The following is a 140,293-nucleotide window of genomic DNA, read 5'->3' as shown; positions in this document are numbered from 1 at the left end:
TATATATATAGTTCTATCTTGTTTTCAATACAAGGAGAGAAAATTCCGTTTAAATTACCATACTAGTATGCTAATGACATATCTGGCAACAACAAAAAACAATAATTCTTGTTAATAAAATTAAAATCTATGGTATTTAAACCATTCATTTTGGTAGTTTTTCTGTTCATTATGCTAGCGGTTTAGTGGAAATTCTGGTTTCCAAAATTATAGCTTTTATTTCCACACATTTAGGTAAGAATACAAAACTAAAAAGTAAATTTAAACAAATAAATGGGCCATGCTTCAATAAAGAAATCAAGATAAATTACCAAATTTTACCTCATTCACGAATTTTGTCAAATATTATAAAACCACATTTTATTATTAATTTTACCAAAATCATCACCAAAGCGCTTCCGTAATAAAATTACCGAGCCTTTTAATGCTCCCATAGAATCAGAAACACAGTGTTATAATATTCTAGTAGTTTTGACCATTTTTTTTATCGCAATGTATTTTTAAAATATATACTAATTTTATAAAACATTTCTAAAATATTGGAAAATTTTCATAACTAAATTATTTTAAATTAAACGCTTTTCATTTTTAAAAATGTAATTTTCAACATAATAGCACTAAAATGAGCTTCATTGTTTTTGAACAAGCGTTATGCCTGCTATTGTCCTATAAACTTAATTTTCTAATAGCATAAATACACGAAAAATTTAAGGATTTAACTAAACAAAAAGGAGACATGGTCTGCAAATAAAGGAAAGTTTGACCCTCTCAGAAGTTTCTTTTGTTCCATGAACCATATACTCTGTAGTAATGTTCCTTTTTGGGTATCTGAATAGCAATGAATGGTCAAAAAAACTTCCTTTTAATCCACCATTGTGAACAGATTAATAAGTGTTGCATTTAGCCTTTTTTGTTTTCGAACTATTTATAATTTAAAGTTCATTGTTAAGTCATTATTACATTCTAAAACGTGAGCTAAATAGGTCCATCGGCGCAATTATGAAATTTGAAAGTCATTTGTGGAAATGTAAATATTACAACAGAGTTCATTCATAGAAATATTTGTTTTATTAATTTTTGAAATTATGTGCTCTCATTTATGTTTATTTAGTTCCGAGATTAAATTCGAATTTATAAAAACACTTTATTTCTAGTATTTTTCGTCATTTCACAAATAAAAATTTATTTATTTTATCTGTCTGCATGCAATAAAACTTTTTCGGCTAAAATATATAATCAATGGGCGATTTCTTGATGTAATAATATGCAACGAAAATCTCGTATTTTTTTTTTTTTTTTTTGCATCAAGAAATCTACGAAAATCTCGTAACTTTTTTGAAAAATTTTCACGAATATTCTTTTAAATATGCATTTAAAGAAGCAGGGTGTACTATATTAGTTTAGTGAATTACCTACCACTGATAAAATTATTGAGTGATATAGGATATTAGCGACTGAATGAGAAAGACAATTTAAACTTCGTTTTTTTTTAATTTCTATATTTATACTTTTGTTCATAAACTTTTTTATCTTTAAATTGAGATTGAGTGTTATGATTGCTATTTAGCTTATTCATATTAAACAAATTGCTTCAATTTTTTTTAACAATTACATACTTATGCAATTTCGAAAAAAAGCTGATTTTGAGAAAATTTCTTAATGCTAACACACATTACAAAAGAAGTTTCTTATAGAATTATTTAAAACTTCGTATGCAGATTTTGTATAACGCTAGCAATGTTTTAAACTAAAAGCCAAGATCTAAGTGCGAGTGGGCCACTTTTTTTTCTTGCTTTACGTAAAAATGTTTAGATCTATAAAATAAAATTTAAAAAAAAAAAATTAAAAAAAAAACAATATTGAACAGTTTATTTAATTATACTATGAAAATTTTAAATATTTTTTTGTTCAAAGTAAAGGTTATATTATTGATTGAAAAAAAATATTTTGCGACATTTGTGCACACTAATTTGTTATAAAGTTTTTGGTTTCATATTAAAAATTGTAGTTTTTATGCTCCAATTTGCCCTTACTTTGAAAAAGTACTTCAAAAAATTTTAAGTTTACTTTATATTCATAATTTTAGTGCCCCTGCTTACCAAAAATAAAATAGAAGTTTTAATTAAAGGGTCTTTAATTAAAGTTGCTTTCAAAAAAACATCTTGTCGAACCCAATCGGATTCCTTTAAGAAAACTTTCATGTGACGGGAACTAATATTTTCTTCTAGAATTACTGGTTTTAACTTAAAAGTTTACAATTAGATGGCGCAGAAATTTCCTTTTACCGTTTCTTCCATTACATTTTACTATATAAAAGATTCGTTTTCCGATTATTGCGTATGATTGTAGCTGATGGTGAACATTTCAAATATATCGTGATGTGATATCCTTCATTTAAGGATTCCGAAAAATTTTGAGGTGATTTTTAGTTACCTTTCTTTGTTTTACTGGTTTACTACTTGCTGCGTCATCAGTCGAAATTTTTTTTTTTTTTTTTAAGCTTAAACATGATGTTAAGGGGGAAAAGTTAATTGCTTGTCACACGAATTTGCTGTGCGAGTTACTTTTTTGACCTTAACCGTTTTTCTGTAATAAATTTTTAAAAATCATCATTCTAATTCAAAAATAAAAAATTGCTTTTAATTAAATTATTGTTTTAAATAATTTAAACAAATCCTTATTTTTAATTAATTTAATTAAATTATTATTTGAAATAATTTAATGAAACTAATTTAAGAAATATCAATAATTTATTTTTTAACTCTTCGTAGAACATAAAAAAAATTAAATTTACTTTAATGAAAACCTTAAATGAAAATCTTTATTTAATGAACTGCATTGTTTTCATAACAAGCTAATAATCTTTTATTCCGTTTTTAGATCCGTAAATTTGAAAAACCGGACTAACAAGGAAAATGACGTTAATTATTAAAAAACAGTTTTCTATTGCATTTTTTTTTCATTTTATTTCATAATACCTTAACCATTCAATGAAACCCTTTTAAACTAATTCGTTTTTTAATAACCACTTAGTGTTTTCTATCATTATTACTGTTTTTATTATTATATTTTTTATCGCAGGAATAAACAGAACCCTTTGAAAAATAAGTCTGATAATTTTACTACAAAAAGTATCATTATTTTAAAGATAAATAAGTTGCATGACATTAAGTAATTGGCAAACATACTTATTTTTAAAATAGCATTTTGAGTTTAAAAATAAAAGTAACCTCAATTTTCTAAATTTATATGTAAATAAAACAAATCAACACAAAAAATAGCGCATGATTAACAAAAGAAAGGCTTCATTAAAATTAAAACTTGTTCGTGCCTCTTATCAGCATATCCCATGCAATCACTTACAAGATACGGCTTGCAATGCATAAATTCTTAGCCATTATCAAATAAAAAATAATTGTCGCGTGAAAGGGCAGCTCTTTTGCATAGAACTCTATAACTAAGTAAACTAATTGTAAATAACTGAAAAATCTCACGATCTTATCCTTTAGGTCATAGTTTTAATCGAATGTATATTGCACTGGTGTTTAAAACAAAAACAAAACAAAAAAATCATATTTCGTTGAGAACTCCAAAACTAGAGGACCAATTTGAATGAAATTTGATTTAAAGATAGGTTAATAGAATAAAAAACAAAATGATCATTCAACTGCTATGATGCATATGCGCATGCTCCGTGCGTAACAACCATTGGATTTGAAGGTATGAAACGGCAGTTACAGAATCAAACGATTAGATAGGTTGAAATGAAACTTGGTTCCATTTCAGTTAATTTTAAGAGGCATACAAACCTCATGATGTACTGTTTTGCAAGAATTAAGTCAGTTTAATTATTTTAATGACAATCGATCCACTCGTTCAGCAGTGCAATTTGTAGGACTTGGATTCGTGCCAAAATGATGCTAAATGCTGAGATAGCCCTTCTTAAAGAACCCCAGACATATTTGAATGGACTTGAGGTCCATTTCATGAGACGAATATTTTCCACTTCCAGAATATGGCCGACTGAATGAGAACCATGTGGCATGCGTTGTCCTCCATTAAAATGAAATCAGGACTATCTTCACTCCGGAAAAGGCGAACACGGGATTCCAAGACAACATTCCTATACCTTACATCAATCACAGTTCCTCTTTCACAGTAACGGAAGTGTGTAAAGACACTCAATATAATACTTTTCCCAGCCATTAAAACATCGCTGCTGTAAGGGTCAATCTTTCGGACATTAAAGATTTCTGGCCCTGTGCATATAAAAATATGAATTAAGTACACCCTCCAATTCCCGAGAATTCGACTATTCTGTCAGTGTTGTTTTGATGGTACGAAGAAGCTTTCTGTTGAGTATCCGCATACCCCTCCTTGTCCTTAAATAACCGATGTTGATTGTTGTGAACATAGAGATGAGGTCTTGGAGCTTATATCGCAGTTGGTGCTAATTTTATTTTAACGAACAACGCATGACATTTTCTTAGGGCTTATTCTGGCTTTCATTCCCTGGAATGCCAAGATTTTTGTCTTATAGTTTTAGCTAATCAAGATCCCTTGGATGCAATTTCAGAGAATGTGAATGGTAAAGTCTGGAGAGGAAAAATGCAACGCACAACACCCCTTTGTCTACCATCCAAAGCCCGGAAACCGAGTTGCGAGAAAAAGTGACCCAAAAAAATACAAAAACTGTCTTATTTTCTCCACAAAATCACTGGGGTAATTTTGTGTAGCATTTAAAATTAATTTATAGAGCAACAAACTCCTTGTTTAACTATTTTTATGTTCAATTCTGCAATCTTTTGCTTCAAAATACTTTTCGACTCTGGAGAGTGTTACACAGGAGCAAGCGCGTGCATTATAATTGTTAAATAATTATTTTGATTGTATTATTGATTGGTTTGGACTTCATACCGAATTTCATTTGAATCGGTACATTAATTCTAGACTTACAAACTAAATATGAAATTTCTCATAAAACTGAGATCCTGTATGTGCGTGTATTTATTGCTTTATTTGCATTATACTGAATTTCTGAATATGTTTTTCAAATAATTGTTTACAAGAAAAAACGAAAAAAAAATTGTTATTAGTGAATTAAATTTAAATTTTCCCTTTTTAAATACTGAAATATCTTAGGAAAATAAAGAAGAAACCAAACAAGAAGAAATCGATATCTAAATCTTTTTGGACAATAAAATAGGATTTATGTTTCATTGTAATCTTTATTTCGAACTCTCAGTAAACTTTCGATTTAAACTCCAATGAAACTGTAAAAATTGTGAGACTTCAAATCTTATTTATAAAATGGAATTGCTCAAAAGTTTTTAAGAAAACTATTTCATAAATAGTATTAATAATAAAAATTATAATTATGTGAATATTATATGTATATGTTACCGTTAAAGTATATAATGCAGTTATTTCATAGAATACCTAGTTATTCCATGAAATTACTGATTGTGTCCGTTAAAGTGTGTAATATGTTATTAATTTGACACTTTAACTAGTTATTCTATGAAATAACTAGGTATTCTATAAATTAACTAATGAGAGACAGTTAAAGTGTAAAATAAACAATTTATCTAAAATGAAATAACTAGGTATTCTATAAATAAACAAGTGATAGACAATTAAAATGAAAAAGAAGCAATTTATCTAATTTACGCAGCGTATAAATGGTATTTATGGAAACGTACCATAAAATCATTTGTTATAACAAGGATTACTAAAAAGACGCTTGGAATTACAAAGAAAAACAAGAACACTAAAACAAATCTAACTAAAACATTTCTAAAACAAAAAAAAAATTTTGTTGACACACTGGGTTTTACACGAACATTTTTTAAATCCCTGACCAGTACCTAAACTTTGAGCTGTAGCATATAGATTATTTTACACTTTAACGGGCTGCAGATCGTTATTCTATGAAATAACTAGTTAAANCGAGAATTCGACTATTCTGTCAGTGTTGTTTTGATTGTACGAAGAAGCTTTCTGTTGAGTATCCACATACCCCTCCTTGTCCTTAAATAACCGATGTTGATTGTTGTGAACATAGAGATGAGATCTTGGAGCTTATATTGCAATTGGTACTAATTTTATTTTAACGAACAACGCATGACATTTTCTTAGACACTATCCTAGCGTTCATTTCCTGGAATGCCAAGATTTTTGTCTTATAGTTTTAGCTAATCAAGATCCCTTGGATGCAATATCAGAGAATGTGAATTGTAAAGTCTGGAGAAGAAAATGCAACTCACAGCGCCCCTTCGTCAACCATCCAAAGCCTGGAAACTGAGTTGCGAGAAAAGTGACCCAAAAAATACCAAAACTGCCTTATTTTCTCCACAAAATCACTGTGGTAATTTTGTATAACATTTAAAATTAATTTAGAGGGCAACAAACTCCTTGTTTAACTATTTTTATGTTCGATTCCGCAATCTTTGGTTTCAAAATACCTTCCGACTCCGGACAGTGTTACACAGGAGTATGCACGTGCATTATAATTGTTGAATAATTATTTTGATTGCATTATTGATTGGTTTGGGCTTCATACCAAATTTCTTTTGAATCGGTACATTAATTCTAGACTTATAAACTAAATATGAAAATTCTCATAAAACTGAGATCCTGTATGAGCGTGTATTTATTGTTTTATTTGCATTTCTGAGAAATAATTTCTTAATATGTTCTTCAAATAATTGTTTACAAGAAAAAACGAAAAAAAATTGCTATTAGTAAATTAAATTTGAATTTTCCCTTTTTAAATACTTAAATATCTTAGAAAATAAAGAAGAAACCAAATGAGAAGAAATCGATATCTAAATCTTTTTGGACAATAAAATAGGATTTAAGTTTCACATTGTAATTTTTACTTCGAACTCTCAGTAAACTTTGAATTTACACTCCAATGAAATTGTAAAAATTGTGAAACTTCAAACCTTATTTATAAAAAGGAATTGCTCGACAGTTTCGAAGAAAACTATTTCATAAATATTATTAATAATAAAAATTATTTTTATATGAATATGATATGTATCTATATGTACAATAGGTATATATATTCTTTTTACTCCACTTGGTAACTTTCGTTCTAAAATCATCTTAAAAACAGCAACATAAATATTGACCTGGACTTATTTTCGTTCTGACACAATGTATTTAAATTTGACTTTATTTCGTGAGCAAAGAACAATGGGAAAAGATTCTAATTCAGTTTATAAACAAAACAACAAAATGGAGAATATGACACGTGATTCAACTTTCGTCAAATATGTGGTACATAGCGTGTACTTTGTGATTACAGACATTACCGTCTCAAAATAAAACATGCAAAACGCAGACACATAAAAAACTTGTTAGGCACGCTTCGCGATATATTTTTATATGCTAAACAGCGATAAAAATCTTTTAATTTATTTGCGCTTACCTATAATCTTCTTGTGTACCATTATCTCAACCGAAACTCTAACCATTATACTCAATGATGTCGCTTTAACTATAAAAACGTGCACGAAATCTGATTATTCGATTCTCTATTCTGTTAATCTACATTGTGGCGTGCGTTGGCAGCTTCTATTCAAGATTTTCGCTCAAGATGTTTGTAATTGTTGCTAAGATATCAGACAGATCATTGTCGAATATTCTCATGAATGAGTGCACTCATCGTTGGCCGTTGAAACGTTATTATGAACGCCATTTTTTGTTTAATACAGTATCGTCTGCTCGAGTGTTGTTAATCTATTTTTGGGACAGACAGTTATTGTTTCGAGAATTACTCTGTGCAATGGCTTCTTACTAAAGCACAAAATATGCAAAATCATTCAATGGGTTTCAAAGACTAGATACAATGTTAAAAATACAATCGAATAATGAACTTCCAATAATGAAGAACAAATAAAAGCCAATTAGTTGGCATTGAATTATGCTTAAGAGTAATAATATTGTTTAAAATGCTTTCTAATAAATCATATATCTTATGTATTGCAAAACTTAACGTGCCTGCTTGTGTGAAGTCTAGGCTCCCTCAGAAGCATTTTTCTTAATGCTACACATTCGTATCACGGATTTTACGTATGAGCTTTGCCTATACGGGTAAGAATCCTGCTTTGGTCAGCAGCATAATAGCTCAATGACTTGTACGATAAATATTGACTTTTAAAGGTGATAATGTCTCATCTGCTTTCAGCGTTTTTCTTTTCTTTCTTGAGTGCTACATACTTACCTTAAATCACCTTTCATGCGTCTAAGAGTCTTTTCAATCATGCACAAATATTTTCCTTTCAAAAGCACGTACTGTTGAGACACTTATATTGTTCGTAATCATATACTGAAATGTTAATTTCAAATGTGAGTACTGTTGGAAGTTTTCGTTATCCTGTACCAAAAATGTTTCTCTCAATGTATCTACTGTTGAGAATCTTATTGCCTTCTCAGTCATGTAGTACCTTTTTAATTGTACCTACTGGGGAGGAGAGAGTAGTGATGAATATTTTTAGATCGTCTTGATCAAATCCCGTGATTTAAAATTTTACTGTTCAGAAATTTGTGAAGCATAATGAAGAACGGGCAAAAATATTCTGTTGCGACGTTGGCGAAGACTTTTCGATGACAACGTGGCCCCAAATTTCTGAAGATAACTAAATCATTTTTTAGAAAAGAGTTTATTCGAATTAGAAAATTTACCATCTTCCTACTTAGTAAATATTCCGAATGAATTTAGAGTAAAAAACACCGGCACTTTGGCTGCGTCATCTGCAAAATTCTTTTTACTGTGAAATTTCATACCGAAATTTTTAAAGCAGTATATATTGCATTACAGTAATTCTGGGATTTTACAGTAAATACTACTGTATAAAAATTACGGTATATCAAATTCTCTGTACCGTAAAATTTTACAGTAAAAAGGGATTTTACGGTAAAAAGTGCAAAATTTTAAACAATTGATTACTACTAGCTGATAATTTCATCTGCGTTTAATAAACTTTCCCATCAACACCTATAAACTCAATTTGAACTTTAAAAAAGGTCGCACAGTGCTTTATATATTAAATTCTGTTAGATCTGAACTGGATTGTGAACTAAAAAAGTGAAGAAAAAAACTCTTTTCTTACATAACTATACTGTAAAACATTTCGAATCAAATTAAGATAAAAAGTACCGGCACTCAGGACGTCTGTATTTTTACCTGAACAAATAATCTAATATGCCGTAATTTTTACAGTAACAATTATCGTAAAATCCCTCAATGCTCTAATTAACTAAATATTTCTGCATGGTATAATATTTCACAGTGAAAATAGATTTTACGGTAAAATTTATTTACGGATAATGCACCCAAAGAGCCGGTATTTTATACCGAAGTTTGATTCGAAATCTATTTCTGTGTATAACGCGAAAAAAATTTAATTGGCTGAAGAAAAAAACAATTAGGAATAAAAATTAATTATTCCTTATCCCCAAAAAACTATATTTTCTTATCATTTACATTATCCCCTTAAGTTTGAAGCTTAGTTACAAAAATAACTCCCTTGACTTGTAAGCGTAATTATTTACTCAAAGCCTCGTTACGAATTAAAATACGTTTATTTAAATGCATTTTAACACATTTCAATGAACTACCATCACAGTTACTAAACGAGCTCATGATTACGTAAACAAAAATTTAAAAATATGCGTTACGGAAAGTGTTTACTATCGGTAGATTTCAATCTATTACAAACATTATTCGGTTATTTGATGGCAATTATTGATATGATTTAGTTTAATATTTTACGCACGCGACTTTTCACCCTTAAGCTTTTTCTCATCGAAATTGCTTAAAATACACGATTACTGAGAGTTTGATCTAGGTTAACGAACTCGTTGAATACATCGTTACGAAAAAAAGAGAGGAAAGGATTCAATTCAATAAAACAGTTCTTTGATAAAATCGTCTTATCAGTGATTCTGAGTAATAGTTTAGTAGTTTGATTTGAATGCATCGTTACAGAAGAGAGGAAATAATTCGATTCAATAAAATAGTTTCTTGAACAAAATCATTTTACTGATTTTCTAAGTAATAAAATTATTATTCTGATGAGAAAGATCATTCATACAAATATTTTTTTTCTTTAAATTATCGAGTTTCTACTTGCAAATTGAGCCCCGATGTGTCATTTAAGGCCCAGATTTTTCAGTATGAAGGACTACGGTCCTAACCCTGGGGGCGGCTTGAAGCCCTCTCGCCTTCAGATCAATAGGAACCAGCAAGCTTTTGTGCAGCAATTTGATTTGAATGCATTGTTACTGAAAAGAGGGAATAATTCAATTCAATAAAAAAGGTTTTTTTTTTTCTAAAAAAAATCATTTTATCTATTTTCTAATAATTCTGAGCATTTATACAAATTGCTTTTTTTAATGAATTATTGAAATATTTGAAATGGCTGAAAGGTTAAGGCACAAACCTATCAGAGTGGAGGACTGGGGTCGGGGTGTTATCCTTGATGGTGGCTTGAAGTCCTCCCAGATTGAGATTGGCTTGTCGGAAAAAATAAAGGTAGTCCTTGTTCAATGCTAACTGCCACCCCCATGCTGTTGCTCACAAAATTGTGGAATCTTAATCTCCATGACCCCGCTGACCCACAAGAGGTCGTTGTGGAAGTTCTTTATTTTATTGACTTGTATAACAGAGTAATAATTTGTTATTCGAAAGTTAAAATGTATTAATGCTATGCAAAATAGTACGGTTTGGAACCTCAATTTTTTGAAAGTTTGAAAAAATTTCACTCAGTGACAAATGAAACGTTTTAAACAATGTACTTAACACCGGAAAGATTCTTGAATCTTGGGTTTATTTTCCTGCAGTAAAGCCTATTTTCGAAAAATGAAAAACTTTAAATCCCTCTCATTCAAAACCAATCTCTTTAACTCATAAAACTTTTCACATCCATTTTAAACAAGTGATAACATAGATCGTTTAATGTATATGATATACTTAAAGAAGGAACCAACGGGATTTAGCTTCATTCACTAAATCTTGGCTTAAACTGATTAATTCAACCTAAACTAAAGAAAAATGTATGAGGGTTTTTTTATTTTATTTTCATAATGCTTTAGATAGTTTTGATCATGAAGTCTTGGGGATGGTCTGCGTTGACTTTGCTTTGGTTTAGAATTCATTAAATATTAAGAGATACCTAAACTGTTAAAAATTTCTCAGTAAAAATGGTTAAATACCAATTTATTTAATTGTTATTTTACCATACTCAACCAAAACAGTCAAACAGTCATTCAAACTGTTAAGAGTGAGAAAAAAACGTTTATTTATTGTTTTTCTTAACATGGTTAAATACCCAGAGTTAAATCCGGCCTACCTTATAAATCGTTCCGTTTTATTCCGTGCAGCCAGACACAAACTGTAGCTGAGAGGGCATATAGGTCTATTTCAAGACCGGTTGAACAAGGTGTTCGATTCCCAGTGTTAATAACACAATATTTCTTCCATTAATTTCCTTGTAGAGTTTCCAGTGTCCTGCATTCTCCAATCAGTGACCCTGGACTATTAAGTATACAAAACTATCATTCATTCATAAATGGCGCAGCACCCACAAAGCTCCAATGTCGGTTTAAATTTCATTTTCATGGTTTAGAAACTATGCTAGTTATAAATGGTTACAAAAAAGTATAGTTTTGTATTCATGGTTTTTTACCCATGCCAGTTGTAAACAATTCAAAACCATAAAGGTAAAAAAATGTTCCTGAGCATAAAGTTCATGGTTAATCGGATGAACAGACCGCTGCCGGTTATTTTACCGTATTTTTAGAATGAAAATTCCAACATTATAAAGCAAAGCCAAGGTTCGCTCTTTTTTAAATATTGAAACTAGTGCATTGCAAGATGCTTTAAGTCTTTTCCTTTTTGCGCTTTATTTAAATGTACTTATTTACCGATTAAATGATTTTGGCATTTCCAATTTGAGCATTTATATTGAATTTCTAATAAATATCTTGCTTTCACGCTGACAATGCCGTTATTTCAATTGATTCATCTATTAATTTTTAAAAAAAAGATTCGTGGATTGGAAAAGTTCTTTTTAGATTTAAATATCACTGCAAGTTTTAAAAAACGATAGTTATAATATTTAATTAGGGAGAAAACGTATCTAAGCACCATAGATTTTACTATCAAAATTGTAATTTTCGAGTATCATTTATCATATTCGGTAACAAATTTAGAAAATAAATATCATTTTAGTAGAAAATCGATAACAACCATGCATGTTTAAACCCATAAAATAATAAGTCATTTAAGGGAATGTGAAAGTTGTTACTCCACTTCTGAGAGAGGATTATTTCTTAGAAACATTGTCAAACACTGCCTTTTCCGCTCATGAAATTTTCGATAAGCATTGATTGAGAGGTGGTGGCTCAGGAGATAGAGCATTTGGCTTTGCCTTCGAATGAGGTGATCCAGGTATGAATCCCAGCTGTGGCTTTGCAATATGAATTCTGCACCCGGCTCACACCGACCACAGTGATGAAGTAAAATAATCCCAGTTGTCGATAGATCATAGGTTAGAATCCTCTGGCCGTCAGACTAACCGTGGAAGATTTTTGAGGTTTTCTTCTCCATGTAAAGCAAATGCGGGTTAGTTCCATCAAAAATTCCTCCAAGATCGCTAGTTTGTCCAAATGCTTGATCCAGGAATCCCCTAGTCTTCTGGGTTGGGATCAAATTTACAAGGCTACCGAGTTCATTAACTCAGAATTAAGTCAATTGTTCAATGCAAGTTATAAATTAAAATAAGCAGTGATTATGCAAAATGTGTCCACTAACCAATGATAATACAAAATGGCGAGCACTGTTTTATGAAAGATTTGTTGCTCAATTTTTCTTAGAATTTTAACATCGTTCTTAAATGAGTGTAAGAAAATCATAAACTCTTATGCGCAAAAAATATGTAAATAATTCATACAGATTGAACTTGTAAAAATAATATAATTTTTTTTCAAATACTTCTTTTATAAAGTAAAATAAAAATCTTTATAGCATTTGCAATATGTTTTTTACGTTTTTTTTAATATCTTTTTATTGGCTGAAATCTAAACTATATGCTTTGATAACAAATCCGAAAGAATAATTTGCAAAACATAAATACTGCTATGATTTTTAAATTGAGAGGTAAGAAATTTATTACCGTAAAGAAAAATCAAAAATCCAAGAAATCAAAGAGAAATCAAAGAATCGTATTTTAAATTTTTTATAAAAATTTAAGCTCGTAAAGACGAATTTATGAAAAAAATCCTAAAGTTCAAAATATGCTTTGAAACAAAGTTCAAAATATGCTTTGAAACAAAGTTCAAAATATGCTTTGATAATAAGTCCGAAAGAATAATTTGCAAAACATAAAATACTGCTATGATTTTTAAATTGAGAGGTAGGAAATTTATTACCGTAAAGAAAAATCAAAAATCCAAGAAATCCAAGAGAAATCAAAGAATCGTATTTTAAATTTTTTATAAAAATTTAAGCTCGTAAAGATGAATTAATAAAAAAAAATCATAAAGTTCAAAATATTTTTCCTAAATAAATTTATAATAACTAAAAAATTCAAAACATGAAGTTCAAATTAAATTCTTAATTAGTAATTTTAAAAAGAATTTAAATATTTCACTGGCATTAAATATTACAACTTATAAGTTATAAATTATAAATGCATTTTTTTACAAAGAAAAAGATATTTAAGGAAACCTGAAAATCTGAAGAAAAGGTACGACATAAAAATAATCAAACATTTTTCGTTTTTTTTAATATAAATTGTTTTTACATCCTTTATTATGATTTATAGAATACTTATTATTCCAAGTAACGTAATTAAGACATAAAAAGAGAAAAGGAAATGTTCTAACCTATGCATGCTCCAATTTCATTCACAACACAAAAAATTATAATTATATTTACTGCTTTAGGTATTTTAAAGTTAGTCTTTTTAAAATTTGTCTTTAATGTACTATACTCAATTATTTCTCTTTTTTAATTCCCTTAATGGCAAATGCAAATCATTCTAATAAATAGTTAATGAGAGCAGAAATATATTTTTGAAAATATATCGCAATCAGCGTAATTTAAGATAAAAAATAATTTTTACTGACTTTTAATTCATTAAAATTATCTTAAATAGTAACATTACCTTGAAATTGTTTAATTGAATTGTAACTAAGCTCCAAGAATGAAATTATAAGTAATTTATCTAATTTTATGTTCTTATATTGCAAAAATAATTGTTTATAATCACAAAATTAATAAATTTTCTAATAACAAGAAAAATAATTTCCTATATGTTTATTTTTATTGTAAACTGACTTTGATCAGAGCTATTTTCTATAGTAAACTGATTCTAACTGATATGATTTATTTTCAATTCCTTTGCATTTATTGCATGTTTGACTCTAAAAATAAATTTATTATACTATTTAAATTTCCCAGCATAAAAAGCATAATTTAAAAGAATAATAAACAATTGAAAGATATTTAAACGAACTGAAAATAAATTAACTTAAGAGAGAAAATGTTATGAGAAAAATTGGAGAAGAAATATATTTGTAAAAATAAATAAATAAAAAAACATTTTTATTTAAACATTTTAAGTACCTAGTAAAATTTTTATTTTATAATAACTTTTTAACAAACTTAATATAAATTAACATTTCTAATTTTCATTTTAACTTTATGACATTTTCGCTGTTAATTTTAAACTACGGCTATGCATAGTAAGCGATTTCTTCCAATCAACGGCTCAATAATGTTACTTGTTTTATTTTAATGTTAAAAAAAGTTACTGAAAAGAAAGAAACATTTGTTCTATATTTTCTTGCTGCTAGAAAGAGTTAAAATTGTATCGATTTTTAATAACTACTGTTTAAAGAACTTTCTTTTAGAGTTGTGAAATCTTTTCCTACACGCTTGAAACTATAAAACCAGATGAAACCTTGACTTTTAAAGAAAATTTTGTTTTAGATATTTTAAATTTTTAAACAATTTTTAAACATTTAAATTTTTTGGAACTTTAAAACAAAATTGTCTTTGATATTTCTTTTAGCAGTAATTCAGAAAAAAATACGTCACTAAACTATAGATTAAAAAGTTATTTCGTGAACTACGTAAAAAAAAGAGGTGAAAAAGCAATGTAGATTGACCTCCACTTAGTTTTTTTGTGATTAACTAAAATTGGTGATAAACGTATAGAGGGAGATGGATGGGTTTTTTTTATTACATTTCTCTTATGTACTACATCGTGTTGTTTATATAGTTTTTATACATTAACAATCAGTGAGGGGTGCCAGTTCTTAACTATAAATAATTTCTTAAAATATCAAGATACAAGAACATATATGCAATTAAAAAACTTAGCAATATATTAACTTCAACCTTAAAATTTATTTTGTAATACTTGCAAATCATTGTAACAAAATCCATTATCACTTTTGCTAAGTAGTCAACTTGACAGGTTTCACTGTATATACATATAGTAAAACTATAGAAATCTTACTATTATAAATATATTACTATCATTTTACTCGTTAACGCATAATTCTATAAAAAAAAATGTATAAAGGCATATAAATACACAGTAATTGTATTTGTGTACATACATCGTGTAAAATATAATATACGTGATATTATCACAAACCTTTAAAACCATTATTTTTTTAATTACAGAACATCCGACCATTAAAAACAAAGTGTAGACTTTGTGATTGATCATAAAATAGTTCACAGTTGTTGTCAATGGAGACTTATAAATACAGTACGATTTTAACGGTATAAAATATATACGTATATATATTCAGTCGAACTTGCTTATAACAAGCCCTGATTTAACAAAAACTCGTATTAAATTAAGGGATCTGAAATAATTGATTGGTACAATGTTAATTTAAGTAGATACAGCTCACATTTAACGTGTGAACCCCTGTCTTAATGAACAATAATTTTGTGTTTCATAAAATTCATATTAAATTCATATTAAATGAAGGAATCTGAAATAATTGATTGGTACAATGTTAATTCAATGAGATACAGCTCGCATTTAACTAGTGAGCCCCTGTTTTAATGAACAATAATTTTGTGTTTCATGAAATTTCGACTTAATTCGACCTCAGCTTAATACCATCAGGGAAAAATTCTTTATTTGATGTTTTTCGTGTCGACAAATCCCTTTTAGCCGTCACCGATGTTCTTCAGGGCTTGAGTCTCATCCGAAGAATAACACAGCAATGAGACAGTTCAAGACAAATTAACTAACTTCTTTTGTACTGTATAAAAATAAAAATAAAATAAACTAAGTACTATATTTATAATTTAGTAGATATGTATGAACTTATATGAGTTTTTCACGAGCCCTTTTTTTACGAGATCTTGGTTGCAATAATCAAATATTACGATCTAAACGTATTCTTTGTAAGCGAGTTTATCCACATTATTTATTTTATTTTTGTTAACAGTAAACTACTACTACTTTGATGAAGTTTGAGTTATTGCGGATTGACACAACTTGGCTGAAAACGTTCAGCTAAAAAAAATTTTTAGTAACTTTTAATAAATGTATTTGATTGTTCATTAAAAAAACTAAATAAATTTGCTCAATACATTACCGTTAATGGGCAAGCAACAGCTGTTGTATTGTTTACAAGCTTCTAAAATTTTTTTAGTCTAACATATCTGACTAATAAGCTGATCTGCTGTATTATAATGAATTGATTTGTTTAAAAAAAATTTAGCGAATCCCATTCTACAAAAATCTAAATTAAGATATTAAATTAAATGTAAATCTATAAAAATCTAAATGCAGATATTAAATAAAATGTAAATCTACAAAATTCTAAAAGCAGATATTTAGAAAATCTAAATCCAAATATTTAGATCTTTTATAATTTTATTATTCACAACTTTAATATAATTAAAATAGAGTAAAAAATAGAAAATACCATATCTTAGTATATTTATAACAAAGATTTAAAAAAATGCAATTTTCTCTAAGAGAATTGGAGTTGCCATTTGCAAGTTGGAGTTGTATATTACTAGAAGAAGCTGGTACTTAAATCATATTACATATATTTGACAAAATAAGTTCCAATTTTTATTCCTAGTACTGTAATATATTAGGTACTAATATATTATGTACAGTGTGTCAAAAAAAACGGACCACCCTGAATAACTTTTGATCTAATGATCAAATCTTTACTTTCTAAAACTCAATCTTAATAGTGGGAGGGAGTAACCCTAAATATGCTAATTAATTAGAGCAGACGATATTTTAAGTTACGGAATCAGACACAAAAACCTACTTTCTCTGAGCAAACATACATTTTTTCAACTGATTCGAATTTCTGACTGGAATCTGGGAAATATGGTCCCCATAGTTTGATCAGGAAATCAATTCAAAGTTTATACGTCTTATTGTTAATTTTACTTTTTGCGTAATTCGTCATATCTCGAGAACTTTTTAAGCGAAGTCGAAATAAATTTGAATTATAAGGTATAAAATTTTTTTAAATTATTTTAAAGTATGTAACTTTACATGGAAAAATGCAAAATCTGAGCGAGATCTGCGAAATTGATCATTGATAAGTTTTTAAGAGGCAGGTAAGTGAAGCGATAATCGCTTAGCTATCTCAATATTCTTTTGATTAATATACGCTGCGTAAATAATAGAACTCAGATGTTAGATCGAAAAATGTTATATATGTCTTCAAACATAAATTTCGTTTTGTAATTATACAAAAGTTATTAATTATTCACTCATTTAAATAGTTCACATTTCTCTTGTCAACAACAAATATTGCTTCTAAATCCAGAAAAATAAAGATTATGCGTAAAAAAGACCATTAGTTTTAACAACTATAAGTCCTTTATCGACACCCAAAGTGATGCCCATGGCAAATAAATTACGGACTAAAAATACAATATCCTACTTAATCAGGTTTTTTTCATTAACAACCGAATTTAATGAGAACGAAGTAGATATTGCTCTAGTTTTTCATGACCACGTTCGTAAATAGTCAATTTATGAACGATTAGAGGCATTTTTTATCCCATTTTACTTACTAATCCCAACTTATTCATTCAGGAAGTTTCTCGCCAATACTTGACCAATTAAAGTTAACATATGGTTGATACGCAAATTAAGAAACATATGGAAGTTTTTCCTCTATTTCTATTCACTTCTTCTTTTTTTATATCTTTAGTTTTCTCTCCTATTAAGTTTGCGTTACACGTATTTCTCTTTTAAATCATTCGATAAAATCGAAAGTTAATGAAGAGCGTTGCGTATTTTCATATGCTGCTCCCTTTTTTCAAGAAACGATAACAATTTATTTAATTTAACCATGTCATTTCTTAAACATGCGAGAGTATAAGTATTAGAAATAGAGCTTTTATGATATTAATTTTCTTGTCTCTATGAATAAATAACTAAAAATAGCTGGATTTTATTAATCTAAATCATTTTTATTTTCTAATTCCCATTCTGATTTTGTAGCTTTGCTTTAAATTATATTCAGTTTCATTTAAATAATCTTTCTCTAAAATATAAGGGCTGGTAACATAACATTCATAATAAAACTGGCAAATGCATAATAATAAACCCTAAATTGGGTAACTTAAAATGCTTTTAAGACTTGTATAAGAAAATTTATAAAGCAGCTTACAATTTTACTTTAACTTGTACTTCAGTTTCAAATCATAATTCTAGAATTTTTTACCATCTAGATATGCAACTACATGCTAGATTTACAACTAGATGTAGTTGACGTGCTTGAGGCAATATAATACTATCCCACACTTTTTAAATGTGACACTTTTGTATCACATTATTCCTTAATACTGTTTCTAAGTAGTTATTTTATATGTGTTCTGAATACAGCTAGATATCAGTACAATACACAAAAATATCTATAGCTTACATGGAAATTGAGGTGCTTTACACCAGAAACGCTATCATGAATAATTTAACGAATGTAATTTATCATTTTAGTGCCCCAAGCATTTAGAATATTAAATTAATTTTAAATAGTACGTTTATTTTCCGAATTTAAAACTATCATTCTTATGAGACACGAATTAATTTCTTTAAAGGATTTACTTTCATCTTTCAGCAGGAAAGGAATAGTAAGAAATCATTTTTCATATTTCAATTGTAAAAATAACTTCGTAATAGCTATTTTCTTTAGAGTTATTAATTAAAATAAAATGAAATTCTATCCCAAATGCAAATCTTTCAATTCTTAAAATCTATTGTTCAAAAACTCGCTCTTTTATTCATAGAAGCTGGTATGTTATAAACACAAGAAAAAAACAGAAGCATCAGGACAAAAAGCTAAATATCAGGACAAATAAAAGCAAAATATTTTGTTTAAGAAAAATCAGGAACATCAAATTTATTACGAAACCTTTTAATATTAATTTGTGTTCATACCAAACTTCTATTTAATCTTCCCACTAGTTCTAAAAACAATCGAGCATATCAGGAAATTATCTTAATTTTCAACGTGTATATAATTAAACGCAATATATAAGATATGCTTAAGAAATAATATTTAAGGTAATTGTCAGCAGATAACGTAACTTAAACAACATAAGTCTAGTTAAATTACTTGATTGCAAATGAACTTTAATTGCTAAATTGCTAATGAACTTTAAAATATATTCTAAACGTTTATTGATTATTTGACTATATTACTCTGAGACGTAGTGCCTTTTCCACGCTTTATCTCAATCTCTGTTCTTCAACATGAGCACAACAGTGCACGCATGTCTATAATTAATAAGCATTCATCTAAAGATATTTATGCTTAACAGTAGACAATTGATCATTTTTTTCTTATACTGCATCTTCTGTCATGCTTCATTACAGGAGAAAGTATTCTTCAGTCATCACTCATCCATAACGACGATTAGATCAGCTCAAACGAATCAAGTTTTCAATTGAATCTGTCATCTGTCAAATGATTTAGATGTTCAAAGCTGATTTGATCGTCACTAATTACCTCATTGAACTGTTTGCTGGTACATCTTTCTAGAATTCTTTTTCATTGGTCATTGGTTCAAAGTTGTAAGATGTTAAAATAATTAAGAAATTGTGCCCCCCTCCCCCAAAAAAAAAGGAAACATTTTTTTAAAAAACTAAATAATGTACAACTCATATAAACCGTTCAAGAACACAGAGGGAAACAATACTCTGCTTTTTTTTTCATTTATTTACTTATTTTAGTGAACCTAGCGAGAAAAAAAACATACAACACCTCTAGTAGTTAAAAAAACATAAGCATATTTTCAGATTAAGCATTAAGACACAGGATTAAATCAAAATTATGAAAAAATTGTTTTGCTTTTTTTACAACTAATGAGCTGTAAAAAATAATATTTTTTTCAAAGCGGTGCAGAACGAAATGAATGCTTACAGTAAGATTGATTTGTCAGCTAGAATAGCGCGTTTTTAAAAGAAAAATTTAAAAAATTTATTAAATTAGAAAAAAACTAATTTACGTGTTTCTATAAAATGTAAATATTTTTTTTTTAAATTTGTACTCGATCGATAAATACTTTTTTCGAACTATTAAGTGAACCAGTATGTAAAATTAAAATATTAAATAACGTTTGTGAGGTATTCTAGAGCTCATGAAGTAGACTATAAGGAGCTATATAAAAATTTAAAATTCGAGAACTTAAAATTTTATTTTTGCTCTTAAGCTGATACACAATTTTAAGGCATTAAAGCTTTAAGCAAATACTAATAAAGATAAAATGAATACTCTCTCTCTGTTCGAAAACCTTTAGGTAGTACATTATTTGAAGGTATTATTCCCTTTTAAGCAAAAAAAGAAGAAAAAATTAATGTTCTTGCTGACGTAATTTCAAATCCAAAAACTTTATACTCGTTTTTTTTTCCTCTTAACTGTACATCTTTAACTGTAGAACATGAAAATGATGACATAGTCATGATTCCCATAATCAGATATTAAGACCACAATAAATGAGTGATGACTGTTAGTACCATTGCAATAATAAATCATAGCAAAGTAGACTATGGAAATTTGTGTTTTGCACAAGGGAGGGAATGAGACATGGTCTTACTGGGCTACAATCCAGGCCAGTCAAGCTAGTAAAACAAGCCCCTCAATAGCTAATTTTTTAGGAAAATAAAATTTCATTTAAAAAACAAAAAAAACTTTAATTGCATATTAAAAAATAATTACACAGAATATTCTGTCAATATCTTTTTATCTTGCTAACAAATATGCAAAAATCAGAAGAAGAAAAATATCTGAAACTGCAACACATTATCCTGCTGTTTCAAAGAAGGGTAGAAAAGCAAGAGAATGGACTGAAGGTGGGTACAATCCTCACTCTAAATAAAAATAAAATAATCCATTTTTTAGACTGATTTTAACCTGATCTCTGCAACAGCTGGCATAAACTGCGATGTTAATTGTAATTCAATTCTTAGACTAAGTCTTAGAAAGTTTTATTACGAAACTTTTCTTTTTTTCACTTTTAATTTTGTTATGCATTATAAGTTGGTGAGTTTATTTTTGAGATATGGGACCAGAGAGATCCAATAAATACTTCTTGAGTTGTGAATAAAAGAGAATTTCCTCATTCGAACGATATTTTTGTTTTTATTGTTTTAATTAAGAATCAGAAATTCTAACCTACAGTTCAAACTGGATCGTTTTCAATACTAATTCAGGTGAATATCACAAATAAAGAGGGTCCAAACTGATTGACTAAATCCCAAAAGTTAGAGTTGAAGCAGGAAAAAAACGATGATAAGGCCTAAACTTACCGAGGACACAAACGGAAAAACGAACGGACTCCGTTCGCAAACGCAAGCATGAAGCTCGTCCCTCACAAAAGTACGAAAGTGGTTGAGAATTGAACCCTACCGAAAAGTGAATGGTGACTCTTCGAACTTCTTTCATGCAAATAATTTTTTCCCTAACTGGGTGTTGATCATCAGTTAGGAATAAAAGATCCATTGTCAACGTACCCAATAACTTGCACAAGACCGTAGACTGTCTTCCACGTAATATAAATGATTAATTCACTATTCATGTAAAATTGAAAAAAAAAGCCCAGCTTTCAAATTATATTTCAAATATGAACTTGTGAATCCGAAACGGGTGTATGATGCAGCTTACAATCTCCATCAAACACCATTGTACAGCTCCGAAAATGTTAATATTGATCTCGATTGGCTGTTCAATGTCTATTCAGTCATCAAAGGAATTTATTTCTTTTTTTTCTTCTTTTTTTTCGAAATAACTATCGTTCTATTGGTATTGCTGTTCTTACTAAAAAAAAAAAAAGTCTGGATAAATAACACTGAACTGAATATACACTACATTTTTGCTGGATTATATTTCTGTATTAAGAGTTTAATTTATGACTTAATCCTAGTATGCGTTTCACGGTGGATTTGGTGACTTTTGGTGTTCGGGATGGCAATAATATATGCAATCTGTAATTGGAGATTCAGCTAGACATATAGTTTTTAATTGTGTTACGGCAAAGTTGTAAAGGAATTATGGAAGAATCGAACGCATTATTATTTTTTTTAGTTTTGGACTCATCATTACTTGGATCACTTTTAATTATATTAAGCAGTAACAAAAATTATCAATATTTAAATTTGAGTGAGATAATAACATATGATAAAATTTTCCGCACATACATAAATGGGTCGTTTTCAAAACAGCAGGAATTTTATTGCTGAATTTAAAAACAAAAAATTCCTGGAACAAATTTATACTTAGTGTGAGTTAAATCAACGTATTGACTCCCCTTACAGTTCGTAGTTTAGATTATATACGGAAATCCAATTAGTGAAGTTATTAAAACTAAAAATAAATAGTGTCTACATCTGAGACCACCATTTCTGGAGACATGAAGCATGGGGAATTACAGTTGTGTCATAGAGAGAAATAACAACTGTCATATGACCATTTTTCAATTTAGAAAATACAAATAAAGACCAAGTGGAAAGAATGGTTTGTGTCTATTTTTGAAAAAAATGATGATTAGATCGCCATCCGTTTCATTTTGAGGACTACTGAGTTTTTACAAATCAATAGCATGGAAAATTGGTTCTCCCTGAGAGCTATTAGAATTTGAAGATGGGTCATTTGGGGGAAAAATTGTTCCTGCACACGCGTTGACAAAGTGAACAACAAAGAAAAGCATAGTGAAGAAGATGATCGGAGTTCTATAGAGGAAGTATTGATTCGAAAAGTGTTTAAAGAAAAACAGATTTTATTAAACCTGATTTACAAATTTTTATTTTTTCTCAACATCAAAAATCGAAAATTTTGTTTTGAAATGTTCCGGGTATCTATTTAAATGCTTATGATGCTCATGTGTGTATAAAAGTTCAAAATGAAGAATAAAACAAAGAAAAATTAAAGACATATGAAAAAAGGGGGAAATAATAAGTAAAAAAATAACAAACAACAGTTTAAAAAAAAAGAAAAAAGGATGAAATTTTATTTAAAAAACCGGAAGAAAAAGGGAAAAAAAAAGAAAGATATAATCCCTTCATCAGCCCACACGATTATATCCGTAAAACAGAGTGCTTTCTGATATTGTATCAATAATATCAGATGTATATATATATATATATAATTTCAATTGTATATTCTGTCTTCTGAATAATCGTTTTTACAATCGTTTTTTCACAGAATCAGCTTTCATGGGATATAAACCATTTTTCCCCCTTGGTCTTCCAATTTAGAGATGTATTTCCATGATTATACCCTGTTTTTGAAATTAGCACAGAAAAATGTAGTTAAAATTTTAAAAGAGTCAACAGAAGGAAATACTTTTTTTATAAAATTAAATAATAATTTTGATAACTGCGTTTCTCAAGAGCAGAAAATCATTAATGTTCAACACGTAAAACAAAAAGCACAGAAATCTCTTTCGAAAGACATATGGGGGTGTTAGGTGTTGATAGAAGAATTTAACAAAAGTGATATACCTTTCATATTCTGTTTTATGTGGAATAAAAATACAATTATTTTCTCTTTAGTCTATTTGAAAAACATTTTTTTAAAACTTTATTTCATCTTTTTTAATTTTTATTTTGTGTGTATTACTTTGTTTGCATTGGAAAGTGATCCGAATTTAATTAGCGAAAAAAATCGGACAGAATTTTGCTTGATCCATTTAGGAAAAAATGTGTAACTTGTAGTGTTATCATCAAGCGCTGAACTCTAGTTGAAATTTGTGAACTCTAGCTAGTTGGAAATTGGTGGTCAAAATTTTGATCAGATATAATTCTGCTTATTCTGTTGAGGAACTATCAAAACTTGTACTGAAACCAGAAACAGGATTCAATTGAAATATAATCACTCTATTGCTAATTGGAAAATAGTTTAAGCTCCGATTAACAATATACTCTAACTAGCAATATAATAATGGTACAATTTGCTGGCAGCAGTCAGGAAACGGTTCAAACTTATATCATTCACCACAGAGCTTCAGTGAAAATTTGAATTTTCAAGCTAGTCACAAAAGGAAGTGTCACTTGTGAGAATTGTGCCCACAGCCAGAGATATGATCAGTACATAAAATTTTATTCTTGAGACACTTATTCATGTTAAGTATGAATTTGGAAAATTTTAAGCAAATCCTGAACATTTTAAACCATAGATGCATTAATTTAATAACATGAATTAGATAATGTCCTCAGACCTTACATCTTGATGTATATGCACAACAAAAAATTGTGATCTCAACACTGAAATATGTCATATGGGTAGAAGACCGGTTGGATCCATGTCTAGCTGCATTGGAATGACTTCAACAGTAAGATTATGTTGATCCAGTTCAATTGTTACGTTTAAAAGATTAAGGTTTAAGTTATGAATAAAGGATGTCCTCCGTAAAAAAGAAGACAGTTAAAAAAAGTTATTCGTTGTAATGAATTTTTTTATTTAATTATAAACTGTACAGTACATAACAGAGCACAAAATTGACAAGCGTCACCTCCAGCTCAATATTTAGGACGGGCGAGTAAGTTTCGTGCCATAAAATGGAATGTTATTTTAAATCAACTAACCAAATTTTTTGAAGCAATAGTTCAGACTTCAAGAGCAAAGATGTGCACCACAGAAGGACTTCAATCTATGTTAACATCTCTGTATGTTATTTGACGTCTTTTGGCTTTCCATAGAAAAAAATTCTTGGATTAGAATAGAGGAGATAGAGAAACTCTCCATATAGTAAAACCCAAATCTCTTCAATAAACAAGAGGATGTTGCACTGGAGCAACAAATGAGCGAAATTCGCGTTTATGTTCTCTAACGTTTACCCAGATGATGGAGAAGCTTAACAATGAAGAATGTTCAGTGAGATGCCTAATTATTCTCCAAATTATGACAGTTTTGGGCTATCATACCAGTGAACGTTGCATCTTCCTGTGCGAGAAGCTCCAGCTGTCACAATACATTGAAGACAATTTACAAAAACTCTTTGAAGACTCAGAAATTTGATAATTTGCTAACAATTTCTGCATTTTGCCTTTCCCTCCCAAAAAAACAGAGTTTGATGCTAGGCCTAAAAGAGACAAATCGTACTTTAATGTTAAAAGGTAACAGACGCAAATGTGAAGTATTAAAAGTATGAAAACTTTTCTAATGTCATAATTTTCTGATATATTTTGTATTTTAATGAAGTAGGGATAACATTGGAAAAATTGAAACTTTTTTTAAACTAATATCGGTTTTCAGTTTTTCATTTACTACATTTTTCTATGGTTATGGTCACCCTAAAGCAGGGGTCGGCAACCTGTTTGTCCTTAAGGGCGCAATACTAAATTTGAAAATCACCGAGGGCGCATATTTTACAGATAATCAACAGGTATAAACAGACATTAAAAATAAAAAAATAAAAACAGATTTTTTATAACTTTATTTTGTTGGTGTCATACATAATGATACATATAATTCAGTGTGAAACTTTGGTGTCCATATTTTCGGCTAATTTCTTATAATTGGGGATATATTTAGAGTTCCCGGTCCTTAAACAATTATCTAAATGTCAGTCATTAAGCTTTGTTCGGTATTTTGATTTCAAATATTTCATATTTGAGAATAAAGACTCGCAATTGTGTGTTGTTGCACAATATGAAAAAAATTTTAGCGCACATTTCCTTAAAATAGGATGCTTATTTTCATCGACTAAGTTCCAAAACATTTTATCATTACTATGCACTTTTAAAATAATATCACTTTGCAAGTTTTTTATTTCTAATTCTATGTCTTCGATATTATGAAGCTCGAAATACACTGAAACTATTTCAAGGACATCATGTTCAGTAACATTGAATGGATTAATGAAAAATCTTAGAACGGGTTCTAATGCTGCAAAATCTGCAAATCTAGAAGAAAACTCTTCTATTAGCTTATCTATAATTTCTAAATACGATGTAGCAGTAAAATTTTCATTATTCAAATTTAAACTCTCAACAATATATTTTATATTTGGGAAATGTGATAATGACTTTTTCAATAGATGGGATTTCAACAACACTAACTTGCATTTGAATGCATTTACTGCACTAATCATGTCAGTGATTTTTCCTTTGTATTTTTAAATTTAATTTATTCAATTTTGCCGTTATATCTGTCAGAAATCCGAGGTCGATCAGCCAATCCTTATTTTCTAATTGCTCGTAAAATTCGCCTCTTGATGCAATAAATTCCTTTATTTGTGGCAAAAGCATGATAAACCGCTCAAGTATTTTACCTCTGCTCAGCCACCTCACTTCAGTTTGTAAAAGAAGATCTGTGAACTGAACGTCCTCATCTTCTAAAAGTAATTTAAAACAATCTGTGTTGCATAGCTCCCGATCTTATGGAATTAATAATTTTTGTTACTATCGTAAATACGTGTTGAAAACCGATTGTTTTCGCGCATAACATTTCCTGGTGTATGAGGCAATGATAAGAAATAAATTTCGGGAATAAGGAATCCTGTCTACATAAGGCAATAAATCCTTTTTTCTTACCGGTCATCGCTGGTGCCCCGTCTGTTGTAATTGACGATAACTTTTGTACAGGTAATTTTACATCTGTTATATACTTTTTAAAAGTAGGAAAGATATCTTCTCCTCTGGTGCTTCCCTTTAATGGCAGAACTTTAAGGAATTCTTCTTTTGTTGTAAAATCAGAAAATACCATCTTCACGCAAATTGCTAATTTTTATATATTTGTCACGTCTGTCGATTCATCCATCTGTAGCGAAAAGAAAATCCAATTTTCCATATCATTTGCTAATTCTGCCTCCAAATTCTCCGCAATTACTTCAATTCTTCTAGTAACAGTTCGTGCTGATAATTGCAACGTGTTTATAGCTGAAACTATTTCCTTTTTATTTTTAAATTCTTCAAAAAGTGAATCAGCAGCTTCTAACATGGCTTCTTTCACTAATTCTCCATCTGTAATCGGTTTTTTATTCTCAGCTAGCAAATGCGATATTTCATATGACGCGATCGTTACTGCTTTATGTTGTTGCAGTGGTTTAGTAAAAAAACTTTGCTGGTTAGATATTGAAGATTTTAAAGAAATTAATTTTTTTTCTTCTAATTTCAGAGTTCATTGGATAGTCACTATCAAAATTGGTATGAACGGTCTTAAAATGTCGTTCAATATTACTTTTCTTGGGAATCGCAACACTATTATTACACAACAAATACACTTCCCTTTATAATCAACGAAACAGTATAGATGTTCCCATTCATCTTTAAAATAATATGTTCTTTTTCTTTTACATTTATCCATGAAGGGTGTTAAAACACAAAAAATTGAACTATAACAACTCTATCTTAAAGAGAAACACAACGTTATTAAACTTAACAACGTTTATTATTTAAAACATAACGAAAGCATAGCAAAGAAGCATTGATAAACAAACAAAAGCTCAAACATAAAAGCAAACTGAAACTAAAACGACAAGTTACAATACAGTCACAGTTAAACTTAGCTGATGCGTCAGAAACTACATCAGTGGTGAAACTAGATCACCCATCCAAACTAGATCACTGTTTAATTTAGGATCCAGTTCATCGCTTTCAATAAAGGGTTTTGAAAGAAAAGAATTATTTCGGATTACTTGGTAGTTTTAAATGCACGGTCATCGCGTGGTCTATTCGAAATACGATCACACGCTAACAAAAAATACGTGCGTGTTATTAGATACGCTCAAGGTTAGCAAACTGCTAATCTATGCACAATCCTAAACTCAACTGACTACTTGCTGTATATCGCCGTTTGACAAGAATAAGTAAATCGCTCTGGCTATCATACATTTACATTAGACCAGCGAGGGCGCATTAAAAATCGATCGGGGGCGACATGGCGCCCGCGGGTGCAGCGTTGCCTACCCCTGCCCTAAAGTTTTTTATACTGCAGCTGTTTTTCGTTAAAATAGTGACAAGCGAAAATTTTTTGAAACACAGATCACGTTGTTGCTGTTGACGTATGCCTGTTTAGGCAGAGGGGGTGCGATTGTTCTTGTTTTCCAGTGGCGCCATCTATGGCCAAGAATTCGAGTTCTGCTACATCATACGTCACACCAGTTCATAGGGCGGACCCATTCATGCATCCATTCATTCATCCACAGATCGTAATTTTGACCTGAAACAGATAACGATCGATCTCCAATCCAGTACCGCCAGATAGGGATTGATTTGTTATGGGAACGTGTAGAACTTTTGCGACTCGACAGATCAAGCGGGCATCAGTCACTTTACTACACCACTTCAGCCGGCCGGGTTCGAACCCACGAACTCTCGGACGTGGCCCAGCACCCTACCGACCAGGCTATCCCAGCCTCACAGATCACGTGCGTATGGCTTTTCAGTAGTGTGAACAATTTTTTTTGTTTATTTAGATCATCACTAGCCGTAAAAAATATTTTACTACAGATATCACAGGAGTAAGGTTTTTTACTCAAATGTCGAAGGGAATGCTTTTTAATGTTAGGACTTAAACCAAATGCTTTACAACAAATTTCACATGAAAACTGTAATGTTTGAAGTATGAACAAGGATTTTAGCATGAACAAATAGTGACGTTTAAGATAGGATTTTTTTTAATAGCTTTTATCACATTCAGTACAAAAATACTGTTTTTGACTTGTTGGGATATGACTTTGTTTCTAAATTTTTGATACTGGTTTGTCAAGTGATGAGAGCAATGAATGATTCTGCACATGCCATTTAAAACAGATTTGGTGAGGGTATTTCTTATTGCCTATTCCGCAGGAATAAGGACTTTCTTCGTTATGACCGAGGATGTGCCTTTCCAAATTTCCATTTTGGTAGAACTTTTGATTGCAAATATCACACGCAAAAAGATCGTTCATTAGTATGAGTTCGATAATGCGCTTTGAGTCTGAAACGATCATAAAATTTACAATCACAAATGTCGCAGGAAAATTGCTTATCATCGAGATGCAACTTTAAACCTTCTTTTCATTAAAATCTTTATTTGCAAACATTTCACGGGTAATTTATCAGATTAATGCATAAGTTGAACGATGTTGGAACATGAATGATTTTTTTAAAACTTTTTTACGACATATATAACATTCAAAATTTTCAATTTCCATGGATACATCAAAAACAAATGATTCTACCATTTTTCAAGTTTCCAGCAGCACAATGTATTTTTATTGTTAATTAAAAAAAAGTTTTCGAGTTTTTATTGCTAAACAAATCGGCGATCTAAATGGGCTTAGGTGGCGCAGAGCAAAACTCTCTACCTATTGCAACACTTCTCATGCTTTCACCACAGCGTGTGGGGATTCATAGGAGAAGGAAGTACGTTAGTTTCCGTCTTGATTTTCAAATAGATTAAAAACTTTAAAGTTAAGAAACTATATGGTAATGAAAACTATATTGAACATAATTCTAAAAGAAAGCATCGTGGGAATTTTAAAAAATGTTTTTGACAATTAAACTCAAAAAGATTAAGAGAGAAGAAAGGAAGAATATCTTAATACATTCCTATGCAACTGAGAAGAGGGAAGGGGGTCAAGATATGGAACCGGTCTTCTACCTAGATGGCGTATATTCGAGCGTTGCGATCGCGAATGCTTTAAACCTAGACTTTTCATTGTTTTCAGTCCTGCTGTGGACTGATCGTAAGGATGCGATTCCCAGCAGAAGAACATCGAAGTAAAGCATCACTGTAGTAGCGTTCAGTAAGCCTCGGTGCCTACGCCGGCTGATCAAATTGGTCACCCACCCACTTACAGTAGGTGGGTGGATGATCAATTTGATCAGCCGACGTAGGCACCGAGGATGCGTGGTATCGGTCCTTGTTAAGCCGTTCTACTGTAAAGAACTCGACTTCACGAGCAGGTTGTCCGGATACCAAAGCAGGGGAGCTATACCCTCTGTAAAGGATCCAAATTGCGATGGCAAGTCTTCGGATCATCCTCAAGGATGTTTTCCAGACAGTCGCCAATGGCTCATTGTGCAGCTCTAGTTCTAAGCAAAAAAGCATCTATACCTCTCAATGTTTTTAAGTCGTTATTTGCCTATTTTTGTAAAACTCAATAACTGTGTAAATGTTATAATCCTTCATAGATGAGATAAGATGTGATTACAGCAATCCAAATTCTCGATATTCTCCTATTCTTCCAAAATTTTGAGTGCAGTAAGAATGAACCATTTAGGAAAAGTTCGTGCCGAAAATGTTAGAAATGAAGTGAAATCAATAATACCATTTGTATTTGTAAACATTGAGTTAGTGTTTATTACGCACGTTTCTCAATATATCGTATCAAAATGGGCTCTGAAACCCAAAATAAATTTAGAAAGAAAAAAATTGATAAACGATTTTTGAGTAAGAATAAAACTATCAAACTATATAAAGAACGTCAAAGCAAAATTGACCTATTCAAGAAAGAAGTAGATGAGTTAAAGCAAAAATATGAGAAGGTGCTTCAGCAGTAACTATTTTCATATCCATTTCACTATAATAGTTTATTGCACCATATCTAATTGGATTTAAAATGCCCCATACATAATTTCTTTAATAGCTGTGTGCTTGATAAAATTTCTGATTCCCAAACCATCTGATACTTGGCTGCGAATATAGTAATTCCACTAGACAGTTAGAACTGCAAGTCTTTAAAAATAAAAACTTCTAAATTTTTGGATCCCAAATTTAATTTGAATTCTCTACCTGTTTATCCCTCCATTATTTTACACATTCTTAATTATTCTATATATTGTTGACTAAGCCACGAATTTTAAAACAACAAATGAATTTCATCTAATAAAGCCATTTATTAAAAGGGCGACCTGCCCTTTGATGTGCCTTTATTGTAAAAAATAAACCGCCATCCTTTGAAAACATGCCTTCTTATTCATATTCCATTTTAAAAAATTAACTGTTTAAATAATATTTACACAGTGGTAAATTTATTTGTGTTTATAGGCTTAGTTCTGATTACCTTAAATTTAAGGTTTATTTCTAATTATAGATATTTACTTTTTTAAGATTATTCTAAATTGGTTAAATTTGTATAAGTTTCTCTTTTTTAAGGTATATTAATGAATTTTTAAAGTTATTTTGTAAATAAATACCTTTTTAAAAAAAAAAATGCTCCTTTTAATTTTATTGTCTCATAATTTACAGTTTAAAATATAGACGAAAACTTTGAAGTTTATCAATAATTTTTTTATACTTTTTTTGAAAAAATATGCGTATAGTGAATTGTTTTTTAGCATGTCTTAAATTACTTTTTGAAATGCACACATAAAATAGGAAAAGAAGGTAATTTAAAAATCGTTGAGGTTCATGTTCAGTTATTACATAATATTAAACATATTGTTAAATTTTTACTGTGTTAAGTGAGCACCTTGTCCTTTTTTATTCATAGGGATAACTCACTATTCGTTACATCTCTATTGAAAATGAATAGTTTTTATTAAGCTATGTTCTTCAGTAATTGAGATTGAAATTCTTGATTGAGATTTCATTTATAGATTTTTTTTAGCCAATTCATGAAGAAATTTCATTTTTTATTATGTTTTCTATTTTAATAGTGGCATTATATAAATCATTATTAGAAAAAGGGAGAAACCACAAGACTGCCCTCATAATTAAAGATTTAACTTAAACAAAACCACTCTAATGTGTAAGAACTATGCAATTATTTTCTCAATTATTAGTTCTTTTTATATGTATAATTTTCTATGCTATATAAATTTAGATAATTCATAATGATTTCTGAAGTTATGTTTTTTTTCTTCATAGATAACTACATCTGAAAATATAGAAACATTTGATGATATTCCATTGTCAATAAGAACAAGAAAAGGTATTTAAACAATTATTTATTTTTCAATTATAAAAGTTTTTGTTATAGGTTATAAAGCTATTCTATTGTATATAAAATATGTATATAGAATATTAGATATATATAAAATATTTCAAAATGAAATGTATTCTATATCTATTATATTTCAAAATATTTTTTACAAATATTTTCGGCATTCCAACTTTGTTATTATCAGTAACGAAAAAAGGTTTTTTTAATAAGTTTATCTAATATTATTCATATACATTGTCACAGACCTTGATAGTGGTTATATTTGTGAAACATAATTGAGTTTTAGAAACATAGAGCTTTTATACTTATCCTTGTGAGCCATTTATATATTACTTAAAATCGTTTTGGGAAATTCTAGACCCTCTCCCAAACTAACATAAGAAGATTGAAGCTTCTTCCGCTTATATTTTGCTATAACTTTACTTTTACTGTATTAATCTAATTTTAAAAACTTATAAGTATTTATTTAGATCAGAGTTGCAGTTTTGACATCAAAAAACTGTCATAAACTGTTAAAATTTGACAAAAAACAAGCAAAAACCTTTCTGCCATTGAGGACATTTTATTAGAAGTTGAACTCGCTGTGGCAAAATCGTGATGACACCACAGCATTGTCGCGGAACGTTACCAAGTTCTTGCAGAAAGATTTTTCCTTTGGGAAGTGAGAAATTTAGTTTCTCTTTTCTGCGGAAATTTTCGAAAGATTTAATCTTTTCTTCAAAATTATAATCAAAAGAAGCCTTACTCGTGCATCAGTATAGGAAAAAATGCTTATGATTTTTATATTCCCATTGGAGAATAATGAAGTAAAAAATTTGGTTTTTCTTTTCAGTAGAAATTTTCATTCTATTTTTTCATGCAGTTATTACTACTGATTTACACATTGCTTTTAAAATCTGATATTTTTAATGCAGTATTATTCATTACAATAACTGAATCTCGGAATGAAAACATGCATTTTGTAACCCCTTTTAAAGAGTCCAATTGCATGATTTTCCCGTCAATCACTTTTTTCGGTAGTTACAGCAACAGATTTCACGATTTTTTAAAAAAATTTTTAAAGTGATGATGAATTACAAAATGCAAAAACGGAAATAATTAGTGTGTTATCTTCCTACAAAAAGTGAGAATATTGTTCATAATATTAGAATAAAATAATATTCAATTAAAAAAATTATTTTATTTGTTCCAATTTTTTTATTTATTTATTTTTTGAACTTAATGCTTCTGACACTTTAAATTCGTAACATGTAAATTCGTTATTAGATATTTTTCAGCAAGCTATTAGTATTAGAGAGGTATGATGCAGAAAAACTGAAAAAATTCTGCCACAGAGTCAAACTACAAAGCTGTTAAATTTTACACAATACTTGCATTATAATTACTACTATAATCAGGGTTAGGTTTTTGACATCAAGAGCTGGTTTTTGTCATGACATGTCAAAAGGAGTTAAAATGGCAATAAATAAAAATTGATTTTAATATAATGAATTAGGGGATTGTCGAGTGTTTTTTTTTTTAAATTTTTTTTTAAAGTTTATTGTTTTATTTTCAATAATTTAACAAATTAACAGAAAATTAAATTTCAATCTTACTCTTTTTATAAATAATTATTTAATATTTTCTAACCCAAAATTTGAGTTTTCAACAGTATTACTCAAAACAAAAAGAGTTTAATATCAAAATAATTCAAGAATATAATTAATTAATCACTTATAATTTTATATGTATCCTCTAACAATAACAAATGTTTAAAATGAAATAAAGCTGTTTTTCGTTACATTGCAATTTCAACCTTAGTTATGTCTGTGATAGTAACATAGTGTGAAAAAAAAAATCAATTTATGTGATTTTATTACAAGTTTTCTGTTTCTAGGTTTGAAGGAGTGTGGTTATTTCACTCCAACTGAAATTCAGAAGGAAACTATTCTCTTAGGACTAAAAGAACGAGATATATTAGGAGCTGCAAAAACAGGGTCTGGCAAAACTCTAGCTTTTGTTATACCTGTAAGTGACTTGCATATTTAAAAAATATAAAAATTAAACAAAACTGTATGTAAATATTTCAAATTATGTAATTTATTTATTTATTTTTGTCATGCTTTAAAATTGTCCCTGAAAACATACTATTTTCTAAAGTATAATTTGTAGATTTATTACTTTCACGCTCACACTTTTATAAAATTGCTTTCGTAATATTTAATTGTAATATCTACACTGAAAGTCAATCTATTGGAATGTATTTGGCATTCATTTTCAAATATTATCTTTCTGTAAAACTGGTGAGGATAATCTATTAAAAAAAAAATTATTTTACTATTTTTTTTACTGTCTCTCTTTTTAAAAAAAATCTTCGGTTCTCAAAAAGATAGAACAATTTTTTATTTCTTAACACAAAATGTTTGTTTTGATAACTATTTTTAATCAATTTTCGCTAACTGGTACTAACAACGGTTCAGACATGAGGCTTTACCGAGTTTTTAACCAGAGAAGAATTCTTAATATTAGTACATTATTTTGTTGTTTTACTTTATTATTATTTAATTATCTAAAACTCTAGAACAACGGATGGGGCCAGTTTGACCACTCTTGTTTTTTGTTGCACTATAATTCAAAAAAATAACTTATGGAAAGTGTTGAGTATTTCTGACTTGCCATAATTTGATCCAATTTAAGTGCTTATTTAATAATTCAAACTGTTCACCTTATAGAAACATATATCCTTGTAGAACCTTATAACAAGAATGATGGAAAGAGCCAGAGTGACCCCATTGGTAGGTATCCCATAACCCTACATAGATTTGAGTATAAGTACTCTTTGGTAAGTATAAGATTCCCTAGTTTCATGTAGAAAAAAAATAAAGAAAGAAGTCTTTCAAAATATTTGTTATTATTTAAAGAGAAAAGGAAACTCAATTGTCGAAGAGACTAATGTATAATAAGTATTTTTTCAAGGTCAGTATTCTTTTTGAATTAATTTCGTTAACCGAATTAATAAAATACCACAGAATTTCGATGATCAAGTCTATAATAGGTTTTATTAAATTTATTGTGATTATATTTTAAGATTTTGTATGTCTAATTGATCTACACAAAAACAATCGAGGAAGAACTACACTGGCCCCTTTAGTCTTTCTAGGTATACAGCAATGTTCATTCTTTCTAGTGTTGATAATGATTTATGCATTAAGTTTGGACTGTCAATGTACACATGTTGTTGGGAAAAAAACTTTAAATAAGTATATATATAATTAGAGGATTTCTTTTTGTTCTAAAAATTTTCATGTGCTCAATTTGTTTCATGGTTTGAGTTCATTGGTAATTTCAGACTTTTTGTTCTTTTATCCACTGTCATGCCTGATACTTGCAATTTTATTCACTTTGAAATTAACAGTTTTTACATATTTAAAATTTTCCAGTTTTTTTTATTTTTTATTTGAATCAATTTTGTAATAACATTTTTGGGGGTTTCGTTTTTAGTTACTAGAACAGCTTTTTGTTTCTGGCTGGACCATACTTGATGGTCTAGGTGCACTTATCATCACTCCAACGAGAGAGCTAGCTTATCAGATTTATGAAGTTATCAACAAAGTTGGAGCCAATCATACATTTTCTGTTGGCTTAATTATTGGTGGAAAAGTAAGTCACCTTTCATTAACAGTTTTAGTCATTTATGGACTACATAATGTAAGATGTAATATTTATGTTTCTTTATAGGATTTAGCTAAAGAAAGAAAACTGCTTGATAAGTGTAACATAATGATTTGTACTCCTGGTCGCCTTTTACAGCACATGGACGAAAATCCTCTGTTTGACTCAATGAATTTAAAGATTTTGAGTGAGTTAATTTTAGTGCTTGTGTTAAGTAGGGATGCAACTGATAGTTAGTGGTTTGGCTGAATAATCGAATATCCAATATTTCACTCAGCAATAGCTGAATATCCTGCTGTCAAATAGTGAATCATTAATTTTGATTTCAACCAAAATACTGAATATTGCTCTTTTCAGATAGTTCTTACTGAAGCTTAGAATTAAATTACCAAGCATTGAGCCCTCTAAAAAACACTGAGCAGAAAAAAATATCTGTTACGCACTTCCACTGAATAACATTCTGAGAAAGCTTCCAACTGGAAAGTTCAGAAAAATCCGGAGCTAGTGCTCAGAGTTTAGGATATAGTTCGAACAAATTTTAACAAAAATGTAAACATTTTAATAAAACTAAACAAAAATATAATATTAAAATTTTGTATCAATAAAGGTTTTGAATAATCTATTTTAATGTAATCTTAGAAACTTATAGCTTTTATTTGGTAAACTGTTATCTAAGTTATAATAACGTACCTCAGTTTTATAGACATTCTTAAAGATTATTGCTTAATCAAGTTTATTATTTGATTTTTATGTTTAAACCTTTCTTTTATTATAATGTATATGAAATATTGTTTTTTTTTTTATATAATATTTAAAGCAAGTACAATTAAGGATTACTAATATTGCATTACTCTCTTTGACCAATTATGTAATGCTTTCTTCATTCCCCTATTTTAAACTTGTTTCTTTTTAATTTGCATTCTTTTTTATTTCTAATTTTAGGTCTCAAATGCATACAAAATTTTGCACTTAGAAGCAACCTCATCAAATTTTAACTAGAACAATTATTTATTTGGCATTATTTTTCATTATTAAATTATTGGAATTTTTATTAAATTAATGACGTAATTTAATTGAAATAAAGTTTTACAGTAGATCTTTATAAAGCAAATCTTGAAACATAAGGATTTGCATTATTTAGAATTTTGTGTTATCTATATTATTTTACTTATCATTAAACTAAAATAATTTTTAAATACAAATAGTTTAAAACACAATATGCAATTATGTATTTTTTGCTGAAAAAAAGTTAAAGTTATCAATAGCATTAGAACTAAAACCAACAAATTTATCAAGTTTGGTTTGCTAAAGAAATATGAAAGTTAAAGAAATAGAATGTTTCTAATCGGGAATTGAGGTTTATAGAATTGCATTATATAGATCTTTTATAGTATAAAGTTTGAAAACATTTAAATTTTCTTAATGTGTTATTTATCCTATAGAGGATTAAAACACTCATTACCAAACTGTTAAAACCAAAAGAAAAATGCAATGACTAAATTATCTCATTTTTCTCTCTTGTTTGTAAATTGTATTTGAAATTTTTACTATCATAAAAATGTATTAATACTTTCTGAATTTTATTAATGTTTCACTTTCTAAGCTTATTGCCTATTCTATAATTATTTTTAGTACTAGATGAAGCTGATAGAATTTTGGATTTAGGATTTGCCAAAACCTTGGATGCTATTATAGAAAATCTTCCTCAAGAGAGACAAACGCTTTTATTTTCTGCAACACAAACAAAGTAAGCTCAAGTTGAAGCATTTTTCAACTCTATACATTTTATTCCTCAAATACAGGCTGTTAAAATCTTTGTCAAAAGTGAAACTAATAAAGTACAGTACAACACCGAAATACACATGCAAATTAATATTCAAGTCAAAAAAGAAAGAAACGAAAAATAAACAAAAATAATGCTTTCAAAATCTTGCGAATAATTAGGCAGGCTAGGGAAATGAAAACTAGTTAGATTCTGTAATGTTGTTTCGAACTTCCTCTTTTTTCTTCTTTTTTTTTTCATTTAAAGTGTTTAGTTCTGCCTTTAACAGCAGGGATTTGCCAGATTTTTATAGTTGACACTNTAGAACTAAAACCAACAAATTTATCAAGTTTGGTTTGCTAAAGAAATATGAAAGTTTCTGTGTTTAATGAGGAATTGAGATTTATAGAATTACATTATATAGATCTTTTATAGTACTATAAACTTTAAAAACATTTAAAGTTTCTTTATCTTAATGTGTTATTTATCCTATAGAGGGTTAAAAAACTCATTACCAAACTGTTAAAACCAAAAGAAAAATGCAATAACTAAATTATCTCATTTTTCTCTCTTGTTTGTAAATTTTATTTGAAATTTTTACTATCATAAAAATGTATTCATACTTTCTGAATATTATTAATGTTTCACTTTCTAAACTTATTGCAAATTTTATAATTATTTTTAGTACTAGATGAAGCTGATAGAATTTTGGATTTAGGATTTGCCAAAACCTTGGATGCTATTATAGAAAATCTTCCTCAAGAGAGACAAACGCTTTTATTTTCTGCAACACAAACAAAGTAAGTTCAAGTTGAAGCATTTTTCAAGTCTATACGTTTTATTCCTCGAATGCAGACTGTTAAAATCTTTGTCACAAGTAAAACTAATAAAGTACAGTACAACACCGAAATGCACATACAAATTAATATTTAAGTCAAGAAAGGAAGAAAGAAAAGAAGAAAAAAAAAGAATGCTTTCAAAATCTTTCGAATAATTAGGCAGGCTAGGGAAATGAAAACTAGTTAGATTCCGTAATGTTGTTTCTAACTTCTTCTTTTTTTTTTTTTTCATTTAAAGTGTTTAGTTCTGCCTTGAACAGCAGGGATTTGCCAGATTTTGATAGTTGACACTGTGGAACATTTATTTATGACTTCTAATGTGTAAATAAATAGTATAAAAATAAGATACTTTTTTTTAGTTCATTTTTTATTGTGATTTTTAAATATTATTATTTTAATTTTGTATTAACGGTGGGCATTATGAAACTCATTGTATATATGCATTAAATCCATCAAAGTATATTTATTGCAATCATTGTGTAAATATTTACTATTAAATATTTACTTATTCCTTACCCTATTAATATACTGGTTTTGACTACTATAAACTTTTTTTTTCTTCTTTTTTAATGTGTCAACTATTCAATAATCAAAACATAACATATCAAAACATCATAAAGTAGCATAGCAATATATAATTTAGGAAAGGAATGAATAGATAATTTTCAGTTGATATTGTATAGTTAATTTTATGTTTTTGACAGTAAAAGATGTCTAGTTTTTTTTTATTTATTTATAAATATTAGCAACGATACATCAAAATTTAAAATCAAAATATTTCTGTATAAGTTAACTCAATCTTTATATATTGAAACTAGTACATATCTTGTGATTTTATTATCCAATTGGAATGTTCTGGCAACAATCAAAAAGTTGAAGACATTGATTTTATTGTTATTCTAGTTGAATACATGCCCATTCTTCATACCTGTTAAGAGAAAAAAATGAAAGTAGTCAATAAATCTGATTTAATTAACACTACAAATTCATACGTAAAACTCAAAGGCATATGCCATTACAATTAATAAAGCTCAAATAATTAAAATTTTATAATTTGTTGACATTCCTTATGGCTTTGTTATTAATTTAATCGAAACAGGTTTTTGTATGCTCAAAATTTACTGCAGTCAAGTAATTTTAAAGGGCTCAAAAAAATTTTTTACCAAAAATTGAAGTATATCACATAGAAACTTGGTTGTTCAAAAAGTCAGATTCATTCAACCGAACTCTTAATAATTAACCTAGAATTAATTTTATTTGTATTAAGTTTAATTTATTATTACATGTGTCCAGGTTTTATATTAATAGTTTGTTATGCCTTCTAAAAATATTATTTATTATAGGTCTGTAAAGGATTTGGCTAGATTAAGTTTAAAAAATCCTGTATATGTTTCTGTTGATGAACATGCAAAGTACACTACTCCAGAGGCTTTGCAACAAGTAATTAATTTTAATTATATTTTTGTAAAAACATTTTATAACAGGTTTATTATAAGAGTTATATTGATAAATATAGCTTAAATATTTAATTGCTTGATTATTTTTTATTATTCTTTAATTGGTTGATTATTTTTTATGTGTTTAAAATACGTTCTGCGAACTTTTGGGATAAACTGTTAATATTGATGAAGTATGCTAAAATTTGCTGTTTATTCAGTGGTCGGAATTAATGTTCTACAAAAAATAAAATATTGTAGTCTTTACTTTTTTTGTAGTTGGTAGTGTAATGTGCTGTTTTTTGAAGAAAAAAAGTTGTGTAGTAGTGCAATACCAAAAAAGATGCACACACTAGAGAGATTCTTTGCAACTTGTTGTGTTAGTTTAAAAAGGAAAAAAAAAGTTTAAATGCAACAAATTTTTGGAATTTTATTTGTGCAATTTATACATGTGTTCATCAGTGAATGCTACAAGAATGTCCTTGGTATATTTTACTTAGTTTCTTTTATTTTTAATTTAGTTAACTGAGGCTCTAAAGATGTAACAAAATCACAAATATTTGAACATTATAACAAAAGAACAGTAAATCTTGAAATAAATACTGTGATAAAAGGTATAAAATGGTCAAGATTCAAAAAAAAAAGTCTAATAATTAAGTTGACTTATTTATTATTCTAAAAAAAATTTTTTTTTTTTTTTAATTTTCTTTCGATGTTTTTTTTTTNATTTAAGATGTTTTTTTTTTTTTTTTTTTTAAATTTTGATCCATATAAGTTGAATCCTGTAGCAAAATTTGTCTCCTAAATGTAATAAAGTGAAAACTGCATTTCAAAAGTAGTTTCAATCACTGCATTTTTAAATAAATGCTTGTAGTTAGCTACATTTGTAATAAAATAATTGTAGTTAATTACGAAAAAAATGTAGTTTTTCAGACCACAGTATTTTTACTATTTGTGCCTATTTATTCCTTACAGTTTGTTTTTTAAAAAAAAAACTTTTTTTGCTTGTCTGTAATAGAGAATTACATCATACTCTTAGCTCAGTGTTTTAAAAATTGTGATTTTTTTAAAACGTATATAATATTTTAAATTATATAATATTGTAAATTTTTTCTAGTCCTTAAAATTTTTAATCCTGGTGTACTTTTTTGCTTTTTAAATATCTAAATTGTAATATAACATAACATAGTTATGTAATACATAAAATGCTGTTAGCATTATTCATATGTAATATAAATTACTTTTATAATAATTATTTTTTTAGTGTTTTGCAGTCTTTCTTCTAATATATATTTAACTTAAAACTGTAGAGTTTAATAGCTAAAGTAATTTCTTTGTTTATTCCTGGATTTTTAACTTTCAAATGCAAGAAATGTAGTGTGTAACAGGGAAAATTCAGCACTATTTTACCAGGGAGCTCTTGGTGGTTTAATGTATTGGTCTTTTTATACTAGTAATATTGTTTATATTATTTGTAAGCTTGTTTTGCTGTGTTATTTAAAAACAAAATATTTATTTTACAGAGTTTTATTGTTTGTGATGCTCATGACAAAATGAATTTAATTTGGTCTTTTATTAAAAGTCATAAAAAACAGAAGATTTTGGTATTTATGGCAAGTTGCAAGCAGGTAAGATAAAAAAAAATTTAACAGTTTGTTTTGCTTTCATTTTAAATATAAAGCACTACAAAATATATGAAATAATGTCTAATATGTTGTGAAGTGCCTCTCTTTAATTTAATTAGTTTTTCTAAATTCTAACTTCAAAATAAAAGAATAACCTTTTGATTATTGATACTATTATAATTATTCTAAAGCATATAATTATCTATGTATAGTGAAAGAAAGACTCTTTTTAAATCTAAAATCCCCAAAAAACTTTTCACATATTTTAGCTGTTTTAATCTGAGTATGATATTGTATGGGTAAAGAAAAATAAAAGATTATATGTATTCCTCATAAACTTAAACAGGGAAGGAAAAAAAAAATTTAAACTTTTAAAGCAAACTAAGGTTTTTTTTTTTCTCTTTATCAAATCAAATCTTTTGTATTCAAAAATATGCATTCAAACAAATTTTATTATCACAGTTTCAACTCCTCGAACTTGACATAAATTAGCACCCATTGTATCAATTGGTTGAGCTTAAGATGTTATAATTTATTTTTAAGTTTTGATTCTTTTATTTGTCCTCTTGCGCTCCTTGATGAAGTGATGTTTTTGCTAACATACATATTTTTAAACATTCTTCTTTTTTTTCTTCTTTGATTTGTTTTTCTAACTTTCTAAATTGTTTTCGAGTCAGCTAGTTCGCTTGTACAGGAAACATGCCTGTGTTACGTAAGAATGCTCCGTGCCAGAATTAATGAGGTGAATCTTCAGAACTATATTCATAAATCCAAATTTGCTTGCAACCTCAATGCAGTCAGAGGGAGTTTAAATCATCATAATCTAACTTACATAACTAAATTTGCAAATATAAGGTCTTTAAAAAGATAATAACTATAAGCCCATAGATAATTATTAGGTTAGTTACAAGAGTATCTGCTTTAGGCATGTATTTAAATTAACCAATTAACATGAATCATTTCTGTCTGTAGTTCCAAATTGATGAAAAGATTGTATTTATATGCAGTGGATTGATGTATAATACATGCAACTAGAATTTATTTAACCGTTCAACTAGAACCCTCTGAATGAATGAAAGTTTCAGATAAGATTAATTTGTACTAATGTCTATTCAAATTAAAAAAACAAGACCTCATCATAGTGTTGGATATTGAGTAATAAGCTATTTTAAAAAATCTGAAAATGATTTAGCATAAAAATATGCCCTTGTTTAAAACAGATTGATAAAAAAATGTACAGTTGTCACAGCAACAAAAATATTTTACGCCACATATTGTTAAGTTGTCAACTTCCCTCTCTATTTCTAGATCATAAGTTGGGGCTATTGTTCACCAGTGCACATGATCTTTTAAGAGGTGTTAGGATTTTCTAGCAAGTTGTTAACAAACTATAGTTAAAATGAGTGTTGAGCATTCATTAATGTTCATAAAATATTTGGTTTTGGTATCAAAGAATTCAGTGTTCTCAATGCCTTCTGAAAAACCTTAGCAATTCAGCTAGTTTGTCCAATAAAACAATAGTTAAATGAAAGAAATGTTAGCAGAATGAAACCACTCATCCCCTTCCTTCCAGTTCTGAATCCCATTATCCATTATGGAAACTACTAATACTTTAAAAAAATTTTTATTGTTTTGAAAGAAAGAAATATTTAAACTGTTATGGAATGCAAATATTTGACTGGAGTTAGTTCTGTTATATAGTACATTAGTAGTGAGTACAATAAATTAAAAATATATATATTTCTGAAAATAATCAGATTACAAATAATAATTAACATTAAAAAATAATTTTTTTAGTATTTGTCTGTTTTTCTTAGACACCCACACGTCAAATATCTTATTAAGTTGTACAATGCCCTATTCAGCCCATTCAGACAAACAAGTATATTTACATTTTTTGCATCAATTTGATATCAAAGTTTTGTTTTGGTGGAGTTCATAACACTGAACTTCCTCCAGCTGTCTACATAATGTAGTGGCATTACTGAAGCAATGTGAACGATGTTGTATACTGTTGAATACGAATGGTATAAATCAGTTTTCTTAAAAAAATCACTTCTTTAAAAAAAAAAAAAAACATCTTTCTCAGGTCTCACAATGTAGCAAATATTGTCATTCGTTACGTTGCCAAATGAGACATTTTGGTACTGTGGTGAGCAGCACTTAGAACCCTGAAAAAATTGGATAGTTGGCATTTTAAAAAATTGATTTTTAACTATTACAAAATACTGTAATGAACGCTTTTCAATTTTAAGTTGAAGGGTGCCATGGTCTTGAACTTTGGTGCCCCTGCAGTTTCCCTAAAGTTTTTCCACAAAGCTGATATATTCTTTGATTTAATTAAATATGCATTTATTTCAAGGACTTACTCGGAAACTCCATCTACTCTCGTTTGCCAACCTCTGAGGTATCCTAATGATCATCTTGCCCCCCTTAAAATATAATACTTTTTTTTATTAAAAAAAAGAAAGATAATTTTTGCTTATAAACTATATAATAATTCTGATTTTATGTAAGGCCATTTTGGTAATATGTTCGTCGTTGCAAATTGAACGATCCTTTGAATTTCTACATACTTTTGTATTTTTTTTTACAACTATGAATTTTGTACAGCAAAGCAAAATGTGACCTAAAGCAAAAAATTTGGAAAAACAATCGCAAAAAAAGCTCTTAAAATTGCATTAACTTGCGTTGAAGTTGGAATTTCAAAAAAAAAAAATTTGATGTGTTCATAAACAAATATGGTCCATTCAGCTTGTTAAATCTCAATGGGCAATGATTCAGTAAAATTAGGTAACCTATGCACTAGACGTAGATTTAAAGAAACTTTTATAAATAGCTTTTAATTTCAAGATTATATTAACTTTAATGTTTTTTTCTAAATTGAATAATTTGTTTTTCACATAGTACTTAATGTAAAAGGATTTTATAAAAAAAAAACTCTATTTCACTCTATAGGTGAAGTTCACTTATGAAAGTATCTGTCGTCTGAGACCAGGAGTTAGTATAATGGCATTATATGGCAGTTTGCATCAACTAAGAAGGATGCAGATTTATGATGAATTCTGCAAAAAGAATCATGTTGTTATGTTTGCAACAGATGTCGCATCTAGAGGATTAGGTATGGCATTTTTATTTTACAAAAATTAACTAATTTTGATATAGATTTTAGTTTATAAATGAATTTGCATGTTTTAGTTAAAAAATATTTACAGTAGGGAACCGATTATCCGGAACGATCGGGACCATCGCTATTCCGGATAACTGATTTTTCCGGTTTTCTGAATCGCTACAAAAAGCAGCTTTCTTTTATTGTTAAACCCAACTAAAAAAAAATTTTTGGAAATAATCTTGAAAAAACGAAGTAATACACTAATGATTATTTCCAAAATGATGGTAAGGTAAACATCTTTCAAAAAAGAAAGGAAAATCCAAAAATCTTACGAGGAAAAAAAAATTTTTTTTTAAAAAATGGCGGAAAAATTTATCGAATTTCGTTCCGGTTTTTTGGTTTTCCGGTTTACTGATTTCCGGATAACGGGTTCTGTACTGTATTTACTTATTTATTTTTGTGAATGCTCTTGCTGTTATCTTATGTGTGTTTTAATTGAATTACCTATCTATAATTTCTTAATAGAATCACAGAAGATCTGTATTTAAAGCTATGTTATATTATGATGAACTTCAATATTTTAAAGCTTTATTAAATACATATCCATCAGAGAAAATAGTCACTGTTGAAACTCTGTAATTCATGTGTCTCATTTAGCTAAAAAAAAAAATTAATATTTTGTCAATACATAGCTGTTTTAATGGGGGGGGGGGAAATTTTAAGCCTATATACATTATTTTTATTGTTATTTTAATATTTCTAGTAATGCTTCTTATTACAACATTTTTTAAATTTTCGTTTCGTTACCTTTTATTTTCCTCAAAGAATATTTATATAAATTTAATGTACAAACTAAAAATTTCATTAAAGAAGTTGCTAACTAGAATAGATTAAAAATAGCATATCTTTAATCGATCCCTACTTGTTTTTCCCTGGTTATAAATCAGCAACCAAAATTATCTGTAATTGTCTTGTTCAAAGAATAAAAATGTGATCTTATTTCTATCTGTATATGTTGCCCTAAAACTGGAAAGCTGTTAATGTAAACAGTACCTAGCTAATCTTCAGCTTAACTGGGAGGATTTATTAAAGTGTAGAATCATAAAAAAATTTTAGTTAGATGTGTACATTAATGGCTTCCACCTTGTTAAAGTTCAAAATGTTTGTTTATTTTATTTACTTTCCCTGCTTCTATCCCCTCTGCTTTTTATTTGTTGTCAATGGTTGTTTTTTTCTTCTTATAATCATTGAATCTAATATGTGAATAACATTATTAATTTCCTAAATTTTAATAATATTTTGAATCATAAGATTCTTGGTGTTTGGTTTGAGATTTTTAATTGGCTGTTCTACTAATTTGCCATTGTTTTTTTGTAGCAACTTAATTCTTCAGCTATCTAAAAATGAATAACATTGTAAATTTTAGATTACAAAAACATTGCTGATGTTCCAGAAAAGATCTGATTTTACTTAGTAGTTCATTTGGGGATTATCTAGGTAGTTTGTCCAACTGTTTAGATAATCCATAGAATAACTGATTTCTGCGTTTGAGCTATAACACTGAAATTGTTTTTTAGAAAAAATGTTTTAAAAAAAATTTCTCCTTTACTTGAGTAATGGAAACATTGTTCTTTTAAAAAAATAACGTAATAACATGTAATAAAAAAAATATGAAATATATTTTCTCAGGATATACCATAATAAAAATTCTAATATTGCCCAGCACTAGTCTTAATTGTCTGAAAGTATTTTAAGCTTGTCCTTTACTTAAAATTTCAAAAATAGTTAAAACACTTAAAATTTTAAATACAATGACTATGCACTTATTCATATCAAAAAATAGATATCGAATTGCTGAAAAAAATTAGTGCTGAGTAAAAAATACAATACCAGCTGAAAGCATACAATTCAATTTTTCTTTCAATAAATTTTAGTAAATTATGAAATATATAATTATACTTAATTCAAAAGGTTGCATAATTTTATGTAATATCTATAAAAGTTAGAGTTTTTTTAAAAATAAAACCAACCATTTTAAGAAAGATGGGATTCCTATTCAATAATAACAGTTTATGAAGTTTCAGATTGGCTTATTGATTAAATTCTAAATTTTATAGCTTTGTTCACATAAATCTACAAGTTTAGGGAAGTTCAAGAAAAAAAGGTATAACATACTAATTTGAATTCACTTGCTTTTTATTTATTTACTTTTAAATATATTATTCACATTTAATAATAGTTTAACCAATAAGATATTAATTTTGTATTTTTTGATTTCTTGCACTTTTTTCATTGCCTAAACTACATAAAATTATTTATGGACAGTTTGAGGGGAGGACCACAAAAAAAATTTTTTTTCACAGTGAATTTATTCATAGTATACAAAATCCTGCTAACTCTGGCTTAAATTAATATATTCTTCATAACAAGTAAACATTGATATGCTTTCCTAAAGAATCATATTAATAAAAGGTTAATAGTGTACACTAAATACCAGTTTCCTTGTTTATATATAAAAAGAAAAACTTTGCTTTCTGTGCTAAAGAATAATGGACCGATAAAAAAATTTCTTTTCCTAATTTATTTATTTATTTTTTTGCAGATTTTCCTAATGTTAATTGGGTTGTTCAATTAGATTGTCCTGAAGATGTTAACACTTATATACATCGTGCTGGGCGAACTGCTAGGTAAATTCATTGTTTTATTATTTGTTTCCTCTTTCCATTTAATTTTATTGCATTATAAATTGTTAACAAATTGGAAATAAAATTTATCCTTTTTAGAAAGAAAATGACAAAACATCTTGAATATTTTTATACTAACTTTCAAAACTGCATTTAAATCTTTCAATATTTTTGTTTTAATGAAATTTGCATGAGCTCAAAATTCAGTTTGTAAAAAGAAAAAGAAAATTCTTTCTTTTTACTTTTTTATTGACTTTAAATTTGTAATTATTTTAAATTTACCTTATATTTAAATTTATCAGCTCATATAAATTGTAAGGAGCTTGTTTCTGAAATATCTTTTACATACCAATGACTATAATTTTTGGAGATAGTTATGATGCAGAAATAGAAAGCAGCTCATTGATAATTAGATTTAAGATCATTCAGTTCCCACAGCATTTTAGAGTGTCTATGTAATCTGTTTTTCGATACCTAGACTCATGAAAATGCAAGAATAATGATGAAATAAAATTGTCAAGATACTTATATCTTTTCATGTGAATTTTATCTACATTTCATTTGTTCACATCACTTTCAGACTGATGAATACTATTTTTGGGGATTGTTATGATGCAGAAATAGAAAACAACTCATTGATAATTGGATTTAAGATCATTAAGTTCTCACAGCATTTTAGAGTGTCCATGTAATCTGTTTTTTGATACCTAGACTCATAAAAATGCAGGAACAATGATAAAATAAAATTGTTAAGATACTTTTATCTTTTCATATGAATTTTATCTACATTTCATTTGTTTACATCACTTTCAGACTGATGAATGCTATTTTTGGAGACTGTTATGATGCAGAAATAGAAAACAACTAATTAATAATTGGATTTAAGATCATTAAGTTCTCACAGCATTTTAGAGTGGCTATGTAATCGGTTTTTCGATACCTAGACTCATGAAAATGCAAGAATAATGATGAGTCAAGATACTTATATCTTTTCATGTGAATTTTATCTACATTTCATTTGTTCACATCACTCTCAGACTGATCAATACTATTTTTGGAGATTGTTATGATGCAGAAATAAAAAACAACTCATTGATAATTGGATTTTAGATCATTAAGTTCTCACAGCATTTTAGAGTGTCTATGTAATCTGTTTTTTGATACCTAGACTCATAAAAATGCAAGAATAATGATAAAATAAAATTGTTAAGATACTTTTATCTTTTCATATGAATTTTATCTACATTTCATTTGTTTACATCACTTTCAGACTGATGAATGCTATTTTTGGAGACTGTTATGATGCAGAAATAGAAAACAACTAATTGATAATTGGATTTAAGATCATTAAGTTCTCACAGCATTTTAGAGTGTCTATGTAATCTGTTTTTCGATACCTAGACTCATGAAAATGCAAGAATAATGATGAAATAAAATTGTCAAGATACTTATATCTTTTCATGTGAATTTTATCTACATTTCATTTGTTTACATCACTTTCAGACTGATGAATACTATTTTTGGAGATTGTTATGATGCAGAAATAGAAAACAACTCATTAATAATTTGATTTAAGATCATTAAGTTCTCACAGCATTTTAGAGTGTCTATGTAATCTGTTTTTCGATACCTAGACTCATGAAAATGCAAGAATAATGATAAAATAAAATTGCTAAGATACTTATATCTTTTCATGTGAATTTTATCTACATTTCATTTGTTAGCATCACTTTCAGACTGATTAATACTATTTTTGGAGATTGTTATAATGCATGCAATTTTTAACTGTTAGATGTGTTATCAATTTGTTGATTTTTAATACTTATCAGTTAAATATTTGTTAAATATAAATGAATTTGTTTTTGTTATAGGTATGAAAAAGGTGGTGAATCTCTTTTAGTGTTATTACCATCTGAGAAGGATTCCATGATTAAACAACTTGCAGATCGTAAAATACCTATTGAAGAAATAAAGTAAATATTTTTTTAAAATTTATTAGTTTTTTTCCTTTTAAAGAAAGTCTCTATAATATTATCTGTGTCGAATCAGCTCCTAAACTATCTGATGATAACTTTCTGTTTTCTTCCTCTGAAAAAAAGAACTTTTTCTAACCTTTGCAACTTTCTTGCAGTGAAAACTTCTTAGTTAAGTTTTGTACACTGATAACTAATAAAAAATATTTATGCAGGTTATACCAATGGAACTCATGTTTATTCTAAGAAATCCAAACTGCTAATTATTGCTTACCTACCTGTAAAAAAATCTTACTACTGTGTACAAAGATAACTATTTTTACGTCTGATTTACCTGAAAAAATATACTTGTTTATAATAAAGATGCACTGAATATTTAGATATTTTTCAGTTATTTTTGCCAAATATTTATAAGGAATCGAAAAGGTAAAGAAAATTATTTAAATCAACAATTATAAGTTTTTATTTTGCTTTAATCCTCAAAACTCTGAGCTCTTAGCCACGTTTGTACATCGATAATTTTCTGCTTATAAATTACATTTAAAATGAATGAATAGGGAGGAATTATTTGTTATACAGTCATTTGGGTCAAAGAAAAAAAATTCCCTGTAAAAACATTAAAGTAACACTATATTTATTTCATCGCATTAATTTTTTTCTATAAATAAATTGATTTCTTTTTATCTTGTGACTTTGTAAGAAAATAAATACTGCTTTTCTATATAAAAAGTAAGTTTTATATTGTTTGTTAATTTTTAGTTTGATACAAAATACTGTTTCAAGAAATATATTAATTTTATTCCCACTTTCTCTAATTATATATTCTTCCTCTTTAATAAATTACTTTTACTGTTTCCAAGCTTTTTATAATTATTATCCACTTTTTATTTATAATTTTAATTTTTCAAATATTATTATTTATTTTCCTTATTTACTGCCATTTTTCTATTATAAATACTTTTGTTTTCTTTTTAAACCAGGGCTAATCCAAATAAACTTCAAGATGTAAGAAGAAAGCTCGATGCTATTCTATCAAGGGATAAAAATTTTAAAGAATCTGCATCTAGGGTATGTGTTTTTTTTTCTTTGTTTTTTTCCATGTTTGGATTGGAAACTTGGTTTTATTTAAAGAGTGGCCATCCTGATTCTGTTCTTTAAATTAACTAAGACTTTTTTAAATTTTCAAAAACCTACAGATTTTTCTCATTTTATTTTGATTGTAATTAAAATATTCTATTAAGAATACTAATTGTAGATGCAAGCAATATTTCTTGAATTTACTCTTGTTTTATAATCATCATTTAGAATTACTAATAAAATGTACCTGTTTTATAAAAGTTAACCAAATAAATTATTGTCCCTCTTAATTTATTACAAAAAGGCAGCTATTTTATTGCTATAGTTTCAAGTAGCTTAATTATTTTTTTATTTCCTATTTTAGTTTTTAAGAATTAGTAATTTTAGGGGGGGGGGAATTTATGATATACGGATTACTCAGTGTTTTCATCATAGAAAAAAAATGGGTGCGAATTTCTCACCCTTTCTCAAACACAGGGTGAGATTTCTAAAAGTTAAGTGAGATTTCTAAAAAAACACAAAATCTCTTGAAAAAAATAATAATTTCTTTAATTATAATACATTTTTAACGTCTTCTACTTTTTAAAGCATTGAATATTTTTGATGCATCATCATAGAAGATTTTGCCTTTACAAGGTATTTGTCCATCTTGCATAAGTGCATAAAACATTTGAACGTCTTACATGAAGAAACCTTACCTATGGTAAACGCGTGGTTGCAGACAAATGTGTTCTGAAAGGGGTTCCGTGGTTGTGTTCTGTTGTTCGAAAAGGTTCTGAACAATACTGGTAAATAGGGAAGCTAGATAATGGGGCAGATGTTGAAAATGATGAAAAATCCAGTAAGAAAAGTGAAACGGATTTTATTCTAAATGGCGTAATTCGAAGCTTTTTCCAAAATGCGAGAAATTCGCGAATTTTGAAATAGATTTATAGAATGCGCGAATTTCTCGCGGTAATCATTTTTTAATGCGAGAAAAGAAAAAAATATGCGATATTCTCGCGCTGTTGTGAAAACGCTGGATTACTCCATATTCATAATCAAAATTAAATATTTCAAGGTCAAGTAGAAATTGATATTAAGAGTGCCATAGACATTTGTTTGGTAAAAAAAGATGCATTTACAATATTTGTGATTTTCGTTTTAAAGTTTGCGAAAAGTTAATCAATAATACTTTTATTGCTTGATGATTTTATTCACCCTTTTTGTAAAATAAGAGTGAAATAATTTTGTTTTCAATTTTTAGTTAATTTTCAAAATTCTTAGTTAATTTTTAAGTTAAAACATGTGTTATTCATAACTCATTTGCTGTACTTTAATTTTGATAAAAATTTGCAGTTATCTGGATGTATGTTTTTTTTAAAGTAGTTTCTTAGAACCTGCATTTTTTTTAAAGCATGTTGCACCTATAATGTATTCTTTTTAATCATCACTTTATTATTTTTAATTCATTTTTTTAATTCATCTTATTATTTAATTCATACTTTTATATTTATATCAATATAAAAATGAAACATGTTGTGTTATTACCAGTTATTCTGTTATTATTCTACTCTCAAACTTGTAACATATGTTGTAGAGCAATTTAAAATTGTGTTTAATTCTTTACAAAATATTTTATACGCAAGTTGTAATAATATTTTTATGTGTAGTTAATAATTTTGTTAAATAAGTAATTAGTGAAGAATAAATGTTCCTTGTATTTTTTTGCACATTCACAATACAACAACCTCACATTTTAAGACCCCTTTTTTTTTAAAACTAAATGCCTCGTTATATTGAAAGTTGACTATACAAACAGGGCGTAAGAAAAGTTTGGTAATAATCAAATATCTTGAAAAATATTTATTGGATCGAAAAAGTGGGATAAGCAAATTTAATATTATTTGAAAAGTTATCTAATGTTGCCAAATTGGATTTTCCACCCTCACCTATGAGGGCAAAGTGGGGGCAACTTTGATATCTTAAATATGAACCCCCTTTTTTTTATTGCAGTTTTGGATTCTACAAAAATAAAGTAACCCTATTTGACCAATAGGATTCTGCATTTTGCACTCAGAACCTGCTGTAGACAACAGCAAAAATTAAAATATGATGCAGACAGTTTAAAATGATGATTTCTCAACACTCATCAGATTGAAAAAAAATAAATTTAAAAAAAAAATTTTATCGAAAGAAAAATGGGCATTTTAAAAAATTTGAAACGTGTCTATTTTTATGAATAGCTTTTGGTTAGTCTTTGTAGTCTGAACCTGAATCCTTTATTGTGTAAAAAATCACAGAAACATGTAGAAAAAGTGAAATAAAAAGCATGGTAACAAATCAGGTAAAAATTTTCGTCGAATTTGAACAAAAAATTTGTTATAGGTATGAAGTGTACCTTAATACAAGTATGAAAAAAAAATTAGCTATTCCAAGTATTTGTATAATTTTCCTACGTACACAATTATAAATTTCAGGGTTTGGAATCATAATAGTGACAAAATTAAACAACAGACTTATCCTAGAAAGACTTATTTATAATTGACCTTCTTTTAGTAGTATTTCTGGCTGATCTCTGATGATTCTACCCTTCTGCAATTTTATTTACAAAATGGAGGAGGAACTTTCACATAAATTATTACGTAACTTTCACAAATAATTAAAAAGTAAAATTAAAGCCAAAAATATAGGAAAGATAGATAGATTTATTATATACATACATAAAGGATACAAAAATTTGTGATGCAAAATTAAAGTAAGCCTAATGGTAAAATTAATTTTAATTGCTGAAAATAAAAATTTGATTTGTATTGTTCTTTAAATGAATAATATATGTTTAATTGGAAACTATATTTTTTCTGATATTAAGATTCTGATTAGATGTGCTCCTTTCTTTAAAAATTTTTAAACAACTAAAACAGCAGTTTTAGTATTATGAAAGAGCTGTACTATAAGATAGTTTGTTCTTCTTCTTAAAATAATACTCTCTTTGTTTTTTGCTATCCATTATATACAATTTATATTATTATTTTTTTTAAAAAAAGCATTTTTTTTTAACTGAGAGCAATTTTTTTAATGTCAAAGTGTTATAAACTGTTTACACTTCTATTTTAAAATATACAGCTTTTTTTATCATACTCTTCACTAATTTCAAACAAAGGTGTTATTATTTTTTTTTTTATGAAGCAGGCTATTTTAATAGTTAATTAAGTTTAAAATAAAATTTAAATTGCAGAGTATGCGTTGCTGACTAGTGTTATTTCTAAGTTTTATTATGTTCAGTATCACTGAAAATTAATTAAAGATTGTATTATAAAAATGAAATTTGAATTGCAGAGTATGCGTTACTGACTAGTGTTGTTTCCTAGTTTTATTGCGTTCAGTATCACTGAAAATTAATTAAAGATTGTATTATAAAAATGAAATTTGAATTGCAGAGCATGTGTTGCTGAATATGCAAAGCTAAGTAGTGTTGTTTCAAAGTTTTTATTACATTCAGTATCACTAAGACCAGTAGTATAAATTACTATTTTGAATCTTTTGATAAAGATTTGAAAACAAAATATTTTATGTTTATGATTCTCAAACATTTATTTATTTAATTTTTTTGAAGAAATAGTTATGCTTCTCACATGCTCTTAATTTCATTTTGATGTTTACTCTCTTTGTTTTTAGGCTTTTAAGTCTTATCTGAAAAATATATATTTAATGAAGGACAAGTCTGTTTTTGATGTCATGAAAATTGATGTGGACCAGTATGCCACGTAAGAATTTTATGTAATTATGTAATGCAAAACAGTTATTTAATCTTGTATTATGTTCCACTCAAAAATTTATATTATAAATAATGTAATATCTGTTTGGTTTTCATTCTAAAAATTAAATTTATTTCAGCTTTTGAAATGTATCAAAATTTGTTCCAGAGAAACTGAAGAATTTTTTAATTTTTGAAAATCTTGAAACTATTAAAATACACAAAAATTAAGAAAATTGACTTAATTTAGGTTTCAGACATATTTTAAACAAACAAATTGATTTCTTCTCTATTAAATGTTGTCTACTCTGAAGTTTTATACATTATATAAAATTACATTAATTTTTAAAAATAATTTTTTACAGTAAGTTGATTTAACATTTATCAGAAACTCTTACACAATCAAAAATCTAGTTTAGGCATTTATACTAACTGAAAACAATATTTCCTTCAGTGTGCTAACAGTTGCTCTTAAAAATAGTGTTAATATACATTAAATAACATCAGAAATATAATAATAATTAATATAAAAAGAAATGTGTGACCATTATATGTGTCTAAATTATCATGTCTACCTAAATATTTTCATTTAATATTCTCACTTTATACTTCCAATTTTTTTTTCAAACTTTGTAAACTTATAAAAGTGTTTTGTAATATATTTTATGTATGTGAATAATACAAAAATGAAAAATAAAAGGCAAATTTTTTGAACAAAAATTAAAAGGAAATTTGGAAAAAAGTTAACGAAAATTTTTTTCTAAGTGTTTGTGACCACCTGAATTTACAATGTAAAAGAAAACACTTCTGAAAATATTAAATACCCTGTGGTTGAGTTTTTTCTAAAAGAACTAGAATTTAGAATACCCTTCATAATCATATTGATTTAAACCTAACATCAATAAACTTTATCTTACCAACTTAATCTGTTTCTTTTTTTTTTCCAGGTCACTTGGGCTCAATTTTGTACCAAGAATTCGATTCTTGGAAAAGCATGTAAAAGGTTATAAAAATGCCTCTGTTAAAGATTCAAACACTGAAATAAAGCAAAAAAATGAAGATTCGTCTGAAGACGAGTCATTAGATATTGACTCTTCAATTATAAATGAAGAAAATGCCCAGAAACATCTTAAAGCTCATAAAATGCCCATAAGAATTATAAATTGTGATGATGAGGATTCACCAGATCAAGATGACTATGAATATTTAATACCCATGAAACAGCTTGAAATTTTATCTGATGTGGAAGAGGTATGTTTGCTTTCTATTTAAACACAAGTTGTAACCACTATCACAAGTCAAAATATCACGAAAAATAGTTTACAGGACAGTTCTTCAGAGTACTCTTAAAAATATGCCTCAATAAAAAAAAATGTAAATTTGTATTATGTTAGTGTTTTTATTAGTTATTGTTAGTCAATAGTAAATTTATGAGATATCCAGTCATTTTTGATTTCTAGATATTTCTTTGTCATTTAATAATTTTTTGCAATTTCAGGGGTCTGTCTGGGTTTTTCTGACAGGTACCTATTTTGTGAAAATTTAGACATAATTTGTGAAAATTAAAAATTATATTAAAACTTCAACACAAAAATATAGATTTATCATTTCTTAAGGGATACAAAAATAAAATTTTAAGAAAAATAGTTTGTGAAACTACCATTTTTACTAAAGTTGAATTTGTGAAGGTACCAATAAACGGTAGTAAATTTGGCCTGGACAGACCCCTGCATTTTAAATGTTATTTTATTTGAACCAGTATTAAAGACTGCTTAGTTTTAGGTTTTAGTTTAAGCCTTAAGTAATCTCATCCCAAACTCCCTGTGTGATTTTAAATCTTACTTGATTAGTCATTTACTCCTCTTTCCCTCAAAAATCAAAGCCAATCTGAACCACTTACAAGGAACTTATGCTGATTTTCGTACTACTAAAAAAATACATTTAGACAAATGCAATTTCTCTTTCTTACATCCATTAAGACTTAACGTTAATTTTTGACTTTGTTACATTCATTAAATTTTTTGTGATCTAAACAGAAGATATGGTTTTCGCATGCTCGTCCCTCGCCAAAGCAAATACAGAGCAAAAATAAAGCTTTTAAATATTCGGTTTGTCAATACTACTTTTCCCGGCTGATTCATGTGAATTCGTTAATAACTGCTATCCTAAATAGTTGCTTTCAATTTTGCTACTCCTTTACGTCTTTAAGTTAAGGCTGGTTTCTTTAAAAATAAAAAAAAATTTTACAGGTACGCCCAAAAATAGAGAAATAGACATATGTTTGCTTAAGAAAAAATTACAAAAATATTATAATTTTTGTTCTTTCTTTTAGGATTGGGAAGAAAAAAGTAAAACTCATAAGGTTCTTTCCAAAGCTGCTTTGGTCAAGAAAGCTTTAAAAAAGAAGACAAAACTTAATACTGTTCTAAAGTATGATGAAGAAGGAAATGTAAGTTTATTTTCCTTCAATATGACTTAATAAACTAATGCACTGAAATGACTAATGTAAAATATTTTTTATTTTTAAAATATTATTTTCTGATTCTACATTTTGAGCTATTAATGATTCACTCATATTTAATTATCTTCCAATTTAAACAGATTGATAAAAAGAAAATTAAGAGAAAATAACTTCTAACTGAAAACAAAAATCTTTTGATAATGATGACTGTTTTGTGCATTGTTATTGGTCTAAAAAGAAAAAAAAATATGATTTTTTTTTTATAAAAAAGATCTAGATATTTTTATCTGTCATCAGCATAAAATTTATGATTTATACCTATAAATTATTTACCCATTTCTCATTTAAAGCTGTCTACCACTTACCAGTAATATCAGTTCTTAATATTATTGTCTGTTATTTTTACATTTTTGATTTTAATGTAGAGGTTTAAAATTAAAAATGTCATTCCTTTATAGTGCAAGATTTAATGTCAGTGTTAAGTTTCATTTATTTTTCAATATGTTATATTTACTAAAATGTTATATTATGTACTTAAATGTTATATTACTTTGATAAGTTTTATTATAAAAAATTTTTTAGTTCTGCAAATGAAATTAATGAATACAAAATAACTAGTTTTAAGAATCAACTTTTTCCACTATTGCTCTTTTTTTATCTTTATTTATTTATTTATTTTTTTGCAAAAATATATTTCAAATTACTTATATCCTACATTAGGTTTACTTATATCCCATTAAGATCGCAAATTTAACCTTTACAACCAATTTTATATTACTGCAATAAAAAATTTTGTTATCTTTTAACTGAATAGTTTTTAATTTCGATGTAACAGTGTGTTAAAAGAAACAAATATGAATGTGAAACAATCAAGTGAGCTGATGAACAATACTAGCTGAGGGCATTACCTCTATTATAATTACTTCTGAATATTGTAATTAGTAATTAAGTACCATGAAACTTAACCTCTAGTTACTACTAAAATAATTAACCCAAGTTAAAAACTGGAGATAACTTAGACTTATTTGATCTTTTACAAAATAATTGTTTGAAATGTGATGTGCACTCTGTGAGCTTTAACATTCATACAGGTCTTGGCAATAACAAATTTCAAATGTTTTGTAAATTTTAAAATAAAATAACTAAATTCTATATGGCTTCCATCTCTTATTTTTTTAATCTTTCTGATTATAATTAATTATTTGTTTTGAGATTGTGAAATAGAAAAATGTCACTTTTTTCTTTCATATGATTAATGCACGTTTCTTTGAAATTTGAATAATAAAGTAATAAATAAATTTATTTTTCAAATCATCTTATCATGTAACTTACTTTTTTTTTAATTAAACATTAAAACTGAATATTTTTTTAATTACCTATGCAGGAACAACTTTTAATTTTAAAATAGAATTTGCTTCTTTTTTTTTAACACCGAGTGTTACTTGTTATCATATAAATCTTAACACTTCTTAATTTAAAAAAAAATATTCTTAATTAAATTTTTTAATAACAGTGAATCATTTATTTTTGCATATAAATCTTCTTTGTTTTTTATTTAGCCTCTTCGGGAAGTTGGTGGACAGTTGATACCAGATTTAGCTGCTGATCCAAAACTAGGATTATTAGAGGAAGATTATAGCTTAGATAAAGTGAAACCTATACTTGATAAAGAAAATGAAATAGATAGACGAATTTACAAGGAAAAGATAAAAGCTAGACATAGAGTAAGAAATAATTTAAAGGGCTTTTTTTTTTTGGAAGAAATTTGCAAATTTTATGACAATTATTAATTAATTACTTTTTTCCATTTTAGGCTGAAAGACTGAAAAAGAAAGAGAATAGATGGCTAAAAAACCCAGCTGGGGCTCCTCCAACTTTAAAAGATTCTGAAGTAAGCTTGTTTAAAAGTGTCTATTTAGGATCAGATGTGACAAAACACTTCTGGGAAATTAACGCATGTTTATTATTAATTTTAATAAAAAATTTTATTTTGGAATTTGGTTTGCATATTATTTATTATTTTGCAAATTATTTTTTCAAATCATTAAAATTAAGATTATATGCTTGACTAAGAAACTAAATACTATCTGAACTAGCTGAAGTACTCATCTGTAATAAGGTTATTCTTTGTTAGTTATTTAATCTATGAAATCTCTACTTAGGATCATGTGTAATAAAACACTTCTTAGACATTAATATGTTCTTATTATTATTAATTTAAAATAAAAGATTCTATTTTAGAATTTGTATTTATTGTATTGGTATGCATATTTTTCCAAATTATGAAAATCAAACATTTTGGCTTGACTAAGAAACTTAGGACTCAGAACTTACTGAGGTACTCGTCTGTAATAAGGTTATTCTTTGTTAGTTATTTAAAATTGTCTCAACTCCTCTCTCTACATCAATTGCCATTCAATTGCTTTTTAAATGTTACATTTTAGCTATAGTGGCTGAGCGGTAGCGCTTTGCGCTGTCGTGCCGCAGGTCCCTGGTTCAATCCTCGGGCCGGGCAAGGTTGACTCATCTTTTCATCCCTTCAGTGGGTCGATTAAATGAGAACCAAGCATGCTTGCTAACTAAAAACTGGGGGTTCTGCGTTCAACTGACCGGAACATCTGCCCCTACCCCTGCCCCCCAGAGCCCAAGGTCAAGAAAACTGAGATGGGCACAGTAGGCCTTGGCCCTTTATGAGCTGTGCCGCCACTGAGTTAAATTTAGTTGAGTATATCTAGAAGCAATAAAAAAAATAATAACTTAGTCTTTGGAATCTGTTTGATTTTCTTGTAGTATTTAAATTTAATAAGTATTAATGCTACTAAATTTAATAATCATTTGTTTGATTCACTTTGTATTAATAGGATGATTCTGACAAGGATAATGAAGATTCTATGATTGATCCAAATAACATGTACTCGTCTGAGAGTGAAGAAGAGAGTTCCGTTAATAATGAACGATTAAAAAATCATATAAGTTCTAATGATTCTAGTGGAGACAATACTGAGGAATCTGACAGATTTGCTGGTTCTGGAGCTGAAATGAACATAAACAGTGAAGCTGAAAGCTCTGAGGAGGAATTAGTAGACAAAATTGAAACTTTCAGGTAGGGTGTGCTTTCTTTTTATCTATTAGCTTTTTTTAAAGTTCAGTTTTAGTCTGGTATACTAGAAAAGTTACATACATCAGCAGCCAATTATCAGTAAATGAGATAATTAAGATTAAAGTTTCTGTTTATTTATAAATTGATATTTAATTATAAATAATATAATCAGGGTGACCAATGGAAACGGGGGAAACCTGGAATTCTCAGAAAAAGTCATAATTAACTCTGGAAATTCTCAAAGTATTATCAATTAATAAAATAATTACTCACAATTTTAACTCTAGTATGTTTATGTTCATTATCAGGCATTAAAACTGCTTTAGATAACCAATCATATCTTAATGACTGGTTACTATTATCATTTATTTTTCTTGATATCAATGATATTTTAATAAATAGTTTTGTTATTTCCAATTCCTATTAATTAAGCATATTTTTTTATAAATTTTTAAAACAGTAAGATAATTGTTAACATTTTTTAAATCATCTTAAACCTGCAATAATGAATATATCAGCATTATAGTTTTAATATAATTTAATATACACATAAAAATTTTTAGCACAAAAAAAGATAATAAATTGAGATTAAAATATTTCTAAAATAGTTTTTGGCTTCTATCATTAAGTCATATTAATATATATGTGAATAAAATTTTAAAATTAGAAATTCGCTAATATGAATCATTAAAAACTAAAATTCTTTAAATTTGACTCTGGAAAGCTCCGAGAAATTGGTTTTGTTTTAGGAGAGGCAACCCTGTTATATGAAAAATATAATTTAAATCCTCATACAAAATTGTTTTACTAGTTGAGAATTCCCTTTTGTACTTAATATTAAGAATACACATATATAAAGCAGTTTAACTTTCAGTGTATATAAAGTAGTGGTACTGAATGTACAATTATTTTACAAATAATTAGATTTTAAATATGTGTTGTGTATTTCCTTTCAAATATATAGGTATAATTTTTGGTAGTTTTGAAAATTTAGATACTTCATATTTGTTATCAGCATAACCGAGCAATAAGTTTTAATTTAAAGAAAAAATACATGTGTGCAATAATTACACAGAAAAAAAATCTTTTTCCTTACTCTACTGTTATTCTTATGTATATGTTACACATACAATCTTTTTCATAATGATTTCAGTTATAAAACTAGGTTTTAAAAAATTTCAACTTAATAATTCAGTTACAAAAATTTTACCCTAGCAAATTTATCTAAATTGTGTTTGACTGAAATAGTTTATGCCAGTGGTGTTTTACTTTTGATCACAAGTGTACAGTTAAAGTGTTGGTTCAGTTATCATGTAGTTAACAGGTTTTAACTAAATTTATAATTTGAAGTAATATTTAATATTTCCCTTCTAAAGAAGTTAAGTAGTTTATGATGTGAGCAAAATATAATGGTATGGTATTTTGGGCATTGTAGGATATCATGGGGCAAAATTTTATGAAGACAAGATCTTCAATGAGCAAAATACTAAGAATACAGTAAGACCTCGATTATCCGAGCTAATTGGGACCGCTAGTACCTCGGATATAGGAAATCTCGGTTAATAGAAACCATGTGTAAAAACCTTCCGTGCTTGCGAATTTAACTACTTTTAAAGTAAAAAACAGTAGAACGTTTTTTAAATGATAAAAATAAACATGTATAACTTATGTTTCACAGCTGAAAAGATTTAAAAAGGAAATCAACTCTAGTAGTAAATTTTAAAAAGTGAAATGGAATTTTAGTTAAATATCAATGGAATTTTAGTTAAATATCAAAAGACGCATTTTCAAAAATAACACAAATCTGAAGAAAATATTGTTTTTATTAAAATTTAATCTACATTAATTTGTTAAATTTACATTCTTTTAAAAAAGTTTGTTACCTTTCGTTGCAAAAGTCCAGAATTTCTATCATGGCTACCCTATCACGCCAATTTTTGAGCAACAGGACATCCATTGATGTAGCATCGTTTCAGAACAATCGTTATTGAACTTCGTTATTGCCTTGGTTAACAGAAACCTCGGTTAATCGAGGTTCTACTGTATTTAAAATTTGCATTTACTAGAACAATTCTTTCATACAATATTGTTCTGTCTGAAGAATGGAGATAACCTGTCTACAGATAGTCAGGAGTTTAATGTAGAATTCATTCATTATTTTGATATTGTTTGAAGGCGTATAGAAATTAACATTTTGTTTTCATTGCAATTGAACATAACATTCTTAAACTATATAACGACATTCACTTATCTCATCTTAAGCATTTATTTTTATTGTTAATCTTCTGGTGCTGTTAATTAATCATCCTTAATTTCTCTTTTAGCGGCAAAAGAAAAAAATTAATTTCCCAAGCTAAAAGCAAGAAGCAAAAGTTGAACAGCAGTGTAGCCAAAGTGAAAAGAGAAAAGCAGAATCGCACTCTGGAGGATGATGAACAATTAGCACTTCATTTCCTTAATAGCTAATTAGTCCTACTTAATGTATAGGTTTTGTAAATATAAAATTATATTTGTATTAAATAATTTATTTGTTTTACAAAATTTGCTTCCTTTTTCTTTGCATTTTAGTTTGACCAAATTATTCGTTAATCTTCATTATTCATTAATCTATAATTAACCTAAAACACAAGCAAATAAACACTTATTAATATGTCAGATTGTACTTTTTTTAAGATTTTATTCTTGGAATATAGAATTATAAACTGAAAAGAAAGTTCAAAGTATAATTTATGGAGAGAAAAAAAGTATACAAATATTAACAGTATACAAAGCAACATCATATAAATTAATATAAAAAGCAATCACTTTTGGGGGGGGATTATTCAGTAGAGACATTAATTTCAATTAATAAGTATTTTTAGTTATTTTTTAACATAACTAGGTACTATAGTTCTATTATGATTTCTATACATGATGGGATTTCTTTTAATGTTGCATAATAAAGTCATACTCTATCTTCATAAATAGTTATATTCTAATGTAGGTGCTACATGATTCTAATAAGTTAATTATATAAAAAATTTTATTAATCATATTTTTTTTAGTCTGTGCCACCGTTATTAATTCCAGTTTAAGTTTTATACATTATTTAACACATAATTTATTGTATTACAAATTCAAACAAAGCAAAATTCTAAAAATGATGAGAAACAGTGAAACAAGTATAATATCTCTTGAATCTTAATAGTTAAAATGAAAAAAAATATTTTTTTAGAAATGGTAATGAAAATTCCTGAATAGTTTGAAAAGCTTAGAACAACAGGAAGTGTGTGTTATTATACTAATAAAATAATAATTGCAAATCTGTTTTCTATAATAGCAAAACATTTTTATTAATTGAAATTCCTGTAGTAGTGCTTTCTTACAGTAAAAGTCTTAATTTTCAAAAATATGTACTAAATGATTCCTTTATGTAGTTAAAATTATAATTCTAAAATAATAAATTTCCCCCACCCATATGAAATAAAGTTATAAGTAATCCATCAAAACAAATAAATTATGTAGAATTAAAAATGTAGTTTCCATCTTCAGTTTGCTCATAGAATATCAATCTTAAGTTAAAATTATTATTAAATAAGGAATTAAAACATAAAGATTTATACCTTTTTATGTCAACTGTATACAGAAAAATACATTTATAGATTATAAACACATATTTTACTCATCGATACATTTCCAATTCTAATATAATTAGCAATTCTACATTATAAAGACATATTGTTATTATAATTGATTATAATTTGAGATTGAAATCAGAAACATTTAAAGTAATATTTTATTTATTTTTTTATATTTATCTGAGTAATAAGATATAATATTTGAATCATATTCATAGAATTCTTTAAAATTTTACCTTATGTATTATTTTGCTCTAATTGAATTCAGCAGTTATAAATATTTTAACTACATATATTTTTTTTTTGTATTACATAAACAACAGCTCACTTTTACATTTTTTATCACAACCTAATTGTAATCTTACTAAGTAATTGAATACTATAACTATAAAAATCTTTAATTATTATGTTGCCCTCTCAAAAAGCTGAATGAATAAAATTTTTCAAAAAAAGAAAAATATCTCTACACCTAGGTTGGAAGTTCAATTTAACAAAGTTTCCATTATATGACAATACACATAAATTAAAATAACTAAACCAACACTAGTTCATATCATTTAGAGCTTTAGAAAAAAATTTAATTTTTACATTGAAGAGAAGTTTCAACTTTAAGTTCTGTATGTTGAATTTTGAGCAAATATGGTTAAATTAGTTATCTAATTTTGATAAGAAGTATTTATAAACAAAAACCTACAAACTAAAAAGTTGTGTGGAATATCATTTTCTTATTCAGAAACGAAATAGAAAGAGTTTAAAAAATTAATCCAAATTTTTCATTTTTAACTCTTTGTGGTCGTATTAAGTTCATGCTGGTTGGAATTAATTTACTTAAACACAATTTATAAAATATTATTTAAAATTCTACATATCTCTGAAGCTTGCCGACTTAGTAAAAGATCAGTATGGTTTTTTGCTGTGGTGACTGAAAGCAGACATACGACTGGAACAGAAAAAAGGCGGTGGCTGAGAGCAGATATATGATTGGAACAGTAAAAAAGCGTTGGTGGCTGAGAGTAGACATACGACCGCAAAGGATTAAAAGGGCGCTACAAATATAGCCACCTTTATAGAATCATTTCTTGAAGATGAAAATTTAACCTTCTGACTATGGCTCTTTTTAAGAAGCTGTCTTGAAATAAGAATTATTTCTTATTTAGAAGCAGAAGGTTGATAGTATTTTCTATTATGATTAATAGAAAGAATAGGAAGCTTAATACATTCAAACCCCGCTATAGTTAACACGGTTTATAGTGAACTCCCGGATATAGTGAACGAAATGTTCGGTCCCGTGCCTTGCTATACATGGATAATGTTATTTTTTGTGAATATAGTGAACCACAAAAGTGAGGAAGTTGGATGTAATGAGCTTTTTTCTGTCTTCGACTGATTTTTAAAAAAAAAAATTTTTTAATAATTTTGAAATTTCTACTTCAAAATAAATACATATACCGATTTTCAAAACCATCTATAGAGGGGAATGTAGTGATAAGCATTTTTTCTTGTTTGCTTCTTTTATCTCACTTTCCCACCCCTAAACAAACCAAGCAGATGTTTCCAACCCAGGCAGACGATGCATCTGTAAGGTGTCAGTGGGATCAATATGCATTTTCTGTCAGAGGGAATGAGTAAATTATTCATTATTGGTCAAAGGATTAGACACTAATATGTGTTGATAAGGCCCTCATTTCAACTCCTTTTTGCTCTAAGTTCAGTTAAAAAAATCCTGCAAACAAGTGTCTCAAATTTAAATATGGCGAGCAGTAAACGTAAAACGTTCTCCATTGATGCAGGGATGAGATTTTTTCACTTTTATCTCTTGAATTTCAGCTTTTTTGTTATCAAAAATTCAGATTTTCTAAAAATTTCACTTTTTTTTATAGATATTCCGTTTTTTCAGAAAATTCAAACTACATAGCTACCAATCCTTTCTCATTTTTACTTATTTTTGCTATTTTCTCCCCTTTTACACGCAGNGAGAACAATTACCTCCTTATGATTGATTTAAATTTGTTTCAAGTATTTTGTAATAATATTTAATCAGCAATTTAGATAATTTGGTTTTTGCCGGTTTTTACCAGTTTTTGCCGGTTTTTACCAGGTTTTTGCCACTGTCCTGGCAAAAACCCCTTTTTGCCGGCAAAAACTCCAACCCTGGAATGTAGTGATAAGCATTTTTTCTTTTTGCTTCTTTTATCTCACTTTCCCATCCCTAAACAAACCAAGCAGATGTTTCAAACCCAGGCAGATTATGCACCTGTAAGGTGTCAGTGGGATCAATATGCATTTTCTGTCAGAGGGAATGAGTAAATTATTCATTATTGGTCAAAGGGTTAGACACTAATATGTGTTGATAAGCCCCTCATTTCAACTCCTTTTTGCTCTAAGTTCAGTTAAAAAAATCCTGCAAACAAGTGTCTCAAATTTAAATATGGCGAGCAGTAAACGTAAAACGTTCTCCATTGATGATAAAATGGGCATAATCAGAAAAATTGAAAATGGATTCAATCAAACTGATATTTGCAGGGAGTATAAACTATCCAAATCTGCAATTTGTAACATATGGAAAAACAGACAATTAATAATTTCTGCTCATGAAAAAAATTCAGTTGGCAGAAAAAAGCTGATCACAAGGATGTTGAAGAACATTACCTACTGAAGTGATTCACCAATCAAAGAAGTATCTGGACAAATGTCGAAAAATTTGCTAAGCGATTTTAAGAGACTACTTTCATGTGCTCGAATGGCAGTTTAGACAGGTTTAAAAGGCGGAATAACAGAAATTCAAGAAAAATTATCTGATAGTCGGGAAGTGTTTCTATATCTGATGTTGAGGATTGCTCATCAGCTAAAGATTACTAATTTATTATTTATTTTTTTTATTGTACGCAAGACGAAGAGTAATGAAAAATAATGAATTTTTTGCTACTGCATAATATTTTTCAGTCATTTATTTGAATAACGTGTAATAAAAGGGAGGAGTTTGGGAACTATTAGTTAAATTGCTTGTGTAACGGATATAGTGAACTCCTGGTTATAGTGAACCGAAATTGTGGTCCCTTGAAGGTTCACTATAGCGGGGTTTGACTGTATAATGTTTTCTTATATTTGGGTAAGAAAATATTCTTCATACAAAAATATTATCTAATAATATATAACGAAAAAAATGCAAGATGAACAATAAATTTCAACATATATTTTTAATACAAATTTGGGGAACTGATGGAGCATCATCATTGGACATGTAACTGATACTGCTCAATTCTACATTTTTCAAGCTTTTTAAAACACTCCACTAATGGATCAAGAAGTTCTCGCAGTTTTGTTTCAGGTAGAACAGCACTATTACTCACTAGGAACTCGTTAACATTTTTAATCGGAAAGTTGTCGGATTTAAAACCTTTATCTCGACAAGACTGCAAAAGAGCCAATATCAAAGCTTCGCTCTGAAGTACACGTGGTACATTCTTCAATGGTGGAATATCACTACTTTCAAAACTATGGTACACTATATCTCGTATTATAGAAAATACATGAAAATGTTCATTTTTTAATAAATTTAATATATGCCACAAGCATGGCACATCTGAAATTAAAAGGGAGTTAAGTGACTTGTAGTTAAGTTTATAAATTGTACTGTCACAGTAGAATCCTAAACTTGGTATACTAGATGAATGATACCAAATACCAGTAACAGGAGAAAACTCATTTAATTCAAAGTCTTGTAAAAATTCACCTTTAGTGCAGTTATAAATTTTTAATTGCTTGCATTCTTCAGTAAATATGCAAAGAGCATTTTGCATAATAAATGCTTTTTCAATATTATTCGGTGATATATTCAAAGAAACATTATGGCGTATCTCACCATTCGGTGCAATAGAAATTAAAGACTCATTATGTAGCATATATGCAAAATTCTTGACTGGATCTAGAAGTTTACAAACTTTAACTACTCCAGTAGGCTTCCATAAACCAACAGCTTTAGTGCATAAAGAAATAAAATCCATAGGGCTGTCAGTTATGATACCTCGCCACAATAGTTTTCCATCCATGTGAAAAAGCCAAACATGAGAACGAGCTGAGATGATAATATAGATATTGATAGAATTTGGCAGACGTGGCACAAGACACAGATTATCTCTAATTTCTACTACGTCAAACTCTGGACAGTTTTTGAATAATTTTTGAGGAACACCAATAGCACTTTGAGTAATCTCTCGCACCCCATTCAGAGGTATCTCCCTTTTATGAAAGCTAAAACATGTATCAGATGGACCTGTTTTCTCAGTCCAATATATAAAGTTCTGATTGTAAGATATCAAGACATGAGTAACAAGATTATGGTGATTGTTATTACTGTTAGGGGATGTTATATTTACATTAAAATAACCAATTCTGGCCCATTCGAACAGTAAAATTCTGTATTCAAAAATTTGCACATCACCATTTTGTAGAATTAAAAACATACGAGTGGACTTGCCTTCAGTATCGAAAAATAAATCCAACACTGGAGATGTTGTGACAAGAAGTTCATCAGTTTCTGCTTCACTAGGTGAAGTACTAAAATCATATGGTCTAGCATCACACGTGTGAACTTTAGTATCTTCTGTGGTAAATACTATATGACCTGGGGTGATCCAAAGGCGAGAATTGTTTTTTGGATTAAAGTTTTCTTCAAAGCGCTTTACTAGAATTTCATTAAATATACCACAAGATTTGAAGCAATCGTCAACCTTAAACATTTTTAATAAGTAGTTGTTGGTAATATCAACAGGATTTTCTCTTAATGTCTTAATCACTGTAAGATGGTGAAGAATCGTAGAACTTCATGCAATAAGATTACACGTTATTTGAATTTATTGTAAATTACTTGAGAACAATCACAAGACATACCGAAACCAAACTGTAGCAGTAAATATTTATTGAAGATGCCATCTTAAAAAAATTGAAATAATTAAACATGATCAAAAATTAAAATGAGGCACGAATCGATAATATTTAATGAAATTTATTTTTTACATGATCCTATTTATTATGTACTTTTAAAAAAAGAGTTACGAATTTCAAACAAAATTTTATTTTTCAAAAACTCAATCTTAACTGTTAAGTAAACTAAGTTTCAGCCAAAACAACTCAACCCTTTTAAAGTTTTGTTTTGTTGATGTCTCAGTGGCGGTCAAGCGATTTTCTTACTACAGTTCTAGATTCCAAACTTTAATATTTTAAAATTTGAATAATTTTTTTAATGTTAATTGTTTGTAGTAATTATTAATATTTGTAGTTTTGCAATAATTTTTGGTATGGAATCTGTTGTTGAAGAAAAACCTGAACTATCAGTTGATCGAGAAAAAGTAATACTTTTATATTAAAAGCTAATTGTTTTTTATTAGATAGTAATTCTTTTACTACAGAAACTGTAGTCGTTGTAAACATTTGAATTTTGTTTAATAATTTTTTATGTTAGCAATTAAGTGCTCTTAGAACTGATTCGAATCATTATTCGATGTCCTTGCGTAGTTAGCTATTGCATAGATCTAAACCATGCAATTTTATATTAATTTATTATAGTTCTAATTTAAAATATGTCATCAATTTTCTTTTAATGGTAATAAAATTGGTTCCTTCCTAAATTTCTCTAATATCCTGCAAAATTAAGTAAGTTTTAAAGTAAAAAAAATTTTTCAAGTGCCATTCTCAACCCAGAAGTAATTTTTGTTCTGTTCAGAATAAGAAAATAAAATTTATATAATATTTATTTATTATTTTATTTGTATTCAGTAAATAAATAAGACAATGTATTGATTTTTCCACTTTTTAAGTAAACAGCTCTTAAACATGTTTATAATTTTACTGTTAATGTCACATTTTTAATATTAATTTTAAAAAATGGTATTGAATAATCGCAATTTGTGCATCCTGAAATTTTGAATTTGACTAATTTTATTTGTTGTTGATTTTGATGTGTATAATATAATAATCTCATGATAAAACGAATTTCGAATTTTAGTTATCACTTTTTGACATGCCAGATCCGCGACAATTCCATCTTAAATCCATGTCATTTTCTGATCTTTTTTTAGCCTTTTAGTTATAATTTATTAAATTTCAATATTTTTACTAATAAGAAGTTATTATGACGACTTGCATATGATCAGAGTTAAGTAACAACTATTTGTTAACAGTTTATTAAAAAAAATCACTTAGTTGTATTTCATTCCTCCACTGTGATTCCACATGTTTTTCCTGAGCTGTTTTCAAATAATATTTCTATTTTTGTTATTTTTAATATAATGTTATCTAAATTGTTTTTAGACAATTAAGTTGATTTCAATTGTTAGTTTAGTTAAGGTAGGTATGCACTGTTAATTGGTTTTATTAATCTTAAATATTTGTTGAATATTATTTAAATATTAAAATTTAATTAATTATTTAAATATTAAAATTTAATTAATTATTTAAATATTTTTAAATCTTAATTAAATTTTTTTTTTTTTTTTACATTTTATTTTTATTAATCATTTCATTTTTATGTAAATAAATGAAATTTTGAGAATACTTTTTTAACTTATTTTTTATATTTTAGACTTGCCCTTTATTGCTGAGAGTTTTTTTAAGCAAAGGAAGACATCACTCTCTAAGTGATTTTCAAAGAGGAAATGTACCACCTAATGAGCTTCAAATTTATACATGGTAATCTTTTTTATTCTTTTTAAGGATTCAAAGTCTTGAAACATTTCTTATTGCTTCATCTTTTTCAAATCATGTATTGTATTCTATCATGATCATCTCTTAATATTTAAATAAATCTATATCTATCAGAGTGCGTAGAGTTTTTTAAAAGTGCATATTTTTCTATCTTTTAAAAAGAGATTTTTTCTTCATTGTACTGATTGTCGTTCTAAATTACAAAAAATGCATTATTTTCACAATTTTCTTTGAAATATCTATCAGAAACTAGTTATTTTATCATGATTATGTGAAGTTTTTGAAAATGTTTTTGAATTTCTCTAATTTTATGTTTATAAATTAAGAACTTTAAACAATAAAAAAAGTAATTTTTATTGCTGCACAGATCCTAATAATGATTTTTTTTTTAAGTGATTAAAAATATTTTTTGAGTGTTTAATAAATACTTAAAAGGTGCTTATTTTTTGTTGAAAAATCCGACTATGTACCCTGTCTATATTTGATTGGGCTTTGCTCACATATATTGTTTGATTTTAATATGCCCATTATTTACAATGTTTTATTCATGTGCAATGCAATTAATAAAAAAAGGGCAAATTGAAATGGTTGAATAAATTTTGACCTTCTGATCGAATTGTTGGCGAGTTTTTGTCAGTTGATGGTTTTATCCAGTTTAAACCATGGTCATGGCAAAAACCCTTTTTGATATAGTTTTTGACCAGTGTTAAAAACCCAAAATTTTTGTGTAAGGAAAATTATTAGCTATTATAAATAAGTATTTCTAAATACACTAAAACATACATATAAGATTACAAGTGATTAATCAATTTCATTCTTGAATTATTTTGATACTAAACTCTATTTTTGACAATTACTGTCAAAAACCTAAATGTTTGTGTAGAAAATATTAAATAATAAATAGAAATGTGTAAATTTGAAACGTATCCACTCTGAACAGTGTTAAAGCCCTCTGTACTCTTTTAAGTTTATTTTTCAGTTTTCAATGAATAAGACCGGAATTTAAAACTATTCTTTTGATTGATGCTAAGCTGTATAGTCTAGAAAGTAGACATACTAAAGTTATGAGGGTCTAAGCCCGATATAGTGAAGTCCCGTGCCTTGCTATATATATAATGTTATTTTTTGTGGATATAGTGAACCAAAAAAATGAGGAAGTTGCATATTGTGAACTCAGTGGTCTGTCTAGGTTTTTCTAAGAGTACCTATTTTGTGAAAATTTAGACATAATTTGTGAAAAATTAAAAATTATATTTAAAAATCCAACACAAAAATATGGCAAGAATATGGATTTATCATTTCTTAAGGAATACAAAAATAAAATTTTAAGAGAAAGTATTTTGTGAAACTACCGTTTTTCCTAAAATTAAATTTGTGAAACTACTGTTTTTCCTAAAGTTGAATTTGTAAAGGTACCGCTAAACGGTAGTAAATTCGGTCTGGACAGACCCCTCAACTTTTTTCTGTTTTCGACTGATTTTTTAAAAATAATTTTGAAATTTCTACTTCAAAATAAATACATATACCGATTTTTAAAACCATCTATAGAGGGGAATGTAGGTATAAGCATTTTTTCTTGTTTGCTTCTTTTATCTCACTTTCCCATCCCTAAACAAACCAAGCAGATGTTTCCAACCCAGGCAAATTATGCATCTGTAAGGTGTCAGTGGGATCAATATGCATTTTCTGTCAGAGGGAATGAGTAATTATTATTGGTCAAAGGGTTGGACACTAATATGTTGGTAAAGCCCTCATTTCTACTACTTTTTGCTCTTAGTTCAGTTAAAAAAATCCTGCAAACAAGTGACTCAAATTTAACTATGGCAAGCAGTAAACGTAAAACATTCTCCATTGATGATAAAATGGGCATAATCAGAAATATTGAAAATGGATGCAATCAAGCTGATATTTGCAGGGAATATAAACTATCCAAATCTGCAGTTTGTAACTTGTGGAAAAATAGTCAATTAATAATTTCTGCTCATGAAAAAAATTTAGATGGCAGAAAAAATTTGAGAAAAGCAGATCACAAGGATGTTGAAAAAGCATTACTGAAGTGGTTCACCAATCGAAGAAGCCGCAATCTTCCAGTATCTGGACAAATGGCGATGAATTTGCTAAGCGATTTTATGAGGCTACTTTTGTGTGCTCGAATGGCAGGTTAGACAGGTTTAAAAAATGGAATAACTGAAATTCATGAAAAATTATCTGAGAGCTGGGATGTGTTTCTATATCTGATGTTGAGGATTGCTCATCAGCTATAGATTTTTAATTTTTTTTTGTATGCAAGACGAAAAGTAATGAAAAATTTCACATTTTTTTGCTACTACATAATATTTTTCAGTCATTTATTTGAATAATATGTAATAAAAGGGAGTAGTTTGAGAACCATTTGATAAATTGCCTGCATAACGGATATAGTGAACCAAAATTTCAGTCCCTTGAAGGTTCGTTTGACTGTATAACATAATAACTTAACATGTAACTAGGAAAGTTATTCTCATAACTGTATTAAGTATTAATTATAAAATAATAGTAATTTAATTATATCCGGGAATTAATTAATTGATAAATTATTAACTCATTTAAACAAATATTTATGTTTTTTATAAATTATAATTAATTCACTAATCAGTAAACTAATTATTAACATTAGTTCACTAATATTGGAAATATTCATGTACATATAAGCAGGAGGGCAGAAAATTCTAATTTCTCTTTATCATTTCTTACAGGATACAAAAATAAAATTTTAGTATTTTATGAAATTTCCTTAAGTTGAATTTGTGAAGGTACTGCTAAATGGTAGTAAATTTGGCCTGGACAGACCCCTGATGATAAAAATCAAAATATATTGAATAGTAATAATTTATTAATTAAATTTAAGGTTCCACTTAGGGAATTTAAACTAATAAATGCACAAATTGACAAATCTTTTTTAACAAGAAAAAGTTTTGCAAAGCTGCACAATTTTTTGTCAGACTTATTCTGCTCCTCTAAATATAATTAATAACAACAACAAATATTGAGAATCAATGAAAAAATTATATTTTGAGATCAGACAATTATTAGTGAACTTTATTTTTACTTAATCTAAAAAAATCTGCCTAAATTGTAACATTCAATTATTATGTAACATTAAAAATCAATATTGAAATTGAATTGAATTGAGCCAGGTACAGAATTCATGTTGACCTGGGTTTCAAACCTCGGTGACCTCATTGGGAGATGAGCGCTCTTTCTCCTGAGCCACCTCTTAACGAGCCTCTTAAATTTCAACTTGAAGGAAATGAAAGATGTTTACAAAATCAGGATATTATAAGATCTGCCAATGCCCTTTATAATTTGAATTCTAGTCTTGATTTTGAGTTTTCTGCTAAAATCATTCAACGCTGCTCTGTATCAACTGATCTTGATTTCTTGTAATCATTCCATATTTTGAAAAATTTTAATAATTGAACTATTTGTAGTATTCCATCCTTTCCCTGTGTTTGGAAATCCTTTCTAATTTAATTTCTACATTCTGAGACTCCCGCGAAACTCCTGCACACCTGTTTCTTACGTTCCTTCTTTTAATATCTTGTTTCGACTGATTCCTCTTTACCTTCTGGTTAAACATCTTAGCATATTTCTTTGTTTATCTCGTTGCATTTCTCCTATCATTTACTGTTTATACACTAAGGAAGGTTCTTGGTTATAGAATCGAAACTATAGTTTGTCCATTTCTGTTCTTTTATTTGTGCTTTATATATTCACATTTTGTTTTAATCTTACTTGGTGTAGCATAAAATATACCTATTCTCTTTTTGGATCTACTATACAGACCATATTTTCTATATTACAGTTGGTCCCCGTCCCCCTGATAATATTTTGACACAATGCAAACAGTGAATGGTAGAAAATAAATACTTGGTAGTATACCTTGTAAAATAAATACTTGTACAAGACTGGCTCAAGGACAGAACAAAATTTTTATTAAAGTTAAATTAATTTTAAAATACTAATCATATCAAGCAGAAGGTTTTCTGCCTAGAATGCAGCAAATGTTTAAACTTTTGTTATATTTTTTAGATGATTTGCCCAAATAATTTTTGAATATGAATTTTAAAAAGTTTTCTGTTTCAATTAGATATTTTGTGTGAGTCCAAATATGCAAATAGTTTATTGGGTATTCATTGTCATTATGTCTTCGTTTTTTCTCTCTATTATTATACTTTGTGAAATTTGTATGAGTTAAATGAGTAATATTTTTGGTTGATCTAAATTTTTAGAATATTAATTCAGGGCCAATAAGATTAAACGAAATATTGAAAGAAGTCTATCATCTATTTTTTTAGTGCAAATTTATGAGTATCAGCTTGTCTGGGAAGTCAAGGGGACCTCTATGCAATGCTGACCACATTGCAACAATCGTGCTATTTGGTCATGAAATTGTGGAGCTTTAACCTCCATGAGCTCGCTGTGTGTTGCTGTGATAATGCTTTGCTTTTTTTTTACATCTAAATAAGTATAATAATTTGAAAAAATGTTCTTTGTTACAAATTTTTTATTAAATTTTATTAATACCATGTTTACAATTCATAATTACCTGTGTTTTTAAAAATGGAACTTTCTGTATAAAAGATTTTTTTTTTTTTTTACTAGTTTTAAGATTCAACAATAAGATATATAATTGATGAATATATTACTGATTGTTGTGACTTTATAAAAAATCTGTCATGTTAAATTTTTTAATTTTTTCTAGCATTTATACAAACTATTGCTTTTATCTATTATTTATGTATTTTCATATTATGAGATCTACTTGTTAAACCTTCTCTTAATGAAATCTTACTTTTTTTTATTATTTCATATCCAAAATACACAAATGCAATGGGGCAGAGCCTCTCAACAGTTTTGTTTTCGTTGTGAATATTTGTCTCATATTGAGGTGAGCTGTAGAGCTCGAAAAGAGGTTCAAGCAGTTCTGTTACTTCACGAGCTCTCTTGTTTGTGCATATTTGATGAAAGAAACCTCTTAGCATGCTTTAGAACCTGTTTTTGTTTATATTCAGATCAAAGATGAGGCAAATATTTATGTTTTGGGCTTTAATATCAGTTAACTAAGCTATCTCATAAAATGAAAAGTTGACTAGTTGTCCATTGAGTAAGAATCCTACAATTCCATTTCATTCATTCTAAAACATTAGGTCTAATCTATGTGATTCTTTAGGCTCGATGCAACTTTGAAAGAATTGACAAGCCTAGTGAAAGAAGTGAACCCTGATGCGAGACGAAAAGGAACTCATTTTGACTTTGCCCTGGTTTTCCCTGAACCCAGAGGACCCAATTACAGAATGAGAGAAATTGGAAGAACATGTTCAGGTGAGAAATCTGCTGACGATGGTAAATCTCTGTCTGCTTGCCGATTTCAGATTGGTGACTACTTAGACATAGCCATATCACCACCTCCCTATCGTGATAGACCACCTCAATCCAGAAGAGTGAGGATTTAAAAAAGCTTCTTTCATTAAGACTGAAATTCTCATACTGCAACACAATTTCATATTTTAGTGAATAAATTTGTACATAAATATTGCTCATGTGTCAATAAATTTTGTGGAATAATTATAAGGTGGTTATGCTTCTTGATATTTTATAAATTATAATTTAACCTCATCTCTGGCGGCGTCACATCTCATATGTTCGGCGTTTTTGTGCCTGTATGGTTGCTGTCTCATACCATGCAACGAAGAGAATAGAACGTATATTAAGTTTCCGCAATGAAAAAAATATTTTTTATATATTTATTTTTTTGGTCAGAAATTTGAAATATCTGTCAGTGTGTAATAAAAGGGATTAAAAAAAATTCTTTTTTTTTTTCTTTTTCGTGATGCAGTACAGAAATAAGGAAAATAATGCTAATATTTTTTTCATTGATGCATCCCCTTTTGAATATATTCTAAAATAGTTATTAAATCATTACCTGTAAATTTAACATTTTCCACTTTTTTTAAATCAAATTTAAAAAATTTTGATGTTTTACAAATTTAACTTCATATCATATATGTAAGGTATAGTAACTTTTAGGCTTTACTTCACTATGTTCTATTGAATTATAATGCTTGCATACAAAAAACAGAGCAATAATACATAATAACAGGGTGCGTAGCGTTTGTAAAAAGTGCTTAAAGGTGCTTTTTGGGGTATTTCGTTTTTAAAAGCTTTTAAAGGTGCTTTTTTCAGCTGGCGTACTTGTGTGGAAAAACAATACTANAATATATAGGGAAAAATATATAGAAATAAGTCATAAATGATATTTATTTGTAGTGACAATTTTTGAAAATATTTTCTTCCTTTACCATATTTTTGTGTTGATTTTTTAAATATAATTTTTTATTTGCACTAATTATGTCTAAATTTTCACAAGATAGGTACCTCTTAAAAAAACCCAGACAGATCAATGATTTTGCTCTTTCATAAACGACACACCTTTCCAAGAAAACAAATATTATTATCATTTCAAAAAAAGACTTTCTGATATTTTTCACTAGAGTTACATTATTTTTAATTTAACTTTTGTAACTTAGTGATAATAGTGCTTGAAAAGTTTTTAAAAAGTGCTTATTTTTGATTCAAAGATTTGGCTACGCACCCTGAATAAGGTAAACAAATTGTTTTAAAAATTGAATCTGTTGATACTTAATTTTAAAAAGTCACTGATTACAATTCTCCATGTGTGTTGTGTTACACTTAGTGCATTCTGATAGTTAATTGCTTTATTTTTTTAAAAAAAATTACCAAAATATTACTAAGTTCTGTATTTAGGAATTTAAAAAAAATTAGACGGTAGGGCTATATTGGAACAACTCTTTTACTGTTTCAGTTTCTACCTACAAAATAAGTTTATTTTATTCTATATTTAAATTTTAAAATAGCTAATAGAAATCCAGTGAAACTTGACAACTCCTGATTCTGCTAACAATGGGCTTAATAAACTATTTTCCAACCGATTAACTTACAATCTATATCCAGTAGTCGACAACATTTTTTTCCCACCGAAATTTTTACTGGTAGGCCACATAACTTCTGTTTTAGATTGCATATATCAATATAATATCAAAAACATAGGATTTCAGTAATAACTGTTAGTAAATAACAGAAAAATAAAGACTATATTAAATTTACTATTTTCGTTTAATAATAGTCACTCAGCGTAACTGGCTAGTATCCCAAGGTTAATTAATGAGACATCGTCACCAGATCTCTGATGCAATATGTTTGGCTTTTGTTTTATTTACGCACATGTTGCGTAACAATAGAATTTCATTTCATTTTGCAACATTTCATAATACAAACGCGTTAGATGTTTATAATTTAGGCATGGAAAATGGCAGCAGGCGATGGCTAAGTGGATAAACTGAATGAAAAAGTCGAAGCTTTTTTAATAACCTTGCATCATCAAGTTAAAAATGGATTATTTTGATTTAGGAATGATGGATATTGCTTTTCATTTGCGTGGTTCACCTCGAAAAGTACAACCGACGGCTGTTTCACCAAATCAAAAGCAACCACTTCTTTTCATTTGCAAAAATGCCTAGCGGTCATCATAATTTCAATTGATTTCTGGGTTATCAAAATTTACCCAGTGGGTCGCAAGGTATTCCGCTTGTGCATAGTTTGTCGCTAATCTAGAAGCAAGTACCGTTCTGTAAATGAAAAAAAAGGTTTACCCTGAATAACCTTTGATCTAATGATAGGATTTTTACATTCTTAAGGATTCGATAAGATGACTTCAAATACTATGTTAATTATTGATAAAGACGATATTTTAAGTTAGAAATCAGACACAAAAACGTCTTTTTTGTCGACGGATTCAGATTTCTAAACCCCAAAATATATGGGGTAGCCACAATTTTTGGCGATCGATATGGGCCCAATAGTTAGGTCAGTAGAACGATTATTTCCCATCTAAATCTGATTTTTTTTATCTCTGAAACAAAAAGTTAATGTACAGTGCGCAAAAAAAAAAAAAAAAAAAAAAAAAAAAAAAAAAAAAAAAANAAAAAAAAAAAAAAAACGGGCTACCCTCAATAATTTTTAATCCCCCTAATGATCGGATCTTCGCGTTCTAGGACTCAATATGCTAATTATTTAGTGCTGACGATATTTTAAATTACGAAATCCGACACAAAATCGCACTTTCTCTGAATAAACGTATTATTTTTTTAACTGATTCGGATTTCTGACCCTCAAAATAAAGGAGTAGCCACAATCTCGGAAATATGGTTCCAATATAGTTTGATCAGGAGAGCGATCCAATGTTTGAACCTCTTATGCTAATTTTACTCTGCGTAAAACTTATACAGGGTAATTTTTTTTTTTTTTGCTCACTGTACATTAATTTCTGAAAATTATGATCCTTTGATGAATGGTTTCGACTGTAAATGAATTTATTCCATTAATTTTTTTTAATTACTTTTTTTATCTTCCTTATATCCTACAGAATTAGTAAAATCTGTTTAGTGTTTATATTAAAATTCATATTTATATTTTAAATATTTCGCTGGGGAGTTTCCCCGCAATTATAAGTAATCCATTTCAATAGTGACATTTGTCTCAAATAAAATTATAATTCTCAAATGATTTCTTTATCTAAAAAAAATAATCTTTTAGCAATTTCTTGCTATTGAATAATACTTAATGAGTAAAATAAAAGTATTTATAATTTACTCTTGAATTAATTATGCAAAGATATTTATTTTGTTATCAACTCAAGTATGCATAATATTCTAAACATAATTCAAGAAAAATTATCTCTAATTATTCGTTATAAGTTATCTTTAAATTTGCTATATAAATGAAGCGGTCAATGTTAAAAGGGGATATGTTACAAAATTACGTTTTCGAGAAAAACCAAAAAAAACTGTGTAGAAACTTGATATCAAATGCCAAGTAATTTTCTAGACTGCCTAATGAAGAGGATACAACAATTGGGAAGCAATTGAAACAATCTTTCCACAATTGACACGGTTTTGGATTTTTTTTTTTGTTTTTTGAAATAGCGGATTTGTAACATTACCCCGTTTTAACATTGACCGCTTCAAATGTACTTGTAGTTTTATTAATCTTAGTCTAAATTTCAAAATCTTTTGTTCTGTTTTTCTTTTTGTAAACTTATGTATTATTTGCGAACACAATAGTTATTTTCAGTACAATTTTAGTGTTTTGTGTTCATGGAATTAATGAATTGAAAACATGATGCACGTATTTTATTTCTCCCAAACTAGAAAAAAAAGTTTAATTTACATATAAATTAGTTTTTACTCTACTAATAGTACATTCTCTGTACAATAGTATGAGTGATAAGTACTTGTGCTACAGGAACTCTACTGTTCATACCGTCTATTAAATTTGAGCCTTATTTTATCTGTTTTTATTTCGAGTTAAGATCAGGCGATTTGTCTGACTGTCGTTATTTGTCACTGCGTATGATGAAGTATCAGGAGATGGTACAGACTTTTCTTTTTTCGTACTCGTATCATTTACATTTTGCTTAGAGTTTTTTAATTTTTTTAGAACTGATATCATGTTATCTTCTGTTTTTGTATCTGGTTGTTTGTCATCTGAACTTTCACCATTTATCGAAAGATTCTTAGCTTTACCACTTTCAATTCCACTTGCATTTGTTTGTTTTTCTTTCTTTAAGAAAGAAGATAGAGGTATAGGTATCGGAATAGGAACTGGAAGTGGCAGGAATATTGGATAAGGTAACATGACTGTGTTTGGTGGCGCAGAGGATCCTGCATTGAAATGTGGCATTGAAGGCTTCAAGTTCGGTAACACAGGATCCGGGTATATATGCGATCCCAGAGGATCTGTCCTTCTGTTCATTGTTGATTGCATTCGAAGAAATGCTTCCAAATGTTGTGGGTGTGACAAAGAACCAAAGGGTGGCTGAAAAAATTGTGGATTAAATTGAGAATGAATAAAATCATTGTTCAACAATGGCGGTGGTGGAGGCAACCCAGGTGGTAAAAGCGATCCAGCTATTCCTGGATGGGATGGTATTGATTTTGAATGAGCAGCAGGTGGATTTATGGGTGATGAGTTTTGTGATATATATGGTGACACAGGTGGTGGATAAAGTCTATTTTGTCCAGGAAACGTAATTGAAGGATGTACAGATGAAGCTAAATGAGCTGGAGGGGCTTCTTGGTGGGGATTTGTTTTGTGGCGCAAATTTGCTAGACGTTGTTTTTTACGGAAATGTTCTCTGTCATTCTCAAAATGTTTTCTTCTACGTTCCACAGAATTTTTGTCTCTCTCTTCCCTCAGATAAGAAGATAGAGCATTGCACATTTCAAGTGAGCGTTTGTCTTTCACTAAAGTAGAATTATCAGGGCTCTTATGCCCACTTTGGGAATAATCCCTTTGAAGAGGAGGGAATGTTATTTTTTCAGATTTGTGTTTCATTGATAGATCCTCCAGATCTATTTCTTTTCTGACTGGATTTTGGGGGAAAGTTCTCACATTGGGGGACACTGAATCATCATCACTATGAGACAAATTTTGTCCGCCATTTATCGGCTCTTGACAATCTCTCAACCAGAGATCTGGAGTAATTAGTTTAGAGTTGGCATTTCCAATGTTCTTGCTCGTTTCTTCCTGCAAATGTGGATTCATTTGCAAATAAGCTTGAGTTTCCCGGCAGAAAATTTGCATTTTGTATTGATTCAAACACTTATCACTGCAAAATTGAAGTTGTTCATCACCATCTTTAAAGTCTACGTAATTCACTGTATGTCGCACATGCCTGCACCAGTTGCAAACACGATTCTTTTTAAAAGCTGCTCTTCGACACTGGTTGAAGCAAGGCTCGCTGCAAAAGACTTTTGTTTTGCCAGATGAAGTTTTTAGTGTAAACAATTTCAATCCTGTTTTTTGGCACCAGGCGCATATGATAGCTTCGTTGCTTGGATTTGATATCAAAGATTCTGTAAAGAAAGAAAATAATAATAAAACATTTTAGCATTTTCGCAAACATTTTTCAATTCTTTTTCTAAGCTCTTTAAGTTAACTTAATTCAAATAAATTGCATATTTATCAAACAATAAAGCCATCACATTAACGTAACTTTCACATTAAATTACTGTAGTGCAAATCAGATCTTGATTATAGTCTGTTGTCATAATTTTTGTCTTCTCTACAGAAACATTTTTAAAATTGATCTTATTTTTTAAATAACTTCGCACAGTTGTTACTGGAAAAAGCAATCCATTGATAGCACTATGAACAGGAGCAGTCGTAGATTGCACTTGTTCATAGTGCTTTCTAACAAAGACACCCATTCTTGACCAAAATCCAGCATTCTTTTCCGATAATTATCTTTTGTCTTAACGGATTATAAATTGACTATGGGACACTAAAGTATCATTTCTTGAACTTTTAGAATTTTTTATTCCACCTATTAAAATATTTTCTTTATTTAAAAAATATAGAATTTATCCTCAATATATCTTAAATAAAGGATTTATTTTTAAAAAAGCCCTTAAAAGCTTTAAGAAGGCATATTTATATTTGCTCTATTGCTTTAACCGGATAATAAAAAACTATTAGGTTACGGAATTGAAATCTAGAGTGACCATTTAATACCGGTTGTAAACTATTACAAATTAATATGCTGCAGACTTTGCAGAAGTGGTAAGTCAAAATACAACATACAGTCCGAAAAAAAAGGGCCAAATTGAATTATTTTTAATCTAATGATAAGATCCTGACGTTTTAGGACCTTGATGTTTCGAACGGGTGGCATCAAATATGCTAATTAAAAAGTGCAGACAATATTTTTTTTTTTGCAGAGAATTATCTTTGTATAAACGAATCTTATAATTGTATGCAAAATGTTTAAAATTCATCTAAACAGTTCTCGAGACATAAGAGAAATACGCAGAAAGTAGAATTAACACATTAAGAGGTCCAAACTTTAAAGAGCTCTCCTGACAAAACTATTGGGACCATATTTCCCAGAATGCGTCGATTTATGGAGTTCTGGAACGTGAAGATCCGATCATTAGATCTAAAGTTATACAAGGTGGAACACTCCATTATTTTAGTATTTTTTAATCAATCGATTTTAGAATCCTTGTCAAAAATTATGTAAATAACCAATGGAATTAAAATTAATTGAACCAGTTTATTTGTTCGGTAGTAGTTACATTGTAACGAGGATTATCAACGCCTTTCAATTTCACACTACAATCAAATTGGTTATGATGCTTTGAATCCTACCTCGATAATGACTCTTCATTATCTAAAAACTTTTTTTCTTCTCATTAACATAATAATAACGATATTTTAAGTTTCAGAAACTGAAACTTTCTCAAAATAAGCATATATTTTTTTCAACGGATTCGGATTTCTGATTCATTGGGGGTAGCCACAATATGGGAAATACGGTCCCAGTAATATGTTAGTATCAATTTTTTCATCTTGTTTCGAAAAAGTCGTTTTTTTAAAGTTTCAATTTTCGAGAACTGTTTGAATGATTTTGTTATTTAAAATCGCATAATAAAAAATAATGTATAAGTTTATCTATCCTATAATTCAAAATTTTTATGACTAGTATTACAATAAATAATTATTTTCATACTATCTTTGGATCTCAAACAATTCTAGAGATAAAGTGATGCGCGAAAAATTGGAAATTAAAAGACTCGATATTTCGACCGTTTTCCTGCCTAAATTAAGGATTACATTTTACAGATTGCGGCTCCCTCCCTCCCCCCCTTTTTTTAAGGGTCATAAAGTCAAATTAGTGGATCAAAGGGCGTTTGTTCCAAAAAGTGTTTTTTTATTTATTTATTCATTTTTAGCATCGCAGATTTTTAAACATCAGTATTATTTCCAAATTATGCCTTTTTTCTCTATATCTCTGACACGCAAATTACAAAATTCGCTTACTTAAAGATAATTAAATGAAAGAAATAATTTTCCCTCACTATTTATTTTTAATTTTACGAGTATACAGTATGTATAATTATGTATACAAATTTTAAATGATGGTCCTTATAAAACGAAAGTTTTGCGAGTGCAGGAGTCGGAGCTTCCAAGAATTTATTACATGTTAACATAGTTTGTTTCATTGGGAAAAAAATTTAGTTAAATTCGAAGGAATATTCGTTATATGTACCAAAACTCAAATGCTCTGAAACTGAGTGTCATAAGTGATTTCACGAACATACAAACGAATGGGATGCATTTCTAATTTTTACGATAAAAATGTTTTATGATGACATTTTGTGTTAACTCAACCAATGAGGAATAAAATATTTACTAAGTTGGAATAATAGCGCGACTTCTATTAAATGCTTGTATGCTTAGAAGCATTGAGGCTCTTTCTTAATTTTTGTGATAAATATTAATGTAGTGATTCGATTATATCAAATTTGCAGAGAAATTTTCGAATTCAATACGCGTATTGATTGGAATAGCGTGAGGAATATATACATTTTTACTATTTAATTTATAAAAAAAAAAAATTTTTGAAAAATAACTTAGCGATAACTTAGAAATGTATTACAATGCATTAATAATCATTGTTTTTTTTTTCATAAATAGATTTGACTACCAAAATATACCGAGCCCTCTTCTTTGGCATATAAAAAAAATGTCATCAAAAAATGACGAAGCTTTCTCTAAACCTATAAATTTACAAACATATGAATGGTTTTACATTGAATATTAAAATGGTGCAGAACCATTAATCTTTTCTTGTTAAATCAGTGATTTGAATTTAACTTCTCAACATAAAACAAAAGTAAATACAGCTCCGATACTTTTAATCTGATGTCCAAACTTCATAGGGCGAGAACCAATAAATGAAATGGTACAATATCATACATAATTCCCATGTTGAATATTTAGTTTAGTCTTTGAACTTCTCAGCATCGAAAAAAGCAGTTATACTATACACCTATATAGTTCCGGTACTTTTAATCTGATGTCCTATATTCACTATATAGCTGTATAAAAGAAATACTATTATAAAAAAGCTCTATAATGGTACAGTAGCATACATCTTTCCCATGTTAAATCAGTGGTTTAGTATTTAAACATCTCAGTAGAAAATAAAAGTAACTACAACATTGATATTTTTAATCTGATGTCCTAACTTCAAAAGACACAATAAAAGAAATGGTTCAGTGCCATACATCGTTCCCATGTTAAATCTTTGGTTTGGTATTTATAGTTCTCGGCATAAAACAAAAACAATTACTTTAACTGGGAAATAGTTCCGGTACTTTTAATCTGATGTCCTATATTCACTATATAGCTGTATAAAGAAAATACTATTATAAAAAAGCTATGGTATAGAAACATACATCGTTCCCATGTTAAATCAGTGGTTTAGTATTTTAACATCTAAGAATAAAATAAAAGTAACTACAACTTTGATATTTTTAATTTGATGTCCTAACTTCAGAAAAAACAATAAATGAAATAGTTCAGTGCCATACATCTTTCCCATGTTAAATCTTTGGTTTGGTATATATACTTCTCGGCATAAAACAAAAACAATTACTTTAATTGCGAAACAGTTCCGGTACTTTTAATCTGATGTCCTAATTTCACGAAGGTTCTGTAAGTGTAATAAATCTAGACGTTACCATTCGTAAAAATATTAACACTTCATTTAATGCACGACCCCTCGCAACCATCTTAAGAAACGAACAGACGGAACCAGTAGGAGTAACCCCAAATATGTAATAACAGCTGTTTGAACTTAAGATGAGCGACGGGGCGTGGAATTAATTTGCTCCAAAGCATCTCGCCTCTCTACCTCCCATCTTCCTTTTCACTCACCCCCTTCTATAATGTTCTAAGGTAAATGGGAAGGGGGGGGTCTGCCAGAAGCTCTTTCATCTTTCAATCCGCGTTTCTACTGATTCGACGCCTATCTTCTAATGAGCCTTGTTTGCTGAGATAGATGCTTAGCTTGCTTCCAAAGCAAGATGCTGTCCATCAAGGATGGTATTGTGCTCCCGTAAGGTGCGATTTGCTCTCCAACCCCCCCCCCTCCTGTTCCTTTTGGATCATTGTAGTAGAACAATAATGATAGTAGGGGAATTAATATGTTCTTCGGCATCAGCTGAGATTCATTTTGATGATTTCCAGACAAAACTTGAGGTGCATTACCCACAAAAAGCAATGGACAAGCAGCTTATCTTGGCTAAGCAACGATGTTGATTATTAAAAATTTAAATGGTAGTCTTTCCCTGAAATTTATTCACATGAAGTCTTGATATCAGGACTCAAAAATTATATTATCAGAGCTCAACATGTCCGGGCTATGTAAGAATTCTGATGAGTTTTTTACTTGCCCGACTGGGCATGGTCAGTACTCACCAATGATTATCGCGATTAAGTTATCACTAATTCCCCGATAAAGTGCCCCCTCAAATTTGTAGGAAATTGCCAATATGCCAGATGGAGGCCGGGATAGCTTGGTTGGTAGGGCACTGGACCCATGTCCAAGAGGTCGAGTGGTTGACCTGTCGGCCGAAGATTCTCCGTGTAGTAAATGGTGACTGATGCACGTTAAATCTGTCGAGTCACAAAGTCCTCAATGTTCCCTTAACAAATCAATACCTCTGGGGGTACTGATCCAGGAGTTTCCTTGTCTTCTGGATTGGTTCAAAATTACAAGGCTAAGGAAATTACAAAACTAGGAAATTACAAAACTAAGGAAATTACAAAACAAATTACAAGGCTGTTCAACAACGGTTATAGATGGGAGCCGTGGTGGCTCAGGGGATAGACCGTGCTCCTTCCAATGAAGTGAATCGGGTTCGAATCCCAGTGATGACTGGTCGATTCGAATTCCACACCCGGCTTGCACTGATTGCAGTGCTGAATTAATATATTCTCAGAGGTAGACGGATCATGGATTAGAGTGCAATTTGCCGTCAGACTAACCGTGGAAGGTTTACGTGGTTTTCCTCTCCATGTAACGCTAATGCGGGTTCGTTCATCAAAAAGTCCTCCACGCAGACAAATTTATCCCAATATTTGATTCAGGAGTTCCTCTGTCTTCTGCATTGAGTTCAAAATTACAAAGCTACGGAGTTTATCATTAGTAGTAGTAAACCCAGAATTGTGTCAGATGTTTAACAATGGTTATAAAATAAAAGATGGGTAGTGGATAAACGGTGCAAAAGAGGTGGGGTACTATCGATTATATTAGATCCGATCAAAATTTAACTGAATTTACTTAGATAAATAAGAATTGGAAAAAAATTTGGCTTATTCTTTTTTTTTTATCCCCTAGTCATGTTCATATATTTAAAAAAAATAATACATTTAACTTAATTAATAATAGCAACTGTTAAATTTGGTTTAAAATTCTTTGGTACTTAATTTTCCATTTTCATTTTGCTCTTTCGTTATAGTTCTTTTGAAAATTTATATAGTAATTAGTCTCTGTAAATGAATAGTTAACTAACCTAAACAAATTAAAAATAAAATATTGTCTTGTTAATTGTTTTTATTAAATTAAAATGAAAACTTGGTTATCTTCTGTATTTCTTTCCCTCTAAAAATGTCTTTTTATTAACATGTTTTGCGAAGTAAAAGTTTCACTTAGACACACATGCTAGGAGATTTTTCGAGCCATGCTAGGTATCTTTTTAGGTCCTAAAATTACTCACAATGACCTATAAAAGTCTTCGGCCAGCATATTTTTTCTAACTGTTTTGGTTTTCGATGATTTAAGTGAGTGAAAAATAAATAATTTTCCTTTCATTTATTATTATAACTAAATCTAAATAATATCACATTATTTATTTATAATTACATGCATAACGTTTATAAACATAAACACTAACTGAAATCCACAACTTTTTCGTGTTAAAAAGTCTCTGGTCAGATTATGATTTCAATTTAATTAAAATAGTTTTCAATAAATATAATTTGAAAAGCTAATAATTCCATAATAAAAGTTTAGTAGGCATTTTCACAATCTTCATATGGGTAGATACGTATGTTTTTAGTTATGGCAAGAGTAATACGATTATCGGATATCTTTAATGAAATTTCGTTTTTATTATCATTTGGAAAGTCAACTGTAAATGACTTGGTTACTAACTATAGAAATGTCCAATCCAGAGGCTAAACTGTATCTCTCAGTAGAACAAATGAATTAATTGTCGTTTGCACCATTCCTATTGGACGATTCATATTCAAATCCCAATAGAAATGTGTTCCTATTGGTTGTTATTTGCAACTAACTCATCATAGATGTATTACCAGTCAGGTAAGTGAAGTGATGCCAGCTTTGATATCTCTGTGGTTTAAAACGTAAGCCTAAAAATGGTAAGCCAACGGAAAAAGTAAGCAGCAAAATTAAAATCAAATGAACGTAGGACGTCAAGAAAACTGCAGCTCAAATTGCACTGGAGTAATGCAAAAATAGTATTGTAAATATTAGAAGCAGTCAGGGTTTTATCAAGAAATGTGGAGGTCCCAGACACAGAACTATCAGGGTAACTGTTATGTGTAATATGATGTCGGATTGCATGGATGGATATCCATAGCGAAACCATTAATTAGTAAAAAAAAAATTAAAGAAAACACATTACAGTTAACCTCTGACCACTTGAAATAGACATTGGAGAATTGTTAGGAGGAGTCGATAGGGGATATGCCAATAAGGATCTAAAACTGACCTTTTTCGATGTACCTCTTCTCTGATGCTACACTGTTAAAATTTTCATTCTAAAATTATGGAAAAATAACTGGCAGCTGTCTGTCCATCAGATTAACCGTAAAGTTTACAGTAAAGAACATTTTTTTTCCTTTATGGATTTGAAACCATTCACAAAAAATATGGTTATAAAACCATGAATATACAAAACTATACTGTTTCTTAACCATTTTCAGCTAGCATTTTTCAAAAACGTAATAAAAAAAATAATAATTATCTAACTAGACATAGGAAATCGGCTTTTCGCAAGGTAATGGGCATTGTAGAGTGCCGGACACTAGAAATTCTTCATGTGTGTTGAAGGGAATTAAGGAAATATAGTGGTGTTCACACTAGGACTCGAACTCAAGTTCTGTTGGACATTAGATTGACAGACAAGCCTGCTCGGTTATGATGTGTACGCAGTTGCAAAGAACTAAGTAGCTTCATTAGGTGGTTCTAGTTGGAGCGATAAAATTCTGGTTGTTTAACCGTATTAAGTGAAGTCAGTTAATAAACAGTTTTTCTCAAACTTAATAGGTTGATTGCCATTTTATTTAGGGATATTTGACTGTTTTGATTAAATATGGTAAAATAACCATNTTTTTAATTTCCTTTTTAAAAAAATTTCCAAATTGATTGGAGTATGTGATTGCAAATCAATTAATTAATTAACAATTGATTAATAATTACTCAACTATTAATTAATAATTAATCAACAATTAATTAATAATTAATTAATTTTCTGGATATTTTATTAATTAGCAAATTAATTAATTATCAAATTAATTACAAATTAATCGGGTTATGAGACAATTACAGTAACTAATAGTCTGTATTGAAGTAATAAAATACCGATTTTTCTACATACTGAATTGTTTTTTATCTCTCACAGGACCTTCTATGGGCCGAAACGAATGTTGCCCCCTAAAATCATTCCTCATAAGGCATACATCCCACTAGTTTATTTCAAAATAGGCGAGTCACACTTCCCTAGTTTCCCTTGTCAGTCGCAAATTCTTTTAAAATAGTATGCACTGAAAATTTTTAATTTTTTAAAAAGTTTCATCAAAAATCTTTTATAACTCAAAAAGTATTCATGTTAACGCTAAAACATTATCACAGCATACAACTGATATAATCTCAAATATTCCCAAAAAGAATTTCAAAGCGAAACCATAAGTAGTTCCCTATAAAAGGTACATCGAAAAAGGTTAGTTTTAGCATTATTGCTCTACCGACTCCCCTTAAGAGTTATATTTTATTGATAAATAAAAAATCAATTTACCCGAGAGTGATTGAAAAAAGTATGTTCGACAGGAAGAAATGAAATATAAAATTATTCCTACTGACGAACAAGGCTATGTTATGATTTGGAGTGTCTTTTAGGTCAAGGACCCATTCTGCAAATTAATGACTTCATGGATTGATCTGTGTCGGTATATTTTACTAAACAATCTTTAAGCGTATGCAAGCCAAATGCTACAGGGTTATTGATGTCGGTGTTTCAATACGTGCTTAATTACCCAAATTAAATCTTCAAAGCTTGTGAAGGAATGGTTTGTACGAAACAATATTGATGTTTTACAGTGGGAAAGTCAATTTTAAGACCTTAATTCCTTATATCACTTATGGGAAGAGCTAAACGTGGTGTTAGAAGACACCAATATTCAAATGAAATTGATTAAATGAATCCAAATTTCGATTCGAAAACAAAAATGTAGATCAATATAAAAATAATGTAAATTAATAAAATTTAAAAAAAAAATACCGTGATATATCTTAAACTATCAGTATTTTCTAGCGATAAACTACAATATTTAAATTCTGGTGCGGCTCACCACTAACTAACAATGGAATTATGAAAGTCTTTCATAAATTTAAGAAAAAATTGTTTTAAAACAGTAACAGCTTCAAGCGAATTATAATGTATCTGTACCCTACACGGAGAAAAAATTCTGGTAAAATTACCGCACTATATGGTAAGAACATTTCTTGTTAGAATAGCAAACAAACATAATACTGGTTAATAAAACCAAAATATAAGGTATTTAAGCCATTCATATGGTAAATTTTTTGTTCACATTGCTTACTGAAAATTCTAGTTTTCAAAATTATAGATCTTATTACCAGTTAGTTAAAAATACAAAACTTAAATTTAACCCAATAGATAGTCTTTATACTGTGCTCTAAAGTATCATGAAAAAATTACTTTATCACATTTATTAAATTTCTTCACATATTATAAAACCATATTTTATTGTTAATTTTACCAAACTCAAAGCGCTTCGTTAAAAATTGCCGAGCTTTTTGGTATTCCTATACAGTCAGAAACACTGTAAACTTTACCATATTCTAGTAGTTTTGACCATACCTTTTTTCTTAAAGTGTAGTTGATCACGTTAGCTATTGCCTACCCCGCAGTGCTATTCCCAAGTCAAAGTCGGCCAAGAAAACTTGATTATTGATTGATTTAGAATGATTACATACGATTGATTGATATGATTGACTTAGAATGATTACATAAATTGATTCAGTTTGAATATTGGCTTAGTTAAAAGATAAAGGCACATAAAAAATTATAGACGCGGAAATAAATAGCCAAAAGCGCACAACTTAGCTTCATGACCCTAGAAGCTACATAGTACTAAGTCTTCTTTTAAACTACAAATTCATAGATTACAAAAATGAGCTTTTTACGAAAGATTAAAATATCGCAACTGTATCACCATAAACAAAAAACGCTTTTTCAAAGAACACACTTTTGATTCACTTTAAATAAATTAAATTGTGCCCACATCGCCTTAAAACAAAATTTTTTGAGTAAATTCAATATCCAAAAAAATTTACAACGATGTAAAATAATCAAAATTGTAAAATATAAAAAAAATGCTTATAAAACATAACATCAAATTCATGTGGAATTGTGGATTTTATAGTATGTTTGCTGCAATTTTATAAAACTAAAGAAACAATCGTAAAAATTAGTACTACGAGTTTTGTAAATTATTTTAAGAAAGCAGTTCGGCAAAGGAAATAAATCAAGACCAGTAAAAATTAAAATATTACTGTAATTTACTAACTTGATTTGGAACAGGTAATTTTATCTATCAGTCTTGTTAACCAAACCTCTCACGTAGATTTGCTTTTAAATAATCACTAAAACTGGATGCCTGCTAACACTCGCATCGAAAATTAATCTATGAGTTTAAGGGGTACTGTCATCGAAAAATGTAATGAAAAGTCCTAATTTTAGATTTAAAAATATCTAAATTTAAAAACATTTCGACGAAATATTGGTATTAACATATTTAAATAAAGTTGTTCAATTTTATTTTACTCAACTTTCTCACAGTTAAAAAACCTATATAGTCAAAAAAAAAATTTTAAATTTCATTTACTCCTTTTTTACATTGAAAGACTAAATACAATGATTCCATGCTCTTAAATTTAATATAATGTACGTAAATATCTATTAGTGATAATAATTTGTTCCTTTTTTATTAAAAGGCCAAATACATTAACCGTATACATTATTATTTATAGATTATTACCCCTATTATATTTAATATATTGTATACAAAAGTCCTACATAGTGATAATAATTTGATTAATAATTTATTTCTTTTTATTAAAAAACCGAATACAATACCCTGACTTTGTACTCAGATTATATTTTATGTTTATAATATATTTTATATGTATACTTACTAGTGATAATAAGTGATTTGATTAATTTGTTCCTTTTTCTTATAAAAGACCAAATACATTAACCCCACTCTTATATTTAATATATTGTATATAAAACACCTACTAGTAGTTTTTTTTTCAGTAAATATTTTCGGAAAATATGCGTGAAAAAGTAAAATAATTTTAATTTTTCAGTGTAAGACAATTTTGTTCAGTAAAATATTTTGTTTCGCTTAAATAAACTTTAAAAAAAAAGCAAATTATTTATTCCCTGGCGTTAAGATTAGTTTCTAAAAAATTCTTATGTCTCTATTTGAAAACATACATTTTTCATTACAAAATAAAAAAAATTGAGAATTTGGATTGAAAATTTTATTAGGTTGTCATTATTTTTAATATTTATTCATTTTATTAATGTTTTTAGTATTGAAATAGCAAAATAATAATAATAAAAAAAAATTTAATATTTTTTCCTTAATATATTTTTCTTTAGATAAAAGGGCATGTCTTTATTGTGTTTAATTTAGTTAACGTCAAACACTGATTGTTAAATTTTTCTCAGACAATAAAACTGTAATTTTCATCTCAGCAAAGAATAATTATTCGCTCTTGTTTGGCAACAGCCGTACATTGACTTTCAATACAGAATTCGAAATGAACCATTCTCATCAGCGCCATTTTGCAGTTGTTCCCTTAACTCATTGTCATTTCTATCTTTTGGCGACGGATGCGATTAAAAAAAAAAAAAACGGAATGGAAAGTTATTACATGGTGTAAATCAAATAAAAGAAGGAAATGGAAAAAGAAAAGAATAAGATGAAGGTAAAGTAAGGCCGACAGATGCTGAATGGGACCCGTCTGGGATTCAGCCGAAAAGCGCTGAGGTCTAAACAAAGCGAATCACATTTGAAGAAATATTCGATAAGTGGAAGGAAATATAAGGGGAGGGGCTTATAAAGAAAAGAATAAAAATCCCCTAACAGTAGTAGTTCGATGATTTGACATATTCGAATGAAACATGGACCAGTGGCAGAAGGGAGGGGGTAACGATATACCAAATTGCAAAAGTAAAAAAGGAATTGTTGATGAAGATGACAGCTGGCTTACAAAGAAGGCAGGGTGAAAGTTGTGGTTATCTTTTATTTCATTCGAAATCGAATCAGTTGAAGAATAGATTCGAATTTTCAAAAAGATTGGATTCTTTGAAAAATTTCTATTAAATAATGAAAGGTGTCGATAGAAAATGAAATACTTTCGCTAAATTTTACCGGCACAGTAAAAAAAGAGCGAAAAAATAGTTATAATAATAATGACTTTAAATTCCAACTCATCATTTTTTGTTATCTTAGCAATGTTCGAATATTGAAATAATGCATCACCTTCTTTTATGTAAAAAAAATTTCTTCAAATGAACTTTATGCATAATTATTATCTATTGCAGTAACATAATATGTTATCCAAAAATATTTATAATTTTATCTGACCACCAATCAGAAATTTTTTTAAAAAAAAATTGCTACTTAGCGAATCGTTTTTTCAATGAAACGTGTTATTTTTCTTACTATGTTCGTGTGCTTTTTCTTTGCGTTATTCTGAAACTTAATGTGTAGTGCAAATTGGAGGATAAAAATCATGAAACACAAGACTGCAGGAAATTTCATATTTTGCTTGAAATATGATTAATTGTTAAAAATAATGTATAATTAAATGAATATTAAAAGAATTATTGGCCAACTTATTTTCTTAGTGGTTTTAAAACAAGAGCTGTAGAAATCTTTAATTGATACACTAAAAAAATTAATAATGAATTGATTTTTACACCTGGTTGTTCCTGCCTTTTATTTTTTTTCACTCAATTTAAAACTTAAGGCGAGAATTAAACTCTCTAATAAAAAATTATGAAACGATGTCATCTTCGTTTCACGAATCTAATACGAGCAACAAGTTAGCATTATAATATGAACGAATATTAAGATAAAAACCGGTTGAAAATTTCGAAATAATTCATGATTACTGTGAAAAGTTCGATTAAGAAAATCGAAACATCAAATTAATTTTAATTGTAATTTATTTGTAATTTTAATTACATTTGTAGTTTTAATTGTAATTAATTTTGTAAAGCAAAATAGGTTTAGGAATTATCCAAATAGAAAATAATTGTTTTAGGACAAGCAATTTAAAAAGGCTAGTTTAATTTTCTGACACCAAACATTAATGCCTAAATTTCTTTGTTAAATTTATCACCTTTTAATTAAATAATTATGAATTCAGAAAGAAATATCAAAAATTATTACACAAAAACCTGGAGATTCAAGATCAAATGGGGATCAAGGAAAAAATTGACGAGAACTTGAAATTACTCAAAATTATTATAACTGCAAGACAAAATCAACCAATAGAAAATAATAGTTTAAAATCTTAAAGAAGGTCAAGGCTCTACAAGAGCTGTAGAGCCAGGATGAGGATGATAAATTAACATTTAACTAATAAAAAATTTTCATTTAACGATAGATATTCTAACAAAAAAAAAAAAGTTTTACTCAACTTTGAAGTTTCACGCACATTACTAAGTACTGATTTCGGAAAGCGACGTAAGAATTTGATGAAAATTTCAAAATAAAAATGATGAAAATGATAGGAATGACTTTACCGGTAATAATAGTATTACTTATTTTGTTTGAAATTACACCAGTTTTAAACTTCCATTTTTCAAATTCTTCCAGTTTAGTATAGTACGTACTACCATTCATTGGACTAAATTAGTTTTTTTCACCTTTATTCTAGCCCATTACATTTTCGGAATTGATTAAATGCAATCGAATAATCTTCTTCAAACTTAACTCCATTCAAGTTCTTAGCTTTCCAACTTTTACTTTTAAAGTTACGGTTTAAAATTCAAAAACAGTAATAGTACAATACAATAATAATAGCAAAATTATAATATACACAGTTAGAAGTTTTTGAAGCTTGTTAAAGTATAATATGGCGTAAAACTGAACCATAACATCGCGCTATTTAAACTTAATATACTATGAATAACACAATTCATATGCAAGAGCAGTGGTTGCTCAAAGGATAGAGCGTTCGCCTTCCAATGAGGTGAACCTGGTTCGAATCCCACTGATGGCTGGTCTATAAGAATTGCCCGACCACAGTGATGACGTAAAATATCCTCTCTGGTAGATGGATCATGGGTTAGAATCCCCTTACCGTCAGACTAACCGTGGAAGGTTTTCGTTAATACCACGAAACTCTCCATGTAACGCAAATGCGGTTTTGTTCTATCAAAAAGCAATTTCTCTCAATACTTGATCCAGGAACTCCTTTGTCTTCTGGATTGGGTTCAAAATTACAAGGCTACGGAGTTGAACACTAGTAGTCGTAAAATCTTAAAATCATCGTCGTCTGCTGTTCAACAACGGTTATAAAACAAAAAACATATGCAACTTCAATGGAAACCTTTTACAATTTATTATCTTACTAAGCAAATTTACAATGTATGCTTCAAAGTACAGACGTAATGAATCTCCGTTGAAACGGTTTCTTATGTATTCATTTTTTCATATTATTCATATTTTACTGTATTCATATTATCATTTACTTCATACTTCTTGGTTATACGGCACTTATACAATTTCAACGGAAACATGGTTCAATTTAACACCTTACGAAGATTGCACGAAATGTATATTTACACCATATTACGGTTCAAAGTACCAATGTGACGAATCGCTTTTGAAACGCTGTACTTACATTTAAATTGTATACTATTTCCCCCCACTTAATTTAAACGCAAATGCTCTTTGAGGTATTGTCCACGGGAGCATGCTATGCGATGAAATGAAATTAGTCCGCAAAGGGTTTAAGCAGAAGCTGTATTTATTGTCTAAATCGAGCTATTTCTTACGAAATTTAAATGAAGAGACTTGCAACAAACTTCATCTAATATTCAGAAACCAATAGCCAAATAATAACTAAAATCTCGCACATAAGAGTTGTCCCCCCACTGACATAAAAATGGGAGGAGTTGAGCTGTAAGAAGTGAGATAAAGTAACAACTATAAAAAGTAAAAGAACATAAAAACTCTTCCATAATTACAGCCTGCTTTTCGAAAAGTCGGCATTAGCACCTCCCGTTGTTACGCAGCCTTCGATCTCTGGGGGATGGAGGGGTGGGGGGATGTTCAATAATTTCGAAGAAGAAGAATCGCAACATTACCTTTAATCATGGGCCATGGTTAGAGAAAAGATGATGACAATGCAGGCTACCCGCTGTCAGTTTTGGCCTTCAAGGATGAAGTGTTCATCTTTTCCCATCAGAAGAAGAGCCACCATTATATGTTATTTTTTGTTCTTTTAATTTGTTCTATCCTCTTCCAATGTGATTCTTATTTCTTCTTGCTTGAATTGGCGCGGGATTCTTCTCCAAATCATAGTCAATTTTTTTATTTTATTCTGTGGGATCCTCCCCTTTGTGACTGCTGAGTTGGTTGCTCGCGCTTCAATTAAGCCCCCCCCCCTTATTTTCCGTTCGCTTTACCTTTTTCGCCGCGTGAATCAACAGGTTGTTTAGAGTTCTTTTTTCTTCTTCTTTCAGTTCTGAAAATAGTGTTTGTGGATTAGAGAATAGATTGGATGAATTGAGCATTTGTTGGTGAAGAAAGGGTTATTGATTCAAGAGATTTCCGATGTAAAAACTACTTACTAAGAACGTTCAGTAGCAAAAAATGCATTTTACTTACTTAGCCTACCTACTAGGTTACAAACAATTAGAATAACAATATTTTAAATTTTGCTGAAAAAGAAGACATTGATTTTTGAAACTATTCATAGTGATACTTTTTTAAATTTATTTTTATTGTGAGCATGGTGTTCCACAAAGATGACCCTTAAAATATACTTTTAGAATTCTTTTCACAATGAAGATTTCAAAAAATATATACAAATTAGGGAACATTTAAACGAGGAAAAAAAAATACTATCGAAATCTTGCAATTGAAAATTAAGGACGGCAGATCATCTTCCAACTCAATCCTCTTCCAACTTCTCTCTATTTTATCCTGCAATCAATAAACTTTCGGAGCTTCGTACACCCGCTTTCCTCAATTATGATTAGTCAGATTTTGATAATGTTTTCAATTTTTCCTCGTTTAGCTGTTAATCGTTAATGTTTGTTGAAAAGGACTTCTTCATTACTTTTTTTTTTAATTTGATAAGAATTTCTTTTTTACTTCATTTTTATTTTGAGAAGAAGATTTCTTATTTACTTCACTTTTACTTTGAGAAGAATCCTTATTTGCTTCGTTTTTGAGAAGAATTTCTTCATTACTTCATCTTTACTTTGAAAAGGATTTCTTGTTGACTTCCTTTTTAATTTGAGAAAAATTTCTTATTGACTTCGTTTTTGAGAAGGATTTCTCATTTACTTTATTTATGAGAAGAATTTCTCCATTAACTTTATCTTTACTTAGAGAAAGATTTTTTCATCACTTCATTTTTACTTTTCTTATTTACTTCATTTTTGAGAAGGTTTTTTTTCATTATAATTTAACTTTGAGAAGGATTTCTTATTTATTTCATTTTTGAGAAGGATTTCTGCTCTATAACTCTAAAGGTCGTATGACTGATGTATGACTTTCCTGGCTAAGTTAAGTTTGAACATAGTTATGCTTGTTGACCACCAATATATAATACCCACAATACTAGATAAGCGATTAGATTCCTTCGCCGTCAGACTGTCTGAGTGGGGAAATAGCACTTGGTAAATTCAAAGTTTAGGATCTAAGTAAATTATAAATTGGAAAGAAAAAGAAATACTCAGTGGGATTTTTAAACACTTCTGCAATAAATAGGCTTAAAAAACTGACTGATATAGATCATTTATCACTACTAATGCAGATGCTCATTTAAGCTTATTTTTTTCTACTTACGCTGAATTTTAAATTCTAAAAACGAAGTTTCTCTTTGTTATCATTTAATATTACTTAAGAAAACAATGAAAGAATTCTTTGAAAAAAATTATATAAATTGACTTTTTAGTAAGTTTGTGAAAAACCACTTTTAAAATGTTGAGAAACATCAGGAAGCTTTTTACGAAACAGTAAAAAATATTTTCAACAGGAACCGCCTTATTTATTTAATTAAAGACTTATTCAATTAATTAAAGACCGTAATAAAAGAATTATTTAATTAATTGAAGACTTATTTAAATAAAGACTTTAATTACATTAAAAAAAATCTCGTATATTCTGTAGTCAAGCATAGAATTTGAATTCTAAAATCAAAGTCCTTCTTAGGTGTTATTATTAAAAATTGTTTGCTCAAAAATAAAAATATAACTATGAAGATCTTTGCGAAAAAAATATATTAAATGTCATTTTAATAAGTATGTGAAAACCAAGTTTTGGAATGTATAAAAAAATCAGGAAACTATTTACAAAAACATTAGATATTTTTTCACCAAAACCCATCTTTTATTAATTAAATACTTATTTGAAGAATTTAAAATAATATTTTTCTCTTACAACCTACCAGAACTGTTCTTTTCAACTAAAAAATTTGAGTGCTTTCAATGTACCAGAATAATCNCCCTTAACAATCAAATTGCCCCCTAGTGGGGCGTGGACCCCACGTTGGGAAACACTGCTCTAAGAGAACTTGGAAATTAAACCTCAGAATTAGTTTGGTTTGACCTTATTTTTCTTCAAGGCCTTTTGAAATATTTATATTTTTGTCTAAATTTTGGTTTTTTACTTTTCTCAAAAAATATTTTGTTTATAAAAAGAAATATATTTTACGGTAGATTTCTATGAAACAGTCATATGTAGTAATATGAAAAACTTATGTAACTTATGGTAAAGAAATTTTTAAGACAAACTATGAATTTCCAAAGAATTTCTAGATTATTTCTTTTTTAAGGAGAAAGAAACAAACATAATCTTTGTCCTGATTTCAGAAATTCTTAAGATTCAAATAATGTGCTGAATTTAAAATACATAAGAAAATCTTTAAGCGCTTATTAATCATTTACGATGTCGTTATTGTTTATCTGGTTCGTAAAGTCAGTGAATGTAAAAAGATGCTTTCATAGCTCAATCGATTGTAATTTTTCATGGTAGAAATTCTTATCTTGTAATTAGAGTTAGATTATTATTACAATTTCAATAAAAATAGAGTAAGAACATTTAGTTTTGAAGGATATAATTTAATTAAAAAAATTGTATGAGAAAATTGCAATTTTGTAATGGCATTAAAATTAATTTTTTTGTAAATCATACATATTTTATTCAAAATTGTAGTATTTACTAACTTTTAACTTTTTAACTCATGTCATAAAAATGCTATTTTATTTTTAAAAAATCATTATTCATAAAAAGTATTCGATTGTAATTTTTATTCAGAAGGAATGAAATTCATAATTTTAAATGATACTGAGTAAGCAAAAGTAACATCAATTTCGTAAAAAAATTATTAAAACATAAGTATACACTTTGATAACAAAAATAATATAAATATTTAGGTAGTAATTCGGCAGCTAAGAAAAGAAAAAAGAAAAGAAAAAGAAAAGAAAAAAAAAATACTTTGGTATTATTTTCTCAACTATTTTCGCTAACATCACGCCAGAGTCATTTTGGTATCTCTTAAATTAATTTTAATATAGTAATTTATTATAAAAATTGACAAAATGCGAACATAACTTATTGCTAAAAATTAGATAATATTTAAATCTGAACCATTTTTAGATTTGGGGGAAATGTTCAACGGAATAATACACAAGTATCAAAATAAATAAATAAAATCAAATAGGAAATGAAATGCAATGAACAAGAGGGCTTGATAAAATCTAGAAAATAGTCTGCAAAAAATAAAGTTAAAAAGTCGGGCTGGTTTGTTTAAAGCGACACAAACTATTTCTAAAGAAATCCCATTTTATATGCTTTTCCCCTTGAAAAAACGATAGACAGATTTTTTTTCTCACATAAAAATAAAAAAAGTAAATAAAATAACTATCTATAATAATAATATAATAATTTTTTATAAAATAAAAAAAGTAAATAACATAACTCTATAATAATAACATAATAATTTTTTATAAAATAAAAAAAGTAAATAAAATAATTCTATAATAATAATATAATAATTTTTTATAAAATAAAGAAAGTAAATAAAATAACTCTATGATAATAATCATATAATAATAATTTATTATTTTGTTAAATTTTACTAATTAAGAACAGATTTCATGATTTTCACCATCCAGAATTTCGCAATGTAACATACCAGATTCTATGACAGGAGACCTGGAGCTTCGCCCCATGTCGTCTTCAGACATGATGTCATCATCTTGCCTCAAGGGACTAGAAGATGAGGATGAAGTTGGGAAGTGATGATTGAGATTCTTGAGATTAAGACTCCTTGCATCCAGTTTGTCGAGACCATACCATCCCAGTAATTCGTTCATTGTAGTTTCAGCATAATCCTGAGAAAAGAAGATTTCAGCATAAAAATTTGTAATGAAAGTCAAAAAAGTATTCTAGGTTTTTTTCATACTTCCATTTCCGGTGTATTTAGTGACTCAGTGGACCTATTATTATATTTAAAATAATTTATTTTGTGGTAATTTGGGGTTTAAGTCAACCTCTGAATTCATCCTTTATTTAAAAAAAATATTAAGATTTTTGTTTTCCACACTGAAAAAATAAATAATACTCAAATTTCACGAAACTTTCTTCATTTATGGCGAAACTGTTTCCTGGTATATGGTCAAAGCAAATTTTATATATTTTTAACTATTTTTTTTATAAAATTTTATAACCCTCGCTGAACAGCTGGTCCAACTTTGAATTTACAATTACAGATGCTCAACTTCATATTTTTGTAGTTTTGAACCGAATCCAGAAGACAAGAGAACTCCAGGATAAAATATTGGGAAAAATTTGCATTCGATGAGGACGTTTAGAGGGAACACTAATCCTCATTTACGTTACATGGTTAGGAAAGCCACGAAAACCTCACACGGTTAGCCCACTGGTAAGGGAACTCTAACCCATGATCCATCTACCACTGAGGATATTTTATCTCTGCACTGTGATCGAGATGAGTTGGGAGTAGAATGCGTATCGATCAGACAACACTGGGATGCGAACCTGGGTGATCTATTCCCTGAGCCATCGTGGCTCCAAACAGAAGACGTTGAAAACAAAATCTCTGTGTCCAAGCGTGTTACCCGTGCATAAGTCGATTCCCCAAATTTCATAATTTAAGCGGGTTCACGTAGCCGCCGGAAAATACTGTAGCCTATTCATTCTAGTTTATGGCATCATACAGGATTAATAACCCCAGATGTGTACCAACGGTTAGTTCTTGCTGGAGTCGCAATTCTTCCCTGCTCTCTGTGTTTTAAATTTCAGGCAATTCTAGATTAAAATTATCAAAACCAATAAATAATTCTCAATTTGTGCAAATTCTTTAAAATGTCTTTGCTAATGCAGGGTATCTTAAGTATTAAAAATCCAGACCACAAACATTTCACAAAACTGGGACTACTCTCATATTGACGTTCTGCGCCATTTTCGGAATTATCACAGAGAGCGCTAGCTAAAGATTGGATAAATTTAACCTAATAGTTATGAATAATTATTGCAAACTTACAGCAATTAACCCACTGACGGTTCTGCACGTAAAAGTCGTATTTTAACCTGCAGTCTTCCCCGCATAGCAAACACGGCTTCTCCATGTTATTAGATAGAGAAATCGTGTATTGGTAAGATACATTCTCCTAATTTTACTCATCTGCTAAACCGCCAGTGGGATTTAATGCAAGAAAGTTGCCTTTAATTCGAGAGAAAAAAAATATTGATTCATATGATGGCAAATCCTTCGAAAAACAGACTTAAAGGATTTTAGACTATGAATAATAATGAAGATAAAAAGAAAAAAAGACGAGAATCTTTCACCTTAACTCAACCAATTCTAAGGGGAAATTTTCTAATCACGTTTGGTTCACCAACTACAGACAGAAATCAAACAATTTAACAACTTAATCTTTAAATTAAACTTTGGTTAAGAATAACTTGTTTGGACTGAGAATAAAGTGTTTTTAAATTTACACAATAGTCCATCCTTTTTTTAATTACATCGGTTATGAAAAAAATTTTAATGCCTAATTATGCGTGATAAGAAATTTTTTATTCAGACGATCTAAGCACAAATTTAATAGTATAATTTTTTTTAATATTTGTAATTTAATTATTTGCAGTTCGGACTCGCGATAGATCCAAAAAGTACAACAGATATGTTCGAAAGGTAAAATTTCTGGAAAGAAAATGTAATTATGATAAAAGTTTGAAATCAAATCATGCTATCTGTATTATATTATTGTGAAAATTAAACTATCTTTAACATCAGCAATGGTAGTTAGTGATTATAAGAGCCATGAATTCTAGTTCCCCAACGAGTAAAAACAACGCTAAATTCTGGTTTGCACTGGTAACCTGCTACTGATAATGCATATATACTGTAAAAGATTCTGATCAAATTAACGTATAAAGTATGGATGCTTCATCCGTAAAATCCATTTTATCGTAAAATCCATTTTTATAGCAAAAAAATATTATACCTTAGTTTTTACAGTAATATTGATTTATTTAGAGTGGTTCAGTGATTTCACGGCAATTATTACTGTAAAAATTACGGTATATCAATTTTTTTTGTTTGTTCCGTAACGCGTTCCGGTAAAAATTAATTTTACAGCAAAAAGTACCGGCATCCTGTCTATAAATTCAGCATGTTTATAAATTCAGTATTTCTTATGTACTTCAATTTATAAATTCGGCATATGCGCTTTTCTTCATCAATTAATTTGATTAGCGTATTGAGCAAAAATAAATTCATTAAAAAAATATTGTTATAAAATGTGAACACTGTAGAAAATTTACGATTTTTTTTTCTTTTTTGGTTTTATTTGTTTCGATTAAAATTGTATCTCTTAAAAATGTAGATTTAGTTTTGATTTATTGAGACAAATAAATCAATTCTTCACTTTTCTAAAATTACAATGAAAATAAGTCTTATAGTGAATTTATGAGTCTATGAATTTCTTATAGTGAATGAATAACGCTAGCTTTACTTAGAAATTGTTTACTTTAGATGTTTTCACTATTTCAGTAAAGGAAAGTATATTATATATATATATAAGTATATTACATATATATATATATATAAAAACAAAATCTCTGTGTCCAAGCGTGTTACCCGTGCATAAGTCGATTCCCCAAATTTCATAATTTANGATTTACCCATATATATATATATATATATATGCATATGTATAACACAAAAACGAGACAAGAAAGAATTAAAGAAAAGAGATTAACAAAGAATAAAAGAAAAACTATTAAAAATAATTTTAAATTTTTAAAGAAAGTAATAAAAATTATAAAACCAGAAAGCACAATAAGCAAAAGTTACAATCTCGTCTTGAGCTCACACAATTATATCCTCAAATTACTAATATTGTATTAATTTAGCCAAAGCAAAATATATCAATACAATAGTTTGAGATTGTATTGACTATACTTAGTATTTTTATCGAGGCAAACTTCTTCTTAGGTAGATTGACTGTCTTGAAAATACACGGATACTCTAAAAATCTAAAATTGGAGGACAGTTGCCAAACTGAGAGACGCCAGGAAAAGACTTCAGGGGAAGGCCAGGACCCTTCCGGGGCTGTCGTGCCTCTGAGGAAGAAGAACTCAATCTTAATGGTTCGAATGCCTGACACGATTAATTAGAGCAGATGATATTTTAAGTTACGAAATCAAGCGCAAAAGCGCATATTCTCTGAATATGCTAACCTTTTTCTGGCGGTTTTTTGCTTATTGATCGTGAAAATAGGGAAAGGACATCCGCAGTCCGGAAAGTATAGTCCCAATAGTTCAAGTAGGACTGTGATCGAAAGTTTCCTTTAATATTAATTCCTTCATTTTTTGAGGATCAAAATCTCTCTGAAAAAAAAGCATATTTAAAGTTAGGGCCTTGAACCATTAAGGTTGAATCCCAATACGGGAAAATTTTAATCATAAGATGAAAAGTTATCTAGAATGTTCGCTTTTTTATCTTGAGCTCCACCAAAAAATCATTTTCTCTAATGCATTTTAAAAAAGTTCAAGCTGCACTGCATACAACGCCTTCATTCTGAGTCTGAGTCCGAAACAGTCCAAAATGAGAGAGACGGTAAAATGAAATAATTCTATTTCATATTTTTCTTTAGAAGAGTGCAACAAAGCAACAATGATTAAACTAAACCATAAACCACAGAAAACAATACAACCGCCCATTCTTTAGGTCTTCTCTTATTGCAGACACCCATAAATAATGCACTTTCTTCTCGGAGAGAAGGGTGGTTTCTGTCAGGTTCAGAAAAACTTGAAGATTGAGAAGCGGCGAAATGGACAGAGCAGATGTTGAATTCCGCTGATGGAATGATGCTTCTAGTGTTTGTTCTCAAAGGGAACGAAAGTGTAGATGATGCGGAATAAAGTTACTACTCTCTTGTCGAGTCGAAAAGAAATCTCTTCCGCAGATATTTTTAACTTTTTACTGACTCCCATGATATTCTATTCTCACCCTCCCTCTTTTTTTTATAAATCCACCCCCTTTAGTACAGAAAGATATTTAAAAGAAAGGTTAATATCAGTTTTTACTGATTGACTGGTAGTATTCAATCAAACTGGTGTTATTAATCGGAAATTATGAAATGAAAATAAAAATTCTTGTGAGAAATTATCAAAACAAATAGGCTCGCAGAACAAACAATTAGTCCTCTTTCGAGAAAGATTGATAAGCATTACTAAATATCGTGTAACTCCGTGTTTGGGCTTTCATTATGAATTTCACTGATGATTTTCTATCATAAACCAGCATACTTATTTTAACATGCTAAAAGATCAGCTGTTACCTGCGACATTTGCATGATGAGCTTCTTGCTGTTGGCGCCCTTATTCTTCAAGATGACGACAGTTAAGTTTATCAGGTTGGAACAATATGTGATTGGTCTTATGAACTCTCATGAACCTTATTATATATCGATTAACCAGCATAATCACCCGACTTGAACTCCAGAGAAAATCTGCAGGACATCTTGGAGCAACGTTGCAATTTAGTGGATTTTAGTGATCAAACCCTTTGACTGACTGACTCGGCAAAACTCTTGAGGACTGACTCACTTAAATACCAAATCCAGATGGTCAGAGGAGGAATTACTTGGATTCAAATAAGGATATCCTTAATTTGTCTTGAAATTATTAAGTTTTCATCGAGTAAGCTTATGATTTTATCTGTCGTTGAACAGCTGACCCAATTTTGAGTTTACGACTACTAATGTTGTCTACTAACTCCCTAGCCTTGTAACTTTGAACTCAATCCAGAAGGCAAGGAAACTCCTGGATCAAATACTGGAAGAAATTTGCCTTCGTGGAGGAAATTTTGTTAGAATTAACCAGCATTTGCATTACATGGAGAGGAAAACCACGAAAACCTTCCACGGTTAGCCTGACTGCAAGGGGACTCTAATCCATGATCCGTCTATTACTAAGGATAATTTTCGTTAGCACTGTGGTCAGTGTGAGCTGGGTGAGGAATTCGTAGCGACAAGCCATCGCTGGGATTTGAACCCGGGTCATCACATTGGGACGCGAGAGCTCTATACACTGAGACACCACGACTAGTAAGTTAATGATTTGATTCAATAGTTTAATGTTAACACATGATAGTTATAAGAATTAATTTTATTGCTACAATAGTAAATTTTTTTGTTAACTAGGAGTCAGTCGGATTTGTAATTGGGTTTCGTTACTGGCGTAAACGCTTTATTGTGTTATTCGGGTTAATTTACGATTATAATTATGAAACACTACTCAAATCACTGAAATAATGCATTCTAGAAAAAACCAATCCAAATGCAAAATAAAAAATATATTCCAATAAATAGTTAAAACAAAAACTTAATTCATTAATAAATATACAATAGTAAACGGAAATAATAGTAAACGAAATATTATTTCCGACATATTTTGACAAATGAATGAGATCTTACGCAAAATAATAAAACTTAGCAATAATTTTCCCAATTCTTAAAAAGATCCAATAATTTTAAAAATAGATTTCAAGAATCAAGTTCAATCATGAAAAACTCGTGCCATTGACATCACGATTTCGTCATTCGCAATTAATCTCATTCAAAAATAGTTTCTCTAAACAATATTTACGTACGTTAAAACAAATCCCTTTTACGCTTCTTTTATTGCCGCCAAATCCTTAATAATTCCGAAAACAGACTAAAACTTAAACTTATTTTCGGCATGTTAAGCTGATAATAGCTCAAACATCGCGTTTAAGGGACCATATGTTCTTGCCACCAATCTTCGAATCGTTTTGCTTCTGATCCTCTTCAAAATGCCGCTGTTTTGAGAGCTCGCAGAAAATGGTATAAATGGATAGAGAAAAATAAGATGCCAGAAAAATAATCCTTAGGAACTTCGGATGCTTATGACTTTTCTGTGTAAGACATACTTAGTTTTTGGGAGGAGCATCTTTTTTTACTTTCGTCTCGAGTTACTTTCGAACGTCACAATGACCTATCAGAATCAGTTGCCAAGAAAATGGCGCAATATTATGTTTGGATGAAGTTTCGGAATTTTTCAGTTGTCGTTGTATCTTAATATCAACTTTAAAGTTATGAAGGAAAAATTAACTACGATAATTTCAATTATTGTTAATGCATTTTTATAAATTTGTTTGAAATATAAAATCGTGAACTGAAGGAAATACTGAAAATATACAGCGAAATATCTTTCTAATTTTGTGACTGTATTATATCATAAAATTAAACAACAATATATGGGGTGTTCTATTATTACTGCCCTTTGCGTATGTTTCTAGAACCTTAGGCTTAAAAGCATTCAAGAAAGTATAGATATTGGGGGACAAAATAACTACTCTTCAAGTTAAATAATTTAAAAAAAAACTCGATCGATATTTGAGAAATCACTACCGAGGAAGGATCTGGTAGAAAAATTGGAAAAATCGAATCGGTAGAAAATGTTTTCATTACTGGTTCAAACTTCAAAATGCTTCAAATAATAACCTTTAAACTTTTTAATCCTCATGAATTAACTTTTGAATTAATGTTGGGATCGTTACATACTAGATTGCAATAAAAATATTTCGAGGCAATCAGTTTTGATCGAAGCAATCAGTAGTACTGATCGAGGCAATCAGTACTACTCTCTCTGTTACTAATATGTACCACTTACATTTATCAAATAATTATGAGTCATAAAAAACAAATTTCATTTCGGGATATTTTCGAATCATAAATACCAAAACTTTAAGCTATTTATTCAGGCTTTTGGCCCAATTCTTCGATTGCTTCGGTTTTAAACAAAAACTTTTAATGCCTCGAGTTTTATAACACTATATTTTTATGTTTTAACAGTTTTATCTGAACTAGAAACATTTTCAGAAATTAAAATGGCGAAACTTAAAAATTGATTTTTTTAAGACTTACAGTTTTCTTGAATACTTATAAAATTAAAATTTAAATGCAGCTACACGTTAAAAGTTAAGCTTAAATCTTTTCTCGAAAATAATACACTTAAATTTTCTAAAGATTTGCTAAAAACACACATTCATCGACAGAATATTTTCAACATCTTTATCATTTGTTTAAATTGCTCTTTTTTTAATGGGTTTCTACTCATGAAGCACCACGATTCCCATAAAGGTCGTAAAATGCATTTTTCCCGATGAAATTCTAAAAATTTTATATAAACAATATTAAAGAAGAGTTTGTTGTGAAAGTTTTACCTTCAGAAAATATGTATTTTATTATTATATTGCCGAAACTCTTCCTATATTGTTGAATTGTGCAAAATTTTTAATCAGGAAAAATATGTTTTTATTAAACTGTTGTTCTCGTAAAAATGACTGAAACAAGATTTCAATTCTTTTACTCAAGTAATCACTATTTAATTTGAATGTCAGTAACTAATAAGCAATCATGTGCGTAATCTTAACCAACTGTCTGTAGAATTTATTGAAGTGTAGTGGCCTACTAGTCAGGCATGTTTACTTTAAGCATTTGTTAACAGGAAGCATCAAGAGACGGCATAAAATCAATCTACTGTGAAATATATTAAAGACTTTAAGCAAATTAACGCTTTAAATTCATTGATATAAAAATGAAAGTAAAGATGTATATAATCTTTAGACTCAATTCATCGATGAAATGCCGATAATTTGTATAACGTGATGTTATCAGTTGGTCTGCAATTCCATTTTTTTATTTGATTATACTATTCGTTCTTTTGTAACTTTACTATAAAATCAAAACGGTAACCAACATAGAAAAATTTTAAAATTTGATATAACTATCTATGATAATTCCTTTTTCGATACTTGTAATATCTTTATCGATATCACGATAATACCGATTGCTTATAATTTTCAAAGGACTATTTCAGGAGTGAAAAAAGTGGTTTGGTAATTGTACGAATTTTAAATTATAATTTTGTGAAAATGAAGAGCTTTATAAAAGAATAATTAATTTGGCTATTTGAAAATACTTAGCTTTTATTATTTCAGAATATGGTTGTTTCTAATTATAAAATATAACTCAATGCTACCAAATATTTTAAATTGGTTTATTAGAGAAAAGAATTATATCACAAGGTTTACTGGCATAATTTTGGATCTCGTTTTTTCTAGGTAACGCTTTGTTTAATTTTTTCTCGGATAAATAATGATTACTCTTTATTTTTTTCAATTGCATGTAATATTAAAAACTGAAATCTTGAAAACTTTTCTTAGTTATTTTATTTTATCATATAGATCTAAACAAATTTGCAAATTTGATGTTATAGAGGAAAAAAATGCTAATTCATAAAACATCTTATAAAAAACTGTTAACAAAACTCCTATTTTTTCATGAAAGGTTTTTTTTTATACTAAATTACTTCTATAGCTTTTGTATCTTATTTAAAATTTTTCCAATTAATTTTGTTTTTAAATTGATCATATCTGGGTACAAGTTTAGATCCAAGTTTTCCGGGGTAATCATCTGCCAGCTATATTCCTCAGAAATTCAGAAAAATTTCAAATAGCTACTCCAATCTAAACAAACACTCTATAATAATGCAAAAATTTAGACTAAACATTTATTTCTAATAGGTATTAAATAAGTTTGTAGTAATATTGCGAACACGTCACAATCAGTAAAACTTTGTTTTTTTCAAAACTTCTGATAAGGGTGAATAATTTGAAAGTGTATTATAGATGAAAATGTGTATTTTACAAATCCCTAATTATAATGGACTGTGATCATTTAGTGGTATATTCAAACGTATGTTAGCTTAGAAAATTAAAGAAAATTTTCAAGCAAAACAAAACTGTAATCATAATATTTATCAAAATATAACGAATTATTAACGAGGATGGTAGATCTAAAACATCAACGACATATTGATTGCCAGAAGAAATCCTAAAGCGCTTCTAATGGGCGGCTTTCAGCACTCTTTAAATTTTATACTGTAATCCAACTGGTTTTGATGCTTTTAATCCAATCTTCCTTCTTAATGATTTATCAGATTTTGAAAAGTTTTTTTTTACTTTCTCTCAGAAATAATATGTGATTAGTATCGTTTAGATTTTTAACTTTATTTTGACAAGTTTTTATTTTTAACTTTATTTTGACAAGTTTTTATTTTTAACATACTACATAAGTATAAAAACTCTGTATTGCTAAATAGTGATAATTTATTAAGCTTCTTTCAGCGTTTACTATAAAATGATTATTAAAACAAAGGATCTATAATTATCAGAAAGTCGATGTAATTATCGGGCCCTTAGTTAACTAGGTGAAAAAAATAACAATAATAAAAAAAAAACAATTTTGTTTCTCATACAGTAAAAGTTTCATTAAATCATATACAGTTTGAACTTCCTCCATACCAAATATAGCTTTCTTGCATTTTAATGAAACATTGACTTTTCTTGACGAAAATTCTTTTGTTTTTGTTTTATATTATAAATCTTCTTGATTTCACTGAAATATTTCTTAATGTGCATTTCCCTTAAGTTCTTATAAACTTTAGAATGAAACATTGTATAATATAAACTGTAAAAAATTCCGGATCATAGTACCGGCACCCAGGAAGCCTGTACTTTTTACCGTAAAATCCCTTTTTACCGAAACAAATTATGGAACAAAAAATGCGATACTCCATAATTTTAACAGTAATAATTACCGTAAAATCAGTGAGTCATTCTAATTAAATAAGTATTAAATTATGATGGTAATATATTACACGGTAAAAATAGATTTTACGGTGAAATGGATTTTTAGGATTATACGCCTGAAGTACCGGTACTTTATACTGTAATTCGACCCGGAATTTCCTACAATGTAGATCCCCTTTAAGGAAAAGCCAAAGAGATAGGTTAAAAAAAATAGGCCCAACTATTCTGAAGACATCGACTTATTCTAATTCAACCTAAAGTGACAGGAGAAATTGCAAAAAAAAGGAATAAATTTATGTAATTTTATTCTATACATAAAAAATACCAAATTAAATAAGGCTTTTAATAATGAAAGGGGAGAAAGAAAATCCAAAATATCGAAATTCAGTAAAAGGTCGAGTATACAACACGAATTATAATTGACCGATACTTGACCGGAACAAGATTTCTCGGAAGACTTTTTAATGCATCCGCAATTCTATTTCCCTCTGGACTCCCTTTAAGGAACGTCCCACTGTCCACCACTCGCAACCAAAACTGTCCAATCAGCATCTGATGATGTTTAGAAAATTTTAAAAAATCTTCTGAAATTGCATCGTGGTTATTTCACAATTTCTGAAATCGAACGTATCTCTAATAACGAGCATACCGATCTAATACTCATGCATTTGAATAATGACCTACTCAGGTTAATCAAATTACAAGTTCTCCAAAACGAAAGGAAAACGTGACTGAAAAATATTATTAAGCATTTAAAACATGATAACTTTCAGTTTTAACTAACACTTTACATCTTTACCAATATTCATATTCATTTTAATGGATAACAGTGTTAAATTCAAGGAAGAGAGAAGTGATTTGAGAAGAGTTCTATTTCTGTCTTGAATGTTATTCAATTTCGATGCTCTGGAAGAGGAAAAAGGAGAAGAAACAGGCGTGCGGCCAGAGTTTCCGTCAAGAAACCTAACACTGTCTTCAGCTCAAAGGAGAACCAATTCCAGGAAAAAGGGACTTTTTAAAATCTCACTGCATCTCTGACAGTTTTATGAAACCTAGGCAATCGCGCTAAAATCATTAAAAATCATTTTGCAATTTGATATTTAAAGTTATCGTTATGAATAGTATTGGATATTACTTCAAATAAGTTTCATTAAATTGCCGTAAACGCGTGAACTTAGAATTCCTAAGTATTAAGCCAATCATCAAGGAAAAATATGTTTAAATTTATTTCTTTTTCGTACCATCAAATGCTCTAAAAGACTCTCATTAATTATGCGGTTCAGTTGTATACTCCACTAATTCTGACGCAAAATACGAAGAAATAGAATATTTTAATTATAGGTTGTTTCTAAAAGTTCCCTATACCTGATGCTCGCAGATGTGTAGCGTATCTAGACGGATTCGAAACGTGATATTTAATGGAATTAAATATTTTACGAGTTTCACCTTTAATTTAGAAGAAAAAAATATACTATTTATGATATTTTATTGTAGTTTTGTGATGACTTGAGGTCCATACTTTGTTAACATATACTTAGTAAGTAAACATAAAGGTTTGTTGTTTATCGTTGAGGGGAATTATCAATCGACTATGTCAACCTTGATCTATCAAAAGGTAACTCAAGATAGAATCAAGTTAACATATCTTATATACTAGTGGTTCGGTATTTAATATTTATAGTGGTAGTTACGCCACATTACTCACCTTCCAGAATTTTATCTGTGATAGAATTCGATGAACGGATACCACTAGTTGATTCAAGCTGTTTATTTGCATCAATTTTACACATTATGTTTTTGTTCTTCATTTTTCGTTTATAGCATTTCTCATTATTATTTTCTTTATAGCAGTTCGCTCATTATATTTTTTTGTCTTAATTATTTTTAATTCAGTATTTCGCTCATTATTATTTTTCTTTATTGACCGGGAGACTTTATTTACTACACCGGATTTTTTTTCTTTGAGCAGTATATTTTTAAGCAAATGAACTGTTTAATGTGGATCATTCATCAATATTGACAAGTTCTTATCACGTCCGGAGATCACCATTGAAGGGAATTTAATTATCGACCTTCATCTATCAAAAGGGACCTCAAGATGAATTCAAGTTAACATATCTTATATACTAGTGAATTGGTATTCAATATTTATAGTGGTAGTTACGCCACATCGCCAACTTAGCTACTTTTGCCGATTCCTCCCAGAGTCGACAATTCTACCTAACAAACTATTTGTCAGAGCTATCAGCTTTCGCTGAACAGAGAATCGTGTATTACGGGAATGTTTTACATTATTGTTTTCTTTAATTATCTCAACAAACCTAATGTATGTTAGATTGATATAAATGATTTGAACGAAGCTGAGACTTCCATTAGCGAAAAGCCCTGCACCACAGAAGAATCAATGGGGAGAGAGTAGTTATCGACCTTGCCAACTGTCGTCTATGAAAAGGTACCCCACCACAGAATCGAGTTAACATGTCTTATATACTAGTGAATTGGAATTATATATTTGTAGTGGTAGATACACTACAGTACTTCCGCCACCAGAATTACAGCTGTGACAGAATTCAATGAACGGATACCTCTAGTTGATTCTTTGCCGGTTTTTGTGAGAAGACGGGAGAGCTGTATTAAGATCACCGTACTTTTGAGTGCTGATCGTGAGAGCTGTATTAAGTTCACGGTCGTGGTCGTTCCTGTGTAGCCTTTAGTAGTCGAGTGTATACGTTAAACGTATTGTGTGATCGAGACTGAGGAGCAGCAGCGTGAGCTGGTAAGCTATTTTTAACATACTACATAAGTATAAAAACTGTGCATTGCTAAATAGTGATAATTTATTAAGCTCATTGACTTTCACCGTTTACTATAAAATGATTATTAAAACAAAGAATCTATAGGTAAATGTCGCCGTCACAAGTAGCAAGTCAACTGTTCAATGTGTGGATCATCCATAGAAGTAGGCTTGTTCAAATCGTAGTGGGCATTTCTGTCATGGTAGGCGTGTTCACATTACGTCTGAAGGTCACCAGTGTAGGGAGTGAGTTGTTATCAACCATATCATCCATCATATATGAACTGCATGATTTCATATTATGAGAGATTAGAAGAAAAATGGTAGGATCTTTTTAATTTGTCTGTTATATTCAAGATGGACGCTTGCAATAAAACACATTTCTCAATCAGTGTACGACAAAAAGGTCATAAAAATTATATCGCTCTTATAAATACTACAATAGGTATTACTTATGATCCTGTTTATTAATAGCTTATGTTTTTCGAATTTAAGTTTCTGTATTAGATGAACTGCATGGTTTGATATTATGGGAAATTACGCTAATTAAAAAAATCATCACATTGCAAACGGCCATCTTAAATGCAACAGGCAAATTAAAAAGATCGAAGCATTCTCTTTTTGTTCTAATCCCCCATAATATCAAACCACACGTTTCATCTATAATACAGAAACTTAGAATCAAAAACTTAAATTACTAATCAACAGGATAAGTTAAACCTTCTGCAGTATATTTAAGCGCGATATAACTTTTATGGACATTAAGAGCATAACAAATTATATCCCTCTGATATATACTACAGGAGGTTTTACTTATAATCCTGCCGATTTGTAGTTTAAGGTTTTTGATAAGTTTCTGTATTAGATGAACCGCATGACTTGATGTTATGGAGGAAGAGAACATGTTGCAGGCTCAAGTTTAAGCAATATCTTCTCTAAGTTGTCACTCCTTTAAGATACAAGGGGAAAAAAATAGCTGGTTGATCTTGCCACCCCCAGGTAGTTTCAGTTAATCTTCTTTTCCACGGGATAAGTCATCGACATGGTCTGGATGACATCCAAAAATGACAGTTTTTGACATCCCTTTGTTTTGCACATTAACCCTTTTTTAGGTACTTTAACACTGTTTTTATGTTTTAATGCATATTGTAATTATCTTTTTTTAGAGTCATATTTATCGTATTCGATGATATAGATCGAGCGAATTAATANTCTTTTGAATATCAGAATTTCTTCTATTAGCTCCCTTGGCCCCTTTTTCGAGATGAATCTGTTTAGGTAACATTGGGAATTATTTTTTGGACATAAATTAAATTCAACCACTTTTTTAAATATAATGTTCTGTAAAAACAGCTGAAATTATACTCTTTTACAGCATAAGTTTTTCTCACTTATGGGTTCATTACTAGCACGGTAAGGGTTGTATTCATAAAGAACCGGGGTTCATTACAAGTATGCTGAGGGTTGTATTCATAAAGAACCGTGGTTCGTAGCTAGCACGTTGAGGGTGGTATTCAGGTTCGTTACTAGTATGTTGAGGGTTGTATTCATAAAGAACCGATGTAGATTTTTCTGATTTATTTATTAAAGCAATAACTAAACAAAAAATTAATTTACATACAATGAAATCGTTATTATATTTAGTAAACAAATGGGTCGCGTGTGGATCTGTAATAGCATTATTTTGAGACAACCTTTTCGTTCTTTATCAAACATGCGTCTACTCACGGAGTTGAGCAGAACCTCACAGGTTGAAATTAATGTTTCAGCAAAGAGAAACAAAATGGGAAAGGTGGGACTAAAAACATCAAAACCAGTTTGACTGTCGGTTGTAAAAGAGAAGAATTGACGAACGATTATTAGAAATATCTCTAGGGTTCAAGTTTCATTGGTCAACCATATTAGTTCTTATGTTTGTTTGTTTTTTATCCCAGGGTTCCCCACCGTCAGATTTTGCTAACGTTTCTGTCTTTTCTTATCTTTTAAGTATTCATTTGTAACCTCTATTATGCACATTTTTGTGCCTGAAAAAAGAAAAGAAACTTGAATGTTGTTTCTTGTGGTTGTAAAAAGAATAGTGTAAGTGGTTTTTCATTAATTAATCAATTAATTAATTGGTGTCTCGTAAGTAAATACAATTGTAAGAATAGTAATAGTAGAATGTTGGCGTCGCTAGTAAATACAATTGTAAGAATATATTTTTTTAATTGAATTTTACAAAAATTAGATTATGATAGTTTTTTTTTTAAATATTTTGAACGGAATATAAATATAGAATATTAATATACATTTTTATATTTTTGATTCATTATAATGTTATGATTATATTAGTCTTTCCCTGTGTGGAATTGTACTGAAATTTTCCTACTACACACTATTTTCTCATTCTAACACATCGAGAAACCGGTTTTTTTATGCAGGAAAGTATGCAAATGAAAGTTCGAAAAAAGCCGAGACTAACGTTCAGAGGGTTAAATCAAATAGATAATTCCAGTATTATTGATATTTAGAAATTATGATTTAATTGTTGACAGGTTAAGAAATTCAGAATTTTTCTAACTCGAGTTCTCAACTTAAGATAAGTATTAAAGTGGTTTGAGATTTAATAAAATTTCTGTTGGAAGTATTTTTGTTAGACAAATAATTTTCTTCATAAAAATCAGGTATAAAATAATTTGTGACTTTATTCTAGCATCTATATCATTTTTTATGTTAAAAAATATACTAAGAATTACTTTGTGGCTCAAATCTTCCTTTTTTGTTAAATCTTTAAAAAAAATAGTTATTTTTTTAAAATTCCTTTATATACCAGTAAAATCGAACATACATAATTCAAGCATATTTCTCAAGCACTTTTGAGCATTAACTTTTTTCATTTATTCATTTTGAACTATTTATTCCAAGAGTAAATACTTATTATGTCCTGATAAAATTTTAATTTCTTTCATTCTTTTTTTTTTCAGCCTTGTCTTCGTAGTTTCTGGCAAATTCACAAAAACAGAAACCAGAAAGATTTGAAGTCAACTTAGTTTAGTTTGAACAAAGGTGTTTTGTTTTAGTTTTTATTAAATTCTGTCTCTCAACCACTACTGAAAACCCTCAATCGTCTATTCTCAAACTGTCAGCATGCAAAAATAAAAAATAAAAAAAAGAAACGTAACACTCTGATTAACTTTTTACCTCATGATCAGATTTTCATACACAAAATTATGGTATGCCCCGAAGAATAGGCAGACTAATTAGACATGAGGGGGAGCATAAATCTATTCTGCAGAGAAAATTCTGGAACTACCACTATAGATAAACCTGAAAAATATCCTTACTTCGACATGAGCAAATTTCTATTATATTTTTAAGACATTCTCTGTTGATGTAAATAACGAAAAAAAGGCCAAAAAAACAACAACCTGGAAAAATAATCGGGGAGAAGATCCAGAAAAAAAAAATTTAAAATTGTGTGAGTTTTACCTTCTTATTCCATTGGGGCCGTTGAGCTTGAATTGTATGTAATTTGATATTCATTCAAAAAAGTTGTTTGATAGTTTATTTAAAAATTAATTAATAAACAAGGGTTAACAATTAGTATTTTTATATTTTAATATTTTTTCCTATAATAATATTTTTGCACATAATGCTTGGCTTTTCAGTAGCTGCTCAGAAAGTCTATTTTATGTTAAGTTAAAAAATTTTTAACAAAGATAACGAAATGTTTCATATTAATACATTTGTATTGATATGAAACATTTCGTTATCTTTGTTATATTTTATTTAAAAAAAATCCCTATTTTAAAAATTATTATTTTTATACGAATATTAAATCACAATACAACAATTGCAATTAATAAAATTTAATATTTTTTAATAAATTATTTTATTAAATAAATTTAAGAGTCCTAATAATTCAGTTAAAAATAATAAAAATGTGTTATAAATAATAAAAATGTGCTATAAATAATATATAATATAATATAATATAGTATATATAATAAAAATGTTCAGTTCAAATGTGTTAAGTTTCGTTCCGAAATTTTAAGCTTGTGTTCGAACCTTAATTAATTTTGATAAATATTTAATTACATCAAATTCGCGCTTAAACAATCCGAATCAAATCAGTGGTTAAATTCATATAATTACTAAAGTTATGTTTTTTCCAGTGCTTTTTTCCGAGCTGATTTTTTCGGTGATTTTATGCCTGTGTTCTTTTTTTTTGTCATTTACTGTTTTAATAACTCTTTTATTTTATATTTTATTTTGTGCTAAACAGCCGACCTAATTCTAAGTTTACGACTATCAATGTTCAACTCCAAAGCCTTGTAATTTTAAATCCAATGAAGAAAACAAGAAAATTCCAGCATCAAGTATTAGAACAAACAAGCCTTCGGTGATGGACTTTTTGCTGCAACTACCCCACGAAACCACGAAAACCTCCTACGTTCAACCCGACGGCAAAATAATTTTTACCCATGATCCGTCTACCACTGAGGATATTTTACATCAGCACTGCGGTCGTGCTAGCAGAATTCGCATAAATCAACCACCGCTGGGATTGGATCCAGGTTCACCTCATTGGGAGACGTGCCTTTGAGCTACCGCTGCTCTCTTAATAGCTCTTTGTTAAAATTTGAACCATTTCCGAAATTTCTCTTTTAAGTAGAATGGCAAATACAAGTATTTTTTAAACAGATTGTGCAAAAGCCACCTCAGTCAAGAGCAACTGTTGGACTCGAGATTACGAAATGGGAAAGCAATCTTACCATAATTTGTTTGCAAAATTTTTTTCAGCATTTGAAATTTCTATTCTAGATATACCTGAACGCACTTTTCTCTAAATTTTAAAATACTAATAAAGATGAAACAGAATTTGTTATGGAAAGTTTCTCCCTCGTATAGCATCCTCTTGATTGTTGGAAAAAGAGTGTTATCGCGTTAAACAGTTTAATAATTGTCACATTCTTTTGAATATCAAAATTTCTTCTAATTGTTGCAGGAATAAAATATCCTTCGGAATTCTGTTGGAATTTTATTAACAGGAAGAGCATGAAAATCTTTCGAAAACTCTTGAGAATAAATATTCCTGATAATTCAATAAGAATGAATAGCTCTTTTTATTTCAGCATTTCAAATTCCCTTTACGGAAGCTTATTAAAATAGGGTTTTTAAAAAAGTTGAAGCCTTAAAACCACTTTTAACTATTGAAATTGGATTTTAAAATATTAAACCGGAATAAAGTCTCAAATGTCATCCTATTTCAGATATCTTTTTCGACATTTTAAAGAGATGAGTGTATGTTTTCTTCAAAAGCTGAATATCATCTTTCTTTCAAGAGCTTATTCTTTCAACCTTAGAACTAGATAAAATTAAAAGGCGTGGGATCTATAAGTTAAACTTTCTTTTTTTTTTTTGGATAAAAGAAGGCGTACTTGAAATATGATCACCTCGAGAAAATGTACAAGAATCGACAATCACTACGAAGTTCTTGAAAATGAAATGTTATACGACGGATGTAGGTTCGTTCAGTGATAGCGATAGTCAAGAGGGGGGAACTATCAAGAGAGCATATAAACAAAGGATCCAATTACTTAGGGATGGTTTATGTTTATGTTGGTTTAAACTGAAGAAGACACCAACTTAGTCAATAGCTGGAATTTCATTTAAATATTTGGGGACATAAATGTAACAACAAGAGAAAGTTAGTATCCTATTGCACATAATTCGAGATCATTTGATTACTTTCGAAAATCCATGTTTGTGGACATTTTTAGAGCAGTAGCAGAATCTCCGACACAACACGGGGCTCTGCAGACAATTACAGAATCTGCAGATTATTTTTTTATTTAAGCTTTTATTTTTAAGAAAGTAATGAAATGTAGGGTTGAGACTCCGTTTTAAAACATCTCAAAACTTGCTTCTAAAGTTATAAAGCTTAATTATGAATATAATAAACAAAAGGACCCTTATTGTTTATTATATTCATCAATGACTTTTGTCAACTCAAACTTTTTGGTAAGATAATAACATATGCTGATGATTCCGTAATTTTGTATTCTTGCACTGATTTAAATCAATTAACTTTTCAAACTGAATCTGATTTACGCGTAATTTCAAAATGGTTTACAGTAAATGACTTAAATTTAAGTCTAAATAAAACTAAATATATTTATTTCAGTTTAAGAAAATCAGAATTTAACTTAAATTTAAAATTTCACTCTCTCTCCTGTAAAAGCACTAATAAAAATTGTCAATGCTACATTCTACAATCTGTAAATAATATCAAATATTTAGGACTATATATCGATTCTAATTTAAAATGGAAAACACACATTAACAATTAAGTTAAAAAATTGCGTTTTGTTTTAGTTAAACTTTATCACCTTAAGAATAAAATTCATTTTAATTTTGCGAAAGCACTCTATTACTCTTGGTTTTATTCTTTAATTAATTATGGTGCAATAATATATGGGGGTGAATATAAAACTAGTTTACTTCCTTTAATCTCAGTTCAGAATAAATGCTTCAAGATTATTAATTCTCTAAATATAAATAATTCAAGTATAACTACTACCAATATATATACAAGAATTAATCTATTACCATTTCGCCATAATGTATTTTTTCGTATTTTGTTTTATTTACTCAACAATAAATTAATATGCAAATTAAAAACTATTGTGTCTGTAAGGAGACCAACTGAAATATATGAGATTCCCCACTATAGAAAAGAAATTTCACGAAAACAGTTTTTTTTACTTAGCACATAAATTTTATAATAAATTACTATTTCAGTTGCAAAATATCCAAATATATTCTTCTTTTAAGCGTGCTTTATTTCAATTTGTAATGAACATCGACGATTTAGATCTCTATTTTTCACTTTAAAGGAAGCATTTGATTTTTTATACCAGTCTTGTGCCAATCCAAATTAATTTCTTATGTTACCTTTGTTATTTTTTTTTATAGTTTCATGTATTTTAAATTTATTGTATTACCTTTCTTTGTCGCCTGAACAGGATTTTCCTCTTGGCGGCGAATATATATTCTTTGTATTTATGTGTTTGTTTTTGTTCCCAATAAAATTTTTGTTTGTCTGTTAAAAAAAAAATGAGAGAATACCGCAAAAAATCTAAAAGTCATTTGATTACAGGCTTAACTATATAGAAATTTACTCCCTTTTTTAATGTCATTGTATAAAAATCAACTTAAATTTAAATACTATTAAGTTTTTATGTTTGAGGACCAGTTACACGTATGTTGCATAAATCTGAATTTCTGCAACATTGATCCATGTCTAATTGTGTTGAGGTCAAACATAAATTTGGATTTATGAAGACAGTGCTGCGTATCCGCTTCGTAAATTCCGTTACCGGAGATAATAGTAACAAATCTTATTGTTGCAAAAGTAAAGCTTCATTTTCACAATTATCAGAATTCATCATCAAATTGTTTCACATCTTTAGACTGCTTGAGGTAAAGTTAAATTATTACAAAATTGTTTCGGTAACATAAAAACATTTTTCAATAATTTTGTTATTATTCCTAAATGAGCTAAAAGTAAAAAATTCCGGATCACATTATATTAAGTACCGGTACTTTGGGTGTATCATCCGTATAAACCATTTTTACTGTAAAATATTATACCGTAAATTTTACAGTAATGTTTAATTACTGGGAGTGATTCAATGCGATTTTACGGAAATTATTACTCTAAAAATTACGGCTCATCAAATTTTTTGTTCCGTAACATGTTCCGATAAAAATGGATATTACAGTAAAAGTAGGGGTACCCTGAGTACCCGTACTTTTTATTGTGATTTGATTCTGAATTTTTTACAAGGTGAGTTGAGGCCGCGAATAACTCCGTAAATTCGGTTACTTGAGATAGTAATAATTAATTTTAAAGCTGAAGTAGTAATGTTACTTCATTTTCACATTTATCAAAACTCAACAAATTGTTTTAAATCTGAATCGTCTGTTTGAGATAAAATACGCAAATTCAAATTAGAATACTAACAAAAAGGTACACATTGAAGGCTAACTTTTCAAAAGGTCTTAGTATTCTAAATTTATTTCGTTTCATAAGTAGAACAAAAAGTAAGTATTAAAGTTTTCATTTGGGTTAAATTTTCACCATTTTTAATATTTACTGTTTCCAAGATTAAAAAAGCAATTCTGGTAAACTTTTATTTTACACCTACAACAACGTCGTTTTTTATTAGAAATTTAAAACTTTTTCTACTGATTTAAATAAAACGAAGAAAAAAGTTATTATTGATTTTTTGTTTTAATAATATAATGGAATGATTTTTTTTTCAGATGCAAAAGATGAAATAAATTAAGACAATTTTTTTCCATTTAAATTTGTCTCCCTTTGTTGCAGTTATTTTTCATTTATTCACTTTTTTTTTAAATTCTGAAGAAGAAATATGAGAAAGGGGAGGTGCTATTTCTGAATTTGAAACCATCCTATTTCATGTTATTCTATGGATAGGAGGGGCGCAAAGGTCAACGCTAGGGGAAAGTTTAAAAGAAAAGTTGCCCTATAAAGTACAGATGTTGGCATAACAAACAAAGAATTTGTTATTGATTCTTCAGAAAATAAAGAAGAAAAAAAAACACAAATAAGAGCGAAAATAAAGAATTTTTTTTTATTTATTATATAAACTTTTGTAAATAGATAAAAGGGTACTCTCAAGTTTGAGTTACAATTAATTTCTTAGAAAGAAATTTTAGAGAGACATAAGATCTTTACTGTCTTAAAAATGAGTTATTTTTTAACACTTTATTATTTGTTTCATCCTATTTTTTTCTGGGTACAAGTTAAATATACAAGATATCTTCAATACCAAGTTAGATAAAAAAGAAATTAAAAATTCAGTGATATATTAGTTAATACATTTGCTTAACTACATGAATTAAAAAATATTACTTGAAGAACAATTTTTGCATAAAATGATTGACATTTTTAAAAATTTTGACCACAAATAAAGACATTAACAAATATTACATTAAATCATTTAAAGGTTTATGGTTTTAAAGGCAAATGTTACTTATTAAACAATGAATGGTTTTTAAAAAAATTTTAAAAAAATAGAATTGTTAAGATCATTTCTTTTAGTAAAATGCAAAAAAAACATATATTTATTAATGAAAAGACATATTTTTAAAGTATATTTAATAACCTTTGTATGAAATATTGTTCTTGGACAAAGTTTAAAAAATTTAAACATTTCTTTGAAAAATTGAAATGCATGAAATTTTTCGAATTTGGTGTAATTCAAAGTGTCCTTATTAATATCTTCTTAGTGTGCTAATAATATCTTCTTAATTTTACAAATACTTTTTAGAAACAATGTGCATAGGTATGGATGTTATATTATTAATTTTAATTGCTTTAGTATTTTGAATTCTTTTCTTTATTTGTGCATAGGTATCTTACATATGCAAAGCCGACACTAAGAAAAATAATAATCGTTATTTAGTGCATAAAATTAAAAAATGAAATTTAATTAATGTACACGTAGAAAAAAATTCTGGTAAAGTTACCGTATAGTGTAGTGATGACATTTTTAATTTAAAAAAAGAACTACATAATTTTACAGAAAATAAAACCGAAATATGTGGTATTCAAAACATTGATTTGGTTCCGCTCATATGGTTACGCTTTACCAAAAGTTCTGGCTTTCAAAATTATAGTTCTTTTTACCACGCATGTATTAATGTGTGGTAAAACAAAACAGAGAACTGAAAAAACACAAAAACAAAACTGAAAAGTAAATTTAACAAAATAAATTATTTTTATGTCATGCTCTAAGAGAGAGGTTCCCAAATGATGCGTCGCGATGCCTTAGTTCATGGAAAGGTCACAAGGGTTCCGTAAGTTAGGATTTTTATTTTAAACCAGTAAATAAGATTTCAAAACCTGTAAAAGGTTTGTATGCACCTAACAATCCGTTATTAATTTAATTTTAAGGTAATTTTTTTGAAAATAATTCTGTGAAATTGCAACAAAAAAGGAATAGCAAATGCATTTCTTTCCAAAGCACATTGAATAAGTTACTAAAAACCTATGCCATCATTATTTCTCATCAAATTCTGAAATTAGAAATAAAAGAACCAAATTCTAGAGTAACGAAATAATTTTATCTGATAACACTTCTCACAATTTATAACAGTTCTTTTTCCAAAATCATATTTTAGCTTACTTAATCCAATTTTAACTTAAACGGCTGAGACTATTAGACCTAATTTATACGGTAAAAACGTAGCCTCTGCAAACTTGCGAATTTAACTACCTAACATAAAATCTAACTGTAAGATCTTATTAAATAATTTTAGTCACTAATTTTAAGATTTGATAAAACAATAAAAAAAATTCATCTATGTTAAACCTTTATGAATTATTTTTTTTCCTTTGTTAGCATATTTACAACTCTTAATGAACTTTTTTTAAAAGTCAGGGTTCCGTCAAACAAAGTTCGATCGTTCAGGGTTCCGTAGCTGAAAAAAATTGGGAACCATTGCTCTAAGGTCTCTTGACAAAATTACCAAATTTCACCATATTTAATAAATTATATCTTATGTTATGAAATCATATTTTATTGTTAATTTTCTAAAATCATTATCAAAGCGCTTCGGTAAAATTTACAGTGTTTTGTATTTAAATAGAGCCAGAAACACGTTAAATTTTAAAATATTCAGATAGTTTTGACCATACTTTTTTTTCAGGGTACAAAAAGGTGAATCAAATGTTTTCTACACAATCTACATTAAAATCTGATGTAATGATAACTTACTGCAAGCGATTAAGCAATTTAAAGTCCTATTTTAAGCTTAAAAAGAAGTTAAGCAACAGTTTTTGCCAAATGGGTACTTGACCAAAGAATATAGAGGAGAGTTTATATTCTTTGGAGGGGAGTCTATTTCTTTGATTTGATTACAGAGATGAACTTACTTAGACAAGTAGTCAATTTAACAGGTTACGCTCTCTACTATTGAGTACAATAAAATAGCACTATCGTCAAAGAAACCTGTTGTGGTTAGTTCGACTCTAAGATCAGATTCAGAGCTGATGATCATATGCTTTTAGAAGCATTTTCTACGCTGTTATTGCTGGATGAATGTAGAAAAGACAAATTGTATCGATGATTCATGGATTAGAAATAAAACAAACTAACAATTAAAAAATCAAATTAAATAATTAATTAAAAATTAATAAAGTTAAAAAAAGTGCCTTTTGTGAAATAACTATGCAATTATAAAACATTCATTCTATAATAACAAAATAAACACTGTAAATGTATTGCGCTGAGACGATACAGGTTTGAATCTCGTTAATGGTTTTCAAAGATTTAACATCTGATGTGAATATTTCCATTGGTAGACTGATCGGGATTACCGCCATATTCTAATTTTTTTTGTTTTTTGTTTTTTTGAACCACGATTAGAAGTTTAAAGCTAGTTTAACTTTTGTTCGAATCTAAATTTTATATTCTTAAATCTCGGTACAATTTCCAATCACCATTTTTCGCGGCTCAACTTCTACCTTTCGTTCAACGCATTTGTTCTAACATAAGAATCGAAGATAGAAATCACAAATTTTGACCATGCTTTCTTTGTCAGATATAAAGTAAAGCCAAAAAAGTTACGTTTCAATATCTTATAATTATTTCAGAAATTAAAATGTAATTGGCCTAAAATTGCTAGCCAAGTAGCACATTTTTACCAAGATGTTAGTCTTAAATTTAGAACATGATGAACCTTTATAAGATAAGTAGAAAAACTAAGCAAGTCTCAGTTTTGAAAAATATTCATATCGGTATTTGTAAACATCGGGGTTTATCAAGGAAATTACCGAGTGATAAGCGTAATTGGCAGTAATACTAAATAATATTTTTATCAAGTTCGAAGCCTCAAATTAGGTCCACGTTTTCTTTACGAGAGAAATTGAATAACTGAGAAAGCTTCATTTCGATATTTGTAATTATTGGATTTATCAGGGTAATTAGAGAGTATTTATCATAACTAGCAGCTATACTAAAAATGTTCTTTCCAAGATAGAAGTTTCAAATTTGAACAATGAACTCCTTATCAAATAAAAGAAAAACTAAAAAGTTTCATTTCAATATTTGTAGTTATCGGGGTTAAATAAAGGATTAATTGGAAAATAAAGGTGAGAAACAAAACTAGAAAAACAAAATAGTTGAGAGTGAAACAAAAATAAGGATGGAAAAAAAAAGAACAAGAAAAACCACTGTAGCCGAGAGGGGCAAATCACGGTAAAATGCATTTCTAAGCGCTTCCCCTTTGTTTTACATTATTCGTTGGAAGCCTTTCGTTTCAGATTTCAAATAAATTTTTTTCACTTTCATGTCTGACAAGTTTTGGAAATAAGCGCCATTTTTGAATGTTTGAAAATGTCGACTTTCATTTCCATCTGCATATTCTTCAGGGCCAATGAAGTTTTTTAATCAAGTAATGTCTTACCGTTTCAGTTTCTTGGGGTTATTTACTTAATTCATATGTTTCTTTTAAACAGTTTTTCGATGAACTCCTTTAATGCTGCTCGTCCAATAATTAAAAAGTAAAACTTTTCCTATTATTTCCGTATAAAAAAAAGTTTACAGGTTTAAAAAAAAAACTTACTAACCTGATAAAAATAACAACTTTTTCTTTTGTTTAAAGAGTAAATAAATCAAAAAAACATGGCAAATGCATATTCTAATCTCTAGTCGCAATCGCAAAATGTATTATGGCGTAATTTTAAATTTTTATTTATATGCTTGCGATAATCCTATGAAAACTTAGATTTCAAAACATTCTTAGAAAATTAAAACCGTCTTCGTATATTTGTTTTTAAGATCCTTTGAAACCTTTATAAATAATAATCATGCTTCCTCAATCAATGAATAATATGAAAATACATTGGAAGATAAAATCATCGCTCAGGAAATGTTTCTTGAAAAATCTGCCAAAAAAATTTAAAATCAAACTAATTCTAAAAGCTTCTAAAATTATTTTTTTCATTGGCCCTCCAAATTAAAGGTACTATATATAATATAAATAGTATTTGAGAGATGTAAGAAAGTGAAGCAGGAAATAAAATAAAAGATTGCGGGAGATGGCATCGGAAAATGACACGTGACATCATCTCTTAAGATGCTTTCATTCCAGAAATGCTATTCATATACTCCAACACGTTCGTCTGTGTAATATGAGAAGGTAGATAAGATATCTTCCTGCATAGAAAGAGAGAGCGCTGACCTTTAACGCATGCCTCTTAACATCTATTGTAATTTCGATCACCTATTTATGAAAATAATTTCATATTTCATTATTTTCATCATCGAATATTTAAATCGCATTCTTCAAACGTTTTTGAAATATCATCGGTTAATTCCCAGTTAAACCTTTGACGCAGAAAATTTATTAAACATATTTTTCAGTATTTTGTATTAATTTAGGCAAAATAAGTGGGGGAAAATATTATATTTAGCATTTAAATAATTTATGGTTAGGAAATACAGTCTGAAACACCGTGCTTTTACTGCGTTAAAGATAAAATCTTCCAAACACGACTCACTTCGAAACAATAATTTTTCAAATTTGCAGTTATTTAAATCTAAGAGAAACAGCTATTCATGATTAAAATTTCTTTAATTTATAAAAACACTTATTGATAAATTTTTGAATATAAATGAAAAAAAAATTCGAACTTCATTTTCTGGATTTTATATTTTAGTATAAATATCATTCCGATAATCTAGCAGATTATTTTAGTAACCATTAGACTGTTTTCTTATTATTAAAAAGTACCAAAATACATATTTGCTTGTAAATAGAGAGTCAGAAAAAATATATATATAAAAGGGACACCGGTGTCCAATTTGAGTCAAAAGGGTTACTTGTATTGAGAATGAATTATGAAATGAAGGGCTCCTAATACCTAGTAATTGATATTTAGAACATCGCTATTATATTTTTTACCTTGATAAGATCTTTAAGATTTTGAATTCATATCTTCCGAATAATTTTAATAATAATGATTATAATATGCTTAAGTGTGATAAATTGAGAATAGTATTTGTATTCATGGCATAATTATTATTATTTTTTTCTTTGTTTTGAAACAGAAATATGATTTATTATCAGAAGGTAAAAATTATTAATTAGTAGCTGAATATTCATTGTTTGCATGGAGTTAATTTTAATTATTAATTATTGCTTTATTTTTATTTTTTTACTCTTTAATTTTTTCAACAATAAAACTTTCAAGACAGGCAATGTTGCAGATAGTATTGTAAATCAGAGAAAAGCTAAGAATTAAAATATAGCTATAATAAAGTTTTTTATTAAAACTTACACATTGGTACATCTTCTTCCCAAATGGTATCAAAAATATCACAAGTAATAACATTTTTATTGAAGCCTATTCGAGTTTTGGTGTTACGTTGGTATATTTTTAACATTTGAAAAAAGGCATTAAAAACATAGCAAATAGTACAAGAAAAATATTAAAACCTAAAAGCCCACATTGGTATACCTTCATTAATAGGGTAAATGGCGAAACTAATCCTATCTCTAACCATTTGTCCCACTGATGAAGGTGTGCCAATTTGAAACTGAAAGCATACTATAACAAAGTTTTCTCAAAATTCATCAAAAATATGTCAAAATAGCTCAGAAACAAATGGTGTCGAAATTGAAAACCTATTTACTCATTACTGAGTATACTCATTATTATTCACAACAGTATATATTAATTTTTGAGTCAAAAATCTCAAAAATAACACACCATGTACTCATTTTGAGTAATTTAATAATAAGTGGGCACGGTCTCAATAATGAGTATATGCTGTTTTGAGCTTGTCACCATGCTCAATATTGAGAATATGGGGAATTCAAATTCGACTATTTTTGTTTTGGAGCTATTTTGACACATTTTTTGCTCAATTTTGAGAAATCTTTTTCTACAGTGTAGGCTTTAATAAAAATAAAGTGACTAAATGTGGTTTTTAATCATTGCTATAGCTAAGAATTATTTAAAAGTCATTTTTTCTTTGCTTCGTTCAGAGTAATATTTATATTTATTTATATTTATATCCGTCGTTGAACAGCCGACCAAATTTTGGGTTGTCGACTACCAATGTTCAACTCCGTAGCCTTGTAATTTTGAACCAATCCAGAGGACAAGGAAACTCCTGGATCAGTACTCCCAGAGATATTGATTTCTTATGGGAACATGGAGAACTTTGCGACTCGACAAATTTAACGTGCATCAGTCACCATTTACTACACAGGGAGTCCTCGGCTGGCCTAGGATCGAACCCACGAACTCTTGTACATGGGCCCAGTGCCCTACCAACCAGGCTATCCCGGCCTGTTTGGAGTAATAGAAAATTTTCTTTTTGTTTCGTTAAAGAAACACCTATTAAATTGAGTAATTAATATTTTTGCGTCGTTTGTGTTCGTTCAGTTCGCTCCTGTTCACTTCGCTAACTGGCCTCCGTGGTTTCTTCTCATTCATCATTGAAGATTGAGGGAAAATAACGGTTTATGTACATTTTCAACGAAAATAACGATTGGACAACCATCTGTAAACATTTTTAGGATTACTAAGTTTTGGCTAATCAATAATATAGAAAATTAGTTAATGCCGAGAGTTATTAAACATTGAGGATGGGTTAAGCTATGAAAAACAGTTCCTGTCCGTGCCCGAATTTGTCTTTTTCCCAGAATCTGTTTTCATTGATATAAACTGTTCTTCCCCTTTTATCTTCAAAATGTTTTTTTTTCTCTCAAAAACTGATAAAAAAGGTCACTTAGTTTAAAAAGATATATAATTGTTATAATTTTATGTAAGCACATTTTATTATTATGTTAATCGTTACGAAATAAAAAGATAGCTGGATTTGAAAAATTATATTGTGCACTTGAAAAAAAAAAACTAAATTTAGGAATACAAAATATGCTTCACAATAAGAATTAATAAATGAGAAACAGCTTTGTTAATATTCAAATGCTAATCATATAACAGTTCACATTGTAAACAGCTTTTTTTTTTATCACTCTTGCGTTTTGATATGTTCAAGAATTTCGATGTATATACATATAAAGTTGTATATCTGGGAACACCTGTCTCTCTCTTATTTTATTTTACTAATTTTTTGTTATTTTTGACATCAAGAATTTTTGCACATGGAATTTGAGAAAGTGTTGCTACAATAATGGATAAATTACTATATTTAAAAAAAAAAATTGCAATTCATAGGAAAACATATTTTTCAATGAAGGGAATTTCGAAAAAAAAACTTATTATTCAAAATGGTCCTATCATCAAGTCAAATTTCAGCTCTGTAGTTGCATTTCAGTGAACCGCAGATCAAGCAACATGAGTTTTTTTATTTTACAAATTTAACAGTAGTTCTTGAACGAATAATCAAACCGTATTTTTTTCATTTCATCGAGTTCCTTGTACATTTTTCTACATACCTTGGTAATTTTAAGCTTCTAAGTCTCTTAGAGTTTCAGTCGAAAAGCAAGGTTGAAAAATAGTGAGAAAATAAATCGTTTCAATATTAAGGTTGGGGAAAACAGTTTTCTTTTTTTTAATTTAAAAAATATTTTTATTTTTGCTAGTTTAAAATATTATTTTGTATTTGCTTTTATCGATTTTTTTTAAATGTATTACAAGCCATTTTTTGTACCTATCAATTGTGTCTTCAAAAGTTTTTTTTTTAATTTTTTTTCTATCACACGGAAATATATTTTGTTTCAAATTCCGATAGTTAAAAAATAAACGGATAACAAAAAAATAATTGTTCGGATTTTTGTGAATGCTGTTTTAAGCTGTGTTGCTTGCGAAAAAGAAATTTAACATACTGCAAATGTGGCAAGATCATTTTTGGAAAGTGAAGATCAAGGAGGGGGTGTGTGTGAAAGCGTATGTCCATGAATACTGATTTTGGGAAATAACGAATTTCATGGTTTGGGATTTTTCAAGAACAAGCATTCGATTAAAATAGTAAAAATAAAAGTACACGCGAATTTTCAATTTTTCACGTTGAAAAAAAAAATAAAATTCGAAAACTTTCTTCGGTCTTTTTGTCTATGCGTGGACAGGTACCTTTTTTCCCAGCTCGGCCAATCTTTACTTTGTAATAATGCAACGCCACTTCGCAATAAGCGTGTTCAACCTTACGAACACATCTAAGTCCTATAGTCGTACGCATCTATTCAAGACACGTTTGATGACAATTAAAAGTCTTATACTACGAACACATCTAAGTCAAAGTTCAACTTGACGAACATTCGAAGCCTTATATTTTTGTGCAGCAAAAACTATTTAACTGAGAAACTTAAAAATACGATGGTGGTTAGAAAAATGTAGAGGGAGTATGATGGAATTAAAAAACAATTAAGATTCGATTATTAGTTCGAGAATTATCAACTGTTAAACTCATCAGATAAAGAAAACTTAACCTTTCTCACTAAATTCGCACTGCTGGCTCAGCCTTCCATGACACCCTATGTGGGCACGCCTGCCATAATTAAAAATATATATAAGTAAGTACGAGTAGTTATTAATGTATACCGTTCTGAATATATAAACCATGTTGAACAAATACTACAAAAGATAAACAGAGAGTTTTGAGGATGTTTGGCTACTATATTGCTCAAACCTGACATAAAACATCCTTACTTCGTGACAAGTTAAAAGAAATATTTGGCAACACCCAAGAGTGTAGTTTTTTTTTCTAGTGGGGAAAAAAATCCTATCAAAAGAGCTTTTTCTACGGTGAGCATTTCGTAACTAATAGGGAAAAAAATAATGGCAATTTTTCAAGGATTCTCCCCCTCCCCCATAAATATATATTGTGTTGAGAGTCATTCTACTCTCGACTCCCTCATTAATTTTGGAGAAAAGAAGTATTTATAAAAAGTTACCCGGAAACTGAATTGCTTTAATAGCTTCTATTAATTTTAAATAATAATAAGTTGAATTGCAGAAATTTCTCATTCCGAAGCAATTGAATGTTATTTGAAGTAAACTTCTGTTACAGCTTTTAAAATAGGCGATTTCCACAACATTTTCTTTAGATAATTTAATAAATTTAAAAAATGGCAACACTCAAAGCACAATCCAATTTATATAAGTTCTCCATTTCCATGGCGACTGAAAGAAATAATGAAAATATTTCCAAGGGCGGGATTAGCAAGTAATTTTTGAAATTTTCTCTCGACAACTTCTCCAGAAAATTCACATTATTTTCTATCAATAATTCAGTGTACAAAATGGATACCCAAGTTTCACGAAATTTCCTTCGTTTTTGACGAAACTGTTTCTTGGTATAAGCCTCGAGCAAATATTTCGTCAAAGTGGGGAAGTCACTTTTTCAGGGAAACAAATTTCCTCACTAGTAACGAAATATTTCGTCCTTCTATTTTTTTTCCAAAAAAGAAAACTCGTCGAGACAAATAGAACAGAGAGCTAAATTTGAACAGTACCTGAGAAGGGATTAGAATCCGGGATTTTTTGGATCCGGTACCTTGACCACTATAAAGACTATTCGACTTAATTCGGCACTTTATTTCTGATCGTCAAGTTTTCATAATTTCGTCATTCTAGCTAACTATCTCCCACTATTCAGTTGAGGTTTCGAGTTGAGGTTTCGAGTTGAGGAAACATTTTCGTCGAATATTTAAGAATTCCCATTTAGTCACAAATCACTTGATTTCGTTACGAAATAATTCTCAAAATTAACGAAATATAGCTCAAAGATTGCTAAATCGTCAAAAGTATGAGTTTTATTTCTGAGAGATTGTGATAATACATTTTCGTATGATACCGGAAAAGTATAAAAGCTGAGTCGAACAAATGATAATGACCTTATAACAACATTGGCCATCTTGCGTAGCCTAATAAAAATAATTTAAGAGTGCTTATCTTTAAGATTATCTAATGAAAATAATATATCACTGCAAAGCATTTTGAATTTGCAATTGAATCTTTTAATTGAATTCACTACTATAACACAACTGGAGACTTACTGTAAGGGAAAGCTTTTACGGGAAAAACGAAACATGGCTTTTCCTACAAATCGTATGAAGCTAGACAATTTGTAAAGATTATTATTGACTGAAATTTGATTTTTCAGCTGGATAACGCCGCCATTCATGTTGGAAATCTTCAGGCAGATGTTTTTAGATGATAAGGTGCATGTCATAAAATGGCCTGTCCTTTTCCTTGATTTAAACGGCATAAAAACGTTTGAGGATATCCTCAGTAATTCTGATATATATGTAAATGGCAGAGAGCTAGGAGCTTTCTTGAGCAATATTAAATACTCAATATGTTCCATAGTTTTTCTAGGCATGATATTTAATGTCTAGACATTCGATATAATTTCAAAAATAAATCAGTAAAGAAAAAACTTGAGAGAATTAAAATGACTTTTGCAGAATTCTTAGATAATATGTGAAACATTGATTATTTCATATTTCGTCATTTTATTCTAGATATTTTCTAGCATTTTACTTCAATAATACTTTTATTGTATATACTTCATCAATATTGATTTTATATCCATATATCAAGTCTAGGTAGTATTCTAAGGAATGCCCGAATTCTTTACTTCACTAGTACCCTTAAAATATGTACAACAATCAGTCAATTTTTTTTAAATTTTAAAATGCACGATCAATGTGCAGATTTATAAAGTTTGGGTTACATGTCTGTATAATATATTTTGAATCAAGCGAAACATGAGATAAACAAAACTATCAACTCTATCAGACTATAAAAAGTAGGCAAATCGATTATAAGTTCCATAAATAAATTGTAATCCTTTGGAGATATTATGTTTTTCAATTCTATCCAGTTTGTTGGAAGCAAAACCTTAATCGAAGAACGTTGTGGCCAAAACAAAGGAATAGATCGCGTTCTCAGCTGACGTTTGTGGATCCGTGGCAGTTTTCCTCTTCTAAAAATAGAGCCGAGCCGGATCAAATAACTTGTTGGAGATCAAAACACGACACACGTACGGCAGACCACGCGAAGATGAGTGATTCCCCAAATCGTCCCTCACGTATTAAAAAGAAAATGCGTGAAGGACATTTCTAACGAATGGTTAATTATTTTAAAAACGATGAAGAAAATATTTTATCCCCATTTAAGGAAATATGAGAATTATTTTCATCTCTAATGCGACTGAAGTATAACAATAATATGTTATAATAAATAAGATAGAACATATTTTGATACATTGATTTGCATCGGATATTTCCATCACATAAGTTTGAAACATAACAAATCATAATTTCCAGTAAATTTATAGTTTTATATTGAATTTATTGCATAACAAAAAAGAATCCGATAATTCTGTATAATATTCAATCTTCTACTTATTTCAGTCGCACATTAAGCATAATGGTAATTATTAATTAATTATAGCTAGTCATTAGCATAAATGATTTAAGAATTAGTAAAGCCAATAGTTTAGCAGTGAAGAGCTGTCATAAAGTTGAGTCTATTAGTTGCGCGAATCAAAAGAATTATAAAACTTGTTTACCTTTATGTATGTACATCGGCCAGTAGAATATAATGTTAAGCAATTACAATAGTATCTGTTACTCAATATAATAATGATATTTTTATATAAATATAAAAATTTGCATCATAAATATAAATTATGCCATTTTATGGGATAAGTTTAAAATTTGAAAAAGAGAGAGAGGATCCACTAAAATGTGTATAAGGGAAATTCAACAAATGATGCCAAGCTTCGTGGGAAAAGAAAGCGTTTCTGAAATTGTGTCAGTTAGTGACCAAGGAAAAGGAAGGATTTAAACGAAGTGTGATATCACACATATTCTAAACACATAAAATAAGCAAATTAAATACTTTTTTATAATGTTTGTTTTTATCTTTGTGTCGTCTTTTTTCATCGAAATAAGTACACATCTAATTATTATTATGCTTCCAAATCTCATTAAAACGCACATATTTAAATTTTAAAAATGAAATATAATCAGAAACATGCGATTTTTTTTTAGCTCCCAGCATATATTTCTTTAATATAGCATGACAAGTAACAAGGGTGTATTGTGTAGTGTGACAAAGGGGGTTAAAAATATTGAAAAAGTGTTATAGTGTTATAGTTGTAAATATCATAGTTGTTTAGTGTTATAGTTGCTAAATATTATATATTTAAAGAATTATAATGAATTGAAAAAGAATTATAAGTTGCTTGAATATATTTTTTTTTTGCTTTTTAAATTTTTATTAAAATTTTGATGATTACGAATTAATTTCTACCTCATTACTCGTATGCCATCGAGTGGAAGATTATACTATAAACTATTCATTCAACTATTCATCAAACTACTATTAACTATTCATTCAACTATTCATCAAACTACTATTAACTATTCATTAAACTATTCATCAAACTACTATTAACTATTCATCAAACTACTATTAACTATTCATCAAACTACTATTAACTATTCATTTAACTGTTCATCAATATTTATGAAGGATTATTTTGCCATTTAACTTTTTATCAATACTTATGAGAGATTATTCTATTACTTAACCTTTCATAAATATTTATAAGGGCTTATTCTGCCATTTAACTTTTTATCAGTATTTATAAAGAATTATGATGCCATTCAATTTAAAAATAAAATTTGAAAAATAAACGGAAACTTATGATATGTTTTTTTTAAAAATCTATCGTTTGTTTCTGTGATTTCATGTGACAAGTACAGTGAAGTGAGATAAAAGGGAAGGGGGGGGGGTCAAAAATATTGAGAAAAAAAACATCAATAATGAACGACCTCTAATAATCTTCATCCATTCCATTTCTTCAAGTTACTTGCATTTAAATATTGACTTGTTAAGAAATTCATAAAACTTGTTTTAGTATTTTAATTGTTAAATATATATTTAGAAAATTAAATTAATTGAAAAAGAAGTAAACGTTGCGTGAATAGTTTCTTTACGTCTTACATTATTTAATTTTGATGATTACGAATTAGTTTCTACCTCATTATTCGTATGTCATCGAGTGAGGGATTATTCTGCCATTTAACTTTTTAGTGAGTTAAATATAGCATCTGTACCTGGGCCAAAGTAAGTTGATTCTTTACACCTAAATACTGCAATCCAGATGTTATTATAAAAAATAGATATATTTGTTTCAAAAAACGTTAAATTTGTAACAGTGTGGCAACGTTTTGTACAAACATTGATTTTTAGAACTTGTTAGCAATGAATATTTCTTTCGATTTGCTTTTTAATTTAGAAATTACGCGATGTTTTTAGTAAAAATATGATATTTTAGTTAATGCATAGAACTGAAATAAAATAAAAATTTCAATAAATCCGTTTTTTAAATTGAAAAGGAGAAAATAAATTATATTTTTGCTAGATCTAAAACGGAAAACTTAAGGTACGCCATTTTTAAAGGACGTGGGGGATTCTTCCGTTGTGAAAGTAAAAAAAAAATCAAATAAAAGTCGAAAATAATTCTCTAAATAAGCAGGACAAACTATTCTTTAAACAAAATCTCACTAAAAAATAGAATTAAAAAAAGAAGTTTTGATATAAATAATATCGATAAAAATCACTGAAAAACTTTGAGATCGTGGGATTCGAGTTAAATATGAAAACAAATGGGCTTGCATTCCTAGTCAAAGTTTGAAGTTAATAAACGGAATCCCATACTATCACTGTATTTATTTCCCCATTGCATAAAAAATATGTAAGTAAAATTGCTGAAAAACCAACTATTTAGAAAATATAAATAAAAATAATAATGAAAAAATTTAATATAATGCATTAATCTACCATACATTGAAAAAGTTGATAAGGGAAATGTTCAACAGGAACAAATTCGGAAAAGCAATATATCATTTCTGTTGACAATTTAATTTGAATAATTTCAATTGGTATGTAAATGTTTTCCAAAGACAAATAAAGCTGCTTTTGTGAACTTAAAATTTTTTTTTCTAAAAAAAAGGAAATAAATGAAAGAAAGAAAGTAGTAAGTTTTATTCGTAACTATTTTTTTTAAAAGTTATTTTTCTTTGGACACAACAGAATTCGAACATTACTGAAAGTTTCCGAATTAAGGCCTGGCCGACGATGGCTTAGTATCTTAACATCAACAGGCTGGACGAAGGCCTATCTGTGGAAGGCCTACCTTATGACTGATACAATGCCTTAAATTGTTTATTAATTGCCTCCAGACCCCATTCAGGATAACATTAAACATATTTAATTGTGCACAAGTGATCCAAGCTGTATAATATAACAATCCGTGCATAGCAATATTAATGTGGCTAATATTAATATTACAATATTAGCTACATTAGTATTACAATGTATAATATTATTACAAATGTAATGTATAATATTATAATATTATAATAATATAATGTATAATATTATTACAAATACAAAAGAAAAATTATACTTTATCTTTTAAACAATACTACAGAAATTCATGATTCGCCGTAATTGAAATTTTTGTCAACACAAGCTAGAGAGCTGATAAAAAAATATTCCCATTGGTTGGTAGATTAAGAGTTCGCGGTTCGTCGCCTCTGTACTAAATTAGAAAGCGATTGGATACTTTTAAATCCAGATGTTTGACCATGTTTAATAATGTTACCTTGTCTTTTGAGTTCGATACAAAACTTCAAGAAAAACTCTTAATTTATATTTTTGGGGGAAAAAAGTTTCGAAATTTCCTTCAAATACAAAATAAAATTAGCTTTTGAATTAATTTCTGATTCACAAGAAGAATAGAAGACGAATGCGATGAAATCATGGTTAGAGATTTCCATTATTGCAAAATTTTCTTTAATCACTAAATTCAATTTCTAGAATTCAAGATGCAGAAAAATTATTTGAATTGAAATCAACTAATTTTCAATTGAATTGCTATCAATTAATTTTCAAAAAAATAATAATTCATAAGCATTAAAATAAACTTCTAGCGGTCAATTAAGCTTATTCATTGCATTAACAGCATTACTTTTCGTGTTTAATATATGCATTACAAAAGGAACCTTACTAAATTAAAACCCTGGATACTTAGACATCTAGGTAATTTAGGGCTTTATGCAAGTTCGGTGATGTGCATGAATACAACATACCTTTTTTTAAAATGTTTCTTTATGTTAAATGGCAGAAGATTATTTTGAATTATATCATAATTTTTATTTTATCTAAAAATAAAATTATTTAATGTTTAGAAATGAATGCAAGTGTATACCATAATTTTATAAACATTTTAAAAAATGAACCAAATAAATAAAAATAAATTATTTTTAAATATACACTACAAGAAGGAAAAAAAATTCTACTAAAGTTACTGTACTGTATAATGATATTTCTGGTTAAAAAAACATGATTTTAGTTAATTGTAATCAAAATATATGGTATTTAAACCATTAATTTGGTAGTTTTCCAGTATATATAGTAACGGTTTCCCGGAAAATTTTGGTTTTCAAAATTATAGTTCTTATTACGACACATTTAGTAAAAAATACAACACTGAAAATTAAATGTAACTGAATAAATGGTTTTTATGCCATGCTCTGAGGTATCATGATAAAACTATTAAATCTTATCACATTTACCAAGTTTCATCACATATTATAAAACCATATTTTATTGTTAATTTTACCAAAAGTAAATCCAAAGTGCTTCGGTAAACATTACCGTACCTTTCGGTGCTAGGCAAAGAGCTGTGAAAAGTATTATACCGCATGTTTGAATCAATTTGACAAAAATAAACTTACCTTTTTAAAAAATTAGTTTAGAAAATTCAAACATGTTTGTTAATTATTAAAAAAATAGAAACAAACTAGTAATAAAATTATAAAAAATTGAAAATGAAATAAATAAAATAGGCGGAATAAAAATAAGATCAAATTTTTTTTTAAAAGGAACACTTTTAATGCTCTGAGTTAACTAAATTTTTTCACCCCTTTTGTTATTTTTAGGAACCCTTTCGCAAAGAAATGCGAAAGGGTTCCTAAACCTATGCCGAGTGTTTGAATCAATTTAAAAAGAATTAATTTATCTACAGCCCTTCTACAAAATTTAAAAAAAAACTTCACACCTTACCTTGATATCCGAATCGGGTTCTGTTTTCATTCGATTCGAATCCTCATCATCATGATCTACATCATAAGTCCGGTTTCGATGCCGGCCACTATCCGGTGATCCCCCGGCGACCGCAGCACTCATATCTCGCCAAAGCGATTCCTCAGATTCACGCGATACGTGTTATCAAACACCGGGTCCTGAAAAACTAATCCAACTGAAGATACGCGCGACCGACTCCGAGAGATGTTGAGGAGCAACTGGAATTGGAGGGAAATAGAGGAGGATGTGCTGGAAGAAGAAGCTTCTCTGAAAGACCACAAGGGATCAGGAATCAGGTTTCATCTTCAGCATCTCTTCTTTCTTTTTGTGATTGCCGACGAATCTCGAGTTATATGACCGTTTCGTGTGTGCAGTGCAGAAAATGTTCTTTTTTATTCCAGAGAATGGTTTACCCATGTCCTGGAAGTGGAAAAGGTAAACAAAGTATTTTTGGGATCGAGTTCACGAAATGAAGATGAAAGATATCTTTTTTCCTTTGCGTTAATTTTAGTTCCGAGAAGCGAAATACCGAAAAAAAGAGGCCCCCAGATTCATGAAATGAATAGAAATCAGTTTCAATCTTTGAGCAAATCGGATACAAAACAAAAGACTGTTAATTTAGGAAAATGCATATCTTGCTTTACATTTAAATTTATAAGATATAGATTTGCTTCTATTTTGCCCAAAAGGGCAAAAAAAAATTTAAATTATTATCTGAACTTATCTCTCTGATTTTTATAAAGGTTTTCGTCAAACAGAAAATGGACTCTATGTTTTCTATGTAAGGGGGTCTAAGTGGTTTTTATTTCATTGAAAAACATCAAAGATAAATTTTTTCTGATTTTCTATATTTAGGACTATAAATTTTTACTAGAGTTTAACATCGGTATTGACATTATAAAAATGCAAACTCTTTTTTGAAACAAGATAATGAACTTATCTAATGTAATTTTACTTACAGATAAAACTTGAAAGAAAAAAAAAAGCTTCTTGAGCGCATAGTAAAAGTCGTAAAAATCATGTTAATGACTTAAAAAATCTTTTAATATGCAGCAATATATGCTCTTTTTCAAACACTACTAGTCCTAAGAAATTGTTCAACAGGAAGTAGCTTTTAATTTTAAACAAATTATTTTTTTAGATTTGTATAAAAATTATTTTGGCAAAAAAAAAAAAACAAAAAAAACAAAGTGAAATATTTAACAATTCTTATTACATATATTATTAATTTAATATTAATATTTTACTATTAATAAAATTATTTTCAAAATAAATTATAATTCAAGTGCTAGTATGAATTTAAGCAACATGCTATACTCAAAAAAATTGATAAGTAATCTTGCGCTTTTGGTGAAAAAATTTGAATAGGGAGAAACAGTTTTAAATACAAAACTTTGAATAAATAACTTTAAACAAAATACTGAAATCGCGAGAGATTCTAGTTTAGAAAATGGGTATATTTTCTGTTTTCAGTGCGTGAATTTCAGTATTTTTGCTGTAAATTAGGAAGTTTTTTGAGTTTTGAGTACTTATTGTCAAATAGCTCAAAATAAAACAGGACATAATATTTATTTTTCGAAAAAAATGTAATATTTTCTCAGGAAAAACTTTCAAGACTCTTTTACCCACGAAAAATTAAACGAACGAAATTTCCTTATTCATGATAAATCAAATTAATCTTTTTGAATACTTTTTGTTAATTTTATTCATTGAAATTTATTCCAATGAACCTAGTTACCGAATTTAAAATGTTAATGTTGTTACACTTTTTGAAATTGAAACAGATTTCTAAGCTATTCAAAATAAATTTTTTTAAAGATACCTACTACAACCTTAAAATTTAAAATTGGGTAACTAGGTTCAAAAGGTTCATTTCAGTAAATGAAACAAAACAAAAAATACTTAATAAAATTAATAAGTAAAGGAATTGAGTTCATAGACAAATTCTTATTGATAATTTATCGAAAAGAATTTGCGCAGAGTTATAGAAACAACACTTACTTAAAATATTTAAATAAAATCGTAGTTTAATCGAGTGCTTTAGATACTAAGATTCTTTACAGAAGTCGAAAAGTTTTTCAAAATCTTGTAAAGATAAAATGTCCAAACATTTTATGACATTTCTAAAATAAAACAAATAAGCAAACGATTAAAGAATTCATAAATTTATTCAAAAATTATAAAAGAAAACGATACGTTCATTGTTAAAATAATACAGTTTACTTTATTCGCGATCGCAACGCTCGAGTACGCCGTCTAGCGGGAGCCTGTAAATATCGGACATTAATTTATCACGTTTTCATTTAGTTCCATCAAAGTCATTGACTGAATCAGACGCCATTCTTTAGCAGCAAATAAGAAACAAAATTTCCCTAAGGAAAAGGCCGAAGAACTTGAAAAAAATCTCCAGAATATTAGTAAATCTTTCAGGAACAGAACACGCCAAACATTTGAAGAAAAATTC

The 140,293-nt window shown here is 28.6% G+C and overlaps 3 protein-coding genes across 3 annotated transcripts; 2 read left to right on the top strand and 1 right to left on the bottom strand.

Moving 5' to 3' along the window:
* The first annotated feature begins 30,758 nt into the window (after positions 1-30,758).
* On the top strand, positions 30,759-62,392 carry LOC107440403 (probable ATP-dependent RNA helicase DDX10). The gene is made up of 19 exons (XM_043050625.2): positions 30,759-30,995; positions 32,320-32,383; positions 34,272-34,402; positions 35,876-36,034; positions 36,113-36,233; positions 37,679-37,793; positions 39,991-40,087; positions 41,607-41,711; positions 44,667-44,829; positions 47,423-47,507; positions 49,376-49,477; positions 50,458-50,545; positions 54,212-54,300; positions 55,238-55,541; positions 56,623-56,739; positions 58,311-58,475; positions 58,565-58,642; positions 59,613-59,854; positions 62,176-62,392. Exons 1-19 carry the CDS (start codon positions 30,843-30,845, stop codon positions 62,315-62,317), a joined length of 2,520 nt encoding a protein of 839 aa, XP_042906559.1. The 5' UTR covers positions 30,759-30,842; the 3' UTR covers positions 62,318-62,392.
* Positions 62,393-68,605: 6,213 nt separating this feature from the next.
* Positions 68,606-75,783, top strand: LOC107440401 (histone deacetylase complex subunit SAP18). Its single transcript, XM_016053309.3, has 3 exons — positions 68,606-68,816; positions 70,049-70,155; positions 75,383-75,783. The coding sequence occupies exons 1-3, from the start codon at positions 68,766-68,768 to the stop codon at positions 75,663-75,665; spliced, it is 441 nt and encodes a 146-aa protein (XP_015908795.1). The 5' UTR covers positions 68,606-68,765; the 3' UTR covers positions 75,666-75,783.
* Positions 75,784-79,404: 3,621 nt separating this feature from the next.
* Positions 79,405-138,106, bottom strand: LOC107440400 (sine oculis-binding protein homolog). The gene is made up of 3 exons (XM_016053308.4): positions 137,809-138,106; positions 99,863-100,061; positions 79,405-81,146 (listed from the first exon to the last, which is right to left on the bottom strand). Exons 1-3 carry the CDS (start codon positions 137,929-137,931, stop codon positions 79,576-79,578), a joined length of 1,893 nt encoding a protein of 630 aa, XP_015908794.1. The 5' UTR covers positions 137,932-138,106; the 3' UTR covers positions 79,405-79,575.
* Between the last annotated feature and the right edge of the window lie 2,187 nt (positions 138,107-140,293).

Source organism: Parasteatoda tepidariorum, chromosome 4 (genome assembly GCF_043381705.1).
Source record: "Parasteatoda tepidariorum isolate YZ-2023 chromosome 4, CAS_Ptep_4.0, whole genome shotgun sequence".
Classification (NCBI taxonomy): Eukaryota; Metazoa; Arthropoda; class Arachnida; order Araneae; family Theridiidae; genus Parasteatoda; species Parasteatoda tepidariorum.
This window is presented reverse-complemented; position numbering and strand designations above follow the sequence as displayed.

Bases quoted from the DNA above. Each gene is read 5' to 3' on its own strand.
- LOC107440403 (XM_043050625.2), top strand. From the start codon at position 30,843: ATGGGCTCTGAAACCCAAAATAAATTTAGAAAGAAAAAAATTGATAAA. The intron at 41,712-44,666 runs GTAAGATAAAAA...TTCACTCTATAG, and splicing joins TTATGGCAAGTTGCAAGCAG to GTGAAGTTCACTTATGAAAG. The intron at 44,830-47,422 runs GTATGGCATTTT...ATTTTTTTGCAG, and splicing joins TGTCGCATCTAGAGGATTAG to ATTTTCCTAATGTTAATTGG.
- LOC107440401 (XM_016053309.3), top strand. From the start codon at position 68,766: ATGGAATCTGTTGTTGAAGAAAAACCTGAACTATCAGTTGATCGAGAA. The intron at 68,817-70,048 runs GTAATACTTTTA...TTTATATTTTAG, and splicing joins TATCAGTTGATCGAGAAAAA to ACTTGCCCTTTATTGCTGAG. The intron at 70,156-75,382 runs GTAATCTTTTTT...GTGATTCTTTAG, and splicing joins GAGCTTCAAATTTATACATG to GCTCGATGCAACTTTGAAAG.
- LOC107440400 (XM_016053308.4), bottom strand. From the start codon at position 137,931: ATGAGTGCTGCGGTCGCCGGGGGATCACCGGATAGTGGCCGGCATCGA. The intron at 100,062-137,808 runs GTAAGGTGTGAA...TTCTTTTCTCAG, and splicing joins AACCCGATTCGGATATCAAG to GATTATGCTGAAACTACAAT. The intron at 81,147-99,862 runs GTATGTTACATT...CTTTCTTTACAG, and splicing joins GTCTCCTGTCATAGAATCTG to AATCTTTGATATCAAATCCA.